This window comes from Bombina bombina, chromosome 6 (assembly GCF_027579735.1).
Source record: "Bombina bombina isolate aBomBom1 chromosome 6, aBomBom1.pri, whole genome shotgun sequence".
In the NCBI taxonomy this organism is placed as follows: domain Eukaryota; kingdom Metazoa; phylum Chordata; class Amphibia; order Anura; family Bombinatoridae; genus Bombina; species Bombina bombina.
The window spans coordinates 601,167,154-601,302,093 of NC_069504.1; the positions used below are offsets into that span (position 1 = coordinate 601,167,154).

Below are 134,940 nucleotides of genomic sequence, written 5' to 3' on the forward strand. Positions count from 1 at the left end.
GGGTAGGTGGGGTAATTCCTGTACATTCACTGGCAATACCTCTGAAGTATATAGTAAACGACAAATCCAAACATAGGGTTATGAAGTGGGATAATAAGGGGCTATATAGGGTGGCAGATTTACAGCTCCATGGTAAGCTGTTGACATTTACCCAACTTCAACAAAAACTTGAGCCCATCCTATGGCAAAAGCTGTCTAACTTATTGAGTAAGATGTTAAATGAACAGATCTCTCTCACTCCCGCTCAGGCACTACTACACGAGAACATCCCCAGATTTAATACACACATAAATGTGTTTATCAGGATTCTGTGCACTACAACAAGAATAACTATTGCAAAATACTGGAAGACGTAGATTCCGTCGTGGACTGAGGTCCTAGCTAGAATCCAGATGACATATTTGATGTATGAATCAGCAGCAAATGTGCAAAACACGGAACCTTGATTCCAAAAAGTTTGGTTCTACTGGATAATGGAAAATAGTAAACATTGACACTTTATGGTAGGTTACGGTGGTTTAGGGTTCACCATATGAGCGTGGTATCTTTAAAGAGATGGAGAGGGACAACCTAGGCGTAAGGGAGAAGAGGAGAGAGATGGTTGGCTGATGCGACTATTTGGGTATTTGATAAATGTACTCCTAGATGAGCAAGTAACTTTTAGATACTTAAAAGATAAAATGCGCAGTGACATGATATAACTCTGTAAATGTTCTTATGCCTTTGAGTTGTTGGTTTAGTTTGTTTATAGTTAACATGTTGACAATTTATGTTGAAAATGTAATGAAATATTACCCCCCACACTACCTTACTCCCTATAAAGAACATTAGTTTAAAGGAGAATGGAAAAGAGCAATAAAAGGGGGAAAACCTACTAGGAAAAACAACTCCTCACATTAATACGAAGAGGTCTGCTTTGGGAATATAAATTAAGAGGCAAGGGGAAAAAGTACACCCCTTTAACAAATTCTTCAGGTGGACAATCGGGAGATGATGCATACGAACTGTTAAGAGACTTAAATAAAGAGAACCTTTCGGTGGTGGGCACATTTTTGTTAAGAAACTGCTGTATTATGCTGCTTGATGTACCCAAATTGTGAAATGTATGTATGTTTCCTGAGGTGTATGGAGGAGGAGAGGAGTTAATAAAAATTATTTCAACTAAAATAATAGTAAGGTGCAAATTAAACTCTCATGATTTAGGTAGAACATACAATTTTAAACAATTTTCCAGTTTACTTCTATTATCTAATTTGCTTCTTTCGCTTGGTGTTCTTTGTTGAAAATAATTTCTAAGTAGGCTCAGGAGTGTACTACTGAAAGCTAGCTACTGATTGATGGCTGCATATGTATGGCTCATGTAATTGGCTCACCCAATGTGTTCAGCTAGCTCTAGCTGCAATAGGTGAAGATTAATTTGAGTTGTCCGTGGACTTGCACAAAATGAAGGAAACATAAACATCAAATACATTTTAATAAGGCAAGAAAATTGAAAGATGCACCACTGAGGCAGAACAAAAGCTAGAAAAACTTCCATGTTTGTCCACAAGGCCAGTGCCACTCAGTGTACTGTCTCTTTTTGCACACTATGCCTTTTCACAGAGAGAAAATATCCTGTAGCATATCAGTCTGATCCTGCCCAATGACAGTCCAGCGCCTGAATACCAGGCAATCCTTCTCTGAACAAGAGAAGGGAGGCCGAAACGTATGTCTGGGGTTTGTTGTTTTATCTTGTTCAGAGAAGAATTGTGTACAAGCATGGAAGTTTTTCTAGCTTTTGTTCTGCCTCAGTGGTGTGTCACTCAATTTTCTTATTTTAATAAGGCAAACATAAATACTACACAGTCTATTAAAGGGGCATGTTACCAAACAGTTTATAATAGGATGTAAACATCTTAATTTTTGTTTACATAGAGGTGTTCCTGTAATATTTTCTAGATAGCTTTTTACAGACATACTGCACCATTGTCAACTGATTCAGCATTTCTGTAACGTCTCTTTGAGTTGAGTAATAGCAGAAGGCAGTATTATTTTTAAAAATATGGAGTGACACATCGGTTGTACAAAAGGACTTCATTATGTTGTATAATAAAGATCATAGGCATCTTAAAGTCAGTTATTGAAAAGGTGATTCCCATAAGAGGCTGTAGAGATAGATCCACCAGAACCTGGTGGATTAAACACGGATAATGATCTGGCATTATAAATAGGGCGAATGCGCCTGTTTCTTATTTTCAGTATTATTTTTAACTTGTAATCTAACTTAAACTGATGGTACATTTTCCCCTTTGTATAAACAGATCTGGAATGTTAGTAATATTTTAGATGGAGTATAAATTAATTAGTTGTAATGAAGATGTGCCATAACTTTTTAATGTAGAACTGAAATTCTAATACTCTGTACTCCCTCTGCCCACTTCAAAAGTATTTTTTTTGGTGAGCAAATGGTTTGAACTCTTCTCCAATCGACGTTCTAGCCATGCATCACTTACACCATTTTGTTTTGTAGCTAAATCACCGATTGGCGAACAGTCCAAACCGTTAGCTCACAAAAATATTACTTTTGTATTGGGCGGCCGGAGCACAGGTTATTAGAATTTCATCGCTATATTACAAAGTAAGTTTTATTGTATTTTCTGTAGAATGGATGAATTAAAGTCCATCTAAAATATCGCTAACATTCTGGATCTGTTTATACAAAGGGGATAGTTTACCATCACTTTAATCCCATTTTTACAAATGGATTTGTGATTTCATTTTAAATGGTATACATCTCAATAGTCTAGCATTTATTTAAGTGTGTGGTCATTATTTATGATTTTTTCTAAAAAATTTTAATGGCTCATAAAGAATTTAGCATATTTAGTAGTTCAGGTTAAAGGAACATAGCAGTGCAAAAAAGAAAATGCTGTAATGTGTTAGAGCATATAAATATTGCACTGTTGCTTGCATGTAACTATATGTCTATGTATGTGAAGGAGAATTCTGTGAGTTCCACCCCTGTGAAGTCTGCACTATAATTTCTCTCCAAACTAGAGAATCTTTGATTATCGGAACCATAGAAAGTAATTAAAGGGCCAGTAAACGTACCAAATAATGTTATATAATTCTGCACATAGTGCAGAATTATATAACATTAGCTTAGCGCTAGCTTTATAACACAAAGGGCTGCGTAGATATTTACCTAAGAAAATTACTTTTACAGAACACCACTCCTTGCTCTACTGAGCGGATCTGTTTTTTTCAGAAGCGCATCGTGGCACCCTGTCTATTCACAGACAGCCCGACCGCGCCATTAAACTCAATCTAGCTCGCTCCCGCTACCCCCGCTATTCGGTAAATATCTATGCAGCCCTTTGTTTTATAAAGCTAGCGCTAAGCTAATGTCATATAATTCTGCACTATGTGCAGAATTATATAACATTATTTGGTACCTTTACTGGCCCTTTAAGCTCTCTGGGAAACTAGAGCTATCAGTTTTTCAGTATAATATTAAATAGAACAAATATAAAATGCAATGTAATTTGTAAAAGATATACATAAATTTACAAACTATGAGTCTGATTTGTTAAATTTACACAGGAACTGTCAAAGAATAATCAGTATTTGTAAAATCACATCTCTAAATACACTGCTGTATGTAGAATATATTTGCATTAAAATATAAAATAAAAAGTGCAAAGTTTAAATGTTATAAAACTTTATCTGAAGTGTAAAGTAATATAAAATACAAAACACAAAATGTAAATGCAGCAGAACTCAACTCAGATCTCTCTTTCTCTCCCCACATCCAGTCTTTTGCCAATTCCAGCTGCTTCCACCTTAAAAAATCTCCAAAATTCTCCACTTTCTCACACAAGACACAACTAACATTAATCCACTCTCTCATCATTTCTCGCCTTGATTATTGCTACTCCATCCTTCCCAGCATCCCTAGTTGCTGTCTATCTCTCTTAAATCCATAATGAATGCCTCTGCCAGCCTGATCTTCCTTACACGTTGCTCCTCGTCTGCACACCTCTCTTCCAGTCCCTTCACTGACTTCCGCTAACAGAATAAAACACAAAATTTTGCAGTTCAAAGCTGTCAATAACACTGCTCCCCCTATATCTCCGACCTCATTTTCAGATACTCTTCCTCCAGTCACCTTTGCTCTGCTTATGACCTCCTCTCTTGTTACCGCCTCACATTCCTGCCTCTCCATATTGGCCCCCAAATTGTGGAGCTCTCTGCATTACTCCACAATACTCTCCACTTGTTTTTTAAACTTCCAAGCGCCCCTTAAAGACTACTGTTCAGGGATGCATACAATATACACTATCATTTTCTTATCTTAGTTCCTCTCCTACTTTGTCATCCCCTTGAACTGCCTTAGCATATAAGCTTACGAGTTCAGCTGCTTTGTAGATCATCTTCATGAGAGCTGATTTACAGCAATGCAACTCTTGGCAGGGCCCTCTATCCCTTTGTTTTCCATAATTGCTATCTTGAATATTAGACACATGTTTTAGCACTGCAGAATCTGTTGGTGCTCTACAAATAACTGATAATAATACCTCTCATGACATGCAGTGTTCTATTGCATTCTCTCTTTCTTCACATACAGAAATGCAGAGAATGCCCCTTGGAGAAGTATAGCAAAATCTGCCTTTTTAGAATCTCACTAGGGATCTTGCAGTGGTGGAGGTTCATTTTATATCATCCCGTCTGAGTGGAGAGCTTTAGATAATCAGGCCCCAAGGGAGAATTTCTCCTTTTTTGGATGTTGTGTCCAATTTAAAGGTTTTGTGGACTTTTTGAGGACCTAGGGGCCATCTCTGTATTACACCCCTACAAACCTTTAAAGGAAATTAAACACCCATGCACCGTCCTCTTATTATGGGTGCCGCCATTTTGGAACTTAGGTTACACTGTAGTTATCTGAAGGAGACTTATTGCACATGTGCAAACACATCAGCGTTGGTGTGAAAGCCAGATTACAATATGGCAGCATCCATGCCTAGAGGGAGGTGATGCATAGCCTAATACTATGCTTATCATTTGTATTTAGTGTTAAATGTCCCTTTAAAGTCACCTCTTCATAAAGCACAGCTAAATGTTCAAAACTGTCTAATGCTTTGCTGTATGTGCTGCTGTCTAAAATCTGTTCCAATGAGTTGAGAGATTCATGGATGACAATCTTGAGTCAAGATGCCAGAAACCATCCTAAAGCTCCCCGAATATTGTGTATTTTATTATTGATGTAAGTACTGGCATTTTACTGAAGGGACACTAAAATGTTTCTTTGTCCAGAAATTTAGAAATTCTTCCCATCACCCCTACTTTTAGCCCACATATACCAGACAGATATATAGACAGCAACTGCTCATTGAGGGCCTGATATTCAAAATCTCACTGGCATTGAGAGAAATCATGCAAAATCTTTGGGATTTTTTTTAGACCTTACATTGTAATGTAGGCCTCTCTCCTTCACATGCAAAACACTGCATAGTGAGATAAATAGGTTTCAAATTAAATCCGTACTGACGAGATGTCTTAAATCAGTTTACCCGAGTGGAGAGTTTTTGAATATCAGGCCTTAGAGAGCCAGTAATTGCATAGAGCAGGGACGTGCACTCATATGCCATAGAGAGAATTCAGGTGTATACTCAGTGATCTCACATACATGTATATCTTAAATACTTTATTAAAAGCTGTGAATATTACTAACTGTCCATACAAAATACTAAATATATACATGAATTTTAAACATTTATGTATCAAATACTTTATTACATGAATTTAAAAAAATGAAAGAAAATTTGCATATATATATATATATATATATATATATTCAGCATATAATATATATATACACTGTGTATATATATATATATATATATATATATATATATATATATATATATATATATAAAATAGGCTAGCAATCACTGGATTTTTATATATATATATATATATATATATATATATATATATATATATATATATATATATATATATATGTACTTCTTGATTATCTTTGCTAATATTTAAAGTGCACCCTGGATGCTGTTTTGTAATAGTGAGTGTGGAATCCACTGGGGACTATATATATATATATATATATATATATATTCATAGAAAAAAAATGAAATACAGTGTACCCAAATCATATAAAAGAGTCTGCAGCCCATATAGGGGCTGGTTAAGAATGTGGGTAAGAACATTGCTGCTGAAACAAAACATATACTGTAAAACCTCCCCTAAATATGTTCTAGTGCAGTTCACTAAGTACCAAGTACAATAATAACGGTCTTTCATAAAAAATAAAAAAATAAAACTTGAAGAACTTTTTCTAGACTCTGGTTTTCTGAGCGGAGTTGTCTTATAATATCAAGCTAAAAACTAATAATTATAGAACAAATAACTTAGCTGATTGCCCAATAAGGAAAAGAGCAAGATAAGGGATGGGAAAGAATTTGAGAGGAGTTGCACATTGATGTAAACATGTGTATTATTTGTACATTTAATTAAACAGCTTGAAAATATTTATTACTGCTATTAAAGGGACATGAAACCCAATTTTTTTCTTTCATGATTTAAAAATAGTATACAATTGTATACAACTTTCTTATTTGCTTCTATTATCTAATTTGCTTTCTTGATATCATTTGTTGAAAAGCATATCTAGATAGGCTCAGTAGCTGCTAGTTGGTGGCTGCATGTAGATGCCTCGTGTGATTGCCATTTCTTCAACAAATGATATCTAAAGAATAAAGCAAATTAGATAATAGAAGTAAATTGGAATGTTGTTTAAAATTGTATTCTCTATCTGAATCGTGAAAGAAAAATTTTGGGTTTCATGTCCCTTTAACATTCTTATCTTGCAGTTGTCTCTGATCTTTGATTTCCATGGTGCTGCTGTCGTTTTTCAGCCTGCAGGTGGCACTGAAGTGCTGTTCTGTGATTTAAACTTGAAAACCGATAATTAATTCCTGGCTTGGAAAAAATACTGTAATGTTTTGACAGATTTCAATGCAAGAGTCTGAAGTGGAAATAGACATGGTAAGTCCTGTTGCATCACAGAATTGCTCAAAGATGAAAAACATGTATGCAGGATATTCCCTTGGGGTTGGCAAGTGCTATCCAGGAGAAGTTTCTGATCCTCCTTCTCAGTTGTCTGTTACAGTATTTGTATAGTGGTTCTTCTGGCTCAGTTTGATGGTGACTGTTTTAACCTCTGTATATTCTGCCAAAGCATATTCACCTCTGTTAAAGCAATGGTTAGATGTGGCACACGTTAGAAAGAACAAATTAAAATATCTGGATTTTTTTGTTTTAGTTACAAAAAAGTGAATTATGGGAATTTTGATTTCTAAAATATATGCATAAACTAAACGTAAAAGATATATTTTTAAAAGCAGCAAAAGTCGTAACAGTGAAAATTAAAACATATATGAGTGCTTTTCAGTTATCCACAAAAGCATTTTTCTAATATAATTATCTTAGCAAAATACTTTTAGTAAAATATATTTATGTATCAGTGCATATGTACATATGGTGCACTTGTGCAGTGCACCCAAATTCAAACACAGAGCCTACTTTTGAATCATGTCAGCAACCCCATTGGCTTTTAATGCAGTGCAGTCTTTTAATGCAATTGCCTACATATACCGTGATGCATTATAACTTTTAATAGAAGTATTTTGCTTTGGTGTGAAGTGATACATGCTTTTGGACTAACAATTATGTAGTGATCACAATTCTAGGTTGTCTCATTATTTGTGAACTCTTCCCCAGGCGACCACCCTTAGACTAAAAACAAACAATATATATTAGTGCAAACACTGTGTCAAAAATTATTTTGAATGCACACTCCACTGTGTTCAAAACTTGAAAGGATATAGTCCCTTAAAACTGATATCTTCCAATCCAGTGTTAGATTGCAGACTTCAATGAAAGAGAAATAGTATATAGTGAAGTTCTGTATCATATAGGCAATACCAGGATGAGGGACAACCTTACTCAAATGGAAGAGAGCTATAACTGAGCTCCCAGGTAAGACAGCGTGTGGTTATACCAATAGATTCTGTCCTTGTATCAACGCTACAACGTAAGTTTCTCCTTGAAAAAGCAGTTGACATGGAGGGATGTACATTGGATCATTGATACAAGGACTGACACGTTACAGGAGGCAGGATTTTACAAGCTGTATTTTTCATGCCGGTGTTCTAAAATTTTCCTCGAAAAACTGTGTCATGATATAAAAACAATTTATTGTTTAAAAACAATGTTGCACAAACAAGGGTTTGTGGGACTTGTATACTCCAAAGCAAGTTCTACGGTGAAGTTTTACCATACACACAGGGCACTAAACCGACCTTGAAACTGGTGTTTTCTTCCTAATGGGAAAGAGTCCACAGCCGCATTCATTACTTATGGGACAATAAGAACCTGGCCATCAGGAGAAGGCAAAGACCCGCCAGCCAAAAGGCATAAATACTCCTCCAACTTCCCTCATCCCCCAGTCATTCTTTGCCTTTCGTCCCAGGAGGTTGGCAGAGATGTGTCAGAAGTTTTCTTTAAAATTATTTTACTTTTATTTTATTTTCATATGTCTCTTATGAAGGGTGCTACCCTTCGACATGGGACGGGAGTTTTAAATAGTCCTGTCAGTCTCTCGTGGAGGGCCTGGGAGTGAAAGCGAGAGTCCGGAGATGCAGTGGGAGCTTCCCCTGCGACACCATCCCGACTCGTATTCACAACTCTGTTTTCAGCACTTGGCGTTGCCGAACTTCGCTTTGCTACATGCTGTCTTCTCTCAAGTCCACGACGGAGGCGATGCTACTATTCGTCACACTTGAAGGGCCGTGTTCCTGGTCCACGGCATAGATTCCGGTAAGATTGTTTCATTTTATTCCGTTATCTGTAATGTGATTATTATGATAGTCAAGTACGGGCCTCGCTGAGGCACCTTTTGCTCCAATCTGGGAATCACGGGATAATTCCTCCTTAGGATGGATAGTGAACGGGTAACGGTTTATTTTTTTAGCATGTTTCTTATGTGATTCAACCTGCTTGTGTATGTGCATAGGGGCTCTGTGGCCGAGACACATGCCTATGTGGCACATATTGGCTTGTTCTTTCAGTTGTGGTTTACACGGCCTGGAACTATACCTTCGGGTTATGCCTATTTTATTCAGACTTGCTTTACTTTTTCTGTGGGCCTGGTTTTTGCTGCCCTGGGGGCGTGCTTTTTGGAATTTTGCCGGGCTTCTGGTGGCCGGGCGCGTTTCTACGCTTGGGTGGAGCTTCTTCCCCTTCCGCATTCCTGATTATGTGGCGACGAAGGAAGGACTTTGCTCCACTGAGGTCTGGTCATAGGAGGTGGTGAGTGCCCCCAGCCATTGGTGTCAGGTGCCAGTCGCTTTTTTCCAATATCTGTTTATCTTGTACAGTCTTAAGCCATGGAAGATTCCAATGCCGGGACTATTTTTATATCCTATTCCGAATCATCCTCTGATGAGGATTGTAATTCTTAGAGGCCCTCGGATGAGGACCGTAATTTGGCCCTGTTATCGCAAGTCTGCCAATCTTGTCTCTCGTGCCTGGATAGTTTTCCGGGTCCCTCGGGCTTGGGGGACCCTGGGCGTTCAGCCTCTGGGGGCTCTACTCCTCAGGAGGTGCCTTCCCACTCGCATACTCCTTTTCCTTTTGAGGTCCCCAATGTTACTGATCCCTCAGCGCAGGGTGGATTGTTTCCCCCGGAGTTGGCGGGGAATTTGCTTTCTAATATTTTAATGGCGCTCGTTCGATTGCAGGGCCCTGAAGTTTCCTTGCAGTTATGTGCCTGTCTGCCTATTCCGGGCGTTCAGACCGTGAATGGCACTATAATATTCCCCCCGGGGGTGTTTGTCCCCCCTTGCTGTTCATTTCGTTATAGGATTGTGCGGCTGCGTGTCCTATTAAGACGAACTTTTGATTTACTGTATTGGTGGATCATTTCCTTTATGGTCCATCTCGGTTCTCACAAGGTTCTTTGAGATAGGCTAGTGAGGATGTGTCTCTCTCCGGTTGGTCTACTGTGAGCTTTCTAAGTCTTTTTTTCTGGAGGTTACGGTTTCCGTATGGCAGGTCCTGCGGAAGCATAGTTCTTTCTTGGCGGATGCCCTTGTTTTTTCCTTTATCTGGTTCGGATTACTTTTCTTTCTGTTTTCCCTATGGGGTTTCTGGGATTGCTTGATTCAAGTTCTTCTATGGAAGTTGTTCCCCGGATTTTTTCCGGAGTTTTGAGTGTGACTTGTTACTTGTTAGTGACGCATGTTGAGCATGGCTGGTATGGGGACCTACTGCTTGTTGAGCTATTTGTTTTAAAAAACAAAACAAAAAACACACTATTCTTCTGGACCTTTGGGTCTGGATGTCGGAAGCGCTTGGGCTGGTCCGTGTCAGTCCGCACTCAACGTTGGGACGGGTGGTGTCCTTACTGTGTGGAGCGGTTATGCTCTTTTGAGCTACTGTTGATGGTTCTCCTTGAGTCTTTGCCATTGTGTAGTTTAGGCTATTGTGCGGAGGTGGCCAATGTACTCTACCTCGGCCCCTGGGAGCTTTTAGGCTCTGATGGGATTTTGGATGTCACTGGTGTCCTGGTCGTCTTTATTGCCCCTTGGGCGTTTGGGCCTGTGATGGGCTTGGTTCTTGAAGTCCTGTACCTCGGGACTACTGGTTAAGGGTTTTTCCCTAATGGACTCATGCTATGGATGTGGTTGGCAGTATCTATTGTGTCATCTTGGATTTGATTTGAGGTTTCCTTTCCTCATTGAGATAGTCTGCCGCTGGTCGGCTTGGGACATGTTGCCTTGAGAGTTGACTTATGGAAGTCTGGTTTCCTCCTTTATGATTCCATCGTGGATCTCGGGGGAGTGTCTTGGGTTTGGAGCAGTCTAGCTCTTTGTCCTATCTGTATGTTCCTGTTATGCCCCTAGGATTTGGGATTGAGTCAGGACGGGTCCTTTTAGGGAGTTTAGGGTAATTTTGTTTTGATACCTTGGTGGAGGATGGGCTCTGGGCCTTCTTGTAAGGGGGTTCCTTTTTCCCATTCCTCTTTCACGTCTAGGACTAGTTCTAGCTTGGTTTGTCATCTTTTCCCCATTGTCTCTGCCTTCTGCCGACTTATTCACGGCGCATGAGTTGGACTTTTTGGTTTCCTTGTTGCTTGTGTTAAGGGGGCTCGAGCAGTTGCTCTCAGTCTTGGCCCTTTTGTTGTGTTCTGGGAGGTCTGGTTTCCTTTCAGTTCTAGAAATTTCGCTTGTCATTCAACACTTTAGGTATTCTGTGCCTGTGCAATCATTTGTTGATTGGTTGGGTGTCTCGGGGACACATGTTCCCTGTCTTGCGATTTTTCCTGAGGGACTCTTGTCTCTTGTGGATCAGCTTCGCTGCCGAGTAAGCGGAAGCTTGTCTGTCTAGCAGGTTGCAGTTCCTGAGTTTGTACTCAGCTGCAATTAATTGCTATTTTCTATCTGATTCCTGCGGGCTTGCCCTTAGGGGTTGTGTACTCAGGTTTCAGGTTTTTTTTCCCGGGGTCTGGTCGCTTTTCTCAAGCGTGCCAGGTGGTCCTTTCCTTACTTTTGTGTAAGGGATGGTTTCTATTGGTTAACTAATTTGACCTACGGTTAGTTTTACTACCCAGCTTGCGGAGGTTTGCTGTTGTTCCCTCGGGGGAAGTTGGATCCTTGGGATATCCTTGCTCAGGAAGGATGTTCTGCTGTTCTGGGGTCTAAAGGGGTGTAGTGTTGGTCTGCAATGTTTCAGTTGCGCAGGAGCGGGATGTTTCGTATCCATTTTCGGATGGGGGCTCTGCTTATTTTTGCGCCACTGGTTTTTATCATCCTTGTCACTCTCCTGAGTTTTTTTCTCTGGCTACGGAAATTTTTCCTTGCTTGTGAGACTTCCTCAGTCTCTTGTGGACTGGGGTGTGGGACTCGGTCTGTTTCACCTGCTCTCTGGGGTGAGGGTTTTTCCTTCACGTCCTTGTTTATTTGGTGACATGTGTCCACATTGTCTCGCTGTTTTGGCATTTGCTGGTTTTGAGATTTGTTTGTTTCTCTTCTGGTCCCTTCCGGACTCTTCATATAGTCTATTCGGGCGTAGCCTACTGAGTGGCTTAGGGTTGTCTCCTTCTCACCCTAGGCGGTGTTCCTTTCTTCTGGCTTGTATCTTCCCTCTGGGAATTTTTAATCAGGGTCCCTAGCTTGGTTGAGGGGCTGTGGCGGGGTTGTTGCCCCTGGCAGATGTTGTCCTGGAGGTGGGTGCTCTCGGTGGGCCCACTCGTGGTTCTATTTAGGTTCCTTGGACTGTTGGTAGATTTGTGTCTCTGGGACCGCTTTTTGCAAAATGTTTTTCGTTCCCTGTTATGGACGAACTGGGACTTTGTGTTTCTTGGGAAGCTGTTTTTAGGTGGGTGCTTTTATTGGTCCGCCTCTTACTCTCCCATTTTGGCATTCTGTGTCCTCTTTGGCTTGGGTATAAATTTCCCATAAGTAATGAATGTGACTGTGGACTCTTTCCCATTAGGAAGAAAAACATAAATTATGCTTACCTGATAATTTCTTTTTCTTCCGTGGGAAAGAGTCCACAGCTCCCCGCCCGTTTTTTTGAGGTGTTTTTATCTTCTGGCACCCTTTCACATTGATGCTTCTTCCACTGTTCCTTATTTCTCGGCTGAATGACTGGGGGATGGGGGAAGTGGGAGGAGTATTTATGCCTTTTGGCTGGTGGGTCTTTGCCTCCCCCTGGTGGCCAGGGTCTTATTTTCCCATAAGTAATGAATGCGGCTGTGGACTCTTTCCCACGGAAGAAAAGTAAATTATCAGGTAAGCATAATTTATGTTTTTTTTCCTCGACCCATAAGAATGCTGGACCGCATTACTTCTGGTGACGTAGAATCAGCTGTTTGTCCGCAAATTCCTTTACTACGCATGCGCTCCACTGCTTCACTGCATTGTCCAGCACGTCACCACATTTCAATCAACTTGGTCCAGCATTCTTATGGGGCAGAGAACAAGTCTGACCAAAAATGGAATCACTGCGCATGCGCTACACCACAGAACCTAATCTCTAACCACACATATATACAGTGCTTCTGCCTAGGGGGTTGAAGGGGGGCACCCGCCCATCCTCTGGCATCCACCCCAAGTGAACCTTGGGGAATGAGGCCCCCCCTTGAATCCCCCAGGCAGAGGCATAAAAGATAGGGAAGATGGGTGAATTACAGTGCACCATATATATGTTTGATGCATTGACTCGATGGAGCACATGCGCTCTGAGGAGATTTGCAGTCAGACGGCTGAGTGGTGTCACCGGAAGTGATACAATTCAGCATTCTTATGGGTCAAGGGAAATTTTAGAACACAGGTTCCAAGATCGGCTTAGTGCTGTGTGTGTATGGTACAACTTCACCGTAGAACTTGCTTTGGAGTATACAAGTCCCACAAACCCTCATTAGTGTAACCTTGTTTTTAAACAATAAATTGTTTTTATATCAAGACACAGTTGTTGTCCATTGTGTTTTGCCACAGAATCTATTGGTATAACCATATGCTGCCTCCACGTGAGTAAGGTTCTCCCTCATCCTGGTATTGCCTATAATGATACAGAACTAACACAGGATTGGAAGATATCAGTTTAAAGGGACTATATCCTTTCGAGTTTTTGACACATTGTTTGGACTAATATATATTGTTTGTTTTTTGCTTTATTGTATTATTTTATTAGCAACACAGTCATTTTGTTTGTATATTGTTATTGACCACTCTTAGACTGTTCCCTACTGCAAATAACAAAACCATGGCTCCAAATCTTCAATCCAAATTTAATGGGGAAGAGGTTAATTTCATTCTTAATATAAGGTGAGTCCACGGCTTATTCCTTGCTGTTGGGAAATACTGAACCTGGCTACCAGGAGGAGGCAAAGACACCCCAGCCAAAGGCTTAAATACCTCTCCCACTTCCCCTATCCCCCAGTCATTCTTTGCCTTTCGTAACAGGAGGATGGCAGAGAAGTGTCAGAAGATTTCGGAGTTGTTCCTCAGGAGGGATATATGCCTTTCATTATGGAACTGGAGTTTTAAGTAGTCTTGTCAGCCTCTCAGTGAGAGCACTGACGAAAGTTAGAGTCTGGAGTTGCAGGGAGAGTCTTTCTGCAAACCCATCCAGACTGCCTGCTAACAGCTCCTTAAGCAACCAGTGTTGACGAGTTTCACTGTCTGCTTTCTTCACTCAAGTCCATCTCAGAAACGATGCTACGACTGTCACACTTGAGAGGCTGTGTTTCTGTTCCACAGCACGGATTCTGGTAAGATCGTTTCAATTTTTACTTATGTTGAAATTGCTGAAGACAGGGTCACAGTGTGACTCCTTTTATCTTTACAGAATCGTGGGTTAATATCTCCTAAGGGAGGTTATTAAACAGTAGGGATTAATCAAATGTGTTCTTTGATTTATGCTGCTTTATGTGTGAGATTTATTTTGGGCTCATAGACTGTTGTTATGCGGTAACGGAACATACAGGTATTTTACTTTCATTTATAACGCTGCGCAGCTTGTAGCTTTGCTTGCTTTTTCTCATAGCAGGGGCAGTCCTGCATTGTGCAGCACATGACCGGATCACACTTTCGTTTTCTCTTTCCTGACCGAGCTAGCTGTCGGAGAGGTCGCTTCTTCTCTGGTTGCCTAGGTCTAGGAGGTGGTGAGTGCCCCAGTCATTGGGGGTATAAAGGTGCCGTTTTTGTGAGAAATAAAAAGTGCATTTATTTGTATCCTACTATTGTTAACGCAAGCTATGGAGGATCTTGATATGCTTGAGGGTACTCCCTCTACTCCTAATAGTAATACCTGTCTATATTGTGAGGAGGCCTTGGTGTGCCCACCCTCTCAACTATGTTCCATATGCATCAACAAGGTTATTATGTCTAAGAAGGTTAACCTGGTGTTCCATTTGGATAAGGCTGTTCTATGTACTAAGTTAGGATTTCTCCCTAAAGTTGTGTCAGACCACAACATCAATCAAGAGATTGTGGTCCCTTCTTTGTGTCCTAATCCTTCTTCTTCAAAGGAATGTTTACTTCATAATTTGGACGTGGTTCATGCTTTGAAGTTTTATCTTCCAGCTACTAAGGATTTTAGACAAACTTCTTCCTTGTTTGTGGCATATTCTGGGCAGCGTAAGGGTCAGAAGGTCTCTTCGACTTCCTTATCCTTTTGGTTGAGGAGTCTTATCCGCTTAGCCTATGAAACAGCGGGACATAGACCTCCTCAGAGAATTACAGCTCATTCTACTAGAGCAGTGGCTTTCTCTTGGGCCTTTAAGAACGATCAGATTTTTAAGGCGGCAACCTGGTCTTCCTTACACACTTTTTCTAAATTCTACTAGTTTGCTGTTTTTGTTTCAGCTAAAGCAGCCTTCAGGAGAAAGGTTTTGCAGGCTATAGTGCTCTCAGATTAGGGTGTGCCCCTTTTTTTGTCCCTCCCGTTATCATTCAGTGTCCTCTAGAGCTTGGGTATAAGTTTCCCAATAGTAAGGAATGAAGTCGTGGACTCTCCTTATAGTAAGAAGGAAAACATAAATTATGCTTACCAGATAATTTCATTTCCTTCTCTATAAGGAGAGTCCAGGGCTCCCGCCCGTGAATCTCCGATGGGCCCCTAAATTTTGTGTTTTCTTCTGGCACCTTTTATACCCTGATATTTCTCCTACTGTTCCTTGTTCCCTCGGCAGAATGACTGTGGGATAGGGGAAGTGGGAGAGGTATTTAAGCCTTTGAGGCCCATTTATCAAGCTCCGTATGGAGCTTGAGGGCCCGTGTTTCTGGCGAGTCTTCAGACTCGCCAGAAACAGCAGTTATGAAGCAGCAGTTATGAAGCGCTGCTCCATAACCCTGTCCGCCTGCTCTGATGAGAGGGACAGAGATCACCACAACACCCCCCTGCTGGCGGCCAATTGGGGGCGGCGTTGCACCAGCAGCTCTTGTGAGCTGCTGGTGCAATGCTGAATACGGAGAGTGTATTGCTCTCCGGATTCAGCGTTGTCTGTCGGACCTGATCCGCAGCCTCTTTGGCTGGGGTGTCTTTGCCTCCTCCTAGTGGCTAGTTTCTGTATTTCCCACAAGTAAGGAATGAAGCATACAGAAGGAAATGGAATTATCTGGTAAGCATAATTTATGTTTTTATAGGGCATACATAATATACATTAGAACAGAGGAGAAATAATATAATATAATGGATACATATGAACAGAGAAAACGTAGAAAAAGTTGCAAACAGTGAATCGTATCGAAAGTTAAAGATGGAGGGGGTGTCAGTAGTCATGGAAAAAAGAGGGTACAGAACAAAGAAGATATAATAATAATATAGAAGTACAAGTACTAGGACGCCAGGTTCGGATTAGCATTTTTTTAAGAAAAAAAAACAACAACAATATTTTAACACCCTGCAATATCTTGGCACATTTTCTTCTAACGTTTATATGGTTTAAATGATACAAAAAGCACTGCTTACAGTTCTCTGCCATTTCCTGACATTTTGAAGCCTCCAAAAGGTGTTTGCGCATGTAGAGCATTGTAACAGTTAATCCTGAAAAAAGAGAAATATTAATTACATTTATCTTTCTGCAACATATTAACTGAAGGTAAATCTAGAAAAATGTTAGTTAAAGTGGATACAGAAATAAATGACACATTAAAAGGACGGTAAAGTCAAAATGAAACATCCATGATTCAGACAGAACATGCAATTTTAACCTATAGTCTAATTTCCTCTGTATCCTCTGTTGAAAAGCATACCTAGGTAGGCCCAGGAGCAGCAATGCACTACTTTGATCTAGATGCTTATTGGTGGCTGCACATATATCATACTTGTCATTGGCTTACCCAATGTGTTCATCTAGTTCCCAGGAGTGCATTGTTACTTTTTTTAAAGAAAGGATACCAAGAAAACAAAACAAATTTGGTAATAAAAGTAAAATGGCGGGGGGCGGAGCTGAACGCTAAAGGGATAGGTCGCACAGAGCAAGCGCTCCTGCAAACATTTTCAGATTTTAGGGCTTTTCACATAAAATAAGTATACTATTTTAAGATTATACCTAATGTAAAGGAAGAAGCCGGACCATAACATGCTCTGACGAGTTTTAAAGCTCCAGCTAAGAACACGGCCATTACTTTTGCTCCTTTTTGAAGCCACGAGGCGGCCGAGCTCATAAACCTACATATCCATTGCAGAGCTTCTACTGAGTTAACGAAACCTGAAAATCAGATTATCATACCGCAATCAGGAAAACAGGCACAGTCAGTGGAGATCTGGCTGCTGGATTCCTACGGTATTGATCCGTTGTTTTCTGGAGTCGGTGGCTAATGCACATGATGGAACCCAACGCTTTGCTGCAGGAAATAGTCTCCTTGCTACGGCAATATCAAGAGGCCTTCGCAACATCGCTTACAGCAGCATGTCACTTACCTGTTACCACTCTCCCCGCCAAGACTACCAGTGATGGTACTATCGGTGAGTTCCACAAAGACAATGGTTTGAGACCACAGCAGTTGCCATCTTTTTTTCTTTCTGGACTTCCAGCCATGGAGACTCGCCAGCTCTCCTTTGATGGACTCCTCTTGTCTGGCAGCCACTGCCATCTTACCTCATGAAACTGTGGCTGGCCTGGAGCCTGCTACTTCTCGCAGCACTGATGGGAGCCTACGACCGGAGAAGTCTTTTGATCCAGTGCAGCAGCACTAAGTGGAAGCGGATTTTACACTGGATGGGATTCCTTTGAAGATGCATGTTAGTGGACTGATCGGTGTCACTGAACCGGGAATGCAGCAATCGTTCATGGCTTATTTGTCTGTTTGTGCCAATGTACTTCTGACGTTTTTTTTGTTTTGTTTGGGTTCTCTTGTCCATTACCTATTATATGGGAGGTCCCCAAATGAGGCATTGGCTAGCCTCACCACCAGACTATGTCCTTCCTCTTGCTATTTGAGTGGCAAGTTTGCCAATGTACAATTTACAATGTACAGTTTTGTGTTTACTGCCGTTTTATAGAATGTCTACATTGTTTTAGGTAGAGGTTCGTTTACTACCAAGTTAGCACATTATGTTTATAATTAGAATCTGCCGCTCCTTATAGTCACACTTTGGAATTACTGTATATTTATTTACCTTATGTAATGGTGGACATATTTTCAATTCTCCTTTGATATAATATACTTTGTAGATTGAAAATAAGGCAATGACATCACCAGTGGATCCTAAACACGGCTATTACTACTATACTTATTTCTGACCTTATTGTATGGCATTCTGTTATAAAAACCCTAGATGCCCTTTTCATAGCTGGACCATTCTATCATGGCGTATCCTGCTAACTCCTTTTTTATATTTCCCCACTGTCTTCAATATTACTACAATGGCTAGTAGCCCCTGAATATTCAAGAGACAATGCACAGGGTATCTGGAAAACTATGTATTAGAGTGAAGCATATATTGGCTTTACCTATAGTTAACTATTCCACAGTTGAATTATGACACAAACAAACACAACACCTTCTATTACTAACAGCGATATAGTTTTTAAATATGCCTGTTCTGACCTTTATATTATAGGTCTGCTGACATTCAGACATGAAAGTGCGTATTACCTATATACTGTATTAACTCATTACGGTACATATTCTGGGTCTTTGTTTGACATTCTATTCTCCAACTTACACTTCTATACACTGACAGATGTTTGTTGTACTCTGTGTTCTGCTGTGTTTAGAAGGTTTGCCTGTTATTGATCTCATATGAAATGTTTTCATAAAAAAACTGTTAAAACCCTTTGATTGAATGTTAGACGCATAATCTGCTCAATATGGCCCACCTGGAGATTGATAAGCCTCCTACTTTAGTCAAACATAATCTCTATAGTAATTTGATATTTGGAAATTATACGTACATAGATAAAGCTATTTATCCCTAATTTTAAGCTTGCAGTACTAATATGCTATGAAAAGGGTGCCTTTAGCATTGTGTCTGAGGCAACGTTCTATTTCAGTGTATATATTTACTTACTGTTTCATTTCTCCTAATAGTTACAGACATCTGTTTCTTTATACTGTATATACCTATAGCTGGCCGGTTGATGGGAGGTATCTTTGATAATCTAGATGTCTTTGGGTTTCTCTTTGAATTATTGTAAGTTATATTGCACTTTCATTTTATGGAAGCAGGTATAAATTTAGGCTGAGGTCATCTATATTTAGATTTTAGCTGGTTAATAAATGCTAGGATTCCAGATATAACAGGGAAGCTACAATGCTCTCCTTCAGCTTATTATTTTTTATTACTATCTAAATAGTGTTGTCTCACATGTATTCATGTAGACCCATATATGTATTTCTACATTACTCTCCTCTTTGTTCCACTGGTTTGCCTCAACATGAGAATATCTATTCGGAAGCTATACATTCAAAGGCTCTTGTTCCCACCTGAGAAAATGTATGATTATTCTCGCCTCCCCCTTTATATATATATAGAACTCTAGTAATATGTGATCATGCTAGAGTATTCATGCGCGGTTTCCCTCTAAACATACCGCACTCAAATTAACACTCCCTTAATTACCCAAAATCAGGTTGCTCAGGTATACTCTACTTTGACATCTTCAGTTGCTATATATAGTAGGCCACAATTTGCTATTTGCCTATTACATTTTTGGGGATTTCAAAAGATTAAAAAGCTTAACATTTTTATATTCTTTATAGCATATATATCTTGCACATTATTAAATGATTATTCTTTTTATACTACTACGTAGATTCAAGGAAATTATAGAAAATGTGAGGTTTACTATTAGTATATTGCATAAGTGTCGCAACAGATATGACTATATACTGAGGCAAGACGATTGACATGCTTCTTTTTTTTTCTTTCTCATTTATATGTATATAATTTTTGAATTGTAATTTGTCTATTTCACATTCTTAACCTCAGTAAAAATTACTTAAAAAAATAAATAAAAAAAGTAAAATGGCAAGTTGTTTAAAATGTCTTGTGCTATCTGAATCAACAAAATATTTGGGTTTCATGTTTCTTTAAGCCAGGGCCGGCTCATTATATTTTGCTGCCTGGGTTAGAGAATTAAATGACACCCCCTTCAGTAGTAACATTACTGATTAGTATATCAACCTATTAGCCTGGCTGCTGACCTTACTAAGCCTGCATACCTGCACAATTGCGCAGTAAGAGGGACGGCAGTTAAGAACTTGTCCCACCTTGAATGTCGCCCTGACTGGATCTGTGTCTTCGTGTATGATGAGGTATTGCTGCTGGGAGGCTGCGACTTTCCCCATAGAGACAGAGGGTAGGAGTGGTCTGTGCTTGACAGAGACTGACCCAGTCACTGAAATGCTGTTCCTTGTCTAGTGCTGCCTGGGTCCAGTGGACTCACTTGGTCCCATGGTTGAGCCGGCCCTGCTTTAAGCTGATTTCATCTATGCATCTGCAATACTTTAAACTAAACTGCATAATTTAAACAGCCTTATATATATATATATATATATATATATATATATATATATATATATATATATATATATATATATATATATATATATATATAAAGGCTGGGGATGATGCAGCCTGTGTCCATATGGTTAAAGGGATACTAAACCCAAAAATGTTCTTTCATGATTCAGATAGAGAATACAATTTTAAACAACATTACAATTTACTTCTATTATCTAATTTGTTTCATTCTTTAGATATCCTTTGTTGAAGAAATAGCAATGCACATGGGTGAGCCAATCAGACGAGGCATCTATGTGCAGCAACCAATCAGCAACTACTAAACCTATCTAGATATGCTTTTCCGCAAAGAATATCAAGAGAATTAAGCAAATTAGACAATAGAAGTAAATTAGAAAGTTGTTTAAAATGGCATGCTCTTTCTAAATCATGAAAGAAAAAATTTGGGTTTAATGTCCCTTTAAAGCAATTAGTATGAATTCCCCAATGGCAACTAGCACCTGGAGCTATGCTCACTAATGGCTTGGATCATATGGCTTCTGTATTTCTGTATAGTCTCCAGCTTTCTTTGTAAGAACATACACAGCTTTGAAGCATCACTTCTACATCAATAAAGGTAGATCTTTTACATTCTGACAAAAGTTGATTTTTCTGTAAACAAATATACAATTATACAATAATCTCATTTAATAAATATAACCAAACTCACTTATGTTGATGTTAATATGTGGCTCTTTAATCTGTTCTGTTCATTTATTAAACCTAGCAAACCTGGATCAATTCAATAACTTACTGCTAAATGTGCATTTCCTCTATATATTTTTTTTTTTTATAAAGATCTATGAAGACATAAACATGTTTTCTTATAGTTTTTTTCTAGTTTGATACAACATAGGTCAGGGATAGTGAAACATTTTGAGAGATTGTGCATACATTATAGATACCATTGCATCTTTTTTTTAAATCACCATTGAAGAAATATTAAACGAACAAGATAGCCAAAATTAAAATATATATTTCAAATTGGAATAGGATCATGCACCCTTATTTAAATACTGTGCCCTGCAAGGGAACAAGTGGTGATGTGTATCATGTCAGTGATTACTTCATTAGTATGAAACAAGCCATTGCTGACTCTTTGAGCAGGCATGGTGTTTGAATGCTGGTTCACGGGGAATGTGCAACATATGTGCATATGCTACTGAAATAGTTATAGCTTTTACTGGCAGCATTTTTGCTAATACATATATATTGCATACATGTTTCTATTTAAAACTGAAACCTTTTAATTTAACCATTATTTCACTTTAATTTTTTCAGAAAAATTATTTATTAAGCACTACAACTGCAGCAAGTAAAACCAAGCCGTGTGGTAGTAGTCCAGAGCTGGAGTGCCAGCAAACCTTGAGCACTCACCCCATTGGTTAACTACCCTTACTATAGAGCGACGTGTAGTTTATGCCAAAATTACTGAATAAAGTTAGAATTTTAAGGGACAGTGAACTTAAATATTTCACCACTATAATGTGTTAATAATGTCCAATTATCCGTTTCACATACTGGAGTGTATTAAATTGCTTACAAATACATCCTTTACATTTATTTTGACATTTGAAATAACTGTTTTTTCTTTTAAACTACTTCCTATACCAACAATTTCAACTGCAGTAATGGCTAAAGCAAAGCTAAATAAACAAGAGATATCAAAATAAATCAACCTCAATTTTAGGGTAGGAGAGAGCCCAGCCCTTGCATCATCTCAAAACAATTAGTTGCTGTTACTACCAGTCCTACAATGACATTGCTCACTTACCACACAGTCCCAGACTGAAGTGCAGAAGCAATGGTCAGCGCTTTGTCCAGACTCCCTGTGAATACTGCAGCTGTGAGACCGTACTCTGTGCTATTCGCTCTCCTAATCACTTCATCTATACTTTTGAATTTAAGGATGGCTTGAACAGGGCCAAAAATCTGCAGTGAGTAGAAAAAGTTAATGTTAGTAGGTGGATACCTTGAATAAAATAGTATATGATGATATAATGGATAAACTATGGAAGATAGAATTAAGAGCCATATTGTTAGCAATATATTAAAAATCATTTTGTTAGTAATTAAAGTTTACTATATCTCATTTTTATATTACATTTGTATATGTTCAAAAGATAGTTTAGTCAGGATTTAAATGCTGACTAGTAGTTTTGTTGGAATTCCTTGCTTGCTACATAGTCACTAGTAAAAATCTGCTGCTGTTAGCTACATTTTTTTAATTAGCAAAATAATTGGGTTCATTAAAGGGACGTAAAACCCACAATTGTTCTTTCATAATTTCGATAAAATTTTAAACAACTATCCAATTTTCTTCTATTACTAATATTCCTCATTCTCTTGGTATCCTTTTTATAAAAGGAGCAACAATGCATTACTGGGAGTTTGCTGAACACATTGGTAAGCCAATAATATGAGACAAATATGTGCAGCCACCAATCAGCAGCTAGGTTTCAGCTCATGAGCCTACCTAGGTATGCTTTTCAACAAAGAATGCCAAGACAACCCCAAAAAATTGATAATAGAATTAAAATTTAAAGTTGTTTAAAATTGCATACTCTCTCTTAATCATGATAGAAAATGTTTGGGGTTTCAAGTCCCTTTAAGTTTGTAAAAGAGCCCCTGAACAAGGGTGTCCTAATCCAATCCATAAAGGCTAAAAAGAGACCAACACTTCAAGATCTCCTTGTTTTGGCATAGGTATATTAATAATGTTTAGTTACTCTAATTGTAGATTGCCTGTGACCCAGCTGAGAGATTATGAAATCTTCCCCTGTTTGTACCTATGGGTGGGCTGAGTTTACACGCCAGAAGAGTTAAAGGGACACTAAACCCAAACATTTTCTTTCATAATTCAAGTAGAGAACACAATTTTAAACAACATTCCAATTTACGTCTATTATCTAATTTGTTTCATTCTTTAGATATCCTTTGTTGAAGAAATAGCAATGCACATGGGTGAGCCAATCACATGAGGCATCTATGTGCAGCAGCCAATCAGCTGTTACTTAGCCTATCTAGATATGCTTTTCACCAAAGTATATCAAGAGATTAAAGCAAATTAGATAATAGAAGTAAATTAGAAAGTTGTTTAAAATATTATGCTTTTTCTAAATCATGAATGAAAAAAATTGGGTTTTATGCCCCTTTAAGAGAAATTTACAGAAGGTTTCTGAAGTATGTATAAACAGTAATAGATTAAAGGGACACTAAACCCAATTTTGTTCTTTAACCTCTGTCATAAAACAATTGAGCAAACTGAAAGCTGTGTCCTTAAAGGGTTAATGATTCAGGTAGAGCATGTCATTTTAAGCAACTTTCTAATTTACTCCTATTAGCAATTTTTCTTCATTCTCTTGCTATCTTTATTTGAAAAGCAGGAATGTAAAGCTTAGGAGCCGGCCCATTTTAGGTTCAGCACCCTGGATAGTACTTGCTGATTGGTGGCTACATTTAGGGACATAAAACCCTTTTTTTTCTTTCATGATTTAGATAGAACAACTTTCTAATTTATGTCTATTATCATATTTTCTCCGTTTTCTTGTTATCCTTATTTGAAAAGCAGAAATGTAAGCTTAGGAGTGTGCACGTGTCTGCAGTACTATATAGCAGCAGTTTTGCAACAATGTTATACCTTAGCAGGAGCACTAGATGGCAGCACTATTTCCTGTCATGTAGGACTTCAGGCATGTGCATGCTGCCTACCTAGGTATCTCTTCAACAAAGAATAACATGAGAATGAAATAAATTTGATAATAGAAGTAAATTGAAAACTATTTTAAAATGTTATTCTCTATCTGAATCATGGAATAAATGTTTTGGGTTTAATGTCCCTTTAAAAACAAAATGAGAAGCGTTATTTCTGGAAATATGTTGTTTTATTTATCTAATCCATATCTCATTCTGTAATATAGTGATTAACCTATAAAATTAAAAGATGGAGAAGTTTTGTGCTTGTACATTATTCTTCTTTTGTGGGTTTTTTGTTTTGTTTTTCCATTTGTTTTTTGTTCAATTCATGGAAATTAAGTCCTTACCTCCTCCCTGGCTATCCTCATGTCATCTTTCACCTCAGAAAATACAGTGGGTTTAATGAAGAGGCCTCGGTCCCCAAGGCCAGACCCCCCACACTCCAGTTTCGCTCCCTCTTCCTTTCCACTTTGTATGAGTTCCAGAATTTTGTTATATTGCTCCTGATCAATCTGAGAGTCACAGGGGAGGGAAATGCATCACAAGATTAGAATGCAGCAGTAATTCTGTCTGTAGAAAAAAAATATCTATATATGTAGAGGACTAAAAGCAACAAGAGAAACTTTCACATTGGAAAAGTTCTACTTCATCAAATTGTATTGTCAAGTCTCTGCTAACATACAGTATATTATATCTGGATAGTAGCCTACAAAGAAGTGGCATGTACTGTAGTGTACATGCACTCACTGTTATGTAATGAGAAAGATAAACAAATAAATTATAATAAAATTAAAGTAATTTTCGGGTGTATCAAGGCAGCGACTGGATATGGCTGCAATACTCAAAGCTCTGCTATAGCTGTATACATTCCACCATGTATATTGATTTTGTTACTCCATCTGATCCAGAACTATTCTGCAGTAAGCAAAAAAGAGTCTTCTGAGATGGGAGATATTTCAGTTTTTCAACTGCAATCTTTCCAGCCTGGGCCGCTTTGGACCTTGGTGGCCCTGCGTGGGAAAGGTCTCAATATCTCTCCCCCTCGGTTATCTAGGTAGAACGATTTGAGTTTTACTTACTCTTGTCTTACTTTCTCTCACTTGTGGAGCTATATGTGACCTTGCAGCTCCTTTTAGAAGATTTTGAGAGGGAGATCTGTGAGAGACTGGATAATGTCTTATTGTCAGTAGATGCAGTGCAAGGGGATCTAAAGTTGTGTAAGAAGCTTGGCAGGAGATACAGTGTGGCATGTTTCATGCTCACCTACCCGCATGAAGTTGGGAACAGCAGCTGTCGCTGAGATGGAGAAGTGGAAATGGAGACTCCACAAGCAGGGGCTGTCCTTAACACCTATTATGCTCCAACCCTCTAAGAGTGTGATTCAATACTAGCGGAGAGGGGTTTGGGAGATGGAGATGGGGGCTCTGTCACTCAAAGGCCTTCAGATAGAAGTGTGGCTGTCTAGCTTGGATGGATCTGAGACTGTCTGTCATTCAGGATAGTGCGGTAGGTGTTCTCTCATTTTTTGTTACCCCATCAGATTTTGCTAAAAATGACAGCACACTGGCTCTCTGGAGTGCGGACCTTCTCATACACAAGTTATAGTGGGAGATATGGCAGATATGGGGCTTGAACAACTTACAAGCTGCATGCATTCAACCTGCTAGAGCGGACCATTTTGTGTAATTCTGCTGCTCAGAGTTCCTCATGCCTTCTTTATTGTCCTAAACTACTTGAGAACTGGTGAATTGTTCTCTTTCATTGCCCTGGACCTTCAAGAACACTACTTATGGTGGTCTGTTTTACGGAGGTATTTCCTCCTGACCTCCTAATGCCACCCGGCAAGTCTGGAGTGGGTTAATAACTTATGGGTTTAGATAGTACCGTTAAAAAGTCTACAGCTTGTACATTTACATTTACTATAATACTGTCTGTTCTAGTTAAACTTAACTTTTTAGAGTTTTAAGAAGCTTTGACCCTAAGATAGTTATATCGGAACAGTACTCACCTCCAAATAATAGTTATAATCTCATTCCCTGTAAGGCTCAAGTTCATTGAGGTATTACAGTTGCATTCTGAGACATTTTCTTCTTTAATTAGTTTTTCACAAATGCAAAGCTTTAATGGTGGTCTCCCTTATCTTATGTACCTACTGTATCATTGTGGTCTTGTAAAGGTTTATAGGCCTTATTTCTAAGATGGTTATATCCAGATATTATTCTCCTCCTTATATAAAATCTATTACCTCTGAGAGATAATTCTATTTAGTTACATGGATGTTTCTCTGTAAATTTAAGATCAGTTAATAAATACAGTATCAAGTAATTATGTAGTTGTACTACATGAAAAAAATCCTCCTTTGCCTTGTAATGCTGGTACCGGAGGTCCAACTGAGGCCTCAATGTGTTTAGGAGGTTGGAAAATGTTTTTCTTTATATTATTTCTAAAGAGGTATTATTTTGACAACCTGCTGCCTGACTTCATTAGACTTAGGTTTCACACTGGTAGAATTTGCAAACATGACCCAGATATAGCAAGAGATCAATTTTAATCGGAACTGGAACCTTTAGCAAAGTTAGTGTTTTAATATGTGACTCTGTTTTTTTTTTGTTTTTTTTTAAATGATTCTCTACCTATGCTAGCGTACAAAGTGAGTAAAAAAAATACTAAACTGTTTGGTCCAGCCGGTATGTTTTTCTATATTACTATTAACACTCTCTTATGATGTAAATTGTATAATAATTCCTATGAGTGTTCCATTGTACCTGAGGACCCTGTTCAGTTTTCGGATCCATTGGGTCTCCCACCAGCCGCCTCTTGGCATGTTCCACACTGCGTCTCACAAATTCAGGGTAAATTGATTCCTCAACAAAAACTCGTGAAGCTGCAGTGCAGCACTGGCCTTGGTTAAAGAAGATGCCTTGGTGAGCACATTCCACAGCCTGCTCCACTGTAAGCAAAAACAAGACCAGAGATCAAAGGGGAAGCAGTTTGTAGGCACGAGGCAACTAAAGCTAAAACCCTTCTCATAAAAGGAAATCTGTCCAGAGACAATGAACTACTTTATATCCTCTGTGTATGCAGGTTTCATGCATATCCAAGCAAGATGTCTATGTTATATCATATTTACTATATTTATATAGTAGAAATCTTACAACTGAACCGTTTCTAATGATTCTGTCAGTGATAATGCCTCTCAGTCACATACAGAACAATGATAAATCCCTTAAACCAAACACTTTAGGGCCGGATTACCTCTCTGGCATGGAGAGAAAACACACACAATCTTTGTTTTTTAGACCTTATACTGTAATGTAGGAGTCTGTCCTTCACATAAAGAACACTACATAGTAACATAAACTTCTCAAGATACAATTTGTGTTTATAATTTTTTTTGAGGGGCCTCGCCGTACTGACAAGACTTCTTAGACCGCCTGAGTGGAGAGCTTTAGATCACCGGGCCCTTAAAGGGAACTACTTAAACCAGGCAAACAGACCATTGATTATTGGTTAAAGAGACATTAATTTATTTTTTATGTATGTATCAGAAGTTAATTTTTTTGCAAAATTTGTTTTGTTTTGCAGTCCATCTACATACTCATTGACAAGTCTCCTAAGTTCTTTCCATTTTATCTCAATTGCTGTTGACAATTTTTTATATAAATAAGCAGCTACACATATCAAGCAATCACTGTGCAGCATATATATTAAGTTAAAGGAACACTCATTGGAGTATAATTTCATAATCAACATGTGCATAATAAAAAGGTAATGTAATAAAGCCTTTTCTGAATTTTAAATAAGCAGTATTTTTTTGTCTCTCCCATTTTCAGGCCCCCTGTATCATGTGACAGCCACCAGCCAATCACAGACTAGTATACATATAACCTGTGAGCTTGTTCCCCAGAAAGTGTGTATATAAAAAGACTGAGCAAATTTTAAATTGAAAAGTGTCTTAAAACTACATGCTATTTCTGAATCATAAAAGTTTTTTTTACGTGCGTGTCTTTTTAATGGTTATAAAAACCACTGATTCAGCCTCTCTATGGGCATTGGAAAAACTAAAATTTTTACATGTAAAACACAGAAAAATGGGCAAAATAAATATTATCTCCTTGACTGTCAATCCTTTTTCACACCCCTGTACTAAACTGGCTTTTGTCATCAAATGTAACCAAATTTGAAAGAGGGGCCCATATAGGCTTTTGGGTTTATAATAATACAAACTAGAGGGGGCCCTTTGTGCCAGTGTAGAAATAAAAGCACTTGTTTGACAGGTTATCTTTGTTACCATAGTGATCACCTGGCTATGCAGACAACATTTTCATTTTTATTTCAGGAAGGGACTTATCCACAATAAAATAAACTTTTGTGGTTCTGTAGACTTTTCAGTCTTTTTATTGAGCCCCTAAAGACCCGCCTCCCCAGAAAACCCTATGTTTTGTTTTTATTTTTGCTTTCCAAGACCAGCATTATTTTAAAGAGCAGACAATTATCTTTAAAATGACAGGTCTTGGAGATCTGTGGCTACTAAAGATGCTGAGCTCAGGGGATTTGAGCAACCTCTCCCTTCCATTTCTCTTAACTGCCCCTGTTTCTGCCCCGCTTTGGAATCATCACACGCTGTACCTCTACTGATCGTGGCCTGTCTTTTTTTCAACCTTATCTACTATGATGATAATGGTTCATTATACGCACACGGCATGGTTATCAAAGCAGTTAAAAGTACATTGCATAGATTTACTCATAAATAATTATTTTGGCCTTCTTGATTTGTTTCCAAAAAGGCTTTTGGTTTTCCATCTAAATTGGTTGCAGAGTTACTTGAAAACTCAGAAAAGGTCTTTCATCTGTTAAGTACCTGTTTTTGAGATTGAAACTAGGAGGTCACACAAAACTAACTGCTCATTCACATCTTTTAAGGTTACAGTAAAGGTCTATTTAAGAAACCACTTTGTTCACTTTGCTAGGGAAATACTCATTTATATGTGTGATATTAACCTATTATAATCAGAATATATTATTCACACTATGAATGACATAAGTATCTTGGCTTGATGGGAATACTTCTATATTCACTTTAGTACCCAACATCTACAAATGGCGTGTTTTTAATTTTTATCTTAAGATATTTGATTGTAAGTCACACTTGCAAAGCTACATAATTGAACTCACGGTAACAAATGCCCTTTCCAGTAGGCACAAGCGTTTTGAAAGGCACTTTTGTGAATGAGTTTGGACTTAGCGTGTATAGAGGCGCGTCCCCTTTAAAAACCTTGTCATAAGGCTGATTTTGTTTAAGAGTATCCTGTGTAGATACAATGTTACAAGGCAGCATGTTCACACCTTACAATTTAAAGTGATAGTAAACTGTAGCAATTTAAAAAATGCTAGTCTGCATGTAAGGAGTAAAAAAAGGTATGTTCATTCATGATTTTTATTTAAATATGCACTAAAACGTACCTTTATTTTATGTCTCTTTCTACTATCCCCTCCAGCCACCCTATGCAAAGCTAATTTTTTTTCTCACCAGGTGATGTTTCCACCCCTTCTCCAATAGCTGTGCTAGCCATACTGCACTGAACTGCACAATGCCGTATGGCTAGAACATCTATTGGAGAAGAGGTGGAAACGTCACCTCTTGAAAACAAAGATGTTATAAAAACTTATAAATAGAAACCTTTAGTTGCCATCTTGTTTTCAATTCATGCCAAAATGGAAAAGGTGCTTTAATAAACAATACATGTAAATATTGTAAAAAAAAAAAATAATAATAATAATTGTAAAAAGTTGAAAAGCTACCATATAGTGATAGAAAAATAGTGCAGTCTGCCTATCTTGACAACCTAAAAGATTTGAAGTTTATTTCTACCTCCAGAGATGTGAGACTGCCATGGGAGCTACATTTGCTTCCTCTTACGGCAACATTCTCATGGGTGGTGGGAGCAGTCCCACATCTTTGGAGATGGAAACCTGTATAAGGCTCACATTTCCTTTTACAAAAGGTTTATAGACAATCTGATCATAATTTGGCAAGGGGATAAAGAGTCAGTGCTTAATTTTATGGAGTTGCTTAACAATAATTATATTGGTCTTTCTTTTACACATGATTTCAATAGAGTACAGGTTAATTCCCTAGATGTAACCCTAACTGGCAATTGTAATACATTAGGATCACATATAGAAATCCAAATATTCAGAAAAACAACTGCAGGGAACTCGCTACTACATGCTGAGAGTGGTCACCGTAATCGGGTGTTTAAGGCCATAGCCAAAGGTCAGTTTATAAGAACACGCAGACATTTCTCTGACCAATCTACTTTTCAGATTCAAGCTGATGAACTGTCCAACAGATTGGCGTTAATAGCGTACCCTGAAACAGTAGTTAAGGGAGCAAGACTTTCAGTAGAATCTACTCTAGGAAAAGAGAAGACCTTCTAAAGAGAAACAAATAGGCCACTAAAAGGGTGGGAAATAAAGGAAACAAGACTGCCTTTTTTAACCACCTATAGTGATCAATACTATCAGATCTGTGACATAATCAGGAAACATTTTTCACTCTTATCTGCAGATGATGATCTGATGGATATCACTAGAGGTGGGTGTCATTTTGCCTATAGAAAGGGACTTACTGTAGGCAATAGAGTGGCTCCAACCAATCTAAGAAAGAAGGTCCCAAATCAGAGTTTGTGGCGCTTATTCAAGGGAGTGTATAATTGTCATTTACAAACCTGCAAAGCGTGTGAGTTTATGCAAACAGGAGAGGGATTTTCTAGTACCACCACAGGATTAAATTATACACATCAGATGTGTTATAACTGCAGGTCTGTATATGTAATTTACTTGTTAACTTACACACTTTGCAATCTCCAGTACATTGGCATGACCTCCAGGGAGAATAAGTCCTGGATTCGGGAACACATTTCTAACATTAAACAGGGAACGCTTACTACACCACTAATTAGTAATTTCAAGTATTTTCATGAGAACAAACCCAATAGCTTGAGGTGGACAATTATAGATCATATCCCTCCTCTAAATCGAGGAGGAGACAGAGATCTCCAGTTAGCCAAACAAGAGGTTTACTGGATTCTAACATTAAAAACCAGAAAACCACTGGGTCTTAACAATGAATATGACCTCATCAATTTCTGGCATTAAACATGATATTTGAAACTTAAGACTATCACAAAATTAAGTTGTGGATACCTACATGTTAATAAGTTAGGTCTATGTTAATAGTCATGAAACCTAAAATACAGTTCGGTACTTGTATTAGTGTATTAAGTATTTAGGGTATTTTTTCATAGGCATAAACAATATATCCCCCATCATTTTCCAACTACTCCTATTGAGTTTAAACATCTTAAGATATAAGATTGTACATATAAAGATTTTCTGGTTTTCCCTCATTCTGTTATTGTTTTGCTTAACCAATGGTCGTTGGAGTGACTTTATAACTGAATTTCGTTAAGTATTTAAGTATTTTTACAAAATAGAACTAAATGAACTTAACTAATTACATGTATAAGTTTAATATTGTCACTTATTACTGCTCCAACGGTGGATTCAATTAATCAGGGATTATAAAGAAATTACTGTATCTCTATACTGTGGAGTTCACATATAATAATTTTTATATATATAAATCTGCAAAAGTAATTTTCTTTTCATGTGTTTAAAATATTAACAGATAGTGGTTGATTAAGGCAAATAGCTTGTGTTGTCAATGCATAGTATGTTCACTTAGTCTGATGTAGTAACTTTTTGATGCTTTTAATGGAAGTGATGTCACAATTTTTCTTAACCAATCCTGTGTGGATCCGGGTTTTAAATGTCTTGACGTGTTTGTTCTAATCAAGCTATGACTATGGCTTAACAGCCGAAACGCGTCAGCTGATTTTAACAAACACGCTTCCATGTAGCTATTTACAGCTTCAAGCTTTTTATATTTACTCAATAAACTGGATTTTAAATCAACATCCTCAGATCAAGCCTTCTTTTTGTACAAACAAGTTTGGCTTATTCTTTGAGTCACGTAGGATTGTACAGAAGATGTAACTACAGACCAATAGAATCTCACTATCAGAGGGGTGTGTGCGAGTCATGTGACCAGTGAGCAATCAGCATGCAGTACACTACTACACGACGGCGCAACCAGGAGCCGACTTGATGAGGGGATCCTCCTGAGTTACGGAGGAGTGACAAGGTGTTGGTCTTCCCAAAGACCGAGCGGTTCAGAAGGCACCATAGTGTGTAAGTAATTGTGGCCATAGATCGCTTGTTTATGTACTGAGACAGCGTGCAGTTGTTCTTAAGAGACACTGTTTGGAATGCTCCAAATCAAGGGGATACAGAGCTAATATTCTGTCCTTTTTCCATCTATACACACAAACCCCGCAGTGAGTACCTTTATCTGTTTGATGTTACAAGAAAGGCACACAGATTTATGATAAAATATTTGATCATCTTTTCTACAGGATTGGGATTGGCCCCTAAATGTTTAGTTTAGTATCTCTTTAAAGGGACCTATTTTTTGTCATGATTCCGACAGAGCATGCAATTTTTTTGCTTCATTCTCTTGGTATCCTTTGTTGCCCTACTGGGAGCTAATTGAACACATTATTGAACAGCTGCTCCTTTCAACAAAGGATACAAAGGGATCAAAGCACATTGATAACATAAGTAAATTGGAAAGTTGAATACAATTGCATACTCTATCTGAATCAGTAAAGTTCAATTTTAACTTTACTATTCCTTTAAGACAGGGACACATAAATATATATTTATGTTGAATTCCCTTTGAATCACTATATGACTGGCATAACGTTGTCCCATTACCCAACTTTTAATTAAAATGGTAAATTAGTGCTAGATACAAAAAAAGGAACACTTACAGTCAGAATCAGCAAAAACAATACATGGATTTTTTCCTCCAAGCTCTAGAGTGACACGTTTTAAATTGCTTTTAGATGCTGCTTTCTTGATTAATTTCCCAACCTGTGGAAACAGAGTTCTGATTAGTTCTTGATATCTTGACTTTCGACACTAGGTGGTGCTGTGCTTACACAATCAATGCCAATACAAAGTGCAAATGTGATTTTAGTGCCATTGGGAACATTTAGGGCTAGATTATGAGTGAAGCGCTATCGTTTGTGTGCGAGTGATATCGGGTTTTCAAGGTCATTTACGCACAAGTTAAATTACACCCGTATTACAAGTTGAAAGTAAATGCTAACACAGAAGTGCAATTGCTATTTACGCTGGAATGATTGCCGCGACTTCAGCGCTCTTGTTAACTGTTACGCAAGTCAAAAAGGTGTCACAAAATACATTTAAAAGTACAGTTGCCCTCATAATAAAACCAACTAATAAAAATGATTGGAAAATGTTAGAAAAAAAGGCTGCAAAGTTCTTTAACATAGATACATACATATACATGTGTGACTATATATATATATATATATATATATATATATATATATATATATATATGTGTATTTAAACTCCGAGGCAGTGGGCCTCCCCTTTGATGAAATTTACAAGACTGCTCCCCCCATAATGTTACTTTATTTAATTTTTTTTATAGCAAATTTTAATATTTATTTTTAGTTTTAATGTGGGAAATGTACATCTGATCCAGGGCTCACACACAGCTCTCAATAGGTTTTTTTAATTTGCTTTTTGTTACACCTGTGTTAAATGCAAGTTAAAGACAACAAACGTAATGCAGTGTCTAAGTGATTTCGACCTCAGTGCCTTTCTACCACCTACTGTACATCCCGCACTTTGTCTTATTCCACCATGACATGGCAAGTGTCATTATTGTCTCTTAAAAAATGATATTTCCAAAGTCAGCTTTTGCTTGTGGTTTCCATACGGTAGTGCAAAGTGTCACTGCTCTCGCGCCTCTCCTTATAGGTTCTAAAGTCCCCCTGGGGAGGCCCATCTCACACTTTAAAAACCACTGATCTCTACCTATATAAAATCATGTATATATATATAGGTATGAATATATATTTGTGCAAAAACCATCAGATTTATTTAAATATCTCTTTAAGAATAAATAGAACATATTCTGCTATGTGCAGAACATTGGATTATGAAATATTCAATATTATCTTCTTATGTTGCTGTTGCGCTTTTAAATAACCCTGTGTTAGCACGACTTGTGGGTGTTAATTTTTTTTCCAACTTTTTCAGCTCCATTGAAGTCCATGGGGGAATGCAATTTTGCTTTTGCAACTTCTCAAAGTCTATTTGTTACCGTGACTTTGCTAACACGAGAGTGCTAACTTTTTACTTTCAACTCGAAATACGAATGCGAATCGCTAAGCAGAAAAATAAATAATTCTAGCAGTTTTAACGTGCGAGCGCAAACTACCACTCCACTCGTAATTCTGCCCTTATTATTTAAATATTTATGAACTCATATATAGTTATTTCTGATTATGTCAAACATCAACCCCATTAGAATGATATTTACATGCACTTTGATATCTATAGCTTCCTGTAAGAGTGCCCTGATACTGGCTATTGGCTAGTCAACAACACCATATCAATAATACCGAGCACTCACTGAGAACCACTGTTATAGTGGGAATGTCTGGATAAGGCATTGAAAGAGACAGCCACTGGAAAGGAGGAAAAAGACAGGCAGTCTGTGGAAAAATACAAGAAAAGGAGAAAAAAGAAATCAAGAAACAAGCAGGCGAAAAACCAGCACATAAAGCAGAATAAGGGCAACCAGGGGAAAGGGAAAAGAAAATTCTTATGAAGTTTCTGAAATCTCACAAGAATTAAAAAGTCAGAGTAGAGTTTCAGTTACTGTAAATTAAAGAGCACTCATTTGCATTTGTTGAATTGTTACATATTTAACAATACAAACTTTATTCAATATAGTGTACAAATAAAACAGTGTAATTGTTAGAACATTTTATTCTTAAACAGGTACCTGCTTTTAGAGCATGTTAGTTTTGTACCAGAATATCCCTTTAAACTTGGCAGTCCTGTTTTGCTAAATTTATGTGTGGTATATATATATATATATATATATATATATCCAGTCCAGAAGGTATTTAGGTGGTTTGTATATTCCACCCATGACATTTTAGCCACCATTCTCCAGTTCTTTCAATCCTTTTAAAGTCCAAAAAGGATGATTTCCACGTGTAGGAGACAATGATTTAGCTCATTTTAGAGCCCATTTGTACATCATACTATTATTTTTACATTTCATCTTAAAGGGACATAAAACAGGTTGGGATAGAGACAAAATATAATATATACTTTTAATTACTTTACCTGGAAATTTATACTGCAGTGCCTCCCCATTAACCCTTTCTTTCAAGTTTCCAAATTGTACAGCTCTAACTCCCCCCACACATTTCCTTCTATGGCTGTATCTATATCTATAATTGATTTGGTAGAATGCAGAAGTGAACACTCATTATCTGCTGGAGCATGCCTAGAAGCAAATAAGCCACTGTGAACTCAGTTGAAATACAATGCCTGTGTTTCTTATGCTAAACACTGATAAGGGGGGTGGATCAGACTACTCCAGACAGCATGGCTATGTAAGCAATTTTGCTTATTTTTTAAAAGCATTAAAAATTTTAAAATACTTGCCAGCAACTTTTAAACAATTTGTTTAATGCAAACTATTTTTTACTTAATTAGCCCTTTTAGGGTATGCACTGATCTCAACATGTTTTATGGCACTTTAAATACTTTCTTTATTAATTACAAAATCATTTAGATTCAAAATGTTTTTTTGTGGGGGGGTGGTTAGATTTTTTTTTATTGGAGATTAAACAAACAAAAGACAAAGAACATTATTTGAAATGCATAATAAAAGTAGAATGAATTGCCATATTACCATGTGTTGGTTTAGTACCCCTGGCATAATACAATATGAGGGGCATGTATCAGATGTCTCCATGCTACACCACTTACCTCTGTAGAGCCAGTAAATGCAACCTTGTCAATATCTGGATGGTAAGAGATGGCAGCCCCTGCTGTGGGTCCGTATCCTGGTACTATATTCACCACCCCAGGAGGGAATCCAGCCTGCAAGGTCACAAAGATGCTATAAGGCACACAGTGAAAATCTAACAATGGGTAAAATACTGTGGAAATGTGAGGCAAATTGTTTTAGTGTATGGGAAGAACTTAAAAGCACCTTGAGATTTTTATATCAAATGTTTAGTTATGCAAAATGAAAAAGCAGTGCAATATATTTTCGTTGTTTATTTTGCCTCCTTTTCGTGTATTTTAGCTCTGAAAAGTGAGCAATTTCTGATTATCAGAATTTGTTGACTTCTCAATTTTAACTCTTCTACATATTTGTAACCAAATGGCTTTATCAGATAACAAATGCAAAACAAAGCACTGAATACTAAATTTATGATAGTGACTAGCCTTGTTGTCTGTGGACTAAAACCCAAATTGGCTCCTCTAAATAAGGTAAATGATGGGTAAAATGTGGCTTTTGCTAAATATTTGCAGTAAAAAGGATGTTCATTTGTAGTAAAAGCGTTAAGACTTGGCTGATATGTTATTCTATCTTTAGCAACACAAAATACATGTCCTGTAATTACAAGGTGTTTACTGTCCCTTTAATAGCTCTAGCGATAGTGATGGATTAGACAGAGAGATAGTATATTATTGTATAAGAAGTTAGAAGTACATTGATAGACCGATTGGTTGGGCTGATGGTCATTCCTGAAAACTCTAAGGTATTGGTTTCCAAAGGTAGCAGTGTAATATTATTTAGTTATATATAAAGCCTTTTACATCCAGTATTTACAGATACTCATGCTGACAAACAATTGACAAATTCCACTATAGGGTATTATTTAGTCTTTGTATTGTGGTCCAAACGATTGGAGTTTTCTTTTACTAAAGGAAATTATAACAGTGGCAAATCTTTTTTAGAGAACAGAAAAACAAGTTTTAGAAATTCAGTGATTATGGGATATTAAGTTAAAGCCCTCTTTAACATTAGTACTTTTTATGGTGGGCTCTATAAAGTTACTATTATTTATTTTGTATTTGCTATTTATTTGTCCATTTCAGTGAGTTTGAAGTAGACGTGTGTAGGGACAAAAGATTTAGTTCGGCAGAATCTTTCAGACTGAATATTCTGAAAATGCAGTTTGGCTAATATTCGGCTGCCATCCCAGTCAGTATTTACTTTGGTTTAAATTAAACAAATACTGAATATTCATGGAAAATTTACATTCACTTTTGTTTAACGAATGTAAAGGGTTCCTTTGCTCCAGGTAAAAAGTTCACTTGCAGCGTTACGTACTTACCTCTAGTGTACTGGAGAGCCGTGCTAATCCCAACTCTTCTTCACCCACCCCTGGGGCGCTATTAGGAACCTTAGCGCAGCGGATCCCATGGCCTGTGCTAAAGGCAAAGGTCCTTTAGCGCAGGCCATGGGATCCACCATGCTAAGCCTCCTATTAGTGCCCCGGGGCTCTGTGAATAAGGGTCTGGATAAGCGCGGCTCTCCAGTGTGCTAAATATATTAACATCTAAGGTAATTTAAAGGAAACTAATGGATACTGGTGAATTTCGTCAGTATTTATTTGTTTTCTAAAAATGTCATGGTGCATTCTTTTGCATATTCGTTTTGTGAGAAATAAACGAATATCCATGTTTTGTTAACAAATGTACATTCGTAAAGAAACAAATGCACAAGTCGAGTTTGAAGTATCAGGGACACAGCTGCAGTCATACCTCTTTGATTAAAGACCCCATGTAGATAGATGTTAGGGGTGTCTGTTCAGCTGGTTTTATAACCATTGTGTTCCCACAGCACAGTGCTGGGCCCATCTTCCAAATCAGCATCAGAAGAGGAAAGTTCCACTAAAACAAAAAACAAAGTGACTAAAATGAGCTAACGCTGCCCACAGTATATTAGTGTACAATGTACTAACTTTGCAAACTGTATATATCCTTATTATTGCTGTTTATGCTTTAAAAATAATATCTCTTTACTTAATTGGCATTCAAGTTAATATGATATATTACAATTTTTGCTTCAACCCCAAAAATTGACAACTCTCTTTTATTTTATTTTGCACTATTTAAGGGACAGGAAATTAAAAAAAATTATTTGGATAGAACATACAATGTTAAACAACTTTACAATTTACTTCTATTAGCAAATTTACTTTATTCTCTTGTTGTCCTTTGTTGAAGGAACAGCATTGCACTACAGGCAGCTAGCTGAACACATACAGTTAGCAAATCACAAGAGACAAATGTGCGCATGTGTTCTGGTAAGAGGGCGAACTTTGGAAAACAGCGAACCATGTCACTTCCTGTGATGTTACATCAGCTGTTTCACACATTTTTGACCTAATGCGCATGCGTGTCAGCGTCATCACATACCTGGCCGCATACGTCACTGGTAAAATACGTAGAGCAGTGAAATTACGGAACCCTTTCTAGAGCGCATGCGTGGGATTTTGTATCACAAATGGTGCGCTCATGGAAAGCTGTTTCTTCGGCTCCCCGGCAATATTCGGAACTCCGCCCCCCACTGCAATTACTCCCATTACTACTAATACTCTAAAGCTGAGTCTCCGTGCTCATGCATGAGAAACAGCCCCCCGGTTATCGCCACTGCTTCTTCTGCTGATCCAATACAGCTTTTCACAGGCTCCCTTCAATGGCTCCCTTCCATGTCATTGTGTTTCAAGTGGCGATAGCCACGGGGCCTGTTTCTCATGCACGAGCACAGAGACTCAGCTTTAGAGTAGTAGTACTAATGGGAGTAGTTGAAGTGGGGGACGGAGTTCCAAATATTGCAGAGGAGCCGAAGAAACAGCTTTCCATGAGCGCACCATTTGTGATACAAAATCCCACGCATGCGCTCTAGAAAGGTTTCCGTAATTTCACAGCTCTAAATATTTTACCAGTGACGTATGCGGCCAGGTATGTGATGACGCTGGCACGCATGCGCATTAGGCCCAAAATTTGTGAAACAGCTGATGTAACGTCACAGGAAGTGACATGGTTCGCTGTTTTCCAAAGTTCGCCCTCTTACCAGAACACAAGCACTAATCATCAACTAACTACTTCTAGTGTAGGATATGTGCGTATTCTTTTTCAACAAGGGCTACCAAGAGAACAAAGCTTTTTAAAATAGAAGTGAATTTAAAAGCGTCTTAAAATTACATGATCTATCTGAATCATGCAAGTTTATTTTTGACATTCCTATCCCTTTAACTGGTCAGTAATATTAATCAAACTCGCACATGCCTAATACTCACTGGTGTGATTGCCCCACACACTCCTATGGGCTCATGAACTGTGTAGCAGAAAAAGCTTTCATCTGAAAAGGATAAAGATTACATCGTTATTATACCATAGATTATGTGCTGACAAGTGTATTTCAAATTTGGAAGCTAGACAAGAATATTGGCATTTAGTTGCATGTAGAATAAGTTAGGAGTCAATACAATTTTGGAAGCCACAGTTCCCTGGAATCGTTGAACCCTACTATGGGTACAAAGTCTTCTATTATAATGTTGACCTGAGACATTTTCAGATCATATTGCAGGAACAACTATGGGTAGTAAGTGAATTCTGCAGTAACTTTTGGGGGTAGATTTACTATATGTCGAGCAGACATGATTCTCTATAGTGAATCATGTCCGCTGAAAATCACATATGCTGTTGGCATTTATCATTGCACAAGCATTTCTAGTGAAATGCTTGTGAAACGCGACCTCCTGCTCACTGGCAGCCGCTAGCAGGGGCTGTCAATCATCCCGATCATATCGGATCAGGATGATTTCAATCCACCACCTATGACTGCTGCTTCTTAACTTTCGTTTCAGGATCGCCTGAAACGATGGGACTTCCGAATTAGCACTGAGCCCTTGGTGTCAATTAAAGAAAGAAACAAAAAAATATATTAGGAAGAAAAAAAAAATTTCTGCTTGTTTATTGACCACATATGACTTACAAGTGAAGAGCAAAAATATTAGTGTTGTTGAGCGTTAATAACGATCAATTTAAATCAATAGCACTCAACAAGTTGAAAGGTAAAAGTTATCGCAAGAGTGTAAGCCTCAGGCATGCTGGAGGTCAGGTAGCCCAGACACTCTAAGTTCCTCTCGCCATAGACGCCTATGGGGTGTGCTACAAAATCATGTTCTGGCTTTGAATGAGACCCTAACATGAAAGTGTGCAAAGCCAAGTGCACCAAAGACAAAGGTGCATTAAGAAATATTTGAAACAGCATTGTCTTCACTGAGAAGAAAATGTTTTTATTTTTATATGTATATACACTGCTCAAAAAAATAAAGGGAACACTAAAATAACACATCCTAGATCTGAATGAATAAAATATTCTAATTAAATACTTTGTTCTTTACATAGTTGAATGTGCTGACAACAAAATCACACAAAAATTAAAAAATGGAAATCAAAATTTTCAACCCATGGAGGTCTGGATTTGGAGTCACACTCAAATTAAAGTGGAAAAACACACTACAGGCAGATCCAACTTTGATGTAATGTCCTTAAAACAAGTCAAAATGAGGCTCAGTAGTGTGTGTGGCCTCCACGTGCCTGTATGACCTCCCTACAATGCCTGTGCATGCTCCTGATGAGGTGGCGGATGGTCTCCTGAGGGATCTCCTCCCAGACCTGGACTAAAGCATCCACCAACTCCTGGACAGTCTGTGGTGCAAAGTGAAGTTGGTGGATGGAGCGAGACATGATGTCCCAGATGTGCTCAATTGGATTCAGGTCTGGGGAACGGGAGGGCCAGTCCATAGCATCAATGCCTTCATCTTGCAGGAACTGCTGACACACTCCAGCCACATGAGGTCTAGCATTGTCTTGCATTAGGAGGAACCCAGGGCCAACCGCACCAGCATATGGTCTCACAAGGGGTCTGAGGATCTCATCTTGATACCTAATGGCAGTCAGGCTACCTCTGGCGAGCACATGGAGGGCTATTCGGCCCCTCAAAGAAATGCCACCCCACACCATTACTGACCCACTGCCAAACTGGCCATGCTGGAGGATGTTGCAGGCAGCAGAACGTTCTCCACGGCGTCTCCAGACTGTCACGTCTGTCAAATGTGCTCAGTGTGCCCCTGCTTTCATCTGTGAAGAGCACAGGGCGCCAGTGGCGAATTTGCCAATCTTGGTGTTCTCTGGCAAATGTCAAACGTCCTGCACGGTGTTGGACTGTAAGCACAACCCCCACCTGTTGATGTTGGGTCCTCATACCACCCTCATGGAGTCTGTTTCTGACCGTTTGAGCAGACGCATGCACATTTGTGGCCTGCTGGAGGTCATTTTGCAGGGCTCTGGCAGTGCTCCTCCTGTTCCTCCTTGCACAAAGGCGGAGGTAGCGGTCCTGCTGCTGGGTTGTTGCCCTCCTACGGCCTCCTCCACGTCTCCTGATGTACTGGCCTGTCTCCTGGTAGCGCCTCCATGCTCTGGACACTACGCTGACAGACACAGCAATCCTTCTTGCCACAGCTCGCACTAATGTGCCATCCTGGATGAGCTGCACTACCTGAGCCACTTGTGTGGGTTGTAGACTCCGTCTCATGCTACCACTAGAGTGCAAGCACCACCAGCATTCAAAAGTGACCATAACATCAGCCAGAAAGCATAGGAACTGAGAAGTGGTCTGTGGTCACCACCTGCAGAACCACTCCTTTATTGGGGGTGTCTTGCTAATTGCCTATAATTTCCACCTGTTGTCTATCCCATTTGCACAACAGCATGTGAAATTGATTGTCACTCAGTGTTGCTTCCTAAGTGGACAGTTTGATTTCACAGAAGTGTGATTGACTTGGAGATACATTGTGTTGTTTAAGTGTTCCCTTTATTTTTTTGAGCAGTGTATATATATATATATATATATATATCTACAGCTATATAACTATGAAAAGATAAAAATATGCATATACATATTTACACATACAAACACACACATATATAGATACAAACACACATACAAATATGCACACATATAAATATATATGTAGCCCCTCCTGTTGAACATTTTCCTGTTGAACTTTTGCACTATATTTGCACCTGAATATAGTCAGGAGAAGTTGCCTAGGTAACTATCAGACTGCTTGGTTATGTGATCAATTGAGCCTATAGGGAAGATCCTGTTGAAACTGGAAAGAGTGTAAGGCATAGAGGGAAGCAGACATGTCAGAGCAGTGAAGGTGTGTGTAAGGCCTGGCTTTGAGAGTAGCTGCATAGAGACTTCATCTTGTGTAAAGTAACAGCATTCCTCTGATCTGCTGATTTAGTGTATGCTGCCAGCTGCAGTCTGACCCTGTGAGAGAGCTGTGGAGAAGGATCCAGACAAAGTAAATTACTGGCAGACCCTGGAGTTTCCCTTCAGCCTGTGCAGCTGAATCCTGTTTAGTGGTAAGGAGTATCCTCTCCCCTTGTCATACTGACAGGGCATTCTGTCCATCACAGACACTTATAAACAGATCTTCCTGTGGATTGCAACTTCCTATGAGTTGTAACTGTTTAAATCCATATGGATTACCTTTAAGGGCGCCAACAATTCTGTGCACCAACTGGTACCCATCAGCTATTAGGGTGAAGCCTGAGGGTGGGTTTGCAGATGGTTTGGGAGGATGCTGGGCCTGGTTAGACACAGTTGGTTTGTTAGTTAGCCACTGTATTACTTGCCTTACTTTTATTTGCCATAATCTTTTAATACATGTTCATACTGTTTTACTGTTATCACTGTGTGGGTTTGTAGTTATTTATTGTGTTCCTGTTTGGGAAACCCATTCCTGCCCTGGATGCCCAGTCAGGTGGAGGCACTGCCACAGTCATATACCCCAACTCCCAGGTAGTGGAGGCTCAGGATCGGCCTGCATGGAGGTAGCTGGGGTAAAGACCCACAGGGGTAATTTTGGGCCTAGGCCAAACCCCGTTACATTTGGAGGTCCCACTGTTGAGATAAATTGGGGTACACCCAGTAAGGATACGTTATTTCCCTGTCCCACGCTCCAATTTGCAACAGATTGGGCCCAGTAACAGAAGGTACCATTGCATTATGCAGTGATGATATGCCAAGTACCTCCCTATAGTGAGATAAAACATGTCACCAAGTGCGTAGAGATTGTACTGGGAATAGAGATGGCTGCCATCAGAGATATCCTGCAGTAATTATACGGTCAAACTTACATGTTAGTATATTCCCATGCAGATTTCAGAGGCCGCCATAGGCCTACATGTCTATACCTTCTTGAAACAGCTCCTGAAGGATGCCGCTTAGTGTACACTCTCTCTGATAAGGAGGATGGTGTAACACTGCAGCATCCCTCCAGTATAAACCTAAGAGACTCTGATGTATCAAGTTATTCCCAGATTCTGTCCCCTTTGTCAGAGAAACCCGCCGAGAGATTACCAGTTACCCCTGTAGAGACTGGGGCTATCTCCAAACGAAATGTCCACTTTTCCAGGGAGCAAGGGACAACTGCCCCTAAGACCCCAGATCTAGTGGTTCCCTCATCTCCAACATCACCAAAACCAGGTGATTCCCTATTGAGAGCCACAAGTTCAGGATAGAGTAACATATCTGAAATACTGCAAAAACACTCAGAAGCCATAGTGATGGCTACCCATACCCACAGCTACGGTAAGCTGCGAGTGTTTTCTTGGAATCAGCCTGTTCCTGCCTGTGAGGAACCCTTTGAGGCTTGGAAGGATAATACTGTACAATTATTAGAAGAATGGTCTTGTACGGATAACATAAAAAACAACGCATAATGGAGAGTTTTCGTTTCCCAGCTACGAATATGATAAGGCTGTTCAGGGGAGTGAATGAACAAGCTACTGCACAAGATTACCTGAAAGTTTTGCAGGATGCGTATGGAAAATCAGAGGACTCTGATGATCTATTAATCAAGTTCCTAGCCACTAAACAGAAGGAACATGAGAAAGCTTCAGACTATATCAATCGATTACAATTGTCACTGGGAAAACCATTTCATAACAGAGCAGTCACTGCATCTGAGTGGGATACTCGACTATCCAAGCAAATTCAGAAGAGAGGCCTTAGCAATGAACCAGTCATGATCATGTTAAGAGTTAAGTTGCATGATCAAGTCTTGTCCTATTCCACACTGATCCAAAAAGCAAAAATATTGGAGAACCAAATGTCTCCATCTCCTCCACGCAAAGGTAATTCTTTTAAAGTTGCAGAGAAAGAGGATATGGAACTATACGTCCTTAAAAAGAAGGTAGCTGAATTAGAATTATTGTCTAAGCCATCACCAAGAAGAACAGATTATTCTCATACCAGAAGGCAGCACTGCATGGAGAAACCAGGAAGTTTGTTCCCTGAGGATCTGTCCCCCCCCAAGGGAACTGTTTTAAGTGTGGAAAATTAGGGCATTTCAAGCGGGAGTGTCCCACTAATTAATCAGAGACAGGTGTTGAAGTGCTAGCTATTGAGCTGGAGGAGGCCCAAGTTACCAGTCCTTTCAGGAAAAGAGAAAGAAAAAAAAACACTTTTATCTGTGGGGGCCAAGATCGGGCCCAAATCTCTGATACAGTTACAAGTAGAAGGTATTCACGCCTCAGCCTCGTTAGATAATGGATCCCAGGTCACCATCATTAATAGAGACTTCTATGACCATCACCTAAAACATATTCCCCTGCAGCCGGCAGAAGAGTTGCAGTTGTGGGGAGTGGGATCTCATGCCCAGCCTGTAGAAGGATGTATAAGAGTGACAATAACCATCCCACAGTTAAACACAGGAATTATCTGCCCTATGGAATTGGAAGCTCTTGTATGCCTCATGAAAAAAAAGAGATATGGAACATGTCCGGGATATACTCCAACAGATGGAAGAATGTAGCCCCTCCTGTTTAACTTTTGCACCTGAATACAGTCTGCAGGAGAAGTTGCCTAGGTAACTATCAGACTGGTTGGTCATGTGATCAATTGAGCCTATAGGGAAGATCCTGTTGAAACTGAAAAGAGTGTAAGGCACAGAGGGAAGCAGACATGTCAGAGCAGTGAAGGAGTGTGTGAGGCCTAGCTGTGAGAGGAGCTGCATAGAGACTCCATCCTGTGTAAAGTAACAGCATTTCTCTGATCTGCTGATTTAGTGTATGCTGCCAGCTGCAGTCTGACCCTGGGAGAGAGCTGTGGTGCGGGATCCAGACAAAGTAAATGACTGGGAAACCCTGGAGCTCCCCTTAAGCCTGTGCAGCTGAATCCTGTTTAGTGGTAAGGAGTATCCTCTCCTCTTGTCATACTGACAGGGCATTCTGTCCATCACAGACACTTATACACAACTCTTCCTGTGGATTGCAGCTTCCTATGAGCTGTAAATGTTTAAATCCATATGGATTACCTTAAAGGGCCCCAACATTTCTGTGCACTAACTGGTACCCATCAGCCATTAGGGTGAAGCCTGAGGGTGGGTTCGCAGGTGGTTTGGGAGGGTGCTGGGCCTGGTTAGACAGAGTTGGTGTGTTAGTTAGCCACTGTATTACTTGCCTTACTTTTATTTGCCATAATCTTTGAATACGTGTTCATTCTGTTTTACTGTTATCACTGTGTGTGTTGTAGTTATTTATTATGTTCCTGTCTGGGAAACCCATTCTTGCCCAGTCAGGTGGAGGCACTGCCACAGTCATGTACCCCAACTCCCAGGTAGTGGAGGCTCAGGATCGGCCTGCTAAGCACATGGAGGTAGCTGGGGTAATTGTGGGCCTAAGCCAAACCCTGTTGCATATATATATATATATATATATATACACCTTTGAGCCCTTCAAACACCTTGTCCTATACCATATCCCTTTAAAACACTTTGTATACATTTATTTTAATAATAAACATATTATATATATATATATATATATATATATACACAATACTTTATTTTGTTCTACTTTTATTGTAGTCCTAACACTTTACTTCAGGTCGTAATAACTAGCGTTGTTATGCGTTGCATTTGTGCAAGTCACAACTTTTTCGTTTTACCATTGACTTGCAATACCATATTGTGTGATAATCTTAGCGAGGGACCATCCTGAACTATCAGTAACACGCCACTAGGCCATCATTTTCGACTGCATGTTATGGATGAACAACTTTCTCCTTTTATATATCATGAAAATACTTAGACATGAAGAGACACATGTGCACTTACCCACAGGGACTGTTTTGCCCTGTATTTTATCAGCCCATCCTGCAAAGTACCGCAGTGTCCTAATACAGCCCTCCATGTCTATCAGGAAGGAATGCAGGAAAGGTTTCCCAGTGTCCATTGTTTCTAGAGTCTGCAATAAGATGAGAAAGGTACTAGGCATAATCTGAAAGCAATGCACTCTTCGTGATAGAGGAATATTTTGTCATTTCTTTTTTAAATTCCTTAAAATCCCAAATGTTTACAAATGTGTGTTGTTGCTGAACAGTCTGACATATTACGTTCAGTTTAAATACACAAACTTTCAAAATACCAAATTACAACGCTTATTTGCTTATTCAAAACATTCCAATGAGCAGCCCAAATGTCAAGGATATTTAAATCTCTTACAGCCAGTATCAGTCGGTCTCTCTCAATTAGGTCACATAGCTTATGCAACAGTCTCCCTCTTCCTGTAGCATCCAGCCGTTTCCATGCAGACCCTCTCTGAAAAGCTGCCTTTGCTGCGTCCACAGCCTTGTCCACGTCTGCCTACAACATATAAGCATCAAAAAGAGTCATTTCATATCTATGGCAATTTGGTCTGATTATCAAATGTCAAAATGTGAATGTGATATTCTAGGGCTAGATTACGAGTGGAAACGGTACTTTGCGCTCCCGCTCACGTGTTATCTTTGCCAGACAGAGGCTTTTTGCACGCGTCGGGTAGCGTGCTTATTACAAGCCCTTTGCCTGCTATTTTTCTAACACCTGACAACTCATATATTTGAGCCCTTATAACTTTTTTATGCATTTTTTTTATTAAATCATTTGTATCCGACAGTGTTATTATGAGTGCAACTGTACTTTTAAATGTATTTTTTTTTTGGTTTGGTTTGGTTTGTGCAACATTTAAAAGAAGTCTGGCATTTAGATTGTTTGCTGATTGGTCCAAATTGTATATTACTACTCTGTATTCTATAACCATTTGCAGACTTCTATTCCCTCCCTTTAATTTGTATTTTGTCAGGGACAAGCAAATCACTTTGCTGCATGAAATATATTTGACTTTCAAGTGACATCTATATAGCTGAAGACTATTTACAGGTTAGTAGTTTATTTTTTTTCTGTTTATTACAGATGTGGCTGTCTATCTTTTGAATTGACTGCAGTGGTAAACCCTATGCATCCATCAATACAATTTCCAGCCTTCAAAAGTTTAAAAGGACCTTTATTTCCTTTAAGTTGGGTTAATAGGCAAAATTACAATGTTTTAAGCCTGCAGTAGGCCCTTAGTCATGGTAGTGCATCCTTCAGAGTACCCAGTACTAGGTAATTATGTGAGTGACAATGTGGTCTATGATTACAGTCTATGGACCGAAGCTGGTCAGACATTTGCAAACAAGTGACCTGTCATGTCCGATGCCGTGTTTGTATGTTTATTTAAAAATTTTTTTTAATAAAGGTCACATTTTACTACTTTTTGTAAGCACGATTAGAAGTGGCCAGATTGATCATAGATGTTGGAGATATCTTTTCAGGTGTGTCAATGTCAGAGAGGGCTGTTCTGCCTAACAATCCAGTGAACAGTTCTCCAGTCACAAAAGAGGGGCGTACAAGTCTGGGCCCAAGACAGATGCTGGTCGTAGGAGATGCCTTAAATAGAACATTTTGCTGTCTTCCAGGGGCTTGTGTGGGCAAATTGCTGAGCATATAGATAAATTGTTGGGGTATCGGGGTCTGATCCAGCAGTCATGGTGCAGTTACCAGTGACAGAGTTAGAAGGAAATGGAGTGTCATAAAAATGACTTTAGGGAATTAGGAAGCAAGCTTAAAGGGACACTCAGGTTTTATTAAATTTTCATGATTCAGATACAGCATGTAATTTTAAACAACTTTCCAATTTACTTCCATTAAAAAAAATGTGCACAGTCTTTTATATTTACACTTTATTTGAATCACCAGCTCCTACTGAGCATGTGCAAGAACTCAGACTATACGTATATGCATTTGTGATTGGCTGATTGCTATCACATGGTACAGGGGGAGTGGAAATATACATAACTTTAAAATGTGTTAGAAAAGAATCTACTACTCATTTGAAATTCAGAGTAAATACTATTGTATTGTCTTGTTATCTTGCATTTGTTTATTATGCAAATCTGCTGTGTTTACTGGTCCTTTAAAGCAAGGACTTCCAAGGTAGTATTTTCTGAGATTTTACCAGTGCCATGTGTTAAAGGAACAGTATACTTCAATTTCCATTTAACTGCATGTAATAGACACTACTAAAAAGAATAATATGCACAGATACTGATACAAAATCCAGAGTAAAACATTTAAAAAAAACGTATTTAGAAGCTCTTTTCAAATGCCTTTGAAAAAGCAGTGGTGAAACGTGTGTAATGGGGATAATTGCCGAGTTTTGTGCTTATCTAACTTATATCTACACTTCGGTCTCATTATTGGTTTAATAGATATTCTTACACTTTGGGAGCACCACATTTGTTTATGTTTTTCAAATGATTTTAAGTGTTGTTCACCTTTTTAAAGATTAATTAAAAGTTATGTTTTATTTGTATCCCTCCACATCCCCCTCTTTGTTACTGCATACACCTACCCTTATCTACAAAATCGCTGTAGAGTTTTTAGCAGGAAAGATAAGAGGAGAAAATAAAGAAAATAAGTTTGTAACTACTGTTCTGTTCTCACCTTGTCACCTTCCTCCACCTCACAGAGTTTCTTGCCGGTTGCTGGATTATATACAGGTAAAGTTCTGCCACTCACAGAGCTGTGCCAGTCATTGTTAATGAATATCTGTAGATAAGATAACAAAATGTAAGTTTTTCATAGGTATACTTAGTGCCACATTGTACTAGGGAACCAGGGCAAGGGCAAAAAAACATATTACCCCTTTTTGGTTTACATTTCTCATCTGCACATTTTAAACAGAATAAAAATAAACATAACTGAATTCATTTTTTGTATATTTAATCATGGTTTCACAATATTGAATGCTTTGGTTAAAATGTTAACTATTGCTGGGACCACAAATACTTTTTTGCAAGGTATAAATTAGTTATTGTCTTTTCATGTACTGATGACATCTTTGTAGAAGATAGTAATATAGGCCTAGATTACAAGTAGAGCGCAACAATATTAGCACTATTGTGTGTTAACATCGCTTGAGTGCTTCTATATTTACGCCATATTCCAAAGATATTTTTTGTCGCTAGAGTGATTGTCTAGGGAACGCTAACATTTGCATGTCAAATAGCGCAGGGGGAAGCAAAGGCCTAGATTTGGAGTTTGGCGGTAGATGGGCTGTTAACGCTACACGGGCTTTTTTCTGGCCGCACCATAAAATTAACTCTGGTATCGAGAGTCCCAAAAAATGCTGCGTTAGGCTCCAAAAAAGGAGCGTAGAGCATTTTTACCGCAAATGCAACTCTCGATACCAGAGTTGCTTACGGATGCGGCCAGCCTAAAAAACGTGCTCGTGCACGATTCTCCCATAGGAAACAATGGGGCTGTTTGAGCTGAAAAAAAACCTAACACCTGCAAAAAAGCAGCGTTCAGCTCCTAACGCAGCCCCATTGTTTCCTATGGGGAAACACTTCCTACGTCTGCACCTAACATGTACCCCGAGTCTAAACACCCCTAACCTTACACTTATTAACCCCTAATCTGCCGCCCCCGCTATCGCTGACCCCTGCATATTATTATTAACCCCTAATCTGCCGCTCCGTACACCGCCGCAACCTACGTTATCCCTATGTACCCCTAATCTGCTGCCCCTAACACCGCCGACCCCTATATTATATTTATTAACCCCTAACCTGCCCCCCACAACGTCGCCGACACCTGCCTACACTTATTAACCCCTAATCTGCCGACCGCAAAGCGCCGCCACCTACGTTATCCTTATGTACCCCTAATCTGCTGCCCCTAACACCGCCGACCCCTATATTATATTTATTAACCCCTAATCTGCCCCCCTCAACGTCGCCGACACCTGCCTACACTTATTAACCCCTAATCTGCCGAGCGGACCTGAGCGCTACTATAATAAAGTTATTAACCCCTAATCCGCCTCACTAACCCTATCATAAATAGTATTAACCCCTAATCTGCCCTCCCTAACATCGCCGACACCTAACTTCAATTATTAACCCCTAATCTGACGACCGGAGCTCATCGCTACTATAATAAATGGATTAACCCCTAAAGCTAAGTCTAACCCTAACACTAACACCCCCCTAACTTAAATATAATTTACATCTAACGAAATTAATTAACTCTTATTAAATAAATTATTCCTATTTAAAGCTAAATACTTACCTGTAAAATAAATCCTAATATAGCTAGAATATAAATTATAATTACATTGTAGCTATTTTAGGATTAATATTTATTTTACAGGCAACTTTGTAATTATTTTAACCATGTACAACAGCTATTAAATAGTTAAGAACTATTTAATAGTTACCTAGTTAAAATAATAACAAAATTACCTGTAAAATAAGTCCTAACCTAAGTTATAATTAAACCTAACACTACCCTATCAATAAATTAATTAAATAAAATACCTACAATTACCTACAATAAAACCTAACACTACACTATCAATAAATAAATTAAATACAATTTCTACAAATAACTACAATTACATAAACTAACTAAAGTACAAAAAATAAAAAAGAACTAAGTTACAAAAAATAATTTTTTTTTTACAAACATAAGAAAAATATTACAACAATTTTAAACTAATTACACCTACTCTAAGCCCCCTAATAAAATAACAAAGACCCCCAAAATAAAAAATTCCCTACCCTATTCTAAATTAATAAATTTAAAAGCTCTTTTACCTTACCAGCCCTGAACAGGGCCCTTTGCGGGGCATGCCCCAAGAAAATCAGCTCTTTTGCCTGTAAAAAAAAACATACAATACCCCCCCCCAACATTACAACCCACCACCCACATACCCCTAATCTAACCCAAACCCCCTTAAATAAACCTAACACTAAGCCCCTGAAGATCTTCCTACCTTGTCTTCACCTCACCGGGTATCACCGATCGGTCCTGGCTCCGATATCTTCATCCAACCCAAGCGGGGGCTAGACATCCACTGAAGAAGTCTAGAAGAGGGTTCAAAGTCTTCCTCCTATCCGGCAAGAAGAGGACATCCGGACCGGCAAACATCTTCATCCAAGCGGCATCTTCGATCTTCTTCCACCGGTGCGGAGCGGGTCCATGTTGAAGCATCCGACGTGGATCCATCCTCTTCTTCTGGCGTCTCCCGACGAATGACGGTTCCTTTAAGGGACGTCATCCAAGATGGCGTCCCTCGAATTCCGATTGGCTGATAGGATTCTATCAGCCAATCGGAATTAAGGTAGGAATATTCTGATTGGCTGATGGAATCAGCCAATCAGAATCAAGTTCAATCCGATTGGCTGATCCAATCAGCCAATCATATTGAGCTCGCATTCTATTGGCTGATCGGAACAGCCAATAGAATGCGAGCTCAATCTGATTGACTGATTGGATCAGCCAATCGGATTGAACTTGATTCTGATTGGCTGATTCCATCAGCCAATCAGAATATTCCTACCTTAATTCCGATTGGCTGATAGAATCCTATCAGCCAATCGGAATTCGAGGGACGCCATCTTGGATGACGTCCCTTAAAGGAACCGTCATTCTTCGGGAGACGCCGGAAGAAGAGGATGGATCCGCGTCGGATGCTTCAACATGGACCCGCTCCGCACCGGTGGAAGAAGATCGAAGATGCCGCTTGGATGAAGATGTTTTCCGGTCCGGATGTCCTCTTCTTGCCGGATAGGAGGAAGACTTTGGACCCTCTTCTGGACTTCTTCAGTGGATGTCTAGCCCCCGCTTGGGTTGGATGAAGATATCGGAGCCAGGACCGATCGGTGATACCCGGTGAGGTGAAGACAAGGTAGGAAGATCTTCAGGGGCTTAGTGTTAGGTTTATTTAAGGGGGGTTTGGGTTAGATTAGGGGTATGTGGGTGGTGGGTTGTAATGTTGGGGGGGGTATTGTATGTTTTTTTTTACAGGCAAAAGAGCTGATTTTCTTGGGGCATGCCCCGCAAAGGGCCCTGTTCAGGGCTGGTAAGGTAAAAGAGCTTTTAAATTTATTAATTTAGAATAGGGTAGGGCATTTTTTATTTTGGGGGTCTTTGTTATTTTATTAGGGGGCTTAGAGTAGGTGTAATTAGTTTAAAATTGTTGTAAGATTTTTCTTATGTTTGTAAATATTTTTTTATTTTTTGTAACTTAGTTCTTTTTTATTTTTTGTACTTTAGTTAGTTTATGTAATTGTAGTTATTTGTAGAAATTGTATTTAATTTATTTATTGATAGTGTAGTGTTAGGTTTTATTGTAGGTAATTGTAGGTATTTTATTTAATTAATTTAATGATAGTGTAGTGTTAGGTTTAATTATAACTTAGGTTAGGACTTATTTTACAGGTAATTTTGTTATTATTTTAACTAGGTAACTATTAAATAGTTCTTAACTATTTAATAGCTATTGTACCTAGTTAAAATAATTACAAAGTTGCCTGTAAAATAAATATTAATCCTAAAATAGCTACAATGTAATTATAATTTATATTGTAGCTATATTAGGATTTATTTTACAGGTAAGTATTTAGCTTTAAATAGGAATAATTTATTTAATAAGAGTTAATTAATTTCGTTAGATGTAAATTATATTTAAGTTAGGGGGGTGTTAGTGTTAGGGTTAGACTTAGCTTTAGGGGTTAATCCATTTATTATAGTAGCGGTGAGCTCCGGTCGTCAGATTAGGGGTTAATGTTTGAAGTTAGGTGTCGGCGATGTTAGGGAGGGCAGATTAGGGGTTAATACTATTTATTATAGGGTTAGTGAGGCGGATTAGGGGTTAATAACTTTATTATAGTAGCGCTCAGGTCCGCTCGGCAGATTAGGGGTTAATAAGTGTAGGCAGGTGTCGGCGACGTTGAGGGGGGCAGATTAGGGGTTAATAAATATAATATAGGGGTCGGCGGTGTTAGGGGCAGCAGATTAGGGGTACATAAGGATAACGTAGGTGGCGGCGCTTTGCGGTCGGCAGATTAGGGGTTAATTATTGTAAGTAGCTGGCGGCGACGTTGAGGGGGGCAGGTTAGGGGTTAATAAATATAATATAGGGGTCGGCGGTGTTAGGGGCAGCAGATTAGGGGTACATAAGGATAACGTAGGTGGCGGTCGGCAGATTAGGGGTTAAAAAAATTTAATCGAGTTGCGGCGATGTGGGGGGACCTCAGTTTAGGGGTACATAGGTAGTTTATGGGTGTTAGTGTACTTTAGGGTACAGTAGTTAAGAGCTTTATGAACCGGCGTTAGCCCATAAAGCTCTTAACTCCTGCTTTTTTCCTGCGGCTGGAGTTTTGTCGTTAGAGCTCTAACGCTCACTTCAGAAACGACTCTAAATACCGGAGTTAGGAAGATCCCATTGAAAAGATAGGATACGCAAATGGCGTAGGGGGATATGCGGTATGGAAAAGTCGCGGCTGAAAAGTGAGCGTTAGACCCTTACCTACACGACTCCAAATACCGGCGGTAGCCTAAAACCAGCGTTAGGAGCCTCTAACGCTGGTTTTCACGGCTAACGCCAAACTCCAAATCTAGGCCAAAATCTCTCTATTCCATAGAAGTAGATAAACAGCAATCAACTAATGAGCAATGCGGCACTATACAAAAACAAACATCCTGTCTATAAGATCATGAACATATTAAAGCAATAAATCTGTTACCAGATTTAGTTTTTAAATACAAAATAGTATTTTAAATATAATTCTATTATATAATATCTTTTTCACCGTCTCCTCTCCAAAAGAAATACAACTTACAGCATCCTAACCCTGTATTTACAATAAAAAAACTCACATTTTCTGTTTTAGTAATTGGCATACTAGTCTGTTACTTAGGGCTTACGAGTGGAGTGATGTTTTGCGCTCCTGCTTGCGCTTTATTTTCGCTAGACAGAGGCGTTTTGCATGTGTTGAGTTGTGCTTTAATTAAAAGGTGAAAGTAAATGAGACGCTCGTAAAAACAATATTGAACTACGCTAACTTCTTCTCCCAAAGACTTCAATGAAGCGTGAAAATAAAAAAAAAATACGAACACCCATACTCGCGTGCTAACCCGACCGTGTATATTCAAGAGCACTAAACCGGACATGAAATATTAATATTTCACATTCTAATGTTCTTCACATAGCAGAATATGTCCTTTTTATTCTTAAATACATATTTCTCCAACATTGGTGTGTCCGGTCCACGGCGTCATCCATAACTTGTGGGAATATCTCTTCCCCAACAGGAAATGGCAAAGAGTACAGCAAAAGCTGTCCATATAGTCCCTCCTAGGCTCCGCCCACCCCAGTTATTCTCTTTGCCGTTGCACAGGCAACATCTCCACGGAGATGGTTAAGAGTATGTGGTGTTTAGTTGTAGTTTTTTATTCTACTATCAAGAGTTTGTTATTTTAAAATAGTGCTGGTATGTACTATTTACTCTGAAACAGAAAAAGATGAAGAGTTCTGTTTGTGAGAGGAATATGATTTTAGCAGCAGTAACTAAAATCGTTTGCTGTTTCCACATAGGACTGTTGAGATGAAATAACTTCAGTTGGGGGAAACAGTTAGCAGACTTTTCTGCTTAAGGTATGACTAGCCATATTTCTAACAAGACTGTGTAATGCTGGAAGGCTGTCATTTCCCCTCATGGTAAGCCATTTTCTTAGTCTAAGCAAACAGAATAAAGGGCTTAATATGGGCTATAAACTGGTAGACACTTTATGGGCAAGATCGATTGCTTTATTTGGGCATTTTATACAGATTGAGGTTGATTTTCACACGTATAAACTTTGGGGAACGTTTTTTAACGTCAGGCACTGGTTTAGACACCTTTTCAGTCAGGAAGGGCCTTCATTGTAGTAGGCTGAGCCCCATTTTCGCACCATTACTGCGCAGTTACTTTTGAGAGCAGGACATGCAGCTGCATGTGTGTGGATCTGAAAGTAGTTGAAAAGGTTCCTAGAAGGCTTCATTTGGTATCGTATTCCCCCCTGGGTTTGGTAAAGTCGCAGCAAAGGCTGTAGCTGGGACTGTAGAGGGGTTAAAACTGTAACCGGCTCCGGTTTCTTCATTTTAAGGGGTAAAGCTCTGAAATTTGGAGTGCAATGCTTTGAATGCTTTAAGACACTGTGGTGAAAAGTTGGTAAAATTTGAACAATTCCTTCATTGTTTTTCACATATTCAGTAATAAAGTGTGCCCTGTTTAAAATTTAAAGAGACAGTAACGTTTTTAATTTAAGACGGTTTTTGTACTTTTTTGTCAAGTTTAAGCCTGTTTAACATGTCTGTACCTTCAGATAAGCTATGTTCTGTATGTATGGAAGCCAGTGTGTCTCCCCCTTCCAAATTGTGTGATAATTGTGCCATAGCGTCCAAACAAAGTAAGGACAGTACTGCCACAAATAGTAAAGTTGCCCAAGATGATTCATCAGATGAAGAGAGTAAACATAGTTCTACTTCATCTCACTCTGTGTCTACACCAGTTTTGCCCACGCAAGAGGCCCCTAGTACTTCTAGCGCGCCAATGCTTATTACTATGCAACAATTGACGGCAGTAATGGATAACTCCATAGCAAATATTTTATCCAAGATGCCTGCATACCAGAGAAAGCGCGATTGCTCTGTTTTAAACACTGTAGAGCAGGAGGGCGCTGATGATAATTGCTCTGTCATACCCTCACACCAATCTGAAGGGGCCATGAGGGAGGTTTTGTCAGATGGGGAAATTTCAGATTCAGGTAGAATTTCTCAACAGGCAGAACCTGATGTTGTGACATTTAAGTTTAAATTAGAGCATCTCCGCGCACTGCTTAAGGAGGTGTTATCTACTCTGGATGATTGTGACAACCTGGTCATCCCAGAAAAATTGTGTAAGATGGACAAGTTCCTAGAGGTTCCGGTGCACCCCGACGCTTTTCCTATACCCAAGCGGTAGTGAACAAGGAGTGGGAGAAGCCCGGCATACCTTTTGTTCCCCCTCCTATATTTAAGAAATTATTTCCTATGGTCGACCCCAGAAAGGACTTATGGCAGACAGTCCCTAAGGTCGAGGGGGCAGTTTCTACACTAAACAAGCGCACTACTATTCCTATCGAGGATAATTGTGCTTTCAAAGATCCTATGGATAAAAAATTGGAGGGTTTGCTTAAAAAGATTTTTGTTCAGCAAGGTTACCTCCTGCAACCTATTTCGTGCATTGTTCCTGTCACTACAGCAGCGTGGTTCTGGTTCGAGGAACTAGAAAAGTCGCTCAATAGAGAGACTCCATATGAGGAGGTTATGGACAGAATACACACACTTAAGTTAGCTAATTCCTTTATTTTAGATGCCGCTTTGCAGTTAGCTAGATTAGCGGCGAAAAATTCTGGGTTTGCAATTGTGGCGCGCAGAGCGCTCTGGCTAAAGTCTTGGTCAGCGGATGTATCTTCCAAGACAAAATTGCTTAATATCCCTTTCAAGGGTAAAACCCTTTTTGGACCAGAGTTGAAAGAGATTATCTCAGATATCACTGGGGGTAAGGGCCATGCCCTTCCACAAGATAGGCCTTTCAAGGCCAAGAATAAGTCTAATTTTCGTGCCTTTCGCAATTTCAGGAACGGAACGGCCTCCAACTCTGCAGCCTCTAGACAAGAGGGTAATGCTTCGAAGACCAAACCAGCTTGGAAACCGATGCAAGGCTGGAACAAGGGTAAACAGGCCAAGAAGCCTGCTGCTGCTACCAAAACAGCATGAAGGAGCAGCCCCCGATCCGGGACCGGATCTAGTAGGGGGCAGACTCTCTCTCTTTGCTCAGGATTGGGCAAGAGATGTTCAGGATCCCTGGGCACTAGAAATAGTTTCTCAGGGTTATCTTCTGGAATTCAAGGAACTACCCCCAAGGGGAAGGTTCCACATGTCTCACTTATCTTCAAACCAAATAAAGAGACAGGCATTCTTACATTGTGTAGAAGACCTGTTAAAAATGGGAGTGATACACCCAGTTCCAACCGTGGAACAAGGAATGGGGTTTTACTCAAATCTGTTTGTGGTTCCCAAAAAAGAGGGAACCTTCAGACCAATTCTGGATTTAAAGATCCTAAACAAATTTCTCAGAGTGCCATCGTTCAAAATGGAAACCATTCGAACGATTTTACCTACAATCCAGGAGGGTCAATTTATGACTACCGTGGATCTAAAGGATGCGTATCTACATATTCCTATCCACAAAGATCATCATCAGTTCCTAAGGTTCGCCTTTCTGGACAAACATTACCAGTTTGTGGCTCTCCCATTCGGGCTAGCCACTGCTCCAAGGATTTTCACAAAGGTACTCGGGTCCCTTCTAGCGGTTCTAAGACCAAGGGGCATTGCAGTGGCACCTTACTTGGACGACATTCTGATACAGGCGTCGTCTCTTTCAAAGGCAAAGGCTCACACAGACATCGTTCTGGCCTTTCTCAGATCTCACGGATGGAAAGTGAACATAGAAAAAAGTTCCCTGTCTCCGTCGACAAGAGTTCCTTTCTTGGGGACAATAATAGATTCTTTAGAAATGAGGATTTTCCTGACAGATGTCAGAAAGTCAAAACTTCTAAGCGCTTGTCAAGTTCTTCATTCTGTTCCACGTCCTTCCATAGCTCAGTGCATGGAAGTAGTAGGGTTGATGGATGCAGCAATGGACATAGTTCCTTTTGCGCAAATTCATCTAAGACCATTACAACTGTGCATGCTGAAACAGTGGAATGGGGACTATACAGACTTGTCTCCAGTGATTCAAGTAGATCAGAAGACCAGAGACTCACTCCGTTGGTGGCTAACCCAGGACCACCTGTCCCAGGGAATGAGTTTCCGCAGACCAGAGTGGGTCATCGTCACGACCGACGCCAGTCTAGTGGGCTGGGGCGCGGTCTGGAACTCCCTGAAAGCTCAGGGGCTATGGTCTCGGGAAGAGTCTCTTCTCCCGATAAACATTCTGGAACTGAGAGCGATATTCAATGCTCTCAAGGCTTGGCCTCAACTAGCAAAGGCCAGATTCATAAGATTTCAATCAGACAACATGACGACTGGTGCTTACATCAATCATCAGGGGGGAACAAGGAGTTCCCTGGCGATGAGAGAAGTGACCAAAATCATAAATTGGGCGGAGGATCACTCCTGCCACCTATCTGCGATCCACATCCCAGGAGTGGAAAACTGGGAGGCGGATTATCTGAGTCGTCAGACATTCCATCCGGCGGAGTGGGAACTCCACCCGGAGATCTTTGCCCAGTTGACTCAATTATGGGGCATTCCAGACATGGATCTAATGGCGTCTCGTCAGAACTTCAAGGTTCCATGCTACGGGTCCAGATCCAGGGATCCCAAGGCGACTAGTGGATGCATTAGTAGCGCCTTGGATCTTCAACCTAGCTTATGTGTTTCCACCGTTTCCTCTCATTCCCAGGCTGGTAGCCAGGATCAAGCAGGAGAGGGCCTCGGTGATCTTGATAGCTCCTGCGTGGCCACGCAGGACTTGGTATGCAGACCTGGTGAATATGTCATCGGCTCCACCATGGAAGCTACCTTTGAGACAGGATCTTCTAGTACAAGGTCCATTCGAACATCCAAATCTAGTTTCCCTTCAGCTAACGGCTTGGAAATTGAACGCCTGATTTTATCTAAGCGTGGGTTTTCGGATTCTGTAATAGATACTCTGATACAAGCCAGAAAACCAGTAACTAGGAAGATTTACCATAAAATATGGAAAAGATATATCTGTTGGTGTGAATCCAAGGGATTCTCATGGAGTAAGATCAAAATTCCTAGGATCCTTTCTTTTCTCCAAGAAGGTTTGGATAAGGGATTATCAGTGAGTTCTCTAAAGGGACAGATTTCTGCTTTATCTGTCTTATTACACAAACGACTGGCAGCTGTGCCTGATGTTCAAGCTTTTGTTCAGGCTTTGGTCAGGATCAAGCCTGTTTACAGACCTTTGACTCCTCCCTGGAGTCTGAATTTAGTTCTTTCAGTTCTTCAAGGGGTTCCGTTTGAACCTCTACATTCCATAGATATCAAGATGTTATCTTGGAAAGTTCTGTTTTTGGTTGCTATTTTTTCTGCTAGAAGAGTTTCTGAGTTATCTGCTCTGCAGTGTAATCCGCCCTATCTGGTGTTCCATTCAGATAAGGTTGTTTTGCGTACTAAACCTGGTTTCCTTCCAAAGGTTGTTTCCAACAAGAATATTAACCAGGAAATAGTTGTGCCTTCTTTGTGTCCGAATCCAGTTTCAAAGAAGGAACGTTTGTTACACAAACTAGATGTAGTTCGTGCTTTAAAGTTCTATTTAGAAGCAACAAAGGATTTCAGACAAACGTCTTCTCTGTTTGTCGTTTATTCTGGCAAGAGGAGAGGTCAAAAAGCTACTGCTACCTCTCTTTCCTTTTGGCTGAAAAGCATCATCCGATTGGCTTACGAGACTGCTGGACGGCAGCCTCCTGAACGCATCACAGCTCACTCTACTAGGGCTGTGGCTTCCACATGGGCCTTCAAGAACGAGGCTTCTGTTGATCAGATATGTAAGGCAGCGACTTGGTCTTCCCTGCACACTTTTGCCAAATTTTACAAATTTGATACTTTTGCTTCTTCGGAGGCTATTTTTGGGAGAAAGGTTTTGCAAGCCGTGGTGCCTTCCGTTTAGGCAACCTGATTGGCTCCCTCCCTTCATCCGTGTCCTAAAGCTTTGGTATTGGTTCCCACAAGTTATGGATGACGCCGTGGACCGGACACACCAATGTTGGAGAAAACAGAATTTATGCTTACCTGATAAATTAATTTCTCCAACGGTGTGTCCGGTCCACGGCCCGCCCTGGTTTTTTAATCAGGTTTGATGAATTTATTTCTTTAACTACAGTCACCCCGGCACCCTATAGTTTCTCCTGTTTTTCTCCTGTCCGTCGGTCGAATGACTGGGGTGGGCGGAGCCTAGGAGGGACTATATGGACAGCTTTTGCTGTACTCTTTGCCATTTCCTGTTGGGGAAGAGATATTCCCACAAGTTATGGATGACGCCGTGGACCGGACACACCGTTGGAGAAATTAATTTATCAGGTAAGCATAAATTCTGTTTTCTATATACAGGTAGCCCTCAGTTTACGCCGGGGTTAGGTTCCAGAAGGAATGGTTGTAAATAGAAACCGTTGTAAATTGAAACCCAGTTTATAATGTAAGTCAATGGGAAGTGAGGGAGTTAGGTTCCAGGCCCCTCTCAAAATTGTCATAAGTAACACCTAATACATTATTTTTAAAGCTTTGAAATGAAGACTTTAAATGCTAAACAGCATTATAAACCTAATAAAATAATCACACAACATAGAATATATAATTAAACTAAGTTAAATGAACAAAAACATTTGCTAAACAGCATTATAAACCTAATAAAATAATCACACAACACAGATTTCACTTGCATTTTTCTGCAAACAGTTCTTTATATCCATTCCAATCTGGACTGATTTATAGACAGGAAGATCTTGTTCCTCTGAAATCTGCTCGATAGCTCAGGTCTGGTTAAACTGATTAATTTCACCTTGTTTGGCTTTGCTGCAACACAAGCGGACAGATCCACCTACTGGCTATTTTAATAAATGCACTGCTTCTCAATGCTTTTCAATAGCAGTCACATGACTGGAAAAAAAGGTTGTTATTCTGAAACGGTGTGAATTGAACCATTGTAAACCGAGGGCAACCTGTATATCTGTATATACCTATATATCTATTCCTATAGATATATAGGTATAGATATGTATTTTACATGAACAGTATCAGATATATAGAAATATACATTTAGTGATAAAAAGTACATTATTTTCTATGTAAAGGACATTGGAATGTATAATATGCATTTTGTGCATTGTGTTTTGCGATTTAGATTTTAACGCTGTTGGGTTTGCGCACATGAAAACTTGAAATATTACATATAAACTATTTTTAAAAAATAATAAAAATTATTAAACATACTTTAAAATATTCTAAATAATCCATAGAATTATTATTATCAGGTATTTGTAGAGCGCCAACAGATTCTGCAGCTTTTGTAGGGGTCAGGTGGGTAAGGGCCCTGCCGAGAGTTTAATCATTTTTAATATTTTTATTAATTTCTTTAATATTTTGTAATAACGCTGCTTATGATTACTAAGTTTTCATGCGTGCTAACCACCTAGTTAAAATCTAAATCACAAAACACGATGCGCAAAACACATATTTTACTTTCCAATGTTCTTCACATAAAAATATAATGTAATTTTTATTATTAAATATATATTTATATATATATATATATGATACTGTTCATGTAAAATACATATCTAGACCTATATATCTATAGGAATAGCTATATAGGTATATACAGATATGTATAGAAAATTGTATTTACAATAAAAAGGACATTATCCTGTAAGTGAAGAACATTGGAATGTGAAATATGTGCAGTAAATATATAGTAAAAAACATAAATACATCTGTATACACACGCATATATATATATATATATATATATATATATACACATACATACATACATATACATATTTAGACATGTGTGTGTGTATATATATATATATATATATATATATATATATATATATATATATATATATATAAACACAGTATATATGAATCTCTAAAGCCCTTTGCAGACTTTTTTTTCTTTGAACTCATAACTTTTTATTGCAATATTTTATTTTATTTTAAAAATCAGACCGCGTTATTATGAGTGTAGCTGTACTTTTAAAGGTATTTTTTATATTTTTTGCCTTTCAAACGCATTTACTTTTAACTTGTATTATGCTTGCTATTTTCTGTGTGCAAAGATAGTCACAAAATACCCCTTAAAACTTGCTCATTACAATTAACATTCCACTCGTAATCGCACCCTTCGTGGAGGAATGAGATTTTTCTTTTTTCAACCGTATGGATAGCAACATAGGGTCGATTTATCAAAACTTTGCACCCCTTACGACTTCAGGTACTCACAAGAGAACCTGCAGTCCGTATTTCCTAACCTTTCGCCACCTCTAAGATGACGAATTTCAATCTCCCCACTCGTGTGCAATGCTGAATCCTGGCAGCAGAGTTCAGTCCGTCAGAGGCAAGCTGCGGCGGACAGGAACGCGTATATGGCAATATTGGCCAAGAGAGCATTATGGTAATTTACTCTTATACTTTAAGGGACAATCTAGTCAAATTTAAACTTTCATAATTCAGATAAGGCATGCCATTTTAAACAACTCTCCAATTTACTTTTATCATCAAATTTGCTTTGTTTTCTTAGTATTCTTTTTTTGAAAGCTAAACGTAGGTAGGATCAAACTAATTTCTAAACCGCTGAACACCTCCTCTTATCTCAGTGCATTTTGACAGTTTTTCACAGTTAAACAGTAATACTTCATGTGTGACATGAACTCCCATGGAGTTTTTTAAGAGTCCGCACTGAGTGGCTAAAATGCAAGTCTGTCAAAAAGAACTGAGATAAGGGGCAGACTGCAGAGGCTTGGATCCCCAAGGCAGAACAGTGTGCGATGTGCGATCTCATCGCAGAAACTGTAGTGTGTCTGCAGAAAGACCGGCCGTGACAGTAATGTCTGCACTTTTAATTTCTACCTGCAGGTGTCACTGTTCCGTTCAATTACAGTGTAAATATTTACTACGTTCCTCTCTTTTCAATTTCCTACCACTTCCTGAACTCCAGTGCAGCACAGGGAAACAGCCCATTGCAGAAAAGGTAAGTCAGGGCTTAACAAATGTATTCTAGCAGTAAAGGAGCCAACCAAAATACTTAGCAGACAAATTTTTTTTTTTAAATAAATGTGTGTTAATATATAGAAGTTTGTGTGTTAATATGTGTGTGTGCGTTAATGTGTGTGTTACTGTGTGTGTGTGAGTGAATGTGTGTGTTAATGTGTGTGTTTTAATGTGTGTGTGTGTATGCATCTGTATTAGTGTGTGTGTGTCTATATGTATATGTGTATATATATATATACATATATATATATATACAGTATATATATATATATATATATATATATATATATATATACAGTATATATATATATATATATATATATATATATATATATATATATATATATATATATATATATATATATATATATATATATATATATTTAGAAAGAATGAGAGAAAAGGACGGTAAATGTGTTTTATAATTTTAAAGTGTTACAGAACACCCCGTATTATTTGGGTGCTCTATATCAACAAATATAGCAAAATTTTATGTTGATAGTAATTAATATATTGGTGCAGACCCATTAAATAATTTATTCACAATGAATCAGAGAGAAAAAGTGATTTTAAATTGAAATCACTAAAAAGACTGGGAATACAGCACTCTTAAGTTTCAAAAAACTTTAATAACACTTTCATTTATAACAGTTTAAAGTTTGCATCACACTGCAACGGGCGCCGACTCATCAAGAAGATAGCACCCAAATACATTGAATAGAAAAACCGTGGTTAAAATAGCATAATGGAATAGATACACAATTGTTTAAAACCTAGTTAGGACCGGTCCATGTGTACATAACAGGCTGCTAATAAAAGTTACAATGTAGAAACCTTCATAAATTACTAACTATATTGATGAAATAATTCAAGAACACAAATGAAAAGACACAGATACTGAGTAGCTATACTGAGTCTCAGACTTAAAAAAGTTTTAGTGCAAACTGAGACAGTCAAAATCACTCAAGCTGTGCATAATCAGATGTCATTCAGAATAAATAAGTGTACATTTATAAAGGGTATACAACCTACTGCATTGCATAAACATAAAAGATGTCATAAACATACACATATATGCAAGTTGTAACAAAGCAACATAAAAGGCAGATGGTCATAGAAAATAATTATGAAGAGCGGAACAGGAACACAATTAAATATTACAAGCCAATAGCATGTTAACCTATTACTGGCTGTATCGTGGTGGAACGTTCTCCATAAGTATTGCACAAAAATTTCTCACAGAGTTTAAATACCGTCCCTTTAACTAGTGGAGCCGATATAGTGTAGGTTTGCATGCAATCAAATCTTTATTAGTGGGAGTTATGAACCTTTGGAGAAAAGTGGCACTATAAGCGAAGATGTTAGTATTGCGGCAGTCAAAAGGGCCAAAGCAAAGGCAGATAGAAATTGCAGGAGGGTATTCCTTTGATTTTTAAAAATACCCCTCTGTCAACTGCACATTTCTTATGGAAGGCAAGATTGTAGCAGCAAGTAGCAAAATACACTATACGTGTGAAAAAAAGCAAGGCACAAGCGACGGTGCAGGAGGATACCTTATAAGTGTGCTCGTACCCCTCTGTCTACTGCACCTGTAACCAAATTTACCAAGCTTATGAGTCACTCCAAGATAATTCCATCCGAAGTCTGCTACATTAGAAAACCATACAGACCGCTAAATGTGCCAAGGACTTTCGTTAATATCCTCCAAAGTATCCTTACAACAGTTTGTGCTGGAGTTGTAGTACGCTCGAATCCTCCGCCATTCAGACAAACAAGTCAGCGTGTTAGGTCACATGAGCCAGTCGACCAATACCAACGTACGTTTCACCCCCTCATCACTAGAGGGATGGGGCTTCTTCAGGGCTTGCTGGTATAACGTGTTACGTGTAGACATTTCCACACATGGTCCGCCCAGGGTGAAAGATAAGAAAACACTAGACTTACTCACAAAATGTTAGTACTCAACATTTAAGTGTCAACATTACAAATAGAATTTTTCTTCTATTTTCTTTAGTAATAAAATTATATCAATTACTACCACAATCCAAAAATAAATCAAATATAAGAAACATATATCTGAGTCTTCAATTCTTGGCCTAAATTTTTTTTATTGTCTTAGACACAGATCTAAAACATAAGTTAGAGAGACTTAGCAGAGAAAAGGCCACATCCTTAAAGGAAGCAGGCCATATCAAGCCTCTCATTCATGCCATGGGGGCCAATGGTAGAGCGGTTATAGATCCACTTGCATTATTTTTGCAGGAGAACCTTATCGTTATCTCCACCTCTGCCATTGGTGATTCCTCTGTCTATGCCAATCACTTTCATACAGTCAGAAACACTATTATGTCGTGCTACACTACTGTTTTGAGCCTTATTCTTAATATCGTCCCTATGTTCTAGAATCCTTTCTTTCAGAATTCTCTTCGTCTTTCCAACATAGAAGCTGGGTCAGTTGCAACTTAGGAGGTATACTACCCCCTCAGTGTTGCAATTACAGAAATGTCTCAACTTGTAAACCCTTTCAGTGCAAGCCGAAAAGGTTTTAGTTTGCATCATAAATTTACAAGCTATACATTTTTTGCAAGGAAAATTGCCTATCAACTTATGATTTTAATAGCCAATTTTTTTGTGGAGTGAGAAATTTACCAATTTGTCCTTTAAATTGGGAGCTCTTTTGGCTGTCAGATTAGGCACCAAACCTACTACCCTAGCTACACTTTCGTTACTTAGTAAGATCTTCCAATTTCTTTTCAAAATTTCTTTGATGCCACTCCAGTGACAATTAAACTTTGTCACCAGTCTAATGTCACTGGGTTTCTCTTTTTCTTTTTTTGAGAATAGTAGTTTCTCTCTATCTACTCTTCTTGCCTCATTTTTTGCACTATTAAGAATACGCTTGGAGTAACCTCTGTACTAAGCCAGTGTCGTCACTAGGGTCGGTGTCACCCGGTGCGGTAAGTTATGGTGTCACCCCCCCTCCCCCCAGAAAGCAGACACACACAAACACAAAAACACAGGCACAAACACATACAAACACTCAGACAGACACACAGACACACTTAAACACACACTCAGATGCACACACAAACACTCGGAAACACACTCAGACACACACACAAAAACACTCTGACACACACACAAAAACACTCAGACACACATACTCACAAAAACACTGACACACACACAAAAACACTCTGACACACACACACAAAAACAGTCTGACACACACACACAAAAACACTGACACACACACAAACACTTAGACACGCACACAAACACTTAGACACACTCAGGCACACACACAAAAACAGTCAGGAACACACACAGAAACACTCAGGCACACACACAAAGAAACACTCAGGCACACACACACAAAAACACTCAGACACACACACACAAAAACACTCAGACACACACACAAAAACTCAGACACACACACATTCAAAATATGTAAACTGCACTGCATTAATTATAAAGCTCATGCCTAGAGCTGCTCCCTGGCTCAGCAGAGCATCAAATGAAAGATAAACAGTGCACTCTAAAAATAAATCACTAAAGAAAAGGTTTAGGCATGCAAACTATGAAAATTCGGCTTTCTGACTCTGTTCCAAGTCTGTCAGTGCACAGCCCCAGGCCGCGTGCCTACCGCTTCTTATGGCCAATCACCTCTGCACTTTGCCCACCCCCAGACCCCCGCCCGCCCTCTTCTTCTACCTCTTCAGTGTGCACTTAGTGTACTGTAACTGTACCGGTCTGGTGGGCATCATACGTGGCTCCTTCACTTTAGAGACAGTGTCAGACAGTCATGCGTTCAGGTGCCAGTCATCCCCCTTCCCGTTTAGAGAGACAGCACAGCAGTGAGTGACTCCACTGCTCCACACGTCACTGAGCAGTGAGCACAGATAGGCAGGCAGGTTTAGGCTAGCAGCGCAACTTCGCAAGCCCCACGGCATGCCCACAACATTCATAGAGAAATTGGGCAGGGGAGGAGCAAAGTACAAACAAGCAAAAGCAGCCGGAAAAACTATGGCTCAAGGGGCAAAAAAATTAAAGGGATACTAAACCCAAAAATGTTCTTTCATGATTTAGATAGAGAATACAATTTTAAACAACATTCCAATTTACTTCTATTATCTAATTTGATTCATTCTTTAGATATCCTTTGTTGAAGAAATAGCAATGCACATGGGTGAGCCAATCAGACGAGGCATCTATGTGCAGCAACCAATCAGCAGCTACTAAACCTATCTAGATATGCTTTTCCGCAAAGTATATCAAGAGAATGAAGCAAATTAGACAATAGAAGTAAATTAGAAAGTTGTTTAAAATGGCATGCTCTTTCTAAATCATGAAAGAAAACATTTGGCTTTAATGTCCCTTGTGTCTACAACTTCCCCAGTCCAACTAATGTTCACAAATGCTGGCCCCTCTAATAAAAAAAATCTATGCACCTCTACACTGTATTTCTTTGAATTTTAATAAAATGTAAAAAAAAAAAAATTCTGGTGGTATCACCCCCTGGAGGGTGTCACCCGGGTGCGGCCCGCACCCCCTAGTGACGCCACTGTACTAAGCTAATAAATGCAAAATACAATGCTAAACTAATTTATCCTACAAAAATTCTGCTCAAAGTCAATGGTAATACACAAATGTTAAAGGATCCCAAAGATGCTGCTGCAATATGAGCTACAACTTAGATAATGAATAAGATTCTGTTGTTTAATGTTGGGTTACTTGAAATATGCTTTTGTGGGACAGCAAAAGGATGTTTGTTTGTTTTTATGGATGTTATTATTTTTTTTTAAATTCCCTCTCTCTCGCCCCGCCCAGTTCCCCTCCCTGTATGCTTTTATGATTTCTCTCAGGGACTAAGAATAATTTTTGATTAATTATGGTTAATGAGAAGTTAAACCTCCTATCGTGGAATGTAGGAGGAATAACTTCCCAGATTAAAAGGAAGATGATTTTGAAACACCTCAATACTTTTAATCCTCAAATAGTTTTTCTACAGGAAATACACTTAAAACCTAGTGAGGCAGAAAAATTAAAGTCCACGTGGGTAGGGGTATTGTTTTCTCTCCCTATTGTGACCGGAAAAATATTTTAGCTCAAGAAGCAGACCCATTGGGTAGATTGTTAATAATAGAAGTTAAGGTTTTTGACACTGAGTTAATATTATGTAATGTACAGTGGGGCAAAAAAGTATTTAGTTAGCCACCAATTGTGCAAGTTCTCCCACTTAAGAAGATGAAATAGGCCTGTAATTTTCATCATAGGTGTACCTCAACTATGAGAGACAAAATGTGGAAACAAATCCAGACAATCACATTGTCTGATTTGGAAAGAATTTATTTGCATATTATGGTGGAAAATAAGTATTTGGTCAATATCAAAAGTTCATCTCAATACTTTGTTATATATCCTTTGTTGGCAATGACAGAGGTCAAACGTTTTCTGTAAGTCTTCACAAGGTTGTCACACACTGTTGCTGGTATGTTGGCCCATTCCTGCATGCAGATCTCCTCTAGAGCAGTGATGTTTTGGGGCTGTCGCTGGGCAACACGGACTTTCAACTCCCTCCAAAGGTTTTCTATGGGGTTGAGATCTGGAGACTGGCTAGGCCACTCCAGGACCTTGAAATGCTTCTTACGAAGCCACTCCTTCGTTGCCCTGGCTGTGTGTTTGGGATCATTGTCATGCTGAAAGACCCAGCCACATTTCATCTTCAATGCCCTTGCTGATGGAAGGAGGTTTGCACTCAAAATCTCACAATACATGGCCCCATTCATTCTTTCATGTACACGGATCAGTCGTCCTATTCCCTTTGCAGAGAAACAGCCCCAAAGCATGATGTTGCCACCCCCATGATTCACAGTAGCTATGGTGTTCTTTGGTTGTAACTCAGCATTCTCTCTCCTCCAAACACGACAAGTTGTGTTTCTACCAAACAGTTCTACTTTGGTTTCATCTGACCATATGACATTCTCCCAATCTGCTTCTGGATCATCCAAATGCTCTCTAGCATACTTCAGACGGGCCCGGACATGTACTGGCTTAAGCAGGGGGACACGCCTGGCACTGCAGGATCTGAGTTCCTGGCAGCGTATTGTGTTACGTTGGTCCCAGCTCTCTGCAGGTCATTCACTAGGTCCCCCCGTGTGGTTCTGGGATGTTTGCTCACCATTCTTGTGATCATTTTGACCCCACCGGGTGAGATCTTGCGTTGATCCCCAGATCGAGGGAGATTATCAGTGGTCTTGTATGTCTTCCATTTTCTAATTATTGCTCCCACAGTTGATTTCTTCACACCAAGCTGCTTGCCTATTGCAGATTCAGTCTTCCCAGCCTGGTGCAGGTCTACAATTTTGTTTCTGGTGTCCTTCGACAGCTCTTTGGTCTTCACCATACTGGAGTTTGGAGTGTGACTGTTTGAGGTTGTGGACAGGTGTCTTTTATACTGATAACAAGTTCAAACAGGTGCCATTAATACAGGTAATGAGTGAAGGACAGAGGAGCCTCTTAAAAAAGAAGATACAGGTCTGTGAGAGACAGAAATCTTGCTTGTTTGTAGGTGACCAAATACTTATTTTCCACCATAATATGCAAATAAATTCTTTCCAAATCAGACAATGTGATTGTCTGGATTTGTTTCCACATTTTGTCTCTCATAGTTGAGGTATACCTATGATGAAAATTACAGGCCTCTCTCATCTTCTTGGGAGTGGGAGAACTTGCACAATTGGTGGCTGACTAAATACTTTTTTGCCCCACTGTATATGGCCCTAATAAGGAGGATAAATCCTTTTGGGATAGGCTGTAGATCAAACTAATGAAATTTGCTGGGAAGCAGGTGGTCATAGCGGGAGATTTTAACATGACACCTTCGGCAAACCTAAATAGATTTTCACTTTATGTCTAATTTAAATGTTTATGATATATGGAGGGTACAAAACCCAGATAGAAGGTGCTTCTCCTGCAAATCCAAGGCTTACGGTACATTCTCTAGAATAGACCTATTTTTTTATATCTATTTCAATGCTACGGCATAATATTGAGTCAGACATTAAAGGCACACTGAACCCAATTTTTTTTCATTTGTAAATCAGATAGAGCATGCAATTTTAAGCAACTTTCTAATTTACTCCTATTATCAATTTTTCTTCGTTCTCTTGCTATCTTTATTTTAAAAAGAGGGCATCTAAGCTTTTTTTTTTTGGTTCAGACCTCTGGACTGCACTTTTTTTATTGGTGGATGAATTTATCCACCAATCAGAAAGAACAACCCAGGTTGTTCACCAAAAATGGGCTGGCATCTAAACCTACATTCTTGCATTTCAAATAAAGATTCCAAGAGAATGAAGAACATTTGATAATAGGTGTAAATAAGAAAGTTGCTTAAAATGGCATGCTCTATCTGAATCACAAAAGAAGAAAAATGGGTTCAGTGTCCCTTTAAGCACTTCTCAATTTCAGATCACGTGGTTATCTCTCTATCCATACAACTCGTTCCTGGCAGCGTAGTGTGTTACTGATGGTAGCCTTTGTTACGTTGGTCCCAGCTCTCTGCAGGTCATTCACTAGGTCCCCCCGTGTGGTTCTGGGATGTTTGCTCACCATTCTTGTGATCATTTTGACCCCACCGGGTGAGATCTTGCGTTGATCCCCAGATCGAGGGAGATTATCAGTGGTCTTGTATGTCTTCCATTTTCTAATTATTACTCCCACAGTTGATTTCTTCACACCAAGCTGCTTGCCTATTGCAGATTCAGTCTTCCCAGCCTGGTGCAGGTCTACAATTTTGTTTCTGGTGTCCTTCGACAGCTCTTTGGTCTTCACCATAGTGGAGTTTGGAGTGTGACTGTTTGAGGTTGTGGACAGGTGTCTTTTATACTGATAACAAGTTCAAACAGGTGCCATTAATACAGGTAATGAGTGGAGGACAGAGGAGCCTCTTAAAAAAGAAGATACAGGTCTGTGAGAGACAGAAATCTTGCTTGTTTGTAGGTGACCAAATACTTATTTTCCACCATAATATGCAAATAAATTCTTTCCAAATCAGACAATGTGATTGTCTGGATTTGTTTCCACATTTTGTCTCTCATAGTTGAGGTATATCTATGATGAAAATTACAGGCCTCTCTCATCTTCTTGGGAGTGGGAGAACTTGCACAATTGGTGGCTGACTAAATACTTTTTTGCCCCACTGTATATGGCCCTAATAAGGAGGATAAATCCTTTTGGGATAGGCTGTAGATCAAACTAATGAAATTTGCTGGGAAGCAGGTGGTCATAGCGGGAGATTTTAACATGACACCTTCGGCAAACCTAAATAGATTTTCACTTTATGTCTAATTTAAATGTTTATGATATATGGAGGGTACAAAACCCAGATAGAAGGTGCTTCTCCTGCAAATCCAAGGCTTACGGTACATTCTCTAGAATAGACCTATTTTTTTATATCTATTTCAATGCTACGGCATAATATTGAGTCAGACATTAAAGGCACACTGAACCCAATTTTTTTCTTTTGTAAATCAGATAGAGCATGCAATTTTAAGCAACTTTCTAATTTACTCCTATTATCAATTTTTCTTCGTTCTCTTGCTATCTTTATTTTAAAAAGAAGGCATCTAAGCTTTTTTTTTGGTTCAGACCTCTGGACTGCACTTTTTTTATTGGTGGATGAATTTATCCACCAATCAGAAAGAACAACCCAGGTTGTTCACCAAAAATGGGCTGGCATCTAAACCTACATTCTTGCATTTCAAATAAAGATACCAAGAGAATGAAGAACATTTGATAATAGGTGTAAATAAGAAAGTTGCTTAAAATGGCATGCTCTATCTGAATCACAAAAGAAGAAAAATGGGTTCAGTGTCCCTTTAAGCACTTCTCAATTTCAGATCACGTGGTTATCTCTCTATCCATACAACTCGTGTACATTTTAAAACAAGATTTTGTAGATTCTTCTTTCCTAGGTTTCTAGTAAATAACATTAATTTTACAAATTGGCTGGTAGATAGATGGCGACAATACGCCTCAAATAATGGTGATTATAAAAGTAAATAGAAGTTTATTTGGAGGCATTTAAGGCATTTATAAGGGGACATTTTTTGGCCTATTTGTGCAAATGGAAGAAAAATTCTAAAGCCAGGGAGATACAACTGGCGAATCAAGAGTGTAATAGCTACAAAGCTTATCTTGCAGCATCATCTAGATATAAGTGGGATGATTATATTAGAAAGAGACTGGAAAGAGACTTATTCTTTAAACAAAGAACCATTCAAGAGGATATTAAACAAAATTCCAAATTCTCTGGTAGTTTTGGAAAGTTGGCTAAATTCCTGCCTGCCCTGATTAAGAAGAAACAGAATAGGAATGCGATTACCGCTTTGACACAAGGTAGCAGGATAGTTACAGAACCTAAAGAGATTAGAAAGATATTCTTTGAACATTTCAAGGAGACGTACTCTAAAGCAAAGATTAACATACAAAATAAACAAAATTTTTGGGGAAAATGTATTACTCCGAGGATCCCCCAGCAAGATTTAGCAGAGTTGAATAGACCTATTTCTCTTGACGAAGTTTTAGAACAGATCAAAAAAAGTAAACTAAATAAGGCACCAGGGCCAGAACAGCTACCTGCAGAAATGTACAATATTTTGAAAGATGATATAGCTCCATGTTTAGTTGATCGGTTTAACTTATATTTTGTTAAAAACCAGATGGCTTCACGTTTTTTTACTAACTCTACAATAAACCTGATCCACAAGAAAGGTAAGGATCCCCTAAATGTGTCATCATATAGACCTATCTCTCTGCTCAATAATGATTATAAACTTCTAACATTGATTATTGCAGAGAGATTTAAAATTTGGGCACCCTGATTCATGAAGATCAGGTAGGATTAATGAGGGGTAGGAACATAGCAAAAATTATACGCAGGGTTTTCACCATTTTAGATTATTTTTGATGCAAAAGTAAGGGGAAGAAAGGCTTGAGAAAAGTAGACCTTGCTATTTTATCAGTGGATGCTGAAAAAGCCTTTGATCTGATAAGCTGTAAAAAGATGGTCCCAGCTTATCAGATCGAAGGCTTGAGAAAAGTAGACCTTGCTATTTTATCAGTGGATGCTGAAAAAGTCTTTGATCTGATAAGCTGGGACCATCTTTTTACAGCTTTGGAGGCTTTTGGCTATCAGGAGAACTTTACAAACTTAATTAAAATCTTATATAAAAATCCAACATCGAATATATTAATTAATCAAGAGCTTTCAGACAATATTACTTTAGAAAAGGTACCAGACAAGGCTGTCTTCTATCTCCTTTACCGTTTAACTTGTCTCTAGAACCTTTTGCTATTATATTAAGGAATGAAATGTCAGGTATTTTGGTGGGACAAGTTAAAGATATATTAACGTTATTTGCTGACGACTTGTTACTATTTTTAAGCTATACAAACCAATTTATAAAGCTTATTCTTACTCTTGCAGAACAATTTGGTATTTTAAGGCTATAAAAATAACCATGCAAAATCCGAGATCCTATGGATCACACCGTATAAACCACACAATCCTCGCTGTCCTTTTAAAATTGTAGAGACGTTGGACTATCTAGGAATTAAAATAAACAGGGATCCTTCAAAAATGGTATAGCTTGAATTTCTCGCCCTTTTTCCTCAAATATGAGAAATATTTTAAAAAATGGTCGACTTTACCAATATTACTATCGGCTAGGATAGCCCTTATTAAAACTATTTTTTCCCCCAGATCTTATATCTTCTTCATAACATTCCTCCCATTGTACACTCTAAAGATATAGCACTTTTCAATCGGATTTCAGCGCAATTTGTTTGGCAGCAAAAAAGGGTGCACATATTGATGGTAAAGTTAAGTATACACTATGCAGCAGGCGGCCTGACCTTTCCGAATTTAAAATTAGCACTGATGAAATGTGTATTAGACTGGCTAACCAAAAAGGATCAAGTTTCTAACCTTCAATTAGAAGCCACAATTACAGCACCATTTGCTCTGAAAGCAATTATCCATAGTCCTAAAGGGGAAATACCTAATCATCTAGCCAGCTTAGTGGTTTTTAAATACCCCATAATAGCATGGCAGTCTTAGTGTAAGGAACTGCAGGTTAATCCTCAAGTTTCTAGATATTTGCCCATTGTGGGAAATTAAGAGTTTGTGCCAGGAACTTCTTCTCTGGTTTTCAAACAATGGGAGGCCAAGGGACTTAGTTGTGTGAGGCAAATGAAAGAAGAGGCTTCAGAACATGTTAAACCATTTGAAGTACTTGCAAAGGAATTTACATTACATAAACAGATTTTTTTTTTTTTTACCTAAAACATTATTTTAACGATTTGGTGAGGGAATTTAGTGCCCAGTGGGGCCTATGGGACTTGGAATCAGCTATTCATCTTTATGGACAGGGAAAGTATTCCATCTCTTTCTTATATATTATCCTAATTAATGGCCTGGATCAAAAGCATTTGAATAGACTATTGCCGAGATGGAGGAGAGATGTCCCTCTGATTACTATAGACGAGATTGGGGCAAGCTTTGGATTGGCGAGAAAGGCAGTCTTTATGATATCTTGGAGAGAATCCCACTGCAGACTTATAAATAGGACGTATGTGACCCCTATACAATCTAGTGGATGGTCTTCAAACACGATAGCTAAATGCATGAGATGTAATAATTTACAAGCAGATTTAATGCACTGTTTTTGGCTTTGCCCAAAAATTATTAAGTTCTGGGCTAAGATAAGTTTTTAGTTAAGCATAGCTTTAAATCAAGAGATTAAATTAAACAGGAAGGATATATTTTTTCTATGTAGCCCAGACAAATCCAGAAATTGTAAAAGTATTAATCTTTCAATTCTGGCAGGTCAAAATCTCATTTTACCTGGATGGAAGGCTAAAAATTCTCCTTCTTTTGTATTATTTAAAAACGTAATGTCTAAACTGTCGATGTTAGAACACTTCTTTTTATTTAATGTCTCTGATTAAATAATGAGAGACTATCTGTATAAGTGGGAAGATGTGATTAGATCATATCTGCTGGAGATACAACAACAATTTAGCTTCACCCTTAGGAAGTCTAATCTTTTTATGCTCTGGATCAGGGAGGTAATACTCCCAGCAGAGTGGGCGGCAGGCGAAGCTTTTGAGAGGTAGGGAGCCGGGTCGGGAAAGTGTTTGTCCCTGTTTTTCTTTATATATAGACTTTTTTTTTTTTTACTGCCTCCCTTTATTTACAATGGTTACTTATAATGATATCTGGAAATTATGGTAACAATAGGATTATAGAGATTGATACATGAAAATGTTCTAGAAATTGGGGCATTTTCTTTCTTTTCTTAGAATAGGTTGTTTAATTATTTAGGCTGATCATAAGTTAAAGAAAGTTAATTTTATTTTTTATGTTACTTAATCGTCTTTTTAAGACAACAATGTATTATGATTACACGATTTATTGTATTTATCTTCCTTGTATGTATCTATAAATTTGGAAAATAAAAAAGATAAAAACAAAAAACTGAAATAAAGTTTGCAGAGGCTTAGATACAAGGTAATCACAGAGGTAAAACGTGTATTAATATAACTGTGTTGGTCATGCAAAACTGAGGAATGGGTAATAAAGGGAGTATCTATCTTTTTAAACAATACAAAATCTGGTGTAGACTGTCCCTTTAAGATGATCTGGTTAAAATATTTAACCTTCCACTTGTAATACACGATTGTGCAATATTCTGCGCTAGTGATTATGCTCCACTTGTAATCTAGATCATAATAATTAGCCGCATATACACTGTAGCCAGGGCCGCCATTAGGAATTTTGGGGCCCCTGACTCATCCATTGATCAGGGCCCCCCCGCCCCTCCTTTGACATGTGCAATTTTTGACCAAGTGACTAAAACATATATGCACTTTATTCTTAATTGTCTATTTAAACTTGGAAATGTTGTAAAGGTAGTAACATACAAACACACAGACACACTCATACACTGAAACACACACACTCACACATAAGGATTCACATATAGACATACTAGCAGACACGCAAAGAAACACACTCAGACACAGACACCCAAACAGACACTTAGCACTTGTTTACATTGATCTGACAAGTAATGAGTTAAACTATAGTTTTGTAAAAAAAAAAAAAAAAAAAAAAGGAGATTTAGAAAACAAAATATGGAGTTCTGATTATCTTTTTGTAAAGGAAGATGACAACTAAATTATGACAACAGCATGCAGTGGCTGAAAGGAAGGGCCTTGAACTCCCTAAACAATAATTTAAAGGTTAAATGGTGGATTGGTTACTTCCGGAAAGGTCTCAGTCTCAAAGTCTGTAGAAAGATGTGAATAATTAGTAGTAAGGTCAAAATGTCCTAAAAAGGAACAGACAATGGACACACACACACAAACTCAAACTTGCACATACACCCAAGGAAACACCAACAGAGACAGCCTCAGAAAACACACAAAGACATACACCCACACACAGAGACACCCACAGAAAACACAGAAAGACATACACACACAGAGAGACAACCACATAAAAAACACAGAAAGACATACATACACACACTCTCACTGAGACATCCACAGAAAACACACAAAGACATACACACACCCTCACAGAGACACCCACATAAAACACACACCCTCACAGAGACATCCACAGAAAACACAGACATACATACATACATACATACCCACACACACCCTCACAGAGACATCCACAGAAAACACAGACATACACACCCACCCTCACAGAGGCACCCAGAGAAAATACACAAAGACAAACATACACACACCCTCACAGAGACACAAACAGAAAAAGCTCAAAGACATACACACCCACCCCCACAGAGAGACCCACAGATAAAAAATACATACACACTCATAGAGACACAAACCAAAGCACAAAGACATAAACACAGACACCCACAGAAACACTCACAGGAGGAAACATTTATGCACCTTGCATCACCTAAATCAACAGTGTGTGACATGCATGATAAAAAAAAATCAGAAATTAAGAGATCACTTTTTAAAGAATTATATTTGTAAATGTGCAAACAAAAATAATTCTGTGAATTCAAAATTGCACATTAATGAGCTGGGTAGATGGATAGATGAAGAAAAGTACCTTTAAAAGGTTGATATATGTTTGTTTGTTTGTTTTGTCCCCATTTTCCCCAACCAAGAGCACCACTTCAAATATAGTGTACAAATTTTCCCAGCTATCAGCTGTACTTATGGATTTTAAAAATGCTGTCCTCTATATGGTCTTGGTGGGACCATAAGCTGTGGTACTCATACCATTAGATCTGGTTAAATGCAGGATTTAGGCTTGTTGGTATGTATTTCAAAATTAAGTCATCTGTAGTGTAAACTGAACAGTTTTAAGTTAACCTGTCTCATTTCAAACACTGAGCAATCTTAGTCTAAGAGTATAACATTTTATGCAGATGTAAAAATCTTAGATAAAATGCCTCCTTGCATCTGGAAAGTCCTTGCATAAAGGGGCAATAAACTGGAATGTAATATATATATATATATATATATATATATATATATAAAATGGGCAGTAAACTGGAATGTAATATATATATATATATATATATATATATATATATATATATATATATATATATATATATATATATATATATATATATATATATATATATATAAAATGCATATCTGCCAAAAGGGCATCTACCATTTGTGTATTGAGGAGGAAACATTTCTGCATGGTTTTAAATATAGAATTTCTACAGCATTGTCAAATAATCATAAATACACTGCTGCTAAAAAAAAATAGTTTTTATGGACCCCTAGCCCCACCAAACAACTACTACCACACTGAAGTTACAATCCAAAATTGCACAAAGAAATAAAAAACATTTGCTAAGTAAGTCCTACCTCCTCTGCAAATGAAAGTGATCAGCCGTCTGACTCAGGCACACACTGTACAAAGTGCTAAGTCTGTCTCACACTGCGCATAGTGGTTTAGTGCACACTAAGAAATCCTCTCAAATGCTAATACTGTACTCCTTGTAATAACATTTCCCATGCTCAATTAGCACTCTGCTGTAGTACCCACTGGTGGCTGCCAAAATTTAAAAAAAAAAAAAAAAAAAATTTTTTTTTTTTTTTAGTTCTTGACTCATGGGGCCCCCCTGGCTCATTGGGCCCCTAACAGTAGTCACCCCTGTCACCCCCTGATGGCGGCCCTGACTGTAGCATTACAAAATAAAAAGGATGAAATGAATGACATTTACAAGGTATACCTGTTTACAGCCAGTATTTATTTATTTTTATTATTTTTATTAAAGACACATAAACACACATTTATATAACAGACAATATCACATGTGAGTTACATAGTGATAGCTGTTTATAAGTTATGGGTTTCACATCCCAAGTCTACATGTAACCATTATAGTCCATAAAAAAGCTACAAGTTCAACTGCCCATGTGTATGCGCAGTTTTCTAAGATGCATTATATACAATTGTATACATACATACTGTGATGAGAGAAAATAAAGGTCTCTTAGGTGTCTTATTCCTTTTTATTTTTTAACCTACAACTAACATTATATAACTATCAATAACCACTAACATTTGCATATCCATAGTGTACCTGTTTAAGTATAAATTTATTAAAGGACCAGTCAACACAGTAGATTTGCATAATCAACAAATGCAAGATAACAAGATAATGCAATAGCACTTAGTCTGAACTTCAAATGAGTAGTAGATTTTTATTCTGACAATTTTAAAAGTTATGTCTTTTTCCACTCCCCCTGTACCATGTGACAGCCATCAGCCAATTACAAATGCATACACGTACCATGTGACAGCCATCAGCCATTCACAAATGCATACACACTTATTCTTGCACATGCTCAGTAGGAGCTGGTGACTCAAAATGTTTTTATATAAAAAGACTGTGCAAATTTAGTTAATGGAAGCAAATTGGAAAGTTGTTTAAAATGGCATGCGCTATCTGAATAATGAAAGTTTAATTTTGATTGAGTGTCCCTTTAAGCATTTATTTTTCTATTAAAGTATGTTGCAGAATCTTGATTTGGAAGGGAAAAAATAAAGACCCGAGTTGCAGCCCCTCCCACGACATTTATCACAATGCATTAGACAGAGGCCTAGATTTAGAGTTCGGCGGTAGCCGTCAAAACCAGCGTTAGAGGCTCCTAACGCTGGTTTTGGCCGCCCGCTGGTATTTGGAGTCAGTGATTAAAGGGTCTAACGCTCACTTTACAGCCGCGACTTTTCCATACCGCAGATCCCCCTACGCCATTTGCGTAGCCTATCTTTTCAATGGGATCTTTCTAACGCTGGTATTTAGAGTCGTTTCTGCAGTGAGCGTTAGAGCTCTAACGACAAGATTCCAGCCGCCTGAAAATAGCAGGAGTTAAGAGCTTTCTGGCTAACGCCGGTTTATAAAGCTCTTAACTACTGTACCCTAAAGTACACTAACACCCATAAACTACCTATGTACCCCTAAACCGAGGTCCCCCCACATCGCCGCCACTCGATTAAAAATTTTAACCCCTAATCTTCCGACCGCCACCTACGTTATACTTATGTACCCCTAATCTGCTGCCCCTAACCCCGCCGACCCCTATATTACATTTATTAACCCCTAATCTGCCCCCCACATCATCGCCGCCAGCTACTTAAAATAATTAACCCCTAATCTTCCGACCGCAAAGCGCCGCCACCTACGTTATCCCTATGTACCCCTAATCTGCTACCCCTAACACCGCCGACCCCTATATTATATTTATTATCCCCTAATCTGCCCCCCTCAACGTCGCCGACACCTGCCTACACTTATTAACCCCTAATCTGCCGAGCGGACCGCACCGCTACTATAATAAAGTTATTAACCCCTAACCCGCCTCACTAACCCTATCATAAATAGTATTAACCCCTAATCTGCCCTCCCTAACATCGCCGACACCTACCTTCAATTATTAACCCCTAATCTTCCGATCGGAGCTCACCGCTATTCTAATAAATGTATTAACCCCTAAAGCTAAGTCTAACCCTAACACTAACACCCCCCTAACTTAAATATAATTTTAATCTAACGAAATAAATTAACTCTTATTAAATAAATTAATCCTATTTAAAGCTAAATACTTACCTGTAAAATAAATCCTAATATAGCTACAATATAAATTATAATTATATTATAGTTATTTTAGGATTAATATTTATTTTACAGGCAACTTGGTATTTATTTTAACTAGGTACAATAGCTATTAAATAGTTAAGAACTATTTAATAGTTACCTAGTTAAAATAATAACAAATTTACCTGTAAAATAAATCCTAACCTAAGATATAATTAAACCTAACACTACCCTATCAATAAAATAATTAAATAAACTACCTACAATTACCTACAATTAACCTAACACTACACTATCAATAAATTAAATAAACACAATTGCTACAAATAAATACAATTAAATAAACTAGCTAAAGTACAAAAAATAAAAAAGAACTAAGTTACAGAAAATAAAAAAATATTTACAAACATAAGAAAAATATTACAACAATTTTAAACTAATTACACCTACTCTAAGCCCCCTAATAAAATAACAAAGCCCCCCAAAATAATAAATTCCCTACCCTATTCTAAATTAAAAAAGTTACAAGCTCTTTTACCTTACCAGCCCTGAACAGGGCCCTTTGCGGGGCATGCCCCAAGAAGTTCAGCTCTTTTGCCTGTTAAAAAAAACATACAATACCCCCCCCCCAACATTACAACCCACCACCCACATACCCCTAATCTAACCCAAACCCCCCTTAAATAAACCTAACACTAATCCCCTGAAGATCTTCCTACCTTGTCTTCACCATACCAGGTTCACCGATCCGTCCTGGCTCCAAGATCTTCATCCAACCCAAGCGGGGGCTAGACATCCACTGAAGAAGTCCAGAAGAGGGTCCAAAGTCTTCCTCCTATCCGGCAAGAAGAGGACATCCGGACCGGCAAACATCTTCTCCAAGCGGCATCTTCGATCTTCTTCCATCCGGTGCGGAGCGGGTCCATCTTGAAGCAGGCGACGCGGATCCATCCTCTTCTTCCGATGTCTCCCGACGAATGACGGTTCCTTTAAGGGACGTCATCCAAGATGGCGTCCCTCGAATTCCGATTGGCTGATAGGATTCTATCAGCCAATCGGAATTAAGGTAGGAATTTTCTGATTGGCTGATGGAATCAGCCAATCAGAATCTAGTTCAATCCGATTGGCTGATCCAATCAGCCAATCAGATTGAGCTCGCATTCTATTGGCTGATCGGAACAGCCAATAGAATGCGAGCTCAATCTGATTGGCTGATTGGATCAGCCAATCGGATTGAACTTGATTCTGATTGGCTGATTCCATCAGCCAATCAGAAAATTCCTACCTTAATTCCGATTGGCTGATAGAATCCTATCAGCCAATCGGAATTCGAGGGACGCCATCTTGGATGACGTCCCTTAAAGGAACCGTCATTCGTCGGGAGACATCGGAAGAAGAGGATGGATCCGCGTCGCCTGCTTCAAGATGGACCCGCTCCGCACCGGATGGAAGAAGATCGAAGATGCCGCTTGGAGAAGATGTTTGCCGGTCCGGATGTCCTCTTCTTGCCGGATAGGAGTAAGACTTTGGACCCTCTTCTGGACTTCTTCAGTGGATGTCTAGCCCCCGCTTGGGTTGGATGAAGATCTTGGAGCCAGGACGGATCGGTGAACCTGGTATGGTGAAGACAAGGTAGGAAGATCTTCAGGGGATTAGTGTTAGGTTTATTTAAGGGGGGTTTGGGTTAGATTAGGGGTATGTGGGTGGTGGGTTGTAATGTTGGGGGGGGGTATTGTATGTTTTTTTTAACAGGCAAAAGAGCTGAACTTCTTGGGGCATGCCCCGCAAAGGGCCCTGTTCAGGGCTGGTAAGGTAAAAGAGCTTGTAACTTTTTTAATTTAGAATAGGGTAGGGAATTTATTATTTTGGGGGGCTTTGTTATTTTATTAGGGGGCTTAGAGTAGGTGTAATTAGTTTAAAATTGTTGTAATATTTTTCTTATGTTTGTAAATATTTTTTTATTTTCTGTAACTTAGTTCTTTTTTATTTTTTGTACTTTAGCTAGTTTATTTAATTGTATTTATTTGTAGCAATTGTGTTTATTTAATTTATTGATAGTGTAGTGTTAGGTTAATTGTAGGTAATTGTAGGTAGTTTATTTAATTATTTTATTGATAGGGTAGTGTTAGGTTTAATTATATCTTAGGTTAGGATTTATTTTACAGGTAAATTTGTTATTATTTTAACTAGGTAACTATTAAATAGTTCTTAACTATTTAATAGCTATTGTACCTAGTTAAAATAAATACCAAGTTGCCTGTAAAATAAATATTAATCCTAAAATAGCTATAATATAATTATAATTTATATTGTAGCTATATTAGGATTTATTTTACAGGTAAGTATTTAGCTTTAAATAGGATTAATTTATTTAATAAGAGTTAATTTATTTCGTTAGATTAAAATTATATTTAAGTTAGGGGGGTGTTAGTGTTAGGGTTAGACTTTAGGGGTTAATACATTTATTAGAATAGCGGTGAGCTCCGATCGGAAGATTAGGGGTTAATAATTGAAGGTAGGTGTCGGCGATGTTAGGGAGGGCAGATTAGGGGTTAATACTATTTATGATAGGGTTAGTGAGACGGATTAGGGGTTAATAACTTTATTATAGTAGCGCTCAGGTCCGCTCGGCAGATTAGGGGTTAATAAGTGTAGGCAGGTGTCGGCGACGTTGTGGGGGGCAGATTAGGGGTTAATAAATATAACATAGGGGTCGGCGATGTTAGGGCAGCAGATTAGGGGTACATAGGGATAACGTAGGTTGCGGCGGTTTACGGAGCGGAAGATTAGGGGTTAAAACTGTAATGCAGGGGTCAGCGATAGCGGGGGCGGCAGATTAGGGGTTAATAAGTGTAAGGTTAGGGGTGTTTAGACTTGGGGTTCATGTTAGGGTGTTAGGTGCAGACGTAGGAAGTGTTTCCCCATAGGAAACAATGGGGCTGCGTTAGGAGCTGAACGCTGCTTTTTTGCAGGTGTTAGGTTTTTTTTCAGCTCAAACAGTCCCATTGTTTCCTATGGGAGAATCGTGCACGAGCACGTTTTTGAGGCTGGCCGCGTCCGTAAGCAACTCTGGTATCGAGAGTTGCATTTGCGGTAAAAATGCCCTACGCTCCTTTTTTGGAGCCTAACGCAGCATTTGTTTTAACTCTCGATACCAGAGTTAAATTTATGGTGCGGCCAGAAAAAAGCCCGCGGAGCGTTAACAGCCCTTTTACCGCCGAACTCCAAATCTAGGCCTAAGTTTTCAATTAGTAATCTCGTCTGACACACAATCATTAGAGAGATTTCCTTTTTCTTTACATAAAATTGTCCATTCATCCCTTAGTGCTGCAGAGAGCAGTATTTCATGCTGAGCAAAAGGTTTGAGGACTTGTAACTGTAAAGCTGGTGCTAATGTTTTGATCAAAATTTGCCATTTCTTTAAAAATGGATTAAGGCTACGTTTTGTATCTTATTTTACATCATGTTGTTCAGTGAAGAGTTGTTTAAATAGTTGACGCTTAGGGGCGATTATCAAGCTGCAGTTAAGGAGCAGCGGTCTTAAGACCGCTGCTCCTCAACTTATCCGCCACCTCTGAGACTGCGGACAGCAATCATCCCGATCAGATACGATTGGGATGATTGACACCCCCTTGCTAGTGGCCAATCTGCAGGGGGCAGCATCTGCTAGCGGCAAATCTGCAGGGGGCAGCATTGCACAAGCATTTCACTAGAAATGCTTGTGCAATGTTAAATGCCGACAGCGTATGCTGTCTGCATTTAGCGATGTCGGGCTACAGTGGATCATGTCCACCCAACACTTGATAAATAGGCCCCTTAAACTGTGCTATGGATGGTATTCTTATTGAAACCCATAGACAGAGAATACAGTGTGTTGCATTCAGATACAAGTTGAGCACAAAATATTGGTTCCACGGAAGAGATATTTGCGCTCAACATGGTAATACCAGCGCACACAAATGTGCGCTGGTATTACAAGTATGGTGCAGTTCGCATTGCAGGGAAGCATTACGCTCACGAGAGCGCGCTTCCATAGGCTCCAATGGGAACCTCGTTCTCATGCAGTGGGACACGGCTTGAAAAATTAGGGCAGCGAAGGGGGTAAGTAGCTCAGTGATGGCAGCAAATGTAAATATATATGTATATGATTAAATAGATAATATATGTATATACACATATTAACACATAAATATATATAAGCATATACATACAGTATATATTTACAGGGAACACACAGTTCCCATAGACCGCTATGTAAAGGCAATTTTCAGTGTGTGTTTTTTTCTTTTTTCAAACATCGCATAGCCCCCCAAAACTGCATAGTGCAGGGTTTTTTTTAATAAAAACAAACTATACTTTAATTTGGGGCCAATTGGGGCATTTTTTAAAAACCTGACCTCTTGTTTATTTCTTGAGCACTAATTGCTACCGCGAGCTCGAGGTAGCAATAACCAACCACTTGTAATGGCTGGTTATATATCGCAAATTTGTCCATTTGCGGTTGCGCATTAAATTAGCGCTCCACTTGTAATCTGGCCTAAAGGAAGTACATTATGAAGTTTTTTATATGAAGTATCCCACTGGAAGAGATATATTTTATTAACATCTTTGTCAATTTCTAGTTGAAAGGTTATTGTAATCCAATACTGAAATTGACACCAGAAGTGTTTAACCAACAGACAGCCGTAGAAGTAATGGGCAAAGGTTGGAGTATCATTATTACATTTAATACATTGATTAGTGTGACAGCCAGTAAATTGTATTCGCTCTGACATCACAGAAAAGAAATCAGTGGATGCATAAATGTTAAATTTGAAGGAACATGGAGTGTGGTCTGTTTTGTTTTTTTATAAATATCAATAAATCAGAGTTATTAAACATCACAGCATCAGAGAGAATTAAGCAAATATCCTCTAAAATCAACCATTAAATATCACAAATATATATTTCAACATTTTTACATACTATAGGGTGGAACATAATCTATTGTTTGAAAATGAATTTCCTGGTAATAGCAACAGATGATCTGCATTCAATATCACATAGTTTATTGTCAGCATTTACTTAACAGGTGCCAGTCCAGTTTGTTATGACCACATTTCAAATTATTGATAATTATTGACACTTTTCAGGTCCATTTTTCTCTTATCAAATTCCACAACTAAAAGAACCAGATACACCCCCAAGACAATACGTTTCAACTTATTACCAGGTACATTTTTCTTTCATGATTCGGATTGAGCATGCAATGTTAAACAACTTTCTAATTTACTTCTATTATCAAATTTTCTTTGTTATTACACTATAGTGAGTAAAATATAATCTACAAGCCAAAAAGACCTAAAGATATGTAGGATAGTAATAATTTACACATCAATCAAGAAAGATTTGATACATTAATCATATCATTACATTACCCTTTAATCCATAAAATGAATACTAATAAGTAGTTTAATGGCCATTCAATTACATTAAATTAGCTTACACTTAAAGGGATACTAACTCCCAAATGTTTATTTAAAGGGACAGTCTACCATAGAATTGTTATTGTTTTAAAAGATAGATAATCCCTTTATTACCCATTCCCCAGTTTTGCACAACCAACACAGTTATATTAATATACTTTTTACCTCTGTGATTACCTTCTATCTAGGAACCTTCTTCCAGCCCCCTGATCACATGACTGTGACTGTTTATTATCTATTGTCTTAAATTTAGCATTGTTTTGTGCTAAATCTTAAATAACCCCCTGTGCCTGAACACAGTGTTATCTATATGACCCACGTGTACTTTCTGTCTCTTTGTGTTGAAAAGAGATTTAAAAAGCATGTGATAAGAGGCAGCCCTCAAAGGCTTAGAAATTAGCATATGAGCCTACCTATGTTTAGTTTAAACTAAGAATACCAAGGGAAAAAAGCAAATTTGATGATAAAAGTAAATTGGAAAGTTTATTAAAATTAAAAGTCCTATCTGTATAATGAAAGTTTAATTTATACTAGACTGTCCCTTTAATGATTCAGATAGAGCATGCAATTCTAAGCAACTTTCTAATTTACTCATATTATCAAATTTTCTTTGTTCTCTTGCTATCTTTATTTAAAAAGCAGAAATGCAAAGCTTAGGAGCCGGCCCATTTTTGGTTCAGTACCTAGGTTTATGCTTGCATATTGGTGACTAGATGTAGATGATTGTGCAGGGGACAGCATTGCACAATCATTTCACAAGAAATGCTTGTGCAATGTTAAATGCTGACTGCGACTCATGTCAGCCCGGCATATAATAAATCTACCCCCTAGTGTGAAGTGAAAGAGTTAAAAAAAATGTTCAAAGATTGAAACACTACAAAATAGCTCATGCAAGAAGCATGTTATAAAAAACACATGTAATGACATTAGAAACCTCTTCAACATGAGCTAAATATGTTGTAAGAAAATAAAATCAAATACAGAAAATAAAATAGGTGAGAAGAAAAGAGTGATAGTAGGTACAAAATTATTAAAGGACCATTTAAATACAGTAGAATTGCAAGAAATGTATAATAACAAAGAAATAGTACTTAATCTGTATTTCAAATGATTTTTTTTTCTGACTAATTTCAAAATATTCTTATATTTAATCTCCCCCTTATCTGGTGCCTCAGAAAGTGTGACTATAAAGACTGTACACAATTTGATAATGGAAGTAAATTGTAAAGATTAATTATAAATACACACAAAAATCACATGAAACTGTCAACACATCATAAGATGATATTGATCATTAAGGGGACGCTGAATCCAAAATTTTTCTTTTGTGATTCAGATAGAGCATGCCATTTTAAGCAACTTTCTAATTTACTCCTATTATCAAGTTTTCTTCGTTCTCTTGCTATCTTTATTTGAAAAAGAAGGCATTTAAGCTTTTTTTTTAGTTTAGAACTCTGGACAGCACTTTTTATTGGTGGATGAATTTATCCAACAATCAGCAAGGACAGCCCAGGTTGTTCACCAAAAATGGTCCGGCATCTAAACTTACATTCTTGCATTTCAAATAAAGAAACCAAGAGAATGAAGAAAATTTGATAATAGGAGTAAATTAGAAAGTTGCTTAAAATTGTATGCTCTATCTGAATCACAAACAAAAAAAATTGGGTTCAGTGTCCCTTTAAATAAATAAATTGTTATATTGTATAAGTAATTCAAAGCCTTCATTTCATCAGATTGATTGGAATGGCATAGGAAAGCAAGCAAAAAAATCCCCCAAACTGTATTATTTTTTTTTTGGCACAGAACAATCTAATTTAGTTAAATAACAGTCAATTAAAAAGTAAATAATGAGACTTCAAATAATCTGTGACAATTTATATTATTTTGGATGTTTCCTTGAACAGTAAAGAATAGCCCACTAGATGTCCCTACACTCACATGCACACAACAAGAAAGTGTTATATTTAATGTGCATAATCTTTTGCACCATATTTTCAAGATTTTTTATTAAACCTAGAGACAGTGGAATCACTGCATTGAAATACACTGACCATGGGTAGGCACTAGGAAACCTTTATTGATCTCTGTACCAAAGTAATACTATAAAGTGCTTCTGAGCACCAGTCTCATCTTTCTATCAGCTTTCTATCAGATATATTTGTACATAAAGTCATACCCTAGCCCTGCAATCCCTCTGACTCTGTCATGCTCATACCCAGATTAGACCATTGGCTCTGTAACCCCTTTATCAGCCCCATACCCACATATGACCTTACATCAGACCTCTGTGTCAGCCCAATACACAAATCAGACCACTGGCCGTGCAGCTCCTCTGTAATTCATATCCCAAATCAGTGGCGTCACTAGGGTTGGTGTCACCCGGTGCGGTAAGTTATGGTGTCACCCCCCCCCAGAAAGCAGACACGCACAAAAACACAGGCAAACACACATACAAACACTCAGACACACTTAAAACATACTCAGATGCACACACAAACACTCGGAAACACACTCAGACACACACACAAAAACACACACACAAAAACACTTAGACACACACACAAAAACACACACAAAAAAACTCAGACACACACATACAAAATATGTAAACTGCACTGCATTAATTATAAAGCTCATGCCTAGAGCTGCTCCCTGGCTCAGCAGAGCATCAAATGAAAGATAAACAGAGCACTCTAAAAATAAATCACTAAAGAAAAGTTTTAGGTGCAAACTATGAAAATTCTGCTCTCTGACTCTGTTCCAAGTCTGTCAGTGCACAGCCCCGGGCCGCGTGCCTACCGCTTCTTATGGCCAATCACCTCTGCACTCTGCCCACCCCCAGACCCCCGCCCGCCATCCTACCTGTTCAGTGTGCACTTAGTGTACCGTAACCGTAATGGTCTGGTGGGCATCATACGTGGCTCCTTCACTTTAAAGACAGTGTCAAACAGTCATGCGGTCAGGTGCCAGGCATCCCCTCATGATTTGCCAGTTCCCGTTTAGAGAGACAGCACAGCAGTGAGTGACTCCACTGCTCCACACGTCACTGAGCAGTGAGCACAGATAGGCAGGCAGGTTTAGGCTAGCAGCGCAACTTTGCAAGCCCCACGGCATGCCCACAACATTCATAGCGAAATTGGGCAGGGGAGAAGCAAAGTACAAACAAGCAAAAGCAGCCGGGAAAACTATTTGTTGAAATTGCAGCACTGGCTCAAGGGGCAAAAAAATTGTGTGTCTACATCTTCCCCAGTCCCACCAATGTTCACAAATGCCAGCCCCTCTAATAAAAAAATCTATGCATCTCAACATTGTATTTCTTTGAATTTCAATAAAATTAATTTTTTTTTTTTTTTTTTGGTGTCACCCCCTGGTGGGTGTCACCCGGGTGCGGCCCGCCCCCCCCCCGCCCCCCCCCCTAGTGACGCCACTGTCCCAAATCAGACTGCAGATCAGATCCCTGGCTGGGATTCTTCTCTCATCCTCCCACCAAGTTCAGATATTTAATATAATTTAAAAAAAGTAAATTTGCATATTAGTCTCAAAATAATTTTTGCTTTGAGTACATCATTATTTCTACCGAAAATTACAATATAGCAATTGCGCTAACATATTCCCCCATAGACTTCAATGGAGTGCGAAAAGTGGTAAAACAAAACAACCTACTTGCATATAAACCCAATTGTGTTTAACTAATTTATTATTAAATATATATTTCTATATATTTTGGATACATATGTGCACACATCTATACATAAATACATATGTGCACACATCTATACATATATACAGTATATACATACATATACATATTTAGACATGTGTATTTATGTACATACATGTACATGTTACTTGTGGGAAATACTGAACCTGGCCACCAGGAGGAGGTAAAGACTTAAATACCTCCCCCACTCCCCTCATCCCCCAGTCATTCTTTGCCTTTCATCACAGGAGGTTGGCAGATAAGTGTCAGAAGATATGGAGTAGTTCCTTATGGAGGGTAGTACTCTTTGGAATTGGACTGGAGTTTTAAGTAGTCTTGTCAGCCTCTCAGTGAGAGCATTGGCGAATGTTAGAGTCTGGAGATGCAGGGAGAATCTTTCTGTGAACCCATCCAGAATCGTATTAACAGCTCCTAAGCAATCAGTGTTGATGAGTTTCACTGCCTGCTTCTATCACTCAAGTCCATGTCAGGAGCGATGCTACAAGACTGTCAAACTTGAGAGGCTGTGTTTCTGTTCCACGGCAAAGATAGATTTATCTTTGTCTATAGTCCTATATATAAGCACAAGCTATGGAGGACTCTGATACGTTAGAGGGTACTCCCTCTTTACCTAAATCGAATGCCTATCTATATTGTGAGGAGGCCACGGTATACCCGCCTGCTCAATTATATTCCACATGCATTGAAAAAGTAATCTTATCAAAGAGAGCTAATATGTTTAGTACTGCTGAGCCTTCTACCTCTGAGGAGTCCCTGTCCCGTGAGGTCTGCACCCTACAGTCATCTCCTAATACACATGCAGCTTCCCGTAACACTCCTAATCCTCCATCTGGGGGGCCCTTTTACCGCCAGACTTTACTGAACAGTTACAGACGGCAGTGTCTATGACCTTTAGTGCTTTACCTCGCCCTGCTAAGCGAAAGCGAAAGGTTAAATATTGCTATCCTTCCCAGGGGTCATCTTCCAGCTTATTGGATTTATCTGATACAAGATTATCCAATGATGAAGATGCCTCTGATACTTCAGAGGATGCTCTTTCTGGGTCGGAACCTGCTGCCTCTAAGACTCCAGCTGCGGAGGAACCAGACTTTAGATTTAGGATTGAACACTTACGCTTTCTGCTAAAGGAAGTTTTGGCTACTTTAAAGGTTCCAGAACCTAAATTACCTGAGGAACCTTGTATTCCTAAATTAGATGAGGTCTACGAGGACAGGATTGTACCACAGACTTTTCCGGTTCCCGTAAAGATGGCGAACATTATTAAAAATGAATGGGAAAGACTCAGTTCTTCCTTTTCCCCTTCTTCTGCCTTTAAGAAATTGTTCCTGGTTCCGGACTCTCAGTTGGAGTTGTGGGGTTCCATCCCTAAAGTAGACGGTGCTATCTCCATGCTTGCTAAGTGCATTACTATCCCACTTGAGATTAGTTCGTCGTTTAAAGAACCCATGGATAAGAAGCTGGAAACTCTATTAAGAAAAATGTTTCATCATACGGGATATTTGTTTCAACCGGCAGCGGCTGTTGCTGCGGGAGCAGCTACCTACTGGTGCAACTCCTTATCTGAGTTGATCGAGGTGGAGGGTACCCTCGACATGATCCAGGAAATAATTAAGGCCTTAAGGGTAGCTAATTCTTTTATTTGTGATGCAAATATGCAGATTATTTGCCTAAACTCCAAGGCTTCAGGTTTTTCTGTGCTAACCAGTAGGGCACTCTGGCTGAAGTCTTGGTCTGCGGACATGACTTTGAAGTCTAGACTTCTTTCCCTCCCATTTAAGGGAAAGATTCTCTTTGGTCCAGGCCTGGACTCTATCATATCCACGGTCACTGGAGGCAAAGGTGCATTTTTACCGCAGGATAAGAAAAATAAACCTAAGGGACAAGGTCCTAATTTTCATTCCTTTCAAGGCCAGAAAAGAGAGAGGCTTTTCTAGGGTGTGTGAGGGATCTCTCCGCCCTGGGGGTCATTGTACCGGTACCTCCAGCAGAGAAAGGTCTGGGATACTACTCAAACCTATTTGTCCCTTTCCAATTCTGGACCTAAAGTGTTTAAACAAATTCCTGTCTGTCCCCTCGTTCAAGATGGAGACAATAAGGTCCATTCTTTCTTTAGTCTAGGAAGGACAATTTATGATCACAATAGGCCTGAAGGATGCCTACCTTCACTTCCCTATACACAGGGAACACTTCAATTTCCTAAGATTTGCATTCCTGGACCATCACTTTCAGTTTATTGCACTTCTGTTTGGTCTAGCTACTGCTCCAAGAGTTTTTACGAAGGTTTTATGGGCTCTGCTCGCAGTGGCCAAAACCAGAGGGATTGCAGTGGTGCCATACTTAGACGATATTTTGGTTCAAGCACCGTACTGTCATCTGGCAGAGGACCATTCGAAATAAGATTCGAAATAAGAGTTCTCTTATTCCCAGTACCAGGGTGGAGTTCCTGGGTACGATAATAGACTCCATATCCATGAGGATATTTCTTACAGACCAGAGACGTTACAAGCTAACTTCCAATTGTCTTGCCCTCCAGACCTCCTTCAGACCATCTGTGGCTCGGTGTATGGAGGTAATTGGGCTCATGGTGTCCTGCATGGACATCATACCCTTTGCCAGATTCCATCTCAGACCTCTTCAGCTGTGCATGCTGAGACAGTGGAACAGCAGTCATTCAGATCTGTCTCAACAGATTTCTCTGGACAGCCGGTCGAGAGAATCGCTCTCCTGGTGGCTCTGTCCAGATCACCTGTCCCAAGGAACATCCTTCTTGAGACCATCCTGGGAGATTGTGACTACGGACGTGAGTCTCACAGGATGGGGAGCTGTTTAGGGTGCCAGGAAGGCACAGGGCCTGTGGACTCGAGAGGAATCCCTCCTCCCAATCAACATCTTGGAGCTTCGAGCTCTGAAGACTTGGCCCCTTCTGGGTTCGGCCCAGTTTATCAGATTCCAATCGGACAACATAACCTGAGTGGCTTACATCAACCATCAGGGGGGAATGAGGAGCTTCCTAGCAATGAGGGAAGTATCTCGGATTCTGGAATGGGCGGAGGCTTACAACTGCTCGCTGTCAGCGATCCACATTCCAGGTGTGGACAACTGGGAAGCGGATTTCCTCAGCAGACAATCTTTTCATCCGGGGGAATAGTCTCTCCATCCCGAGGTGTTTGCGGAGATTTGCAGCAGATGGGGGACACCAGAGATAGATCTCATGGTGTCCTGGCTCAATTCCAAGCTACCCAGATATTAGTCGCGGTCCAGGGATCCTCAAGCAGGACTAATAGATGCATTAGCAGTGCCTTGGAGGTTCAGTCTGATCTACATTTTCCCGCCAATACCACTTCTACCTCGTGTAGTAGCCCGCATCAAGCAGGAGCGAGCATCAGTGATTCTAATTGCTCCATCGTGGCCTCGGAGGATGTGGTTCGTGGATCTGGTGGGGATGTCCTCATCTCCTCCATGGAGGTTACCTTGTCACAGGGATCTGCTGGAACAAGGTCCTTTTGTTCATCAAAAACAAAATTTATGCTTACCTGATAAATTTATTTCTCTTGTGGTGTATCCAGTCCACGGATTCATCCATTACTTGTGGGATATTCTCCTTCCCAACAGGAAGCTGCAAGAGGATCACCCACAGCAGAGCTGTCTATATAGCTCCTCCCCTAACTGCCACCTCCAGTCATTCGACCGAAGACAAGCAAGAGAAAGGAGAAACTATAGGGTGCAGTGGTGACTGTAGTTTAAAAATAAAAAACACCTGCCTTAAAATGACAGGGCGGGCCGTGGACTGGATACACCACAAGAGAAATAAATTTATCAGGTAAGCATAAATTTTGTTTTCTCTTGTAAGGTGTATCCAGTCCACGGATTCATCCATTACTTGTGGGATACCAATACCAAAGCTATAGGACACGGATGAAGGGAGGGACAAGGCAGGCACTTAAACGGAAGGCACCACTGCCTGTAAGACCTTTCTCCCAAAAATAACCTCCGAAGAAGCAAAAGTATCAAATTTGTAGAATTTAGAAAAAGTATGAAGCGAAGACCAAGTTGCAGCCTTACAAATCTGTTCAACAGAAGCCTCATTTTTAAAAGCCCATGTGGAAGCCACCGCTCTAGTGGAATGAGCTGTAATTCTTTCAGGAGGCTGCTGGCCAGCAGACTCATAAGCTAAGCGGATTATACTTCTTAACCAAAAAGAAAGAGAAGTTGCTGAAGCCTTTTGGCCTCTTCTCTGTCCAGAGTAGACAACAAACAATGCCGATGTTTGACGAAAATCCTTAGTAGCTTGTAAATAAAACTTTAAAGCACGAACCACGTCAAGATTATGTAATAGATGTTCCTTCTTTGAAGAAGGATTAGGACACAGTGACGGAACAACAATCTCCTGATTGATATTCCTATTAGATACCACCTTAGGAAGAAACCCAGCTTTGTTACGCAAAACTACCTTATCTGCATGGAAGATCAGATAAGGGGAATCACACTGTAAGGCAGATAACTCTGAAACTCTTCGAGCCGAAGAGATAGCTACCAAAAACAGAACTTTCCAAGATAAAAGCTTGATATCTATAGAATGCAGAGGTTCAAACGGAACCCCTTGAAGAACTTTAAGAACTAAATTTAAACTCCATGGCGGAGCAACAGGTTTAAACACAGGCTTAATTCTAACTAAAGCCTGACAAAACGCCTCAACGTCTGGAACATCCGCCAGACGCTTGTGCAAAAGAATAGACAGAGCAGAAATCTGTCCCTTTAAGGAACTAGCTGACAATCCCTTCTCCAATCCTTCTTGGAGAAAGGATAATATCCTGGGAATCCTGACTTTACTCCATGAGTAACCCTTGGATTCACACCAATGAAGATATTTACACCATATCTTATGATAGATTTTCCTGGTGACAGGCTTTCGAGCCTGAATTAAGGTATCAATGACCGAGAACCCACGTTTTGATAAAATCAAGCGTTCAATCTCCAAGCAGTCAGACGCAGAGAAATTAGATTTGGATGGTTGAAAGGACCCTGAAGTAGAAGGTCCTGCCTCATCGGCAGAGTCCATGGTGGAAGGGATGACATGTCCACCAGATCTGCATACCAAGTCCTGCGTGGCCACGCAGGTGCTATCAAAATCACTGAAGCTCTCTCCTGCTTGATCTTGGCAATCAGACGAGGGAGCAGAGGAAACGGTGGAAACACATAAGCCAGGTTGAAGGACCAAGGCACCGCTAGAGCATCTATCAGCGCTGCCTTGGGATCCCTGGACCTGGATCCGTAACAAGGAAGCTTGGCGTTCTGACGAGACGCCATGAGATCCAGTTCTGGTTTGCCCCAAAGTTGAATCAACTGTGCAAACACCTCCGGATGGAGCTCCCACTCCCCCGGATGAAAAGTCTGTCGACTTAGAAAATCTGCCTCCCAGTTCTCTACTCCTGGGATATGGATAGCTGATAGATGGCAAGAGTGAACCTCTGCCCATAGAATTATTTTTGAAACCTCCAACATTACTAGGGAACTCCTTGTTCCCCCTTGATGGTTGATGTAGGCTACAGTCGTGAAATTGTCCGACTGAAATCTGATGAACCTGACCACAGCAAGCTGAGGCCAAGCCTGAAGAGCATTGAATATCGCTCTTAGTTCCAGAATATTTATCGGAAGGAGTGCCTCCTCCTGAGTCCACGAGCCCTGAGCCTTCAGGGTGTTCCAGACTGCACCTCAGCCCAGAAGGCTGGCATCTGTCGTTACTATTGTCCAATCTGGCCTGCGGAAGGTCATACCCTTGGACAGATGGACCCGAGATAGCCACCAGAGAAGAGAATCTCTGGTCTCTTGATCCAGATTTAGTAGAGGGGACAAATCTGTGTAATCCCCATTCCACTGACTGAGCATGCAAAGTTGCAGCGGTCTGAGATGTAGGCGGGCAAACGGCACTATGTCTATCGCCGCTACCATTAAGCCGATTACTTCCATACACTGAGCCACTGAAGGGCGAGAAGTAGAATAAAGAACACGGCAGGAATTTAGAAGTTTTGACAACCTGGCCTCTGTCAGGTAAATCTTCATTTCTACAGAATCTATCAGAGTTCCTAGGAAGGAAACTCTTGTGAGAGGGGATAGAGAACTCTTTTCTTCGTTCACTTTCTACCCATGAGACCTCAGAAATGCCAGCACAATGTTCGTATGGGACCTGGCGATTTGAAAATTTGACGCCTGTATCAGAATGTCATCTAGGTAAGGGGCTACTGCTATACCCCGCGGCCTTAGGACCGCTAGGAGTGACCCTAGAACCTTTCTTAAAGATTCTTGGTGCCGTAGCTAACCCAAAGGGAAGAGTCACAAACTGGTAATGCCTGTCTATGAAGGTGAACCTGAGAAACCGATGATGATCTCTTTGTATCGGAATGTGAAGATAAGCATCCTTTAAGTCCACGGTAGTCATATATTGACCCTCCTGGATCATAGGTAGGATGGTTCAAATAGTCTCCATCTTGAAGGATGGGACCCTGAGAAATTTGTTTAGGATCTTGAGATCTAAGATTGGTCTGAAAGTTCCCTCTTTCTTGGGAACTAAAAACAGATTTGAATAGAAGCCTTGCCCCTGTTCCTCCTTTGGAACTGGGTGGATCACTCCCATAACTAGGAGGTCTTGAACACAATGTAAGAATGCCTCTCTCTTTATCTGGTTTGCAGATAATTGTGAGAGATGAAATCTCCCTTTTGGGGAAGAAGCTTTGAAGTCCAGAAGATATCCCTGGGACACAATTTCCAACGCCCAGGGATCCTGGACATCTCTTGCCCAAGCCTGGGCGAAGAGAGAAAGTCTGCCCCCTACTAGATCCGTTTCCGGATCGGGGGCTGATCTTTCATGCTGTCTTAGAGGCAGCAGCAGGTTTTTTGGCCTGCTTTCCTTTGTTCCAAGCCTGGTTAGGTCTCCAGACCGGCTTGGACTGGGCAAAATTTCCCTCTTGTTTTGTATTAGAGGAAGTTGAAGCTGTGCCACTCTTGAAATTTCGAAAGGAACGGAAATTAGTCTGTTTGGTCCTTAATTTGTTGGACCTATCCTGAGGAAGGGCGTGACCTTTTCCTCCAGTAATATTAGAAATGATCTCCTTCAGTCCAGGCCCGAATAGGGTCTGCCCCTTGAAGGGAATATTGAGAAGCTTAGACTTTGAGGTAACGTCAGCTGACCAGGATTTAAGCCATAGCGCCCTACCCGCCTGAATAGCAAAACCTGAGTTTTTAGCCGTTAGCTTGGTTAAATGAACAACGGCGTCAGAAACAAATGAATTGGCTAGCTTAAGAGCTTTAAGCTTGTCAAGGATATCATCCAATGGGGTTTCTACCTGTAGAGCCTCTTCTAGAGACTCAAACCAGAAGGCCGCAGCAGCAGTGACAGGGGCAATTCATGCAAGGGGCTGGAGAATAAAACCTTGTTGAATAAAAATTTTCTTAAGGTAACCCTCTAATTTTTTGTCCATTAGATCTAGAAAAGCACAACTGTCCTCGACAGGGATAGTTGTACGCTTCGCTAGGGTAGAGACTGCTCCCTCCACCTTAGGGACCGTTTGCCACAAGTCCCGTGTAGCGGCATCTATGGGAAACATCTTTTTAAAAACAGGAGGGGGAGAGAACGGTACACCTGGTCTATCCCATTCCTTAGTAATAATTTCTGAAAACCTCTTAGGTATTGGAAAAACATCAGTATAAACAGGCACTGCATAGTATTTATCCAATTTACACAATTTCTCTGGGACTACAATGGCGTCACAGTTATCCAGAGTTGCTAAAACCTCCCTGAGCAACATGCGGAAGTGTTCAAGCTTAAATTTAAATGTAGAAATATCAGAATCAGGTTGAAGTGTCTTCCCTGAATCAGAAAAATCACCCACAGATAGAAGCTCTCCTTCTTCGGCTTCTGCACATTGTGAGGGTATATCAGACATAGCTACTAAAGCGTCAGAGAGCTCTGTATTTGTTCTAGCCCCAGAGCTGTCTCGCTTTCCTTGTAACCCTGGCAGTTTGGACAATACTTCTGTAAGAGTATGATTCATAACTGCCGCCATGTCTTGTAAAGTATACGCAATGGGCGCACTAGATGTACTTGGCGCCCCTTGAGCGGGAGTTATAGGCTCTGACACGTGGGGAGAGTTAGTCGGCATAACTTCCCCCTTGTCAATTTCCTCTGGTGATAAATCTTTTAAAGCCAGAATATGGTCTTTATAACTTATAGTAAGATCAGTACATTTGGTACACATTCTAAGAGGGGGTTCCACAATAGCTTCTAAACATAATGAACATGGAGTTTCCTCTATGTCAGACATGTTTAACAGACTAGTAATGAGACCAGCAAGCTTGGAAAACACTTTAATTAATGTGAAAAAGCAGATTATAAAAAACGGTACTGTGCTTTTAAGGGAAAAAAACAAACACAAAAACTGCAAAACAGTGAAAAAAGCAGTTAACTTTATAATATTTTTACAGTGTGTATAACAGACTAAAATAGCATTGCACCCACTTGCAAATGGATGATTAACCCCTCAGGCTCAAAAACGAAGCAAAAAAACGATAAAACCGTTATAACAGTCACAAGCAAACTGCCACAGCTCTACTGTGGCTCCTACCTTCCCATAAAACGACTTTTGTAGGCACAAAAACCCTTTACAGAGGTCCAATATGTCAGGGGACTCCTTCAGGGAAGCTGGATGTCTCAGAATGAAAAAACAACTGCCCAATTAGAGCGTGAAAATAGGCCCCTCCCACCATGCACTCAAAGTGAAAGGGCCTTAAATAACTACTCCTAGGAGAAATCTAGTCAGCCATGTGGAAAACTAGGCCCCAAATAAAGATTTATCACCCTCAGTAAAAAAACGTTCTTTATATATATGCAAACGTTTTACATACTAAGCCATAATAGAAAGTAATATGAATATTACCCTTTACTGCAAACATGATGCCAGTCATTATTAAATCACTGCAATCAGGCTTACCTTAAATATATCAGGCACTGTCAGCATTTTCTAGTTCTTATCATTCCTCTAGAAAAAAATATACTGAACATACCTCAGGGCAGTTAATTCTGCAGGCCATTCCCCCAGCTGAAGTTTCCCCATACTCTTCAGTTATGTGTGAGAACAGCAGTGGACCTTAGTTACAACCTGCAAAGATCATCAAAAACCTCAGGCAAAACTCTTCTTCTAATTTCTGCCTGAGGTAAAAAACAGTACAACACTGGTACCGTTTAAAAATAACAAACTTTTGATTGAAGATAAACTACACTAATTCACCACATCTCTCTTGATACTTCCCTTGTCGAGAGCTGCAAGAGAATGACTGGAGGTGGCAGTTATGGGAGGAGCTATATAGACAGCTCTGCTGTGGGTGATCCTCTTGCAGCTTCCTGTTGGGAAGGAGAATATCCCACAAGTAATGGATGAATCCGTGGACTGGATACACCTTACAAGAGAAATCTTGATTCTCTGAGGCTGACTGCGTGGAGATTGAACACTTAGTCCTAGCCAAGAGAGGTTTTTTCTGAGAGAGTTATTAATACTCTCATTCAAGCTCGTAAGCCGGTTACTCGTAATCTATCATAAGGTGTGGAGGACCTACTTATTCTGGTGTGAAAAGCGTGGATTTCCCTTAAGGGACAGATGCCTTAAGGAACAGATTTCGTCCCTATCTGTTTTACTGCACAAGAGGCTCGCTGAGCTTCCAGACGTCCAGTCTTTTGTTCAGGCTCTGACTAGAATCTGCCCTGGGTTTCGATCTAGCGCTCCTCCTTGGAGTTTAAATCTTGTTCTTAAGGTTTTGCTCCGTTTGAGCCTATGCACAGACTTGACATTAAATTACTATCTTAGAAGGTTCTCTTTCTACTGGCTATTGCTTCGGCACGCAGAGTATCTGAGATGGCTGCCTTGCAATGTGAGCCCCCTTACCTAGTTTTACATGTTGATAAGGCTGTTCTTCGTACTGGGTTAGGTTTTCTTCCTAAGGTTGTTTCAGATCGCAACATCAACCAGGAGATTATAGTTCCTTCCTTGTGTCCTAACCCTTCTTCTTCGAAGGAGCGGTTACTTCATAATTTGTATGTGGTTCGGGCCTTGAAGTTCTATCTTCAAGCTACTAAGGAGTCTAGACAGACTACTTTGTTGTCTATTCTGGGAAGCGTAATGGGCAGAAAGCCTCGGCCTTCCTTATCTTTTTGGTTGAGGAGCATTATTCGCTTAGCATATCAAACAGCGGTACATAAGCCTCCTCATAGGATTAAGGCTCATTCAACTAGAGGGGGGATATTTATCAAAGTTGTGGAGGACCTGATTCGATAGTGCGGATCAGATCCGCCAGACCTAGCTGAATACGGAGAGCAATATGCTCTCCGTATTCAGCATTGCACCAGCAGCTCTGGTGCAACGCCGCCCCCTGCAGATTCGCTGCCAATCGACCGCCAGCAGGGAGGTGTCAATCAACCCGATCGTTCTCGATCGGGTTGATTTTCGGCGATGTCTGTACGCCTGCTCAGAGCCTGCAGGCTCGCCAGAAACATGGGCCCTCAAGCTTGATAAATGGGCCTCGAGCAGTGGCTTCCTCTTGGGCCTTCAAGAATGTGGCCTCTGTGGATTTTTTCAAATTTGACGTTTTTGCTTCGCTGAAGCATCTTTTGGGAGAAAGGTTTTGCAGGATGTGGTGCCCTCAGAATAGGGTCCGTCTCTCCTTTTTTACCCTCCAGTTTTCATTCAGTGTCCTCTAGAGCTTGGGTATATGACTATATGTTTCCCACAAGTAAGGAATGAAGCTGTGGACTCTCCTCATATTAAGAAGAAAAACATAAATTATGCTTACCAGATAATTTCTTTTCCTTCTGTATGAGGAGAGTCTACGGCCCCCGCCCGTTATCTCCGTTGGACGGACCTACATTTTTGTTTTGTTCTTCTGGCACCATTTATACCCTGATATTTCTCCTACTGTTCCTTGTTCCCTTGGCAGAATGACTGGGGGATGAGGGGAGTTGGGGAGGCATTTAAAGGGACACTGAACTCAATTTTTTTCTTTCGTGATTCAGATAGAGTATGCAATTTTAAGCAACTTTCTAATTTACTCCTATTATCAATTGTTATTCGTTCTCTTGCTATCTTTATTTGAAAAAGAAGGCATCTAAGCTATTTGTTTGGTTCAGTACCCTGGAAAGCACTTGTTCATTGGTGGTTGTTCACCAAAAATGGGCCGGCATCTAAACTTACATTCTTGCATTTCAGATAAAGAAATCAAGAGAATGAAGAAAATTTGATAATAGGAATAAATTAGAAAGTTGCTTAAAATTGCATGCTCTATCTGAATCTTGAAAGAAAAAAATTGGGTTCAGTGTCCCTTTAAGCCTTTGGCTGGGGTGTCTTTGCCTCCTCCTGGTGGCCAAGTTCAGTATTTCCCACAAGTAAGTAATGAAGCTGTGGACTCTCCTCATACAGAAGGAAAGGAAATGATCTGGTAAGCATAATTTATGTTTTTACCATACAGTGTTTTTATGAGTGTAACTGTACTGTGAAAATTTATTTTTGATGTTTCTTTGTGACACTTTTTATTTGAGCATAACAGTTAACCAGAGCTCTGAGTTCGCAATAACCCAAACGCACGTTAAATTCAATTGCGCTCCAGCAAACAAGTTTATCTTAAACTTGTAATATTCATGCTACTTCTGACACACGCAAGCACCCCCGATAAACCCCTTATCGCTTGCGCATAACAGCATAACAAGCTCCACTTGTAATCTGAGCCTTAGAGGCTGAATTATCAAATGTCTGTCGGACCAGATCCGACAGTGCGGATCAGGTCCGACAGACATTGCTGAATGCGGAGAGCAAAACGCTCTTCGTATTCAGCATTGCACCAGCAGCTCACAAGAGCTGCTGGTGCAACGCTGCCCCCTGCAGACTCGCGTCCAATCGAGTACGATCGGGTTGAATTGTGGCGATTCCTGTCTGCCTCATCAGAGCAGACGGACAGGGTTATGGAGCAGTAGTCTTTAGACCGCTGCTTCGTAACTGCTGTTTCTGGCGAGTCTGCAGCACAGGGCCTCGAGCTCCTTTCGGAGCTTGATAGATAGGCCCCCGTGTCTTTTAAGCTTAAAGATCAGGAGAAAATATTAACAGACTTTATGGGCCTTATGGTTCTTATATGCTTTCAAAATCCACAGGCTATTCTGCCATTATTTAGATAAGACACATTATACAATTGTACGCAAATGTAATATAATATTGATACATATTTATTGGAACATTGAATTATTTGGTCACTGTAATGTAGCATATAACTTCTTTATAGTGTCTGAGATACACCAGGAGTAGAATGTAACATGAAAAATGAGATAAATTTGCAATATTGAATTTAATTGCATGAAAGCGAAATTTTTAGATGTGATAAGTTTTTTGAGAAAGTGAGAGACTCATCAAATTCTTGTATCTGGCTGGACAGTTTTTGGATGTCTTAGGTTAATGATAGTGATTGACAAATGTTCTCATTATTAAATTAGAAGTAGCATCTGAATGTTCTTCAGCACTCACAAAAGTCTTCATATAACACATATGGCAATATTTTGGAATTTGAATGACAATGATACAAGATTTAAACATTTAAATAATCAAATAAGTGTTATAGTTTTGCCCCGACAGTCTAAATTTATTTTAGATAAGTTGTCTTAGAAATTCAGAAAAGGTTATTTTTTTTTAAAAAATATCTTTACATGGGTTTTCATTGCATCTTCCCATTTTTATATGGATTGCTGATGTCATTATTTATCCTGAGATTAACAAATGCATGGTAAACTGTGAGAGTAGAAACCTACGTGAGTGTATTAATATACTTGTAATGAATATTAAATTAGATGTAAACAAGACAGCCATAAACAGGTACACGCGTGGATATGCAATACTTTTGGGTGTCAAGTTGAACTGTGTTTTGTTAATTAAAGGAACGTGAAACCTAAAAATTTCCTTTCATGATTTAGACAGGCCATACAATTTTAAGCAGTGTCCCCTTTGACTTCTATTATCAAATTTGATTGGTTCTCATTGTATTTCTTGTTGAAAAGCATACCTAAGTAGGCTCAGGAGCATCAATGCACTACCGGAAGTTGCTGATTGGTCGCAGCACACATGCCTCTTCTCATTGGTTCAACTGATGTATTCAGCTAGCTCCCAGTAGTCTATTGCTGTTCATTTAACAAAGGATGCCAGGAGAATGAAGCACAAATGAAAATATAAGTGAATTGGTAAGTTTATTTAAAATTGTATGCACTATCTGAATCATTAAAGAACATTTTTGGGTTTCATGTCCCTTTAAAAGTTGGGAACTCAATCATTTAGACATATGACCGCTTTATGTATCTAAAAACACTGAAGTCTTCCTGTTTCTGCATCTAAAACTACAACAGAAATCTATATATAACACTGATTTGTTGACACATACAACCTATGTATCATGTTATATATACACAGAAACTGCAGTGCCAATATATTCACGTTTGATAAGGTAAGCTGCAATGTTCTCTCCCTATGGTCCAGGTATATAACTATCTATTCATACAGGTATCTAGCAACAGAAAACCTTAGCTATTCTAAAAGTACATCAGCATATAACAAGTTACACAATTTATTGGACTGTTTTCTAGACAGCAATCTGTCCCAAAGAAAGCTATTTGCATTGTTAAACATAACTGCATTTTTATCTAGACAATAATGGCCTAGATTTCAAGCGGAGTGCAAAAACAATAGCGCTATTGGGCGCTAAAACCAAACAAATTAAGTCAATAGCGCTCCTATTCTCGCAACCACGGCTTTCGATCGCACACTAACATGAAGGAGTGCTAGGCCAACTGCGCTAAAGCATCAAGAAATTCTTTAAATACCTTTGTTCTTCACTTAGAATAAAATTCTATTTTTAAATAAAAACATATCTATATGGATATATAGCTATATATACAGTATATGGCTATATATCTATATGGATATATATATACAACACACAATGGAGGATCCAGCACAGGTGTAGAAATTTTTGGCAAGTTTACCAAGACTTTGTCTGTATGGGGTGCCCGTACTTCAGAGGGTCCTGCACACCTCTCATACATACATAGAGCAAAATCCAAGAAGGAGACATCAGCACCACCAATTCATCAAGTTGTAGTCTTTATTTACAGTGACATGCAGACAGAAAACAGCAACATTATGGGTCTATCTGACCCTTAGGCATGACTAAGGGTCAGGTGGACTTGAAATGTTGCTGTTTTCTGTCTTCATTTCACTGTAAATAAAGACTACACCTTGATGAATTGGTGGTGCTGATGTCTCCTTCTTGGATTTTGCTCTATGTTTATATATTGATATAGATATTGATATATTTTATATATATATATATATATATATATATATATATATATATATATATATATATATATATATATATATATATATATATATTGTGGATAGATAGATAGATAAAACAATAATAACATTTTCTTCTAAGGGAAGAACAAAGATATTTCAATTATTTTTACTATTAAAAAAACATAAATTAAAAAAAGCTTATTTACTTTGTTTAAAATATTTTATGTCAAGGTAATTGACTGAGAAGGGATGAAACGTGTATATATATATATATATATATTTGTGTGTGTGTATATATTTGTATATGTGTATGTATATTATATATATATATATATATATATATATATATATATATATATATATATATATATATATATATATATATATATATATATATATATATATACATATATATGTATGTATGTATCAATATAAACACATACATAGACATAAAGTATATACACATACAAATGCACACATACACACATCTATCTATGTATCTATATAAATAGATATATATACAGTATATGCATATATATATATATATATATATACACACACCACATATCCCTTTTAAACACGTTTTATATATTTATTTCAATATTAAATTTATATTGTATAGTTGTATATATCTTGTAGCCCTAACACTTTACTTCAGGTCGCAAGTCAAGCTAACTTTTTTAACGCAGCACATAACTTTAAACTTGTAATATGAGTGATGTTTAGCGGGATTGTGATATCCATTGAAAGTATAGGGCTTTCTAAAGAGATGTTGGCCTGGCTAAGCGTTCTCCAGTAATTCAGTTTTACCATGGGCTTCTGATAACCTTAGCACAATCTAGTGATATTGATAGTGCACCCTGTAATCTAGGCCAATATGCTTAATCTGTTATCTAGATCTACACTAATGATATATGTGCAATATTTGTTGAGCACCTCCATTGCCCTGTGTTTTGTATTGATACAACTGACAGGGAAATATAAACACAAACCTCTTGCTTACTGTGTATAAAAGTATATTGTTGCCCCTCACTAATGAGGTCTAGTAGATTGAAACATATGTATAAATATGGCTGTACCTCTTGTGTTGACTGTGTTTTAGAAAAAAAATCAGTCCACTATATATGAAGACAGTGCTCCTCTATGAAAGTCACAATTGTGCTAAAAGAAAGTGCTCCAACCCCATAGAACAATCTAATAAACTTTGTACCTCTTTAAGAACCTTTTACTAGTTGTGTTGCACAATTGACCTACACTATTGTTTAGGCTGCTCTAGTCAGATTGATATCTAGATACTGTGCAACCTATGCACACGCTTACTAAGAACAGTGCAACTCTATGCTGATTTTGAGCCACTAATTATACACACATTCACAGCTTGGTAGAAAGCTCGTTACACTAAGTGGTAGACTGTAATATGCCAGAATTAACAATTAGACACATTACAGTGTTCCTATAATGACTTATTACTACATTTCCATTTGCTCGGTCACTTTACTGCTCATACTAATGTATTTTGCCTGTTGTCACATTGAAACATAATGTAAAAATAATATAAAAAGAAAAGAGAAAATGTGCCATAGCAAAGAAATGTTACTGCCCCTACATCAATCATATTTATATAATAAATTAAAAACAACTACAATATAATGAGAGGTTTGAGGATCCCCTGGGTAAATACCACATCTTCCACTCTAATGTTGGGTGCGGGCAGCACTGGCGTCCACTGTTCCTCTGCCTTTTTGTTACTGCTGTCATCAGTCACACAGGTATAAAAATAATTCACAGTGCAGAAGTAGAAGACATATCTAAACCAACGCATGTGCCAACTACTTTATTGTGATATTAAAGCAAATCTGCACATGCACAAACCTGCATTGTCTACCATAAAATCCCTTAAGTGCAACCACATTACTGCATGCTCTTCAAGAATGTTATATGTCTTCATTTACTGTTCACTTTTACAAAAATGTTAATATTAAAACTTACACATTATATATTACAAAATATTATACTGGATTACAAGATTAATAGAAATGCCTATAGAAGCTCACTCAAATTTTCCCTCAGACAAAGTAAACAAATGTTCATCTGTTCTGGCTGTCATCTTGCCCAAATAATTCTGTTTTCCTCCAATCAGAAAAAAAACCTAAACAAATGTTTGAGTTATAATATCTCAATAACCACAAACATATTTTTTTTAAAAAAAAGAAACATTACATGGAAAAAATCCACCTGAATGTATAATGGTAAATAGGTACAGAATAAGAACACCAAAGTGCAGAAGCAATAGGCACGCTGATATAATTCTAAAATTGTTATTGTTTAAAAAGATAGATAATGCCTTTACTACCAATTCACTGTCACGCCACTCCGCTTCCTTTCCTGTGGCCGTTGCCATGGACGCAGTCGGCTCTTTCCGGTTGCTGGGGTGGTTGCTATGGACACGGCGGTGCTCTGGGCGCACTTGCCGAGACGTCATCCCTCTAAGCCTCCTGGAGCTGTTCCTTGCCGCGAACCTCGGGCTATGTAAGTACCTCTGTTCTCTACTTAAATTTCCCAAAGTATAGGTGTTGCTTTTCGTACTCCTGGGTGCTGTGTACTTTACTACTGGATTGCTATTATGTTACTGAACTCTGCCTGTCTGACTACTCTGCTTGTTTAACCCTTAAAGTGCTGGATAGCCATAACGTTGCTGAACTCTGCCTGTCTGACTACCCTGCTTGTTTAACCCTTAAAGTGCTGGATTGCTAATAGCTATAACATTGCTGAACTCTGCCTGTCTGACTACTCTGCTTGTTTAACCCTTAAAATGCTGGTTTGCCATAACATTACTGAACTCTGCCTCTCTGACTTCTCTGCTTGCTTAACCCCTAAAGTACTGGATTGTTATACTGTTGCTGAACTCTGCCTGTCTCACCACTCTGCCTACTTAAAGGGACACTGAACCCAATTTTTTTTCTTTTGTGATTCAGATAGAGCATGCAATTTTAAGCAACTTTCTAATTTACTCCTATTAGCAAATGTTCTTCATTCTCTTGGTATCTTTATTTGAAAATCAAGAATGTAAGTTTAAATGCCGGCCCATTTTGGTGAACAACCTGGGTTGTTCTTGCTGATTGGTGGATAAATTCATCCACGAATAAACAAGTGCTGTCCAAGGTTCTGGACTTTCTTTTTCACATGAAGATAGCAAGAGAACGAAGAAAAATTGATAATAGGAGTAAATTAGAAAGTTGCGTAAAATTGCATGTTCTATCTGAATCACAAAAGAAAAAATTTGGGTTCAGTGTCCCTTTAACCCCTGAACTGTTGGATTGCTATACTGGTAGCGAACTCTGCCTGCCTGACCATTATATTGGTTTATCCCTGAACTGTTATATTACGTGATTTCCTTTTGTTGCTGACTCCTGCCTGTTCCTGGTCCTTCTATTGGTTTACCCCTGAACTGCCTTGCTACTGGATTTCCTTCCTGTTGCCGCTAAGGATTACCCTGCCTACTGTGAGTACTGCTTACCTTATTTTACAAAACTTTCTCTGCTCTGGGATGTTTACTATCATTCCACTTGACGTCGGGATAAGAAGACTACTGGCCAAGCATGGTTTGATAGACCATTACATTAGCATTAGCATTACATTCCCCAGCTTTGCACAACCAACATTGTTATATTAATATACATTCTAACCTTTAAACCTATACATTTCTGCCTGTTTCTAAGCCACTACAGAAAGCCTCTTATCACATGGTTTTTTATTTGCTTTCCAAAACAGGAAACTGCTAGTTCATGTGGGCCATATAGATCACACCAGAGGAGTTATTTATATGTCAGCACAACACAGCACTAATTGGCTAAAATGCAATTTAATAGATAATAAATAAAAAGTCATGTGATCAGGCGGCTGTTAGAAGATGCCTAGATACAAAATAATCACAGAGTTAAAAAGTATATTAATATAACAGTGTTGGTTGTGCAAAACTGGGGAATGGGTAATAAAGGGATTAGCTATCTTTTTAAACAATAAAAATTCTATTGTAAAATATCTCAGATCAAATATGACATGAATGTTTTATTTACTGTTTACCATTTGAGATGTACGTAAACTGTTTTTTCTTTGACCTCAATTAAAAAAATAAATAAATCTATTGTAGACTGTCCCTTTATATTTATAGTAGTAAAAAACTGAACCATATTCAAGTTTGCAAACATACGGCCAGATTACGAGTTTTGCGGTAAGAGGGGTGCGTTGCTAACTTGCACGTTATTCTCACTGCTCACTTACCTACAGCGCTAAACCAGGCGTTATTAGTCAAGAAGTGAGTGTAGAGCAAAATTGAGCTCCATACCGCACTTCAATACCAGCACTGCTTAACGCAGTGGTGAGCTGGTTGTACGTGCTCGTAAAGTCTAACACCTGCAATAAAGCAGCGTAAAGCTCAGTAACGCAGCCCCATTGATTCCTATGGGGAAACACATTTTATGTTTACACCTAACACCCTAACATGAACCCCAAGTCTAAACACCCCTAATCTTACACTTATTAACCCCTAATCTGCCGCCCCGACATCGCCGCCAACTACATTATTCTTATTAACCCCTAATCTGCCGCTCCGGACATCGCCGCCACTATAATAAACATATTAACCCCTAAACCGCTGCACTCCCGCATCGCAAACACTAGTTAAATATTATTAACCCCTAATCTGCCGCCCCTAACATCGCCGCCACCTACCTACATTTATTAACCCCTAATCTGCCACCCCCAACGTCGCCGCCACTATACTAAAGTTATTAACCCCTAAGTCTAACCCTAACCCCCCTAACTTAAATATAATTAAAATAAATCTAAATAAAACTTACTATTAATAACTAAATAATTTCTATTTAAAACTAAATACTTACCTGTAAAATAAACCCTAAGCTAGCTACAATATAACTAATAGTTACATTGTGCCTAGCTTAGTTTTTATTTTTATTTTACAGGCAAGTTTGTATTTATTTTAACAAGGTAGAATAATTACTAAATAGTTGTTAACTATTTACTAACTACCTAGCTAAAATAAATACAAATTTACCTGTAAAATAAAACCTAACCTACCTTACAATAAAACCTAACCTAACCCTAAATTAAATACAATTAACTAAATTCAATACAATTAGCTAAATTACAAAAAAAAAACTAAATTACAGAAAATAAAAAACAAATGACAAGATCTTTAAACTAATTACACCTAATCTAATAGCCCTATCAAAATAAAAAAGCCCACCCAAAATAAAAAAAAACCCTAGCCTAAACTAAACTACCAATAGCCCTTAAAAGGGCCTTTTGTGGGGCATTGCCCCAAAGAAATCAGCTCTTTTACTTTAAAAAAAAATAATACAAACAACCCCCCCCCAACAGTAAAACCCACCACCCACACAACCAACTCCCCAAATAAAACCCTAACTAAAAAAACCTAAGCTCCCCATTGCCCTGAAAAGGGCATTTGGATGGGCATTGCCCTTAAAAGTGCATTTAGCTCTATTGCAGCCAAAACCCCTAATCTAAAAATAAAGCCCACCCAATACACCCTTAAAAGATCCTAACACTAACCCCCGAAAATCAACTTACAGTTTTGAAGAGCCGACATCCATCCTCAACGAAGCTGGGAGAAGTCCTCAACGAAGCGGCAAGAAGTCCTCAATGAAGCCGGCAGAAGTGGTCCTCCAAACGGGCAGAAGTCTTCACCTAGACGGCATCTTCTATCTTCATCCTTCCGACGCGGAGCGGCTCCATCTTCAAGACATCCAGCGCGGAGCATCCTCTTTAATCGACGGCTTCTTCTACAATGAAGGTTCCTTTAAATGACTTCATCCAAGATGGCGTTCCTTAGATTCCGATTGGCTGATAGAATTATATCAGTCAATCGGAATTAAGGTTGAAAAAATCCTATTGACTGATGCAATCAGCCAATAGGATTGAACTTCAATCCTATTGGCTGATTGCATCAGCCAATAGGATTGAGCTTGCATTCTATTGGCTGTTTCAATCAGCCAATAGAATGCAAGCTCAATCCTATTAGCTGATTGCATCAGCCAATAGGATTTTTTCAACCTTAATTCCGATTGGCTAATAGAATTCTATCAGCCAATCGTAATCTAAGGGACACCATCTTGGATGACGTCATTTAAAGGAACCTTCATTGTAGAAGAACCCGTCGATTGAAGAGGATGCTCCGTGCCGGATGTCTTAAAGATGGAGCCGCTCCGCATTGGAAGGATGAAGTTAGAAGATGCCGTCTGGGTGAAGACTTCTGCCCATCTAGAGGACCACTTTTGCCGGCTTCGTTGAGGACATCTTGCCGCTTGGATGAAGACTTTTCCCGGCTTCGTTGAGGAGGGATGTCGGCTCTTCAAAACTGTAAGTGGATCTTCGGGGGTTAGTGTTAGTATTTTTTAAGGGTGTATTGGGTGGGTTTTATTTTTAGATTAGGGGTTTGGGCTGCAATAGAGCTAAATGCACTTTTAAGGGCAATGCCCATCCAAATGCCCTTTTCAGGGCAATGGTGAGCTTAGTTTTTTTTTGTTAGGGTTTTATTTGGTGTGTTGGTTGTGTGGGTGGTGGGTTTTACTGTTGGGGTGGTTGTTTGTATTTTTTTTTAAAGGTAAAAGAGCTGATTTCTTTAGGGCAATGCCCCGCAAAAGGCCCTTTTAAGGGCTATTGGTAGTTTAGTTAAGGCTAGGGTTTTTTTTTTTAATTTGGGTGGGCTTTTTTATTTTGATAGGGCTATTAGATTAGGTGTAATTAGTTTAAAGATCTTGTAATTTGTTTTTTATTTTCTGTAATTTAGTGTTTGTTTGTTTTTTGTAATTTAGCTAATTGTATTGAATTTAGTTAATTGTATTTAATTTAGGGAATTTATTTAATTGTAGTGTAAGGTTAGGTGTTAGTGTAACTTAGGTTAGATTTTATTTTACAGGTAAATTTGTATTTATTTTAACTAGGTAGTTATTAAATAGTTTATAACTATTTAGTAACTATTCTACCTAGTTAAAATAAATACAAACTTGCCTGTAAAATAAAAATAAAACCTAAGCTAGATACAATGTAGCTATTAGTTATATTGTAGCTAGCCTAGGGTTTATTTTACAGGTAAGTATTTAGTTTTAAATAGGAATTATTTAGGTAATGATAGTAATTTGGGTTTTACTGTTGGGGTGGTTGTTTGTATTTTTTTTTAAAGGTAAAAGAGCTGATTTCTTTAGGGCAATGCCCCGCAAAAGGCCCTTTTAAGTGCTATTGGTAGTTTAGTTAAGGCTAGGGTTTTTTTTTTTAATTTGGGTGGGCTTTTTTATTTTGATAGGGCTATTAGATTAGGTGTAATTAGTTTAAAGATCTTGTAATTTGTTTTTTATTTTCTGTAATTTAGTGTTTGTTTGTTTTTTGTAATTTAGCTAATTGTATTGAATTTAGTTAATTGTATTTAATTTAGGGAATTTATTTAATTGTAGTGTAAGGTTAGGTGTTAATGTAACTTAGGTTAGATTTTATTTTACAGGTAAATTTGTATTTATTTTAGCTAGGTAGTTATTAAATAGTTTATAACTATTTAGTAACTATTCTACCTAGTTAAAATAAGTACAAACTTGCCTGTAAAATAAAAATAAAACCTAAGCTAGATACAATGTAGCTATTAGTTATATTGTAGCTAGCCTAGGGTTTATTTTACAGGTAAGTATTTAGTTTTAAATAGGAATTATTTAGGTAATGATAGTAATTTGTATTTAGATTTATTTTAGGGTTAGGGTTAGACTTAGGGGTTAATAAATTTAGTATAGTGGCGACGACATTGGGTGCGGCAGATTAGGAGTTAATAAATGTAGGTAGGTGGTGGAGATTTTAGGGGCGGCAGATTAAGGGTTAATAATATTTAACTAGTGTTTGCGAGGGGGGAGTGCGGCGGTTTAGGGGTTAATATGTTTATTCTAGTAGCAGCGATTTTGGGAGCAGCAGATTAGAGGTTAATAATTTTCTTTTAGTGTTTGCAATTCGGGAGGGCCTCGGTTTTGTGGTTAATAGGTAGTTTATGGTGCTAGTGTACTTTTTAGCACTTTAGTTATGAGTTTTATGCTACAGCTTTGTGGTTAAGTCAGCGGTGAGCTGGTCGTACGTGCTTGTGCATGATTTCCCCATAGGAATCAATGGGGAGAGCCGGCTGAGAAAAAGTCTAACACCTGCAATAAAGCAGCGTATAACTCAGTAACGCAGCCCCATTGATTCCTAAGGGGAAATAAAATTTATGTTTACACCTAACACTCTAACATGAACCCCCGAGTCTAAACACCCCTAATCTTACACTTATTAACCCCTAATCTGCCACCCCCGACATCGTCACCAACTACATTATATTTTTTAACCCCTAATCTACCGCTCCGGACATTGCCGCCACTATAATAAACATATTAACCCCTAAACCTAAGTCTAAACCTAACACCCACTAACTTAAATATAATAAAAATAAATCTAAATAAAATTACTATCATTACCTAAATAATTCCTATTTAAAACTAAATACTTACCTGTAAAATAAACCCTAGGCTAGCTACAATATAACTAATAGTTACATTGTATCTAGCTTAGGTTTTATTTTTATTTTACAGGCAAGTTTGTATTTATTTTAACTAGGTAGAATAGTTATTAAATAGTTATTAACTATTTAATAACTACCTAGCTAATATAAATACAAATTGACCTGTAAAATAAAACCTAAATTACAATATGACCTAACACTACACTACAATTAAATAAATTAACTAAATTAAAAACAATTAAATAAATTAAATTAAATTACAAAAAAATAAAAATAAATTACAGATCTTTAAACTAATTACACCTAATCTAATAGCCCTATCAAAATAACCCCCCCAATAAAAAAAACCTAGCCTAAACTAAACTATCATTGCCCCAAAGTAATCAGCTCTTTTACCTGTAAACAAAAAATACAAACAACCCCCCCAACAGTAAAACCCACCACCCACACAACCAACCCCCCAAATAAAATACTAACTAAAAAAACCTAAGCTCCCCATTGCTCTGAAAAGGGCATTTGGATGGGCATTGCCCTTAAAAGGGCATTTAGCTCTATTGCAGCCCAAATCCCTAACCTAAAAAATAAACCCACCCAATACACCCTTAAAAAAACCTAACACTAACCCCCTGAAGATTGACTTACAGTTCTGAAGACCGGACATCCATCCTCAAGGAAGCGGCAGATGTCTTCATCCAACCGGGCCGAAGTCCTCAACGAAGCCGGCAGAAGTCTTCATCCAAGCCGGGCGAAGTGGTCCTCCAGACAGGCAGAAGTCTTCATCCAGACGGCATCTTCTATCTTCATCCATCCGACACGGAGTGGCTCCATCTTCAAGACATCCGATGCGGAGCATCCTCTTCATCCCAAGTCTTCTTACTGAATGATGGTTCCTTTAAATGATGTCATCCAAGATGGCGTCCCTTAGATTCCGATTGGCTGATAGAATTCTATCAGCCAATCGGAATTAAGGTAGAAAAAAATCCTATTTGCTGATGCAATCAGCCAATAGGATTGAAGTTCAATCCTACAGTATATGCTGATCCAATCAGCAAATAGGATTGAGCTTGCATTCTATTGGCTGATTGGAACAGCCAATAGAATGCACGCTCAATCCTATTGGCTGATTGCATCAGCCAATAGGATTTTTTCTACCTTAATTCCGATTGGCTGATAAAATTCTATCAGCCAATCGGAATCTAAGGGACGCCATCTTGGATGACATCATTTAAAGGAACCGTCATTCAGTAAGAAGACTCCAGATGAAGAGGATGCTCCGCGTCAGATGTCTTAAAGATGGAGCCGATCCGCGTCGAATGGATGAAGATAGAAGATACCGTCTGGATGAAGACTTCTGCCCGTCTGGAGGACCACTTCACCCGGCTTGGATGAAGACTTCTCCCGGCTTCGTTGAGGACTTCGGCCCGGTTGGATGAAGACTTCTGCCGCTTCCTTGAGGATAGATGTCTGGTCTTCTGAACAGTCGATCTTCAGGGGGTTAGTGTTAGGTTTTTTTAAGGGTGTATTGGGTGGGTTTATTTTTTAGGTTAGGGATTTGTGCTGCAATAGAGCTAAATGCCCTTTTAAGGGCAATGGCCATGCAAATGCCCTTTTCAGGGCAATAGGGAGCTTAGGTTTTTTTAGTTAGTATTTTATTTGGGGGGTTGGTTGTATGGGTGGTGGGTTTTACAGTTGAGGGGTTGGTTGTATTTTTTGTTTACAGGTAAAAGAGCTTATTACTTTGGGGCTATTGATAGTTTAGTTTAGGCTAGGCTTTTTTTATTTTGGGGGGGCTTTTTTATTTTGATAGGGCTATTAGATTAGGTGTAATTAGTTTAAAGATCTGTAATTTGTTTTTTATTTTCTGTCATTTAGTGTTTTTTTTTTTTTTTTTTAATTTAGCTAATTTAATTTATTTGTTTTTAATTTAGTTAATTTATTTAATTGTAGTGTAAGGTTGTGTATATATATATATATATATGTATATATATATATATATATGTATATATATATATATATGTATATATATATATATATATATATATATATATATATATATATATATATATATATGTGTGTGTGTCTATAATTTTGTACATATGTATTTATATATTTAGATGTGTATATATGTATTTACAGAAATATATACACATATAAACACATAAGTACAAGTACAAGTAAGTACATTGGAGCCCTTTGCAGTTAAGTAGATGAGAACTTGTAAAAACATATTTATACAATATTAATTTGTAATAAAGGGTTTAGCTATGTGTTTACTGTAAATATTTCACATTCCAATGTTCTGCACATAGCAGAATATGTTCTATGTATTTATAAATAGATATTCTTATATATACTGTATGGGGGAATATGTGAATGCACACTTGATATTCTACTTTCAGCTTTTTGCGCTTGTCGAGTTAGAGTGCAAGCAAACACAGTTTACTTTCAACTCATAATACGAGCGCAACCTGAGGAGCGCAAAAAGCTTACTTCTATTGCAGTTAATGCTCGAGCGAGAGTGTTAATTAGAGCTTCACTTGTCATCTGGCCCACAATGTGTATATCACATAATTAATTAATCTTCTATGGAATTAATTTTCCTGCATTATTTGCTGTACTTTTTATTGTTATTATTGTGTTTAATTTTGTGCTAATTTCTATAATGTACATAGTAAACAACTGCATGGCGGTTATTATTTCCTAAATATTTCAAATAGACATTTTGGGCTAGATTACAAGTGGAGCGATAATTTTTAAAAGTGCGCTAGCGAAAGACTCAGGCGCACTAACTTCAGGACCACGCTAACTCCCTTTCCCCATAGACTTCTATGGGGCATGCTAAAGATAGCCTTTTCTATTTATCGCTCACTCACTAACCCCGAAACTGACCTAGATCAACTGCACTAAAGCCAAAGCTACATTAGGAATACGTTAAATTCCTATGTTCTTCACTTCAAAGAAAATGTTCTTTTTATATTTATATGAGGGTAATACTTTATTTTACCATTTTGTAGATGTGTTTTGTGAAAAAAAAAAATGTAACTTTTTTTTAAATCCATACACTTTACTTCAGGTCTTAGGTTGTGCTAATTCTTCTAGCAATATTTGGGCTTTTGCTCGAACGCAACTTATAACTTTCAACTTATAATATCAGCACTATTTAGTCTCAATATCTATTGAAAGTAATGGGTGCGCTAGAGCGATGTTGGCCACACTAAACCATGGACTTGTAATATCAAGTTGCGTAATAATATTAGCACAATCTAGCGATACTGCTTGCCGCGTCCCGTGCTTGCCTTAGCGCGCCACTTGTAAACTGTACATTTATTTTTTCAGTTTATAATAGTCCCCCCAAAAAAAAATAATAATAATAGCTATTTAATTCAATAAAAGTACTAACTAAAAATGAGAAGAAATCATTCATTATTTTTGTCAAATCTTTCAAGCAACGCAAACATTTGATTTCACATAGGAGTGACTACTAATCTGGACAATGTAAACAGGCTCCTGCCCAGGTTTATTCAACATTGTAAAAAAAAAAAGTGTAAAAAAAACAACACATACAATAAATATAAAATACTTGCTCAAAATCATTCTACCTAGACTTTCACAAAATTGTATCTATTTTAACACCAGTTATCCCATTTATTTTAATAGCTACGTTTATTTATTAGCTCGGAGAAACAAAGATCTATGAAACACTTTATGTTAATGGTGAGACGTTCCCTCTCTCAAACAAGTGATATATTTCTATGGTGAGGGTAGATAAGATCCTCTTTAGAGTGTGTAAAAGTAGGTAGGGCCAATGATGTGAGATATTTATCAACGATTGGGTAATCAACGTAACACTCATGTGAATTGTCTGGGAAGTCTTCTATTAGATAAAGGGAGGCTGTTTTCTGCTTTTTTAATAGAACACCCCCAACTGTAACAGCACACCTGTGTGCGTGACCCTAAAATGCATTGTGGAAAAGCAATTGTTGTTCATCTGTTGCTTTACTCAGTGCAAGTGCTGTTTTATATTGTTTTTATTCTATTTGGATTGTTCTCTATATACAGTATGTTTCATTTTTTACAAAGTAAAGGTATTTATTTTAAAATATTTTGGCATATGATGTGTAATTTTTCACAGTTAAGCCAAAGGTAATACTGTTTCAAAGCACTGTCATTTGGTTTCTTTATTATTATTATTATTTTGTTATTTATGTTTTTGGAAAGTGGTTTAAAAATCAAGTGAATAACCTGGAAGGTTCACAATTGGTTGGATAACTGAGGGTATCAGCGTTAAATCATGATTACAAAAAGCTATAGACACAATACATTTGGGTTGCATTAGCAATAGATGGGTTTTTTTTTTTACACTGCACCGTTTGTTTATGTTGTACACTGAAGTTGTGCTTTTAAACACTTGGTATGTGCAATAATGTAAAGTAGCTTGATGTAGGGATTGATTGTCTTTTATTTGTCACTTTGTACACAGATATATAATATGTGATTCTAAAGCCGAAACGCCAACTACTATAATGTTTGTTTGAATCTGTTTTTTAAAGAATAACAATAAAAAGGACTTTTAAGGACACGTGAGTGCCCTCAAGCTATTTATTGTTTATACATCACCCTTTGGAGGTAGCACCTGGGCATGTAACCATGGATGGTAGTGAGTGCATGGCTGTTGCACTGTTTTATATATATATATATACAGTATACATATTTTTTTTTTTTTTTTTTTTTTAATAATAAGGTACTCTTTTGTTTTAAATGGTTTAAGGGTTATTAAACAGTATGAGATTGTAATATATTGGGCTAGATTACAAGTGGAGCGCTAATTTATCACTCGCCTGTAAACAGGCATATTCGCTTTACAAGTGGCTGGGTATTGCTACCCCAAGCTTGCGGTAGCAATTATCACTCAAAACATTAACCATTTTTTTTTTTTTTTAAAATGCATTAAGCAGTTTTTATGGGTTAACGTTGGTGGAGTGGGGTGTTAGAAAAAAAATGGCACTGAAAATGTAAATATATATCTATATGCTTATATACATATATATGTGTTAATATGTGTATATTCACATATTAACACATAAATATTAGATATGTGTGTTTCGTTCCAAATCGAAATTCGGACGAGTTTGCCAAATTCGGAAATTCAAATCGATTCAAATTTCCGAATTACCCTAGCAATGAAACTAAACTAATCCAAATGCATTTGTAATTAATAAATCCAAATTAGTTCAGATTTATTCGTTACATTCGAATGGCCATGGACTAATCACAATTCAGTATAAAAATTAAATTTAATGAAATTTAGTGAGATAGAACAGTGAAATAATTTCGTTTGTGTAACTTGGAACCATCTGAATCAACATAACATATACCGAATTTACGAATCGAATCCGAAACTAATATATCCGAATACATCTGAATTTATTTGAATCTGAATGAGCCTGAAACGAATACATTTGAATGTATCCGAATTCAAATCGATCCGAAACAAAATTAGAAAAAATCCGAATCGGTCCGAAACGAAACGCATTTTTCCGCTGTGCACATGTCTAATAAATATATATGTATATATTCATATACATATATATTTAAGATCTGCTGCCCATACTGTGCGACTTACCCCCTTCACTGCACTAGGTTCTCATGGCGTGTCTCACAGTATGAGAACGAGGCTCCCATTGGAGCCTATGGAAGCTCGCTCTCGTGACTGCAATGCTTATGTGCAATGGGATAGCGAGGTCACATTTGCATTGCACCTATCTTGTAATACCAGCACACATTTTTGTGCGCTGGTATTACTAAGTGGAGCACAAATATCACCCTTGCAAAAGCAATATTTTGCGCTCCACTTGTAATCTAGCAAAAATAAAAAATAAATGAATTACATGTAGTTAAAAAAAAATGATGCAATACACTTTATTTATCTTGTCCTTAAAGTTAACTCTGAAAAGTGTTGGTTTTCTAAATTCTGAGTTTTTTATAGAAATAAGCAGTACCACATTTAAACTTACGTTTCCTATCTATTTTTCCTGCTGAAGACAATTAGGGACAGATATAAAACGGGCAATAAAAGAGACTGTGTGGAACATAGGTTTCCTGTTAGAGCCCAAAGATGCTCTTGAATAAGAGGTCACCTAGAAGACAGGTTATTTATATTCCTATGGGACATGAGACACATAAAATAGAGTTATCCTCTCATTTATATGAGTGGTGTTGTGTGTGTGTTGTATAATGTCTTTATGGGACAGGGATCCTTTGGAACCAATACACCCTATTCACTAAATACATTAGGCAGGTTATTGCCAATTGCATAAGTTCCTAATGACAAGGGTATGAAAGCCCTCATTAGAAATACATGTACCATTCCACTCTGCATGGCTAATCTGTGTTTATATGGATAAAAGACTCATTCCCTCTTAAAAACACCCTGGTACCTGATGGGGCAAGTAATCGGCATTATCACAGTGATCACCTGCAAATCAGACGAGGATGTGACTGCCCATGGTTATCACCTGCATCCTAGGGAAGCATCCTTAGCATAAGACAAAATATGTGTGTTTGCATGCGCACATGTGTATGTGTGTGTATGTTTGTGAGTGTGTATGTGTGCACATGTGTGTGGGTTTGTGAGTGTGTGTGTGCACATGTGTGTGGGTTTGTGAGTGTGTGTGTGTGTGCACATGTGTGTGGCTTTGTGTGTGCACATTTGTATGTCTGTGATAGAATTGACAGCTACAAGTTGTCTCTTAAAATAATGATATAATACAGGTGAATTTAAACCAGGAATCTGCAAATTTCACAGACTGCTGACCCTAAAATATCACTCATGGTTTTCATTATTTTTTTTTATTATTTTACATTTGCTGTCTCTATATTGTTTCAACTCTGAAAACATAGATTTGCCTCCTCTTGTGCAGGCTGTCTAATTTCATAGAAATGTGTCCTTCCATTTGTTTAAACAACCTGACAGCACATTTCATACAAACTTTAAAAGATAACATTTGCATAGGAGTCATTCTTGGCAACAAATCATTCAGGAACTTGTGTAAATATAACAAAGCAATCTGATAGTTAGATGAACTTGATATTATAGCTGGTGCATTTATGTGTAGTCAATACCACAAATATACAATGTCCTAGAAGCAAAGTAATGGATGAAGTTACTTAAAGTGACAGAAAATGCTAAATATTTCAATCATGCCTTTAAAAAAAAGAGCACTATTTAAATTTGTGAAAATATGTTGCATGAAAAAGTGTTATATCTGCTGTTCTGGATGCAACTGATTTCTCACTGGCTTAAAAGCAGATTTCCTATTATTGTATTGGCGGACAGTGACACACAGCATGAGAGCAAAAAAATGTTTTATCCTCAGCACAGACACATACATAATACATTTTATATTGCCCTCTTTTAGTGGCAACAAGTGACTTGTTTGTCATTTTAAACATTATCCAAAAACATGTATGTAACACAGGCACAAGATACTGAACATATTATACTATATCAGTGATTCTCAGCCAGGAACTTAGCAAAGATTCATGTATCACAATATCTGTCTGTGTCTCAGCTAATGCTTTTAGTTGTTCTAGTTTAAGTTTAAAATCTGCAAAATGACTCATTGATTTTGTTTTATTTTTTTCATTACTTCTAAAGTAAAAGACACCCTGGGATACATTTGAGTCAGGAGTGTCACAAAGCAAAAAAAACAGCAAGTCACAGAATTGTAATGAATTAAAATAGTATGTGCCATACATGACTGAATAACCAATTCATAATGATATGTAGTTACTGATAACAGGACTGTTGCATTCATAGGCAAAGACACTCAGATCAGGGGGGGATCTATGGGAGAACTATGCAGCCCTGGTCATTATTGTAGTATCCCAGTCATCAAAATAGCCAAACATCTGTATCCAGAGAAAGAAGGGAGGTAAATGGTGTGAAACTGATTATACTCACCCCTAACAGATGTTTATATGGAGCATTATTGGAACATTTCATTACCACCCCTAGAAACAACCCTGACTGAGATACAATTCCTCTTGTTAAAATTGCATACTAATTAACTGAAACATTTTACCTATTTCAAATAGAAATACAGACACTAAGGCAACTGAACATAGTAGTCAGACAGTATAACAATAAATGCTCATATGTAAAAGAATAAACTATAGAGTTGGAAATATTTTATAGAAGTATCTATCTATATGTTTTTATAGTCCTGCAATAGCAAGAAATTCCCTTGAATCAGTAGTAAATGCTTTTTCCCATATTTACTATTAAGAGGACTAGTATATTTTTCCTTCTGACTGGTAAACTATAATGACACTTTTCCAGATAAATAGACAGACAGACATTGATAGATAGATAGATAGATAGATAGCAATGTTAACATATTACAGTAAACACACACATATACATAACAATTCAGGTATATTGTAATATATATTATAATGCTATACTGTTTAACAATGTGCTACATTATATATGTAACATTTAAACATGATGTCAGATTATTTCATGTTATAAGGTGGGTATTATAGTAAATATTCAGCACCCAGCAGATAAACTACATGTTTTTAGAGAGCTCAGCGTGTTACACAGTCTATATAAAACCACACACAGTGCAACATGATGGCTTTTATAGGACCAGTGTTACCTGACGATGCTGTATCTCCAGGTTGGTGAGGGGCCGGGGCAGAATAAGAGACTTCTTGTCAGACTGTCCATTCTCTATGGTCCCATTGGTGGTTGTCATTTTAGGCAAGTAAGAGGATCTCCCTGTTATGTGCTCAGGATTTCTTAGATATCCCACTCTGAACTGAAAGTGGAGCTCCTCTCCTTTTTAAAAACACAACCTCCTGGTGTTGTTCTGACAAGCTAAGGGAGGTGTGATGCTGATTGGCTGGACTGTTTACAGAAACACCAACCCCCTCTGCACCAGCCCCCCTGTATGCTACCAATAATGTTACGCTCATGCAGTGATTTAATAGCACTTATGAGTTTAGAAGAAGAGGTTTTCTTGTCTGTGCTATCTGTGTAAAGGGAGGAGATGAGAGGCACTTGTGAGTTAAGAAGAGATGTGTCCTAATGACTGTGTATTAAGGGAAGATGAGATACTTGTCCTTAATTCTGTGCTGATGTTTATGTATTTGATGACAAGGTGAGGTGCATGTCTCAACCTCTGTGAATTAGGAATATGTGAGTAGTAAGTAGTCAGCTGTCAGTATATTAGGGGAACAGGGTATCTGAGTGTTCTGATACCTCTTTAGGAAATACTTCTACTTCAATGCAGTGTATATAACAGCAGGGCATAGTATTATTAAGAGGGGAACGTTTCTTGTCTGGGATGTCTGTGAATTAGACCAATGTAAGAGCTTTGTTCCCTGAGTGGGAGCAGTGAGTCTCTGGTGTCTGTATAGCAGGAGGGGTGTTTACGAATGTGAAACTGATGCCTGTGTAGTAAGAGATATATGCTGCCATTGTATATTAGTAAAAAAAGATGTCTGTGTGTCAGTTTAAAGTGAAGGTGTCGACTACAGTTTTTGTATTAAAGGGACAATAAAGTAAAAATTATGCTTAAATGAATTGGATAGAGTATGACATTTTAAACAACTTTCAGTTTACATCTATTATCAATTTTGCTTAGTCCTTTTGGTATCATTTGTTAAATAGTAGTTCTAGTTGAGCTCAGGAGCATGGCAGCAGTGTTTGCAACAATGCTAATAGTTATGTTACACATAGTTGCAAACACTGCTCTCATAGACTTCCAAAGATATGTGCGCACTCCTAAACTCAGCCTACTTAGATTAACTATTCAACAAAGGATATCAAGGGAACAAAGCAAAACGATAATAGAAGTAAATTGCAACCTTGTTTAAAATGGCATTCTGTACCTGAATTACGAATGTTCAAATACATGATCTGATATCTGTGTATTAGAATGGAAAGTACCAGGCTGTTCCTGATGGCTAGTGAAGATATCGAACTACAATACAATCTTCTATCAGCTCATTCAGTTGGTGCTTTAGTATTGACTAAATCTTTGTAACACAAAATAATCTTCAGAAATAATAACAATAGCCTGTTTATTTCACCGAGTCCATGATGCTGAAAATTTGATTTCAAAAACATATTTTTATTTTTCATGAATTAAAAAGAACTATTTCACTACATTACTGGTAAAGGAACGCTATAATTGTTCCATATTCAGTAACATACATTGCCAATGATAAGAACGGATTTGGCAATTTGACTGTAGCCTTTTTGTGTATATTCACAACAGGGGGGTAGATCGCAATCCGATAGAAAATCAAATCATTTATCTACAAAAATCCTCACAGATTTTAATGTTGAATTGTGTAGAACATTTGTTAGATAAACCTCTCTAAAGGATTGTAATCGACCCCATAGTCAGTTCAATTATTATCGCTTTACCACTTTCTCTTGGCGTCCCGTGCATTCTGTACCTTTTTAATTTCTACCCTTTAACAGTTAAATCCCCTTGAACCTGATAACCTCATAAACGCAATCATTAATTATTCCTCTTTCTCCAGCTAATTTTTCCTGTTTTAACCATTTTATACAATGAAAACACAGGCATAGATAATAGTAGGTAATTGCTAAAATAATTGGGAACATTTATCCTCAAAATAAATATAGAGCTACATAGTAAAATATGGACCAAGTGACATAGCAATCTTAATTTTGGATTTATAAAATTTTAATTATTTAAGGTGCCTAATTAATAAGAAATCTGTATAGTTATCTGCAATCTAGTTTAGAAAGTGAGATGATAAAAGGGAACTTAAAGTAAATATTAGGAGAAATACATTTCTAGCTCTGCAATGATTCCATTGTTAAAATTGATGTTTACAAGGTCCTTATCCTGATTTAATTTTTTGGCATCAGAGCAGCTTGAGGGATCCAAGTTTGTCCAAGCCTGTAAAGATCTGGTGAGAAAACACAAGTTAACTAGCTGGAAAGGAAGTGATCTGTTTCCTTTTTATCCACTCCAAAATACACCTGCTTCCAGATTCCAGCTGCTTCCTTCTGAAATTCAGTAGCATCTGGAATAGTCAGCTCTGTGTGACTTCCTAACAGAAGAGATCTCAAGAACTATATTGCTGGCAGTTTAAAGTATTATGTTAGTCTATGATTTACATTTTTTTGTGTAGAATGAAAGCAAATAATGAATAATATAAATGGAAGCACTTAAGCTGCTGATGGTGTTGAAATTACTATATAAATCCTAATAAAATATTTGAATAATACTTCATGTTTGATCTGATTTAATAAACAATTTAGCTAAACTGTACAAACCAGCTAAGCTGTGAAAGGCAGACAATGGCTACTTCTATAGAATGTTGTGAGTAACTTATTTATAGTTAAAAAAACCAGAAACCAAGGCCAAGATCACAAATTGAGCGCAACTGACAACACGTGCCATGTTATTTTGTGCTCTGCCTTTAGCAAACAATAATACATAATTAGGTGTTAAAAGTTCTTGGCTTAAAGGGACAGTCTTGTCAAAAATAAACATTCATGATTCAGATAGGGCATTTCATTTTACAACTTTGCAATTTACTTTTATCATCAATTTTGCTTTGTTCTCTTGGTATACTTGATTGAAAGCTAAACCTAGGTAGGCTCATATGCTAATTGCTTAGACCTTGAAGGCCACCTCTTTTCTGAATGCATTTTTTTAACATTGTGCTCACGCCTGTGGAGTTACCTAGGAGTCAGCACTGACTGGCTAAACTGCAAGTCTCTCAAAAGAACTGAAATAAGAGGGCGGTCTGCAGAGGCTTAGATACAAGAGAATCACAGAGGTAAAAAGTATATTAATATAACAGTGTTGGTAATGTAAAACTGGGGAATGGGTAATAAAGGGATTATCTATCTTTTTAAACAATACAAATTCTGGGGTAGACTGTCCCTTTAAATGCATTTAATCAAAGCAAAATGTTTAACCAAACTATTTTTTTTTTTTTTATTGAGGTTTAAAATAAAGTACAGAGGTAAATAGAACATAAGCATACCTCATCGCATACATGAAGTGAGTACTACCACAAAACATTACAGTTTATATGCAGACAATGATAAATAATGAGTACCGAATATACTAAATAATACTGTACTATGGTGCTAAATGTAATTCTAAACTTGAAAAAAAAACATCTATTTTTTAAATAATATTCAGATATACCCTTGCAATAGAAACACACAAAAAGAAGAAAACCCCTTTTAGAAATTAGTGACCACTCTTGGACCATAAAGAATGGAGAATGGAAGATATGGGGACTATAGGGGAAAAAGAGCTGCTAGGGCTACTCTTGGACACAATAAATATAATATGCTGAAAATAAGCAAATTGTACATACTGACATAAAAACTATATAGCAAAACTGACTTGCAACTCAGACACTTGCATTGAGATGACAGAACAGCTATATAGCTAAAAATCTTAAAGGGACAGTCAAGTCCCAAAAAACTTTCATGATTTAAATAGGGAATGTAATTTTAAACAACTTTCCAATTTACTTTTATCACCAATTTTGCTTTGTTCTCTTGGTATTCTTAGTTGAAAGCTAATTCTAGAAGGTTCATATGCTAATTTCTTAGACCTTGAAGACTGCCTCTAATCTGAATGCATTTGACCACTAGAGGGTGTTAGTTCATGTGTTTCATATAGATAACATTGAGCTCATGCACGTGAAGTTACCCTGGAGTGAGCGCTTATTAGCTAAAATGCAAGTCTGTCAAAAGAACTGAAATAAGGGGGCAGTTTGCAGAGGCTTAGATACAAGGTAATTACAGAGGTAAAAAAAGTGTATTTATATTACTGTGTTGGTTATGCAAAACTGGGGCATGGGTAATAAAGGGATTATCTTTCTTTTTAAACAACAAAAATTCTGGTGTTGACTGTCCCTTTAACTATTAAAGTAGCAACAATGCGTCTAGAAATTGCCCTAACATAAATTAGAAACATAAATAGCTTCTTTCTAAAATGGCGTATGAACTAACAATTAAAGGGACACTAAACCCAATTTTTTTTCTTTCATGATTCAGATAGAGCATGCAACTTTCTAATTTACTCCTATTATCAATTTTTCTTGATTCTCTTGCTATCTTTATTTAAAAAGCATGAATGTAAAGCTTAGGAGCTGTCCAATTTTTGGTTCAGAACCTGTGTTACTCTTGCTTATTGGTTAGCCAAATGTAGCCACCAATAAGCTAGCACTATCCAGGGTGCTGAACCTAAAATGGGCCTAAGCTTTACATTCCTGGTTTTTAAATAAAGATAGTAAGAGAACAAATAAAAATTGATAATAGTAAATTAGAAAGTTGCTTAAATCATGAAAGACAAAATTTGGGTTTAGTGTCCCTTTAAGGCTGCTTTAAACCCCTTCGATATGATATCCTAACCGAGGGAGGACTATATCAATGGCAGAGAATTAAAAAACAATAAGCATATTGTAAGTAGGTAATACATTGTAACTAGTGTTCCCTCTAAGGACAGCTTTGTGTGTGGCCCAGGAGTGAAACAGTTAATAAGAGAACCATACCTTGCAGTCTGCATTGTGCAGTGTTTCCTAATTGCAGGGTGTGGTTACCTAATTAACTGTTTCACTGCTGGGCCGGACACAAAACTGGCCTTAGAGAGAACACTGCTTGTAACATATATGTCAATGTAGAGGAGTACCTACCTGACAATCTACCTCATGCAGGCCAGAATTAATAAATAATATAAGATAAGGGGGGTGCGTAACCAACTCTTGAAGCAGCAGGACTCGTCTCTGTGAAGCTCCTGAACATAGAAGAATAATTTAATTTATTTAGTGCATTTGAGTATAGTTAATGCAACGAAAATTACACAGAAGGAAGCAGAACTATTGCATATACTCTCATAGAAGTTCAGAAGCAGATAAATTGACTACAAGCCTGACCTATGTTCTTCAAGAATGCCACACGCAACTACAGCTATCTGGGCCTTGGATATTACTTTCAATAGATAACTGTGTGGCTGAGGCTGCCACATATATCCCCCCCCCCCCCAGTCGCCTGGGTAATGAAGTACAGAGAAACTTATATACTTATCAAGAGAACAGCAGTGTTTAAAAATATTTATTTACACATCGACCACTTGCCACATGCCCGATGTAAGAGCCCATAATGGAGATTTGTACGCCTGCTCTGACTGACTGATGTGGCCTAATAGACACCTATCAAGCTATCTTCGAAAAAACGTAAAGGGTAGCATTTCATTCACTCAATGATCTTACCTTGGAGCAAATCCTTCAGACAAGTCCTGTTTTAATGGAGCAGTGGTGTCAATGCGCTATGGGGTCCCAGAGCTTACTACATCCCTCTAATACACCTCAGAATGACCCGGTGCTGGCTTTCTTGGCAGCAGCCGAGATATAGAGGTCTCTGGAGACATTGGATTCCAGCGGGGATCGCAACTTTGAGACTAGGGCCTGGAGTCACGGATGCGACATAGAGGTCTACACTATGTTTAAGAAGGCTGCTTGAGCCGACAACGGCATGAGCTGCGATGCCATTGAGCGACACCAGAGAGCTGTGGGTCTGTCATACACGTAGACCGCAACCAAAAACCCCTTAGAAATGCCTAGGCATAATGTTCCCAGGTAAATTAAAAACAATCTGTTGAGGATTCAATACAAAAGTGCACTTTTGAGAAGATAACAAGGAGTTTTGTAAGAGAAACCCCCGTAACAACCTTCTTTTCTAGTTACCCACTTGTAAGCCAACCACACGATTGGAAAATATCACGTGACCGCAATCACTTGGAGAGAGACGCTGAAAGTCACATACGCTGAACGATAACATTGTTGTGTAACAAGCGGTCAGTGTTAAGTGAACGGAACGAGAGAGGCAAACATACAAACGGAGGTCTGGTAAGAGGTATGGTGGGGCTATTTACAAAGAACTGATGCTATATAATATACTATATGAACATTTATCTTAAACACCTTGCATACAATTTATACTCCTCCTGCCAGAATTTGGAAAGTATAATGGAGTAATTTCCAACTGTTAAGATACGGGTTTACAGAGGAAATTATCCACTTTTGCTGCTTTTTGTTTGCAGAATTACCTTTATCAATTGGACTGTTTTAAAATATGAACATACCTTTTTATGATTTTTTTATGATTTTTTTATGAATATTTATATTGTGGCCACAGTTTGTGAATAGCATCTACATCTATGGGGGCATATTTATGATTGTGCGAGCGGACATGATCCGATATAGAGGATCATGTTCGCTGCACATCTATAAATGCCGACAGCATACGCTCTCTGCATTTATCATTGCACCAGCAGTTCTTGTGAACTGCTGGTGCAATACCGCCCCTGATTGGTCGCTAGCAGGGGTGTCAATCAACCTGATCGTATTCGTTGGGGTTGATTTCTGGCAATTTCTGTCCACCGGCTTAGAGCAGACGGACATGTTATGGAGCAGCGGTCTTTAGACACGGGGCATCAAGCAACATATATAGCTTGATAAATATGCCCCTTGGTGTGAGGAATTTATGTGTTTTTTATGTGTCTTTTATGTGTTTTTAATTCAATATCTATTTGTCATATCACTTTATGTTTTATGTGTCATATCACTTGCCTTTTATATACATAAACCTAGCTTTTTTAGCGCTCCATACACCTTTTTTACCTAATAATGTTCCCAGGTATCTCGTCAACATGAGTAGACAGTCTCTATTCCAGTATGCATGTTGGCAAAAACAGACATTACAGGCTGTTGAGATCATAAAATCTGGAGTGGGATGATCTGCTAAATAGTCCCAAAATAGTGAAGATTGATGCAAGATGGTATGAACATTACCAGTTTGCAGTCTATGTCAGACATTGAACTTTTCTCTCATGCTTCTTTCACATTAAAATCTTTTGTGTTAGTTTTTTTTTATATAGCACAAGTTCATTATATATTATATTTAGCTATATGTCTTTATACTTGTTAACTAGATCTATATCCTTACAGGGGAGCTATTCTTATACACCTTTTATCTTAACCTGCTAATTTTCTGTTAGATATTTATAACTGCTATAACACCACTTCAATAAGGTTCAACACCATAATTCAATAAGGCTCAATCTGATATCTTCCAAACAAACTGCTTCAGCCACGTTTACTTTTTCTATGGCTGTGCACAGCATGGCAGCTTCCACTAGGCCAAATTTCACTTTAGGTGATCTATGTAGGGCTGAGATCAGTGTAAGTGCAGCTTTCTTTTTCGAATAAAGAGCCATATATGGAAAGCTCTGTGAAATCATCAGAGAATATCAGAACTTTAGTTCAATACTCGTCATACCATCTAGCCTACAATCAATTTCTCCTTCCTTGTTGTGTCCTGTCATTTCACTTGGTGCCGGCCAATTCATGCTTGAATCCTGACTGCAGTGTGATGAGATAAGTAGTAGATGCTCAGGCCCCAAAGCACCATCACTCCCTTGTCATAGATCAACAGGGCCCAAACATGGACCATCTACATTGGCCTCAACTGAGCAAGGGCGAAATACATCATCTAGTGTCTTCATGAAAGCAGCTTGATGGGTACCAAGCTGAGCTTGGCTGTTATATCAGCAGTTGACTCCATATTGAGAACTAGTATTAAATTGAAGCAAGTGATGAAAAAAATATATATCAGCAGACCTACGCAAAGTGCATTACCCCGGCCATTCAATTCCCCGGAGGTGTGTGTGTGTGTGTGGGGGGTTATTGAGTGCTAAAAACAGACCACCACCACAGTGCTCAATGGTCCAGTCTAGTAGTATAGTCACAACAATAAACATATCTTCTTGTTCTTTAGACACTTCTGCAGCAGTACCTATCTAAATGAACACTGGATGCTGTACCAATTGAGCGATAATCAGCACATTATCTGCCGTACTTCAGCAGCCTCTAGATTAGTGACCTATCACAGCCTCAGCCCGGACACACCCCCCTAACCAAAATTATATTTATAGCGCACACTATACTTTTAATGGGAAGCAGTAATACCGTGTTCAAAGGGGTCCCTAGAGGCAAGTGTAGTGTAGATGGCAGGAGCCTTTGACCTGCGGAGGAATAGGCCTTTGGTGGGTGGAGAGAAGGAAGGGGTGGAGCAAGGAAGGCATTACTTAAGAGGCCGGAGTGGAAAAAGTTTGAGACCGTTAAGAAATTTTTAGGAGCATGATCTCATTGTCTGGTTTGGCTTTTTCCCGCTCCGGCCTTTTGAATGATGGCTTCCTTGGAGGAGCTGTTAGGACGCATCCGGGAGGCTGCTGTAGAGAAAGGACCTACCTGGTTGGAGGAGAAGTTTCAGTCCATCCTCGAAAAGCGGGTCCCGGTTGCGGATGCTATATTGGTAAGGCCCAAATCGTCTTGGAAGTTCCGTCCTCCTGTTCAGTTGAGTCCGGAGCCAGCTGGGCGGTCATCAGGATTGAAGAGAGGCAGTTCCGTTCCTGGCCGTCGGAGTTCATCTTCTGCTGTGTCCTCGGCAGCGTTGAGTCACGTGGTGGCGGTAGAGGCAAGGCCTATTATTCCAGTGTGCGTCAGGGATCCAGAGCAAGGCACTACCCCACATATGGCTTCCTGCGGTAAGTCTTCTCAGGGGTCAGCAGCTCACGGCCACGTGGGGCCTGGGGCGGTTCTTATTGGAAGGCAACTGGCTAAGAGGAAATATGACGGCCCGGTTGGGCCTGCTGTAGAGGGTGGGGCCTGTCAAGTGGGTGGGGAGGCCGGGGGGGATAAGGCCTGTGGAGGGGATCAGGGTCCTGTAGGTTTTTCTCAGGCCACAGATGAGGACCAAGTGTATGTTGTGGGATCTGGTATGGAAAGGGGCCAAGCTGCTGGGTTTTGGGGGGATAATGAGGAGATATAATCTGAGGTAGAGCTGGAGATGTTCAGGAGTGTCTAGGAGAAGTCTCCTCCTCAGGGTGACATGGCCTTATGTTTGTCCCCTTCCTCTTGCAACCATTATGTTCCTCCCTCTCCAGAGACCCACGGGTCTAGGTCCCATATTCACTCCTCTGGGTTGGGGTATAAGGTTTGAGCCTGATGACGTAGTCCCGTGGTCTGGGGGTCCTGGTCCCTCTGGTTAAATTCAAATGGTGGGTACAGAAGGTGGAGGTACTGAGGGGCCTGTGTGTAGTGGGGGGTTGACGTCTACGGCCACTTCTAGAGGTGCCTGGTCATCTGATAAATGGCCACATAGGCCTGGGGGTTATTTGGGGGCGGGTAGGGGGAGAACACGTAGGAGGCCAGGATCTGATGTGTTGGGGTCAGCGGGTTTTGGAGTGACGGCCCCTAAAAGAGGTAGAGGGCATGTCACGGTTGGCAGGGTCGGACAATCTAGGGGAGACGGGTACAGGGTGGGTATTTGCCCCTGAATATGGTTTCACATGTCCCTGTTTTGCAGAATTCTATACGGCAGCCACACCAGGTGGGGGTGGGACGTCTGTATCGGGGTGTGGGGGGGTGTCAGGGTCATTGTTAGAGAGTTTGCGGGAATTGCTGGTGAAGCTGGAGGGCCAGGGCAGGCCAGTATTGCTAGCGGTAGCGAGGGTGTGGGTCCCCCCGGAGAGATCTCCCTCGGCCTCCTCACTGGTGAAGGAGACTACAGCGAGTGCTTCAGTGGGTGGGTCTTGCAGTAGTCAGGTATCCGGTTCGGTGGTTGCGGTTGTCGGGGTAGGTGAAAAAGTGGTTAGCAGCGCAGGGCTTAAGGTGGTGGACACGGCAATGTCACGGTTCTGCCTCTGTTCGATTGGTCCTTTAGGTATGCACTTGACGGTTGAGCTTAGGGACAAGATCTTTAAGAGGGAATTTATTGAACTTGTCTCCCTTCTGCATCTGGACCAGTCTTTTGAAATCCCGGAGGATTAAAAAAAATGATTCGGTAAAAAAGGAGGAGGAGGAGCGTAAATAACATTATCGGAAGTTGCCAAAAACATTTACTAACTGGTTCCAGACTTTTATGATTTATGTCAGTGCCATGTCGGGGAAGTTTCCTGAGCAGGGTGCGGCAATGTTTTGCTACCTTGATGAAATTGGGTCTGCTCAGAGAACGTATGGGGGTATGGCCTGGTGGTGTTATGATGAGCCGTTTAGGCAGCGTTTATTGGTTAAGGCCGCTATGCGTTGGGATGATCGGAATATGGGTTTGTGGTTGAAGATCATGACTCCACTGAGAGCTGCCCAGCCCTTTCGAGCTGGAGCCGGCGGTCAATCTTCGGGGGGTTGCTGGTTGGTGGCAAAAAGGTTTACTGTTTTGCCTTTAACGAGAAGTTGGGAGCGTCCAGTAAATTCAGGCACGAATGCTCGGGATGTGGGGGTTCCCACCCCTTTTTCAAATGTTTCTGAAAAGGAAAGTCCGGTGGGAGTCTTGAGTCGGTTGAAAAAGGGGATAACCCCGGTGAGGGTAAGCGCGATGGAGTTGTGGCTCGCCAAGTACGCTTCGCAAAAGGTTGTGGGGAGAAGGCGGCATTGTTGCTCCACGGGTTCAGCTTTGGCTTTGTTATCCCTTCTCAAGGGGGTCAGTGTGTTTTTAGGGGCAATTTAAAATTGTCTCGCCAGTGGCCTGGGGTGGTGACTGAAAATCTTTTTGAATGAAGTTGAATTAGGTCGCATGGCAGGCCCATTTTCTGAGCCTCCATTGCTCGATTTGAGGATTTCACCTTTAGGAGTAGTTCCGAAGCGGGAGCATGGGAAGTTCTGTTTGATCCATCATCTATCTTTCCCCAAAGGGAGATCGGTTATTGATGGGATTCCGGACGAATTGGCTTCGGTTAAGTATGCCTCTTTTGATCAGGCTGTTAGCTTGGTTCGGGTAGCTGGTAGGTCTGCGTTACTGGCCAAGATTGATATTGAGGCAGCGTTTCGGTTATTGCCCGTTTCACCCTTCCTCTCTTTGTAGAGAGAGGACACATTTACCAGAGCACCTGCTGCACTGTAAGTGGGAAGGGAAACTTAGTTACTTGTTTCTGAGGGGAACCTTCTTTCAGTTACACACTTGTTCCCTTTTGTGATGAGTGTCCTCCATTTTATTGCAGGTAAGGGAGATGATTCTTGTAAGCATAGCTGGGAATATAATAGATTAAACTGGTCTAGCTAATGTTCCAGTGACAAGTGAAAGTAAATGCAGTGTGATTATAGGACATGTGGCATCTTCTTTGTGCAGCTTTGGGGAAGGATGTTCTCAGCAAACAGCACATGTTGACATTGCATTTGGATGTTAATCACAATAATTCTGTACTTTCTGCTCAGAGCAATTGAACTGAAAGATCGTCTCTTGTTTGTTTCACAAGGAGAAGGATCAGATGAACACTTTGGAATGGAATTAATACAGAAGAAATTCTTAAGGCCTGTAGGTACTGGACTGGTAAGTGATCACATCAAGTTTCAGCTAAAGCAATATTTAGACGACCCATTTGCTTCAGATGATTTGCTCATAGAGAAAATGAATGAAGCTGCCAATATGGAGATTGAAAGAGAGAGAAAGCAGAAGAAATCTCAAATCAGCAAACCAATGATGAGGGAGTGTAAGTCCAGTCATCTACATTGTTCTCAGAAATCCGCTGACACCATGCCATTGATGCAGCCACAAGTAAGTAACCAAAATACTCAGCAAATTCAGAATACTAAACTGGATCTTGAAAAGGTAATACTGCAAATGCAAAAAGAAATGCTAGAAATGAAAACACTTTTGCAAAGTTCAGCAGCACAGCAGGAGCTTGTATTTAAAGGGCCAACAGCCACACCAAGACTAAGCAAAAGGGTTTGTAAATGTTGTGAGAACACAGGTCAGGGAACCACATGTAACCATTGTTTCAAATGTGGTCAATCGGGACATTTTGCAAAAGGATGCAGAGTGAGAAAACAGAAACCGTTAAAAGAGAGAGGGTTGCTGTCAAGGGACAGACAGTAACCTACAGCACACCTGTGTCCCAGAGTAATACACTGCCCTATATCAAAGAAGTATCAGATCAGAGTCCTCATATAGCAAGGAACACAGCAAAGGAAAGGTTAAAGCTGAATACTTCACGAAGAATACAAGACTGCATTGCTCAGCGTGCCCAGCAACCATACAATTCTACTAATGGACTGCCACCAAAAATGTCATTTGGGAAAAGATGTAAAAATAATACAACTCCAATGACAGACAATGGTGAATTAAAAAGTGTAGCTGAAGTTCCCAAAGGGACTATCAGAACAGCACAAAAGGAAGACCCTGCGATTGGAAAAGTATGGAAATATAAACAAGAGAACAAGTTTCCATCAAAACATGAGCGCCAAGGTGAGTCTTCTGATTTTTCTATACTCCTGAGACAATGGCATAAACTTTATCTTGACAATGAAGGAATTATGAGAAGAAAAACACTATCAGGTTCTCAGTTAGTGTTGCCAAAGAAGTAACATCAATTAGTGTTTAAAGAATTACATGAAGAGATGGGACACTTAGGAGTTGAGAGGACTGTAAATCTAATCAGAGATAGATTCTTTTGGCCACATATGCAAAGGGACACCGAACATTACATTACTCAACAGTGTACCTGTTTAAAGGATAAACGCCAAACAAGCCTACTAGAGCTCCTTTGAGTAATATTACCACAACATATCCTTTCGAAATCGTCTCCATTGATTTCCTTCATCTTGAGACGTAAAGGTGGATATGAATATATCTTAGTGGTAATAGACCATATTACAAGATTTGTTCAAGCATATGCAACCAGGAACAAGTCAGCAAGAACTGTTGCAGACAAAATATTTAATGATTTTGTCCTGAAATTTGGATTTCCTACCAAGATTCACCATGATATGGGTAGAGAATTTGAAAACCCGGAAGGTAATGGACAAGTGGAAAGGTTCAATCGCACCCTTCTATCCATGCTTCGCACTTTGTCATCCGAATCAAAGAAAGATTGGAAAAATTCACTTGCAAAGGTAGTACATGCATATAATTGTACACAGAGTGAAGCTACAGGATATTCTCCTTTCTTCCTTCTTTTTGGAAGATCTCCAAGATTACCCATTGATAGCATGTTTGACACTCCAGTAACTGAAAAATATCTTACCTCTTCTGAATATGTGAACACCTGGACAAAAAGAATGAACGAGGCCTACAAAGTTGCTTCAGAAACAGCTACTAAAAGTGCAGAAAGAGGTAAAGCACACTATGACAAGAAGATTTATGGAGCTGAACTAATACCCTGTAGTAGAGTACTTGTAAGAAACCTCACAGAAAGAGGAGGTCCTGGAAAATTAAGATCCTATTGGGAAGATACTGTCT

At 38.8% G+C, this 134,940-nt stretch overlaps 1 protein-coding gene across 1 annotated transcript; it reads right to left on the bottom strand.

The window, feature by feature from the left end:
• Positions 1-6,011: 6,011 nt before the first annotated feature.
• ALDH1A3 (aldehyde dehydrogenase 1 family member A3) lies at positions 6,012-121,438 on the bottom strand. The gene is made up of 13 exons (XM_053717595.1): positions 121,292-121,438; positions 49,149-49,253; positions 46,848-46,988; positions 46,461-46,590; positions 39,561-39,622; positions 38,020-38,148; positions 36,229-36,342; positions 33,171-33,273; positions 27,039-27,223; positions 24,621-24,785; positions 22,352-22,509; positions 16,537-16,611; positions 6,012-7,248 (listed from the first exon to the last, which is right to left on the bottom strand). Exons 1-13 carry the CDS (start codon positions 121,388-121,390, stop codon positions 7,152-7,154), a joined length of 1,563 nt encoding a protein of 520 aa, XP_053573570.1. The 5' UTR covers positions 121,391-121,438; the 3' UTR covers positions 6,012-7,151.
• Between the last annotated feature and the right edge of the window lie 13,502 nt (positions 121,439-134,940).

Coding starts and splice junctions, on each gene's coding strand:
- ALDH1A3 (XM_053717595.1), bottom strand. CDS start 121,390: ATGACAACCACCAATGGGACCATAGAGAATGGACAGTCTGACAAGAAG. Junction 46,989..49,148: donor AGGTGGAGGAAGGTGACAAG/GTGAGAACAGAA, acceptor TATATGTTGTAG/GCAGACGTGGACAAGGCTGT. Junction 27,224..33,170: donor TGTTTTTGCTGATTCTGACT/GTAAGTGTTCCT, acceptor TTTTGCTTACAG/TGGAGCAGGCTGTGGAATGT.